We start from the raw sequence: 144179 nt of genomic DNA on the forward strand, positions 1-144179 counted from the left end.
ATCCTCTTGTGTCTGCAGGCTCCTGCACATGTGGCATTCACTCAAACACATAGATAATTTTTTTTTAAATTAAAAGTCTTCAAATGAGTTACATTCTGAGATACTTGGAGTAACAATTTCAGAATTTGAATTAGAGGGAACATAATGCAATAAATAGACTCTAAAATAGCAGTATAAAGGGAACGGTGTATATCATTGTATTATACTAACAGTGTAACAATATGGTCTGGGAGTAGTAATACAACCATGGGAACCTTTGCCTGGTGGGTATGGTGTGTAGTTCTGTAATCCCAGCACTTGGGAAATAGAAGCAGGAAGATTAGCAGTTGAGAGCATCCTTACCTACATGGTTGAGTGTCAAAACAGGAAGTGGAACAGAGATCACCTGAGATCTTGGCTCAAAACAGATGGACAGGGGAGCTGACCTGGAACCTCACCATTCAGGAGGCTAAGGTAGAAGAACAGCTCAAGACCACCCTGAGCTATAGAGTGAAATCCTGTCTCAACTAAAAGCATAACACTGAGAATGGATAACTCAATGAACAGTCTCACAATTCACTATTTCAATGTTACATGCCTGTATTCCTAGGAACTCACTTATCTGATTATAACCAGTTAAGTATCTCCTAAGCTTAGGATCTTGGCAGTTTGAGTAGTTTCTTGTAAAACAGCAGCAAGGTACCAATAAGCCAAGCTCACATTACCCAGGTTTGGACTACAGCCTAAAGCTCTGACTGTTACACCACTGCACACAGTGAGCCTCTGTCCTTGAAGTGTTCTGCAGAACTTCACTCTAAACTCCTTGTTAATTCTGTTACTGATGCTTGTTGGAAAACATCTAATTCAAGGAATTTGGCTTTCAGGAAGCAGACTTAAATAATTTTTTTAAATGTGTATTTTAACTGAGCAATCAGAGACTGAAGAGAACAAGTTAATGCCATTCAGTTTTGTTCTTTTTGATGAGTTTAGCATGAGACCAGATCCCACTGAGTTAATAGGCCTTAAATTGCTGCTGTAGTTGACCTAAACATTTAAGCTTAATGTTTTTGGAAAAAGCAGACCTAGGTAAAGAGAAAATTTTCAGAACTGGCAAGATGGTAAAGACACCTGCTAAGTCTGACAACTGAATTGATGCCTGGGAAGAAGACCAACAAAGTGTCCCCTAATCCACACACAAATGTAATTTTTAAAAAATTAGGTGGGGAACATTATTTTGGTTTCTTTTGGTTCTTCTATCTGACCTATTAACTTTAAAAGCTTGCTCCCTTGGTACATGTGCCACTGCACAGCTTGTATGTGTCCATTTTGGATTCTAAGTAGCAGAACAGAACTTCAATGTGTGTGTGTGTGTGTGTGTGTGTGTGTGTGTGTGTGTGTGTGTGTGTGTGTGTGTATCAGTGAAGTTTATTGGGGTTATTTACAAGGTGAGGAATTACAGAACAAGCATGACTCAAAGACAGTTGTTTCACCAAAAGCCTGTCCCAGTACAGTAACAACTCATGAAAATTGGAAACCTCGAGCTGTCAATGCTATTGATAGGAAACTTGGCTGTATCTGTTTTATTTAGCCCAGTTGATTTGAGCCTCTTTTAGGCAGCTTGGCTGGTCTGAGAGTGTCTCTCAGTAGTCCTTACTGTTTATATACATTTATAGAGTGAGGAGCTTGGTGCATCTGGTCAGTTTCAGGGACTTCCTGAAGCTTTTGAGTTGTTTTCTTTCTGAAGAACTCAGGAAGAGTGATTTTTCTACAGAATGGAATATATTACCTCCATTTAGAACCTTCTGAGTTTAATGAGATTTCCCCCAAGAATGAGTGTATAGGTCTAACTTTCTAACTCTGGCTAACCTGGAACTCACTGTGTAGAACAAGCTCTTCTTGTATTTGCCATGCTTCTCCTGCCTCCATGTCCTGAACCTGGGGTTATGGGTATACACTAATGTGCTTGGTCCTTTGTTTCCATTGTTTTCTGTGATTTTGTTTGAGATAGGGTCTAGGCATAGGCTGGTCTTTAACTTGCTGTGTCAACTGATGTGACTGGGTTTGACTCAAGATCCTTTGTCTCTACCTCCCATGTTTTGGGATTATAGACATGGGCCATCATAACTAGCAAAAGCATTTTGTAACAAAAAAAATATGGTGGATGTCACCAAAACTGAATTTCTTATGAAAGCACATCATCTTTCTTGATAAGTGCAAAACTAAATTATAAAGCTGCATTAAGAACTAGGATTTATGTCAAAGTGTGCATTATTTGTGACTCTAAAAATCCTAACCAATTGAAATTGAAGTTAAAAATAGAAACTGATGAATTTACAAGGAGCAATGGCAGCTGAAGGCTTACCTTTCCAATTGCCATAATAGATCAAATTTTTATAAACCTTCTGAACATTTGGCTTGGGATTCTAAGTAGGAAGGGAACCAGCAATCTAAGAGCACAGAACTGCGCCATGTGCACTTTGTAATGGAAATAGCACTACAACTCAATTTGCCTTTTCTGGGTATTTCCCCAGTTTCATTTAATTTTTTTTTGTTGTTACAAGATTATAATGAAATTCCTTTTAGTATTGATCAAATGCTGGATAGTGAAAAACCAAAATGCAAAATTAGAGAGACAAAGAACAGTGTCTTAGGTCTGGAGGGGCCTCAGACATCTTACCTAGACTCAGAGAACCCAGCATAAAGTTACATAGAGGCAGAGGCAGGTGGTTCTAACTGAGTTCAAGGCCAGCTTGGTTTACATAGTGAATTCTTTGTGTGTGTGTGTGTGTGTGTGTGTGTGTGTGTGTGTGTGTGTGTGTGTATGGCTATATAGAAAGACTCTGTCTCAAAACAAGAACAAAAAAATAAAACAAGATTGGTAGAGACCTATATTGGAAGGTTCCTGATGTTAGTCTCTAGCCTCCAAATACATGTATACCACATATGCACACATATACAACCTAGACCGATCAAACTGACTTCAAAGAAAATATGAATGACATATAGACACGGGAGAAACTGGGTAGGTCCTGTATAAGTGAGTGAAATTCAAGATTATGGAATTCCAGCTTTAGCTAAGAAGGGATCTAATATCTTTAGGCAAATGTATTTTAAATTAGAATAAACACAACTTATAAATATCTATAAAAATACCCCCCACCCCCCCAACCCCGACAAGGTTTCTCTTTGTAGCCCTGGCTGTCTTGCTAGTTCGGTAGAACAGACTGGCTTTGAACTCAGAGATCCACCTGCCTCTAGCTCTTGAGTGTGAGTGTTAAAAGCATGCACCATCAGTGGCCAGCAACAAACTCTTTATAGCCAGCTCCCAGACTCCGGTGACAGCGCTGCTCCTGCGTCCACTGACATGGCACCTGCTGCACACCCCTTTGCGCATGCATCACATGTGCCATGGCCTGGACAAAAGACAAATCCTCTACCAGCAGCCCTTTCTCTTCTTCCCCCTCAGAGGCCACCTCTGCCAAGAAAACCTCCCACGTGAGACCTGCAGCTGCTGTGATTTGTCCCGGATTGTGCCTCATAGTCTAACAACCACCGTCAGGAAAATCTCTAGCATCTTTAAAAAACTTTCTTCTTTGATAAAGTGAAAATACACCCTTTGATTCCACTGAACATTACTGACGCCTAAAAGAGAACATGTACAGGTTGAAGGTGCATATCTGGTTTCTACTCTTTGTCCTTAAATAGATCATGACCACAAACAATGGATAGGATGTTAAACAACTTTTTCAGACAGCTCAAGACAACACAAAACAAAAATCTTCAATTTAGGCAGAAAGCACAGATCTGAATTCTAGCACTTGGGAGACCAGGACAGCAGGTTTGTGAGTTCTAAGCCAGCCTGGAACCTAAGTATTGAGACCCTATCTCAAAGAATGGTAGGGCAGGAAGGGGAGAAAGGGAGGGAAATCTTCACATTTACTATAGAAACATTCATCACATTTCCCCATATAAATTGTGCTTACTGTGTCTTGCTTCCAAAAGTCTCTCCAACAGATTACAGATGTACAAAACTACTTTCCTACCAATTTTTCTTTTAAAACATTTACTTCATGTGTCTGGGTGTCTTACAGGTACATATACATTTATATGGCTTGTGTCTGTGGTGGTCAGTAGAGGACATTGTTAAGGCCTAGGTAACTGTTGACTGTCTAGCTAGCCATTTTATGCTCTTAATAATGTTATAAGGAAACTTTTTCATGTGCTGTTACTAGGAAACTTTCTCATGCTCTAGTTGATTGCAGATTCTGTTATGTTCTGTGCTTTGGTGTTCTTGGAGGTCAGATATATATAGTAAGCCACAATGAGCTTGGTCCCAAACCAACTGTCCAGCAGTACCCATGTTTGAGCTTTTATGGTTTCTTGCCTTTATAAGTTACCCCTGGGATGGACCCCAACATAAAAGAAACACCTGCACCAGTATAAGAAACTTCCATTTTGAGTGGGATAAAGTAGGGGCCCAATAAAGTTTAAATTCCCAAGACTTCCCTGGGAAATGACATCCTACTTGGCAGAAAGAGACATGTACATGGGTAACTGACATCCTGGTTAGCAAGTTAAGACGTGAATGTTAGGCAAGGCAAGTCCCTTGTTACAGTTGCATACCCCAACCAGTGAAAAAAGGAGAAATGTACAACAAAGACATATTCCTAAGAAAATCCTCTATCCCCAAATCCTGATTGGTGAAACAACTTGGCACAGATGTTTGTGGATTTCAAGGCTTAGAAGACCTCTAGGATTCTGGCTTGTGGTTGCAGACAGCTCCCTGGTCTGGTCTGTGGCTCTGATTGATCAGTCCTTGGGCGAATGCTCAATAAACTATCCCCGTTTGACTGCTATCAGTGTTGGTGTGGCTTGTGACTCCTGGACCCCAATAGGCATCATATCCCCTGAACTGTAGGTACTGACAGCTCCGAGATGCCATGTTGAGTGCTGAGAATCAAATCTGGGTCCTTTGGAAGAGCAGTTAGTGCTCTTAACTGCTGAGCCACTTCCCTAGCCCTCTACCTATTGGCGTAACACGTCTCCTATTTTATTTTATTTTTATGTTTAAGGTTTTTATTTATCTGAATTTCCTGGTGTGTATGTGTTTCAGGTTCAATTTTTGTTTGTTCATTGAAGTGAATCAACATCTTGTTTTTAATCAAAATTCCAATCATTCGATTTAACCAATGATGACATAGGAGCCAGATGCTGTGGTGAAAGCCTGCTAGCTCAGAGAGGCAGAGAAAACACCCAGCAGACCTTCCTCCTCAGTTCCTTCCTCCTTCCCAAAAGAAAGCTCTCCTTCTCCACACTGTCTGGAATGTCCCTCCCTTCTACTTCCTGTGCATCTATCTATCCATCCTCCTGATTTCCTCTTACACTGTTTTTTCCCCCTATGTTTATTTCCTGTTAACTCGTTGCTTACTCTGCCTCTTGACCTATGGTTGACTTTATTTAGTTAGTCCTGTTTCCAGTCATCAGAAAGCTCTTGTATTAAAGGTGTGCTCTAGGGCTGAGCCACACCACAACTAAAAGCAGGTTTTCCCAGTAAATACCATATTTTCTGAGTAAATATCTTGGGGTTCACAGTGGGATCAAATAGCCAGGAACAACTTCCTCAATAATATTAGTAATTCATTTTCCCATAGGGACTCATGATACTAATTTTTATCATGCATCAAGTGTTAGAACTTCGCAATGCATATTTCTATCAGGCAGAGTAAATGCTATTCCTAGCTTTTTGAGAGTTATCTTAGTGATTGTTATAATTTATCTTCCTCTATGTAAATTTAGGAATTCACCACAACTCTCAATTAGTTTATAAGAATTTCAGGAGGAATTGCAGTAAGGAATGACAAGATGACTCAGTGGCCTCTGACCTCCACATGGGCCTGACTGACCAATCATTCAGAAGGTAGAAAGGGCAGAACACAGGAAGAAACTGCCTGCACACCTCACTGTTCACTCCCACTCAGAGTCTCCAGTCTCCCTTTTCAGGCACTGCCACACTCCCATAGAACAGTCCTTAAAATAGAGGTCTTAGCTTCTGTACTACAACTGAAATACAACAACACTTCTACAGCAAAGTATGAAATTGCTCTTGGTCGTTTGCATGTAAGATTAATAGTTTTAGGGTTGTTTTTTAAGAAATAATTTTTGTCTTTTATTTTTTGAGATAGGCTGGCCTTGAGGCAATCCTCCTGCCTTCCCTTTCCAGATGCTGGGGTCAGCAAGCTATCATGCCTATGTCACCCTATCCCCCAGATGATGATCTCACTATATTGTCCAGAGTTAGAACTCATGGGCTTGAACAGTCTTTCAGCTTCAGACTCTCAGTAGCTGCTGTTATACATCTGCTTCTGATCCCCATCTGGAAAAGACTTTTGATACAAAGCTGGGCATGTAGCTCAGAGGTAGAACGTTTGAGATATAAGACTTTAAGTTCAATCTACAGCACTAATTAAAGATTAAAAAAAAAATAAAGCATTATGTGGAATCTCTTCCCACCCAGTACCTACAGCAACCAAAGTATCCTCATAAAATATAAATCAATTCAGAGTTTGGTGGCACACTTCTTTAATCCCATCATTTGGGAGCTTCAAGTTAGTGTGAGCTACAAAGGGAGATTTTGCCTCAATGCAAACAAACAAACAAATAAATATCACATTTTATTATTCTCAGCCAAAAGTTTTCCATTATACTTAAAATCCAATTTCTGTACGATGCGGTGTGCACACTAACATTTATAACACCAGCCCTTAGCAGATTTCAGCAGAATTTCAAGTTTAAGGCTCATCTGGGTTACGTAGTGAGAACCTGTCTTAAAATTCAAACTTATCTTAGCTTTTGTGATTCTACACCTGCCTTCCTTCCAACATTTATTTCTCTCACCCTCATCTCTCCAACACTCCACCATGCCTGTCTGTTATTTCATTCACCTTACCACTCACTGTCCTTCCTATGTGTCTTTGGACAGTTTTTCTCCAGATATTCCTAGTAACAGTCCTGGAAAGACCTGAGAAATGACATCCTTTCAGAAAACACACACCTATTTGGCTCCACCTTTCTCATTGTTCATCAGTCACTCTATCCTCTTGCCCTGATTTTTTTTTTCCATAATAGTAAGCACAGTCTACAACGACCTCATTCACTGTATTTGCTTGATAGTTACCTATCCAATAGAACCACTGTTTTTATTTATCCAGCTCTTGCAGGTGCCCATCAGTGTTTCAAGCACTTTAAACCCTAACCCATTTACTTCCCCACAATTCATAAAGTAGGCATTTTTAGTACTTTATAGATGAGGTACCTGCCATTCAGAGATGAAGGGGCTTCTTTTGCAAAAGCATCTCATTTGCTAACTCTGGAAAGACACTCCCAGGACTCTCAGTGGAGAAGTCAAACTGTTGACTTTTCCCCATTGGCTTGATAAACAAGCATCTATATGGTTTTGGGGCACCCCCGCCCCTCTCACCACTTCTCCCCCCACACCCTAAGATAACTATGCACATCTTTTCATACTTGGCGCCTCTCAGCTTTGAAAACTCTAAAGGGAAAAACTAAGGGGAGTTGTAAGAATGAACAGAAAACAGCCCTGTGGTCATGAGACCTTGCCCAAAACAAACCTCACCTTCTGCCCTGAAGGAAAATGGCGCCCTTAATATATGTAGTTCCGGTCGCAGAGCAACAGCCAATAGAAAATCCGAACCACCGGAAGTGGCCGCCCCTAGCCCCTCCTTTGGGCACCTCCCATCTCTTGGGAGGATGAGACAGCCAAGGAGCTGTGGCGGAGCTGTGGTTGCTGGGTGACAGTGGAGAGCTGGGACAGAGTGAGTGTCCGCTGCCGGGTGGCGACGCCCGAGGTGACCTTCGAGCTCCGGACAGGCGCAGCGCGAGCGCCCTGACGGGCCGGGGCGGCGGGCCGGGCAAGAGCGACGGGCGGCCAGCCTGTGGGAAGGCCTGTCCAGGTAGGAATCCACCCGGCTGGGCAGGCTCACGGCCCACGCGGCTTCCTCTCCCCACGCACCTCCTCCGCGCCGTCACTTCAGGATTCTGGAGGGAACCACCCTCGTGGTGGCCACGGCGCTTCTTTTCACGCACACCAGCATTAGTGTGTGATTGTCTTTGGTGGCTTTCCAAAGGAGCTTCCAGGTAGAACGTCTTTTACTTTAAATCTAACATTCCTTTAAGTTTGGGGACTTGTGGCTTGACGCCTTCCTGCCTCCTTTTAAGTCTTGACTCCGTAATTGTGACGAAAGCTGCTGCCTTCTGGCTGCCTGCGCTGCATTGTGACCCAGGCATTTTATTTTCTACCTCTACACCGCTAATTGGAAAAGTTAATAATTTAGTTATGGTTTGAGATCGTGGCTTCCTCTCACTAGCCTAGTTCTCTGGAGTGCTTAAGAATCACATGCAGACACAGCTTAGCTAAACTAGTTCCATCTTCACTCAAGGAAAATAAATTAGGAAATACAACCAAGATTTTTGTCACTAGCTTTTACCGATTTTACATTTATTTACATATTTACTCTTCCAGGACTGAAGATTGAGCCCCTCACAGGTCTCACATGCTAAGCAAGTGCCACAGTACCCCCAAACCCGTTTCTAAACGTTTCTTTTTTGAGGTAGATTGCCACTAAGAGACCCAGGCAAGCCTTGATCTCACTCTTGTCTCTGTAGACTTGAATTTTCAGATTTTCCTGTGTTAGGCAACACGAGGGGAGGCAAATTTCACCTGTGTTAGTGGGAGATCACCCAAGAGTAGTCTCTGGTTTCTGACTAAATGGTTTCTATAAATAAATAATACTAAAAAATATTTGTTCTATTTGGTCAGGTTAATTTTTGCTGTTAGGGAATTGAGGCATGAGCTAGCAGGTATCAGAATAAGCATGGTTTTAAAGTGTTCATTAGTTTTTTTGTGTGTGTATGTTTTCCCGGTGTTTGTGTATGTATGTTTAACCTCAGTTCCTGTCCAATGCCCTTGGAGGTCAGAATAGGGCATAAGATCTCCTGGAACTGGAGTTACAGGTGGTTGTGAGCTACCATGTGGGATCTGGGAACCCAGTTTAAGTCCTGAAGAGCAACAAGTGTTCTTAACCGCTGAGACATCTGCCTAGCCTCAGAAACATGCACATTTCTTATTTATTTATTTTTTTTTGTTTTGTTTTTTGTTTCTTATTTGTTTTTGAGACAGGCTTTCTCTGTGTATCCCTTACTGTCCTGGAACTTGCTCTGTAGACCAGGCTGGCCTTGAACTCACAGAGATCCGCCTGTCTCTGAGTGTTGGGACTATGTGCCACCACTGCCCACCACTGCCCTGTTTATCATATGGTTTTAAAAATTACATTTGTTTTATTTGTGGAGGTGTTAGGCTTTCACAGTTCGTGTTTGGTGGCAGAGAAAAACTTGCTAGAGTTGGCTCTCTCCTTTGACCATTTGGTTTCCCGGAGATTGAACTCAGGTCCTCAAGCCTAGCTATACAGCCTTTACTGGTTGAGCCATTTTGAGGGATTCAGAGTTTTTTTGTTTGTTTGGGTTTTTTGTTTTGAACAAGGTTTACCAAGGCTGGCCTCCTTCAGCCTCCTCACTGCTGGGATCACAGGTGGGTGGCAACACACCTTCTTTATCATTCAGCTTATTTTTTTTTTATTATTATTTCATGTGTATGGGTGTTTTGATTGTATGTATGTGCAACCAAATTTTGGTGCACCGTGTGTGTACCTGGTGTCTGTGGAGGCCAGAGGAGGACATCAAAACGCCTGGAACTAAGAGTCTCAGACACTTGTGAGCTGCCATGTGGGTGCTGGAAATAGAACTGGGTCCTCTAGAATAGCAGCCATTTCTCTTTAACTGCTGAACCACCTCTTCACGCCCCTTATTCAGTTTAAGTAGAGCTTTGGAGATGAGGAAAGCCCTGCTATGCTTTGTTGTCCATGTAAAACTGGATTTCCTGGCTTGAGTGCACCTCCTGCCTCAGCCTGCGGGTAGCTGAGACTCCAGGCCTTTATCACCCAGAGGCTAATTATTGCTTTTCTAACCATTTTCTCACCCTAGGTGCATAATGGCAGAGACTGTATCTCCACTGAAGCACTTCGTGCTGGCAAAGAAGGCCATCACTGCAATCTTCGGCCAGTTACTGGAGTTTGTTACTGAGGGCTCACATTTTGTTGAAGGTTGGTACCTCATAAACTAGTAATTTTACTGTTGAAAATGTGCACAAGTGTTTTACTAGGTCAACTTTAGTTCTCTATTTTACATTTTTGAGATCAGGCTTGCCTTGAAATGGCTGTGTAGCTTCCAATGGCTGTAAATTCCTGATCCTCCTGCCTCTGCCTCCTGAGTGCTGTGTGCACACACAGGTATGTGCCCGGCTCAGGTTTAGTTGTGGAATTCACATTGTTCTGTATTCTGGGAACGATGCCATAGTGACTGAAAACAACTTCACAGTTAAGAAAAGAGTAAGGTACTAGTGTGAGTGCTTTATGATAGCAAAGATTTCTTTCTCTCCTAAGATTAGTAGGTGAGGGAAACTCGTCCTCATTTTAAAGGCATGCTGACGATAAGCAACTTGCTCAAAGTCACAAAGCCGTCAGGCAGTCTGTATGCAGGGTGTCAGGTCTGTGAGTGTAATTGCTTTGTGGGAGGATAAATGTTTACCTTCGGTTTGTGTTACTGCTCAAAGATAGCCCCAGTTGTCTCGCCACAATATATTAATTTGGAGAGAGCCATTGGGATGTCCTCAGGTTTTTACAATATCTGTCTGTTATGTTTACAATGAAAAGTGAATTCTTAAGACTTATCTCCAGTGACCATGGGGAAGCATTTAATTTCTTCGTTGAAAAAAACACCTCCTTTTCTTATAAATCTCTGTCACCAGATTTTGAGCTTCTTCTTAAGTCTGGAACTTAAGTATCTTCAGTTCCAAATGTAACATAATTTAAGTTTCACTGAGTGAAAAAACATTTGTTTTCAGTTTGGGAAGAATTTGAGTTAACAGTGACTTGTGAAAAAATATTGTTTCTTATACTTGATAAACTGAAGTTAAATTTCGCAATCTCGTGTTTTGCATCCTGTCAGTTGTAGATCGAACACTATACTGGGAGCTAGTGAAAAGGCAGGATTTAGAATCTGAATTTACTTTGACTTAGAAAAAAGGCTAGGAAATGGGAGCATAAATCAGGAAGTGTTGAATGAGAAACAGCAAGGACTGGCACTTAATGTAAGACTTTACAAATTGCAACCTTGGCTTGGAGGTGCAAGGGTTCAAGGTCCTCAGAAACAGAGCAAGTTCAGTGCCAGTTCTCCGTTACTCACAAGTTGCAGGTGTTTTATGAATGTTCTTGAAATCCAGAATGAGGTATGAGAAGCTCAAGCTTAATCACTTGAGCCCTGAGTTAGTCTTAAATGTCTCCATGTCTTAGCTTCAGAATGAGGCAGAAAGAAACATTAGCTGTTTCTCTTATTGCTGGAATGAGAAAAGAGTGAATGAGGCTCTCTCCTTTTCGATGATCTTGGAATGCCTTCCATCATTGCCAGTGGTTATGTGGACAGTTACCTCGGTTCTGGTAAGCTGCACTTGAGTTCAGTCTGTAAATACCTTTCTACTTTTTCTTACTGATAGACTGTTGTGTTTTTTCCTGTGGGAATCCACATGTGAGGAGGTAGCAAGGGCTTGCCTAGCTCACAGACTTACCCACCTTATTAATTTTACAGCTCAGCATGTAGAAGTCCTTTCCAGCTTAAGATAGGATTGAACAAAAATACATGGCTATAAACTTCTTATTTCTTCTTTAAAACTATATTTGTGTTTCATATATGACTTGTATTTTCGAGCCCTACAGAAGTATTAAGTAATCTGTTTGACTGAGTCCTTGAATTTTATTTTGGTTTGTTGTTGTGTTTTTTGTTTTTGATTTTGTTTTTTGAGACAGGGTTTCTCTGTAGCTCTGGCTGTTCTGGAACTCTTTGTAGATCAGGCTGGCCTTGAACTTAGAGCTATCCACCTTTGCCTCACTTCTGGGACTCAAGGTGTGTGCCACCATGCCCAGCCCTTGGAATTGTTAACAGTCTTGAAATTCTTTCAGGCAGGGATAATCCTTGCAGAGGGCATTTACATTTCAACCAGATACCCTGACACACACATTTAAAAAAAGAAGAAGAAAAACTCCAAATACTCAGATACCATGAACATTTTTATTTTTCAAGTGACATGTTATATAAAACAACCCAAAATGTATACAGTTGTATCATTAGCAGGACTTATTTTATAACACTTTATCTAATACCGTTTCAACTTTGAAGCAACATACAGGAATCCAGAACTTTATCGAATAGCGACTGAGGATGATCTGGTGGAAATACAGGGCTACAGGAACAAGCTTGCTGTCATCGGGGAGGTGCTGTCTCGGAGACATATGAAAGTAGCATTTTTTGGCAGGTAAGCCATTATCATTTCATTTGAGGTTCTTTGCACAGTCACCTTTTTGTGCTCATACCCCAGCTTGTCTGATGACTCGGTGGGCTGCCTTCCTCCTCCCCACAGCAGTTTCTGCTGGGGTTAAGTATTGCAGCCGCTAGCTTTCCACTCTCATTGAAAGTGGACTTTGTGAGAGTTGGGATGCTTTTTACATACTCAGCTCATTAAGGATTGGCTGCACCCCCACTCCCCTCCTTTTCGTCTCTTTCCCTCCCTCCCTCTTCCCTTTCTTTCTTTTCTTTTCCTTCCTTCTTTTTTTCCTTCCTTTCTCTCTCTCTCTTTCTTTCTTTCTTTCTTTCTTTCTTTCTCTCTCTCTCTCTCTCTCTCTCTTTCTTTCTTTCTTTCTTTCTTTCTTTCTTTCTTTCTTTCTTGTTGTTTTTTGAAACAGTTTCTCTGTATAGCCCTAGCTGTCCTGGAACTCACTCTGTACACCAGGCTAACCTTGAACTCAGAGATCTGCCTGCCTCGGCCTCCTGAGTGCAGGGATTAAAAGCCTGTGCCACTACAGCCTGACCAAGGATTGGCTTTTAGTTGGTTAGAAAGATGGGGAATGGGTAATGAAGGACATGATTTTTGAATTTTTTTTCTGTTTTTTCTTCTTGAGATAGGCAGGGCTTCATGTAGCACAGGCTGGGCTCCAGTTTGCTATATAGCTGGGGCTAGTGTTTTGGCCTGAGCTGCCCTACATTTGGAGGCCAAAGCGTCAGGGACCGCTCTGTCAATGTTGGACCCGCACTGCCAAAGCCTTGGGGGCTAAACTGTTAGAGCCTGCACTGCCCCAGGCTGCTCCAGTCCTTGGGTTGGGGTTCAGCAAGAGAGAGTGTGAGGACAGATTCAAGGAATGGAGACCAGACAGAGTGTGATTCAATCCCGTTTATTCTTCAGTCTCTCTTCTTCTCTCCAAGTCCCTAGTCTTGAGTTCCTAGTCCCTAGTTCCTAGTCCCTAGTGCCTCCAGGTTCCAAGTTAGTTCTTCTAAGTGCCTGGTGCCTAATGTCTAATAACTAACTCCAAGTTGTACTGTAAGTTGTACTCTCTAACCTAATTCCTAGTTCCAAGTTGTACTCCAAGTTGTACTGAACTCTTCTGTCTGCCTCTTGCCTTTTATATGTCTCACTTCTAAGCCATGCCTCTAAGTCACGCCTTTAAGTCATGCCCTTAGGCCTTGTCTCTAAATCTGATCTCTAAGTCACGCCCTTAAGTCTCAGCTCTAAAGCACAGCTTTAAGTCTCACACACCCAAGGGAAGATCCTGGGTATCTAAAGCAAGATGTTATCAGAGTGTGCTCAGCTGTGGTAGGTTATTGTAATCAAATCTCTTTTCAGGGTATATGGCTCAAGATGGTTGCAAGGATGATAGGTGCTTTCTGTCGGCTGCCCACAGGCTAGCCTTGAATCCTGATCCTACAAGCTTGTGCCATCATATCGAGGTTATGAGTTATTGTTCTAGGTTTATATTGATTATTTTAATTTTCCTGAGACAGGGTCTTACTGTGTATCTTTTACTGTCCTGGGACTATTGACATAGACCAGACTAGCCTTGAACTCACAGAGATCTGCCTGCCTCTGCTTCCTGAGTGGAGTGTTTGAATTAAAGACACTTACAACTGTACATTGATTAATATATGTATCTTCTAGAAGACTCAACTCATGATTCCCAGAGGAAAGCAGGGAGCACTGTATGTCATTGTGTCCAGGTGATCAAGTGATCTTCGCCACATCTGATCTATTCATGTAACCCTCAGGTGTTGGGCTGGAGATGTGACCTATGATTTAAAAAAACTGCCTAATGTACCCGACCCTGGATTGATCCTCATCACTGCAGAAGGAAAATGGTTATTACTTTCCTGCTTACTGAGTGCTGTGTTCACCCCTTGGGACGGAGACAAGTGACTGTGTACTTCATGTCTCAACTGTCCTTTTTGTTTTTTAACCAGTAATGGTGTTTATTTACTAAACTCATGTCGTAGAACCAAGCTGTTTCTCGTCTTCTGGCCTTTGCAGTTGTAATTGTTGGTGCCTACATTGTTCTTCATATCTCCTGTCAGTTGTTACTTTTGGCTACTGCATCCTAAAGATTCCTTCTCATTTGCTCTTCATTACTCTGCTTTTTTGAGACAGAGTAGCTAGCCAAAGGGGATCATGAACTGGTTCTTCTGTGTTGGCTTCATTTTTGTTTCTAGTAAGTAGTAGTAATATTGTGTGTTCTGGGTAGGGATTGGACCAGGCTGTATTGTATTCTTGGCAGGCGCTGTATCGCATGGCTTCATCCCCATTCTGTTCCTAAAGTATCCTGTTTAAGACTCTCTAAGCCTCTCACAATGTTTTATTATTTTGCTTTACTATTTGAATTACTTAGCACAATATTCTTGGGGTCTTACACAAGAGTTCAGAAAGAGGTAGTCCCATGAAATAGGCTCCACCTAAGATCAGGGTGAGGGAGTAAGGAGAGACCTTTAGATGGTGGTAACTGATGTCTATTTTGAGACAAAGAGATAAGAGCGGATGGTCCCGGACTTGCAGTGGCTGACGTCACTCTCTGCCCATGCATGATGTTGCAGAAGTAGTGTGCACTCCTATGCAGTAGAAGATGTATTAGGGTGTGGCTGGGAGCCTCAGTTCCTAGTCAGCCATCTGATCACTAGCTGTACGGTTGGGGAAGTCAGGTGTATTTGTATTTCACCAGCATATTTTTAACTTGCTGTGGGTTTATTAGCCTGTAAACATCATAAGCTAAGGAATATTAGTGTTGGATATGAGCTGCCTCAAAGCCCATTTCTTGCAGAGAGTGGTAAATGGGAAGGGAGAAGGAATCCTTAATGTGCTTGCGTTTGAGATCCTCGGAACATTAGCAAGACAAGGGAAGAGAAGCAGTCCTATTTGCCAAAGCTCTCACAGAGCATGGAAAGTTCTGTATACTTTATGTTTTGAAAAGTAAACTGAGAGGATTTACAGTTAACAGTTAAAACATTGGCATGGAATACAGAGGACAGATGGTATGGAATAGGAGGGAGCAGGCAGAAATTTGAAGAGTCTGGCTTATGAGGTTAGAGAGTAACAGGGGCAGGAGAGATGGCTCAGTGATTAGGACCATTCACTCTTCTTGAAGAGGACTAAGGTTCAATTCCCTCTAACTCCACTTTCAGGGGATCTAATGCCCTGTGCCAACTTTCATGAGCAGTACATGCACAAGGCACACATACACATAAATAAAAATAATTGGGGTATCCTAGAGATTAATTAGAAAGGTAAGAATTACAAATTAGTTGGTTGAATGTCACTCATTATGGTAGGTTTATGAACAGATGTTTGTGTTCACATGATGTAGATGTGTATTATTGATGCTTATTAGGCATCCAGATAAAGTCCCAAAATGCCAAGTTGGATAATTTAGATTGCAACCTAGGTAAATACTAGGAAGTTTAGAAGCTATTGGTGATTGAGATCTGGGGAGTTGATGAGATAGTTCACAGGGAAAAGACAGAATGATAAGTTGGTGGGAACAGGTCAGGAAACCCAAGAGTGGTTGGGATAGTGTATTTGTTATTGTCCCTTTCTATCACAGGCTTGCTAAAATCCTTAGGATTTCCTGAGTTAGGAATAGCTTTTATTATTTATAATGCGCTCCTTTGATCACACCTGAATTTATGCTAATGAGCCTGAGTGAGGTAGGGCAGCCCTTAGATAATTTTAGGTAGGTTAGGGCTGGTCATTAAATGATTTGAGAGTGAGAAAATTTGAGTCCCTAGGAGGTGGGTGGCTGGTGGCTGGAGAGAAAGCTTTATGAAAACACTTGAACAGATTCACACGTGGTGGTACATACCCATGGTCTCAGTACTATCAGGTAAGGGGAGGACTGCTTGTGCTTGGGTGTAACTTTAAAGTCTGATTCTGTGGTTTATAATGTGCCAGGGGTCTTGACATCATTGGTACTTTCCCAGATTCTAATGGGGGTAGAAGACCCAAACTAATCTTTAGAATCACTGCTGTACAAAGTAATCAGAGGAGAGGGTTAATCTTTCAGGAAAAAAAGTATTTTTTTTAAATTCATTTTCTTTTTATGTGTATTATATTTTATCTGCATGTTTGTGTATCATATACATGCAGTGCCTATGGAGGTCAAACAACAGTGTGTGATCCCCTGGAACTGTGTGGGTATTGGGAACTGAACCCAGGTCCTCTGAAAGTGTAGCCAGTGCTCATTACTATTGAGCCATCTTTCCAGCTTCAAAAAGTTACTCTTAAAGGAGGGTCACAAGCATTCTAGGTTATGGTATACTATCATCAGAAGCCACTGCTGTAGTGAGTAAGGTAGGTATGATCATTCCTGGCTATTTCCTAGGCAGATTGGGAACAATTTCCATGAAGTGAAAATGTGCATCTTTGAGAGAAGATACTGTTTTCTAGCAAAGCGGAAGGCTCCAATTAGCTTCTGAGAATCGGGTGGACTGATTGGACATCAGTCTCTGACGAGATGTTCCTTGGGTTTCAGAAATGTATTGATTGCTGTGCATTCATAAGAAATTGTCTAGAACCCAGACAATTAAACACATTCATTACATTGTACATCCTGATTTTTAGTTCAGACAGGACACAGTGGAGACAACTTGTCTTTGTCCATGAAGATTGGGGTCACTCAACACTGAAATTGTTTGATGTCTTCACTCACATGTCTGGTACAGCCGGGTGGGCTGGAGTACTTGAAGACTCAATTGGCCACCTTGCCAGACCTCCCTTCTGCTGGACTTAAGTGTGGCACAGCAGTCAGTGAAGTTGACCTCTTCTGTGGCAAGATTCCCAGTACATGTGACCCAGGAAACAGGAAAGAGCTGCCTTGCCTTTTATGTTCAGCCTTGGAAGCCACCCAGTGTCACTTGTGAAGCAATTGCCATCCAGCCCAGATTGAAAATGAGACATTAGACTTGTAATAGGAAAAATACCACAAAATTTTGATGTTTGTTTTTTAAATTGCCACAAAAAGAAAGCAACAAAAGCTAAAGGAAAGTTTTCTTCTGGTACTTTATTTTCTCTAAATGCACATTGCTAGTATTTAACAGTGCTAATCTTTCTTCTTTACCTGTTTGTTTTACTTTACTCTGTCTGTGTAGCTGAACTCCTGGTGGTCCTGTCTCCTCTTCCCAAGTGCCAGATTACAGGTGTACTCCATGATGCACAGGTTGAGATTGTCTTGTTTTAAAAAGTGCTGTCTGTGAAACCAAACACTGTGAAAGTGTTGGTTTGAACCCAGTGACGAGTGTTTTTACTCCTGTTTTGCATGTTCCTTAGGACAAGTAGTGGCAAGAGCTCTGTCATCAATGCAATGCTGTGGGATAAAGTCCTCCCCAGCGGGATTGGTCATACAACCAACTGCTTCCTGAGTGTCGAGGGGACTGATGGAGATAAAGCCTACCTTATGACTGAAGGGTCGGATGAAAAGAAAAGCGTGAAGGTATACTGCCCAACCCATAATGCACCTGCAAATACCTATAATTGTAAGATTTTTGTAGAATGTCCTCTTGGATAGACATGGAAGAACTAGTGATACTTATTTTGACAGCTTGCAAAGGCATTGCTAATATTTTGAGTTCAGAAAGTGTTTTTCTGAGAGCTAAATTACTGGAAGCATAAAGTTGTTAACTTGTTTTTATTAGGGATGTAGGGGGATAGAACTCAGGGCCTTATATATGTTAGGTAAATTCTGCCATTAGTTCTGTCCTTAATTTTAAATAAAAATAAAATCAAGGTCCTTTCTATTTTATGTGTATGAGTGTTTTGTCTGCATGTGTGTCTACCACATGCATGCAGTGCTATTGAAGGCCAGAAGAGGGCATTGGATCCCCTGAACTGGAGTTAGAGACAGTTGTGAGCTTCTGTATGGGTGCTGGGAATCGAACTGCAGGGCGGTTCTAGAAGAACAGCCAGTGCTCTTAACCACCAAACCATCTCTCTAGTACCCAAATTAAGAGTTTTTTTCTAGAAATTGAGATTTAGTAAAAATAGATTATTATTAGAAAGTTGCTTTTTAATCTTAACTTTGTCTTTTTTTTTTTTTTTTTCCCCTTTTTCTTTTGAGACAGTGTCTCACTATGTTGCTATTTCTGGCTTAGAACCTCCATGTAGAGCATACTGGTCTTGAACTCACAGAGATTTGCCTCCTTTTGCCTCCTTAATGCTGTGATTTAAAGATATGTACCACCATGCCTGGCCTTTGTCCTTTTAAAAGCTTAAATTCTTTCACTTTAGGAAAGGTTACTAAGCACATTCATGATTAAATGCGGATTTCTGAGGCTGGGATCAGTAATGATTTGGGTCCTTGCACATGGTAGCAAGGGTGCCTGAGCCACATTCCTAACTCTTCCTGACAGGTCCACCAGCTGTGGGACAGCATTCATATATAGGAGCCAATAAGGGCTCTTCTCATTCAAACCACCACAGGCATCACTTACTTTGTAGTTAAGTTTGCCAGATTCGAATTTGATTGATTTGTGGTGAATTATGTGAGTATTGGGAAAAATTGCTATGTGATATCTTATGGACACAATCTCTTATTTTTCCTGATCTATGCTCTCTGCTTCAAGTTCTCTTCCTTTAACGTTGTCTCCCTCCCCTGCTCCCTAGCTGAAATGACCCCAAGGAGTGGTTCCCTTTAAGGTAATAAACTTGTATTCCTGTACAGTAGTTTACTATCACAACTGTAACAGCTCATACCTCATTGAGTACTTGCCTCCTTACAGTTAGTATTCTGTATTTTGAACATTTAAAATAACTCACACCTTAAACAAAGCCAAGCCATGGACTTTGGTAGTGGTGGACTAATTCAGGGCAGGCAGTCTCTGAGTTCCAGGCCAGCCTACATGGTGAGACCTTGTCATAAACAAGACAAACGGCTTAAACCTCCTATTACATTTTATTTTATATATGAGTGTTTTGCTTGCACATATGCCTGTGTACCATGTGTGTGCCTACTGCCGTGAATGCCTGAAGAGGACTTCAAATCCTGTGGAATTGAAGTTATAGATGGTTGTTAGTCACGATATAGGTGATGGGAATCAAACCCTGATCCTCTGTAAGAGCAACAAGCACTCTTTAACTGCTGAGCCATCAATTTCGTTTTATTTTTAGGTGTGCATGTGTGTGTGTGTCCACATGTCTGCATGTACACTCACTGAGAGGTGTCAGCGATGATGAAAACGGGGGATACATGCGCATGAGCCATTGCTGGCGGAGGCCAGAAGACAGCTGGAGTTAAAAGCAGTTGTGAGACATACCAGAGTGGGTGCTGGGAAGCAAACGTGGATCTTCTACTGGAGCAGTACCCACTCTTAACTGCGGAACCATCTTCCCAGCCCTGTGTCTTATTTCCTTAATTTTTTGTTTGTGATGCTGGGGAGCTAACCCAGGGGCCTTGTGTTCATTCAGCCAGTGCCCAGCCTTTATGATCATACAATCCTGTACTAAGATTGCTGTATAGGTTTATAAATCTATCAAAATGTTTATTAAAATAAGCCATATTAATAACAAATAGGGGCTTAGAGAGACAGTTTTGTGCTTAAGATCACTGACTGTCCTTTCAAGGGACCCAGGTTCCATTCTTAGCAGAGCAACAAGCATGCGTGTGGTACACCAGAAAAACATGCTGACAAATCACCCATGCACATAAAAAGTACATTTAAAAAACAAATTAACAACAATGCATAACACTGTCACTATAGATATTTGCTTCAGCCTCATTCAAGACTCTTGAGTACCTTTGGTGAGTAGACATTTCTCTAAGCCCCTGATTTTTTGGTGTCTGGATATTTCTGCCTATATGTATATGTATCAAATAGGTGTTGATGCCTGTTGAAGCCAGAAGAGGGTGATGCCCCCTGGGATTAGAGTGGGTGGTGGTTCCTTGGAAGTAAATCCAGGTCCTCTGGAGGAGCAGCCAGTGCTCTTAATCACCAAGCCATCTCTCCAGCTCTGCCTTGTAATTCTTTTTTTCTTTTTTTTTTTTTCTTTTTTTTTGGTAAAGAAAGGTTCACATGTAGTCGAGAGGTGACCTTGGACTAGCTATGTAGCCAAGTATGACCTTTCTACCACCCAAATGCCACAATTATAAAAGAGACGTGTCACCACATTCTGTGTATGCAGTGCTAGGGACAGAGTATGAGGCCAGGTGCCACTATACCAACTGAGCCACGTTCCCAGCTCTAATAGATGCTCTTAGTAAGAACTGTGGTGCTGTGTGAGCTATGGCCTTTCCTTAACTTATTTTCTAATTTTGCTTTAAGCCTCTTGTGCTGTTTATTTAACACATATATGAGTTACATTAAATATGTGCATTGGTTTTATAAATTAATATGCCTGAGACCTTAGCTTGAAAAATAGGAATGATTTGGGATTTAAATGATAGGGGTTTTAAGAAGGTTTTTGTGAATAACTGTCTGTCAAGAGACAGAAAAATTATTTCTTGAAAGACAGATTGGCTCTGCCTCACAGATTTGAGTGTGGTGCCTCACAACTGATCTTAGCACCTCAAGGAGCTGAAGCCTGAGGGTAGTCATGAGTTTCGGCCAGTCTGGGCTAGAGTGAAAACTTGTCTCAAAAAAGGGGTGGTGGTGTTTGAATTGACATCTCTTACTTCAACAGGATATTTACATTGATTTTAGAAACATTTCTTCTAAATGAGTTTTCTGTTATAACTAAGCAGTACACCCTCATTTCAGAAGAACCAGAAAATACAAGTTTTCAAAAGCTGCAGACTCCATCACTCATTCTTCACTATGAATAGCACCCATCGGGAGTGCCATTGGACTCTGTTACTGGTGTCCTATTTGTTTGATGTTTATGTTTCCAAGCCCTAATTGTTTTGTAGCTGGTATGAGGAAACTTCCTAAGAAAATTTTTTTCTATTTGGTTGTTTTAAAACCCAGGTGTCTTGGGCCTGAAGAGATGGCCCAGTGATAAAGAGTGCTGGCTGCTCTGGCAGAGGACCTGTTTGAGTCCCAGCTCCCATGTAGCAGCTCTCAGCTCACAGCCATCTGTAACTCCAGTTCAAGGATATCTGATGCCCTTTTCTGGCCCTCAGGCAAACATATGATGCACTGATACACATTCTAGCAAAATACCCCTACACATTAAACATATATATACATATATATACACACACACATATATATATATATATATACACACATATAATATACACACAGATATGTATATACATACACATATATATTTCAATGTGATATATATACACACACACACACACACACACATATATATATATATCAATGTATATATACCCTCATATATCTCAAGATGGTTCAAGTGGTTTTATTTCAAACCATTTGAAGTTCAATTTTCAATTTTGCAAAAGTGGTTGTTGTTCAGTTGGGCTTCGTGGTACACACCTGTAAATCCCAGCACTAAAGACACAGAAATAAGATGGTGAGAGCAAGGCCAGCCTGAGCTACAGTTAGCACTAGTTTGGGTTAAAATCAAGTAGATGTTGTGCCAAACCATAGTATTTTTAATTTTTAATTAAACCTTTCTTTCTTTCTCACTTTAGACTGTTAATCAGCTGGCCCATGCCCTCCATATGGATAAAGACTTGAAAGCTGGCTGTCTCGTGCATGTGTTTTGGCCCAAAGCAAAATGTGCCCTCTTGAGAGATGACCTGGTTTTAGTAGACAGGTAAATTTACATCCGAATTGTGTTTTCTTTGGGCTTACTAAATAGAATAGTGCTGTTTATCACACTTCTTTGATCAAATACCTGACAGAAAGCAGTCTGAGGGAGGAAGCATTTAGTTCATCGTGGCAGAGAAGGTGCTGCAGCCAGGGCAGCGGTCAGCAGGAGCAGGAGGCAGTCTAGACCTGTGCTGGGAAGTGGAGGGGACTCCTGGCCTCTGCTCCTGCTTCCCTCTCATGTAGCTGGGGAATCCAGGAGGATTTCATTTTCTGAAGTTAATGGAGTGCTTTTGGAATTTTTCCATTGCTTTCATTAATAACACATTTTTATGTGGCTTAAATTTTATTTATTTAGTTGTGGCATTGGGTGTTGAATGCTTTTGCTTGCTATGCAGCTATTCTACCCTGAGCTGCAGCCTCAGCTCCCATGATGTATTTAAAATTATCTTATCAGTGCTTGACAAAGTAGCACGTATCAGTTGAATATTTTCCTTACCTATAATATTCAAAGGATTCCAACACTTTTGGTTTGCTTTTTGTTTCCTCAGTTAAAAATGTAATGCTCTGTCGAAACTATTCTGTTTGATATTTTTGTTTGTTTTGTTTTTTTGAGACAAGGTTTCTGTATAGCTGTTCTTGTTGTCCTAAAACTCACTATATCGATCAGGCTGGTCTCGAACTCACAGAGATTTGTCTGCCTTTGCTTCCCGAGTGCTGGGATTAAAGGTATGCTTCACCATGCCTGACCCCAGATGTTTTGTTGTTGTTGATGTTGTTTTGATTCTTTTTTTTTTTTTTTTAAGGTGTGCTTCCAAGTGTCATCTCTAAACTGTACTGAATATAGCTAATTGGAACAATTTATTATTATTTACCTCATCTGTTTTTATCATTGGTACTTTTTTTCCTAGCTTTAGGAATCAAAATATGAAAGATTGAAGTATTAATTTATGTTTCTCATTTTGTCAAAAAGATTAAAATTTTCTAGGCATCAGATTGATGAATAAGAAAAATTCTGCCTTTTAGACTTGAAATGATAGAAAAGATTTTTGTATTGTTTTTATATCTGTAACCCAAATTTTGTTTTTTAACAAGCATTGTATGATGCAGTGTTTGCTTCCTTCCCATTAGCCCAGGTACAGATGTCACCACAGAGCTGGACACCTGGATTGATAAATTCTGCCTTGATGCCGATGTCTTTGTTTTGGTTGCAAACTCAGAATCAACACTGATGAACACGGTAGGATTTACTCTGGCTATGCTTGGGTAGCATCCACTTGAGTCCTGTGAGGTGAGGGACTGTCAAGTGATGAACTAGGAAGAAACTGAGACCAGAGGGCTGAGGGCTCTTTCTGGCTTGCTATAGTGTTTGCTGGTTTCAGTAGCAATCTGGGCTCAATGGATTTAGCGTCTAGTAAGTGTTTGTGGGTTTAAGGTGATACAAGTGTGACACTGACACTCAACGCTGAGTGTGTGTTTGCCTGGAAGAGCACGGGCACTAAGGTTGTTAAGGTGTTGACTTACTAGTCTTTAATAAAATCTAAACCCTCCCTCCTCCTGCCTCTCTGTCATGTATCAGGCAGAGCTTCTTCTCTTCAAGTTCCCATCCTTTCCCAGCTTGATGCACTGTAGGTTTAAGCTTATGTGTGTTTACCCTGAGTTGGAACGTTCTTTATCCAGATTGACCAGATTCATTCCAAATAAATATTCAGAGTTTAGATTTCTAATATGCAAAACAGTAACATGCTATTAAAAATTGTTATTCACCAAAAGTATCTGAGTGACTGAGCTTGTAGCCAAGGTGTCACCAATGAGGCCTGTTTTGTTTTTACTATTAGAAACACCAGGCTTCTGTTGTAATTCTGGTAGTGCTTGTAACCTTGTTCTGTGAGAAACTGCCCAAGTGTTTGAGATATTTTAGAGGACTGCCATCATTTGGGTGATGGCCAAGTCAAGGCCTTGCACAGTGTCTAGGGATGGATCTGACTAGGATCTTGTCTAGGATCTGACTGGGTCTATGCAATAAAGAATGGGCAAACAGATAAAAAGATAGAAAGGCTGGGATTGGAAGGGCTGGGTTTTCTGATGGAGAAACCACAGCCCTCTGGGTTGTCAGTGTGTTTATTATATATGTGTAATACAGAGGCAGGGTTACTGCAGACAGCTGAGAAAGGATCTGGGTTATTATAGATAGATAAAGGGGCACAGTTAAGTACAGCTCAACAAGGAGACAGGTTTAGTAGGAGCAATCTCAGTAGGGAAGCAGTCTTCAGATTGTACGTATTTAGAGGGAGAAAGCTATGGTGGACATTTCTGCACAGTGTCAGCATCCCCACATGGACCATAGAAAGGCCTTGTTGTTTTCCTGAGCCTGGCCTGGAGGAGACTGTTCCATTTTCCTCTGTGTCTGAGGCCTATGTCAAACAACACACACTGAGGAGGACTTCACTCCCTCAGGGCTCTCCTTGATGAGCAGACTTCTCAGCCTCATTCTGACTTTGCAATCTCTATTTATACTGTTCTCATTTGTTTTCTCTCTGACATTAGGAATCTAACTCAGCTGTACATGTGTAAGGCAGGCACTGTCTCTGAGCCACACCCCTGTCCTGTTGATGCTACTTGGTACATGCAGTGTGTCCACTTCTGAACTCTTCCTCTTTCAGAAATCCATAGTAAGCTGAGTGTAGTCACAAGTCTATAATCTCAACACTTGGATATAGAGATATTCAGGGTCATCTTTGCTACATAGTGAGCTCAGGGCAGGCTTGGGCTGTGTGAGACCTCATTATCACTAGTTGCTTCCTTCATGGAGCTTTACCTGTTTCAGCTAGCTATGCTATCTATGTTTTTGTCCTGAGCAGACATGGACATGACACGTACTTCACAGTATTTATATAATATACTTCACTTGGACTAAGCCAAAAAGCCTAGAGGTGGCCCATGGAATATTTTCGCTGTTACTAGAGTTTGAACAAGTATCTTACATTGCTAATTACTTCCCTAACTTTTGTTATTGTCGAGACAGGGTCTCACTGTGTAGCTCTGGCTTGTCTGAAGCTAACTGTGTAGAAGAGCCTCGGACTCACACAGAGAGAGCTGCTTGTCTCTACCTTGGACTAATGGTGTTCCACAACCACAACCAGTAACTTAGCTAACCCTTAAAAATGATATGAAGTAACTTGTAACACTTGGGGTTATTATCAAACAGTCGTTTTTATGTCTATACATACAGATTGATAAGTATTAGTTGAATTTCAAGAGAGCCTGGCAAGAGCAGGAACCTGCTCTTCTATGTCTTGGTTTCTGAGGGAAGGGTAAGTGTTCTCAGGGGTGGGAGGATCCTTTTTCTTGGGTCACTGTGCTCTAAATGGTTCAGTATACATGTAAATAGAAACTATTTTTAAAGTGTTGTATTGGTATTTTTCAGGAGAAACATTTTTTCCATAAGGTGAATGAGCGGCTCTCCAAGCCAAACATCTTTATTCTGAATAATCGTTGGGATGCTTCTGCTTCAGAGCCTGAATATATGGAGGATGTAAGTTTTTCTCCCTTTGTTTTGAACTGCAGTCATGTACATTGTTGTCTGAGAAAACAATAGACCTCAGAGGGTGTCTTGAGAAGTGAATCTCTGATTGTGAAAATAATACGAATATAACTATACCTCATGATACACACTCTAATCCCAGACTTGAGGTGTAGGCAAAAGGATCAGGAGTTCAAAACCAACATGAGTTGTGTAGTAAGCAGGAGTTTGAGGCTATCTGAGCTATACAGGACTAAAAAAACTAAAAGAAAAAAAATGGGTTTTAGAAAACCCATAGGGGTTTGTGGTCGGCATCTGAAATACTAAGCTCCTACTTGTTTCAGGACTTGACCCTTCTTTTTCTGTTTCACTTTTTCTTTTCCTATGTGATGTTTTGCCTCTGTGTATGCCCCGTTTACATGGTGGATGCCAGGGGAGACGAGAGTAGGGCATTGGTAGAGCTGGAGTTGTAAGGCAGGTTTGAGCTGTCACGTGGCTGCTAGCCACTGGACTCAGGTCCTCTGGAAGAACAGCTGTATTATTAGCCACTTAGTCATCTCTCTAGCCCCATGTTTAACTTTTTATCAAAGTATAAGATACGTCATAACAGAAACATGCCTACCTGCATCACTGACTGATGTGCCTGACTCTGGATTCACACTGGTTTCACACACCTGCCTTAGAATGCAGGTAGAACAGCTGAGCACCCTTGACGCCCAGAGCTCCTCGTGGCCTTTGGCCTCCTTCTGTTTTGGTTTCTTGCTTTGACTTTGATATGGAGTCTCTTGTGTCACTGAGGTTTGCCTTTAACCTTTCATCCTCCTGTGCATACCTCCCTGGCGCTGAGATCACAGGTATGTGCCTCCTGCTTTACATGGTGCTGGGGATTGAACCTAGGATCTCTTACATACTAAGCCTATGTTTTCCACTTACTTTAGAAAAAAATCTGGCATTTAAGAGCCAGGTGTGGTGGTGCATGCATTTTAATCCCAACACTGTAGATAGTGGTTCTCAACCTTCCTAATGCTGTGACCTTTTAATACAGTTCCTCAATCATAAAATCATTTTGTTGCTGCTTCATAAATATAATTTTGCTATTGTTGTTAATCATAATGTAAATGTCTGATATGCAGGATGTCTGATAAGTGACTCCAAAGGGGTCATGACCCACAGATTGAGAAATACTGCGCTAAGACATAGGGAGGTAGATCTCTTGAGTTTAAGGCCTGCTTGGTCAAAAAAGTGAGTTTCAGGCTAACCACGCCTATGTAGTGAGATTCTGTCTCAGAACAAGGCATTTGATAATGTGTTAGTCAATTTTTTTTGTTATTATTACAACATAGTTGAGACTCATGGTTTCAAAGGCTCCAGTTGGTGGTAAGAGTGTGAATCACAGAAAGAGCAGCTCACCACAGGGTGGCCTAGAACAGGGAGGGTGGGAAATGAACAGGCCTGTCCTTGATGACTTTGCACTTTTCCTAGAAACACCCTCACAGACACTAATCTCCTAGTTCTCTGTTTAGTCAATAGTAACCTTCACAGTATATAAGTAGTATGTATTTACTTTTTGTTGGTATTTTTCTGATTTTAGTTATGTGGTTTATGAACACGAAACATTGTTCTTCTTCTCCTCCCCCCACCCCCCAAATCTCTTTCTGTTTCCTGCCTGCGTGAATGTCTGTGTGAGCTTGTCAGAAGCTCTGGAACTGGAGTTAAAAACAGGTGTGGGCCATCATGTGGTTCCTTCGAATTGAATCCAGGTCGTCGGGAAGAGCAGCCAGTGCTCTTAACTGCTGAGACATTTCTCCAGCCCCTATTCCATTACTCTTTAAGGAATTGCAGAATTAGGACATCCTTGCAGAATAACTTACTAGCATTTCTCAGCATATCTCTTTAGCTTAAATTTTGTGTGTGTGTATTTATGTTGTAAGACACTTTGTCCCTGTAGTCTAAGCTAGCCTTGAACTCTCAGCTGTCCTTTCCTCCATCCTCCTGAGTGCTGTGATCCTTTGCATGTGCCACCAAACTTACTTTATTAACAGTGCTGGGAATTGAGTCCAGGGCTTCATGTGTGCCAAGCAGACATTCTACTAACTGAACTATGTTGTAACCCCAGTTTCCATGTTTGTTTGAAAGGTTTTTTGTTTGTTTTGTATTTGTTTTTTAAGACAGGGTTTCTCTGTGTAGCCCTGGCTGTCCTGGAACTCACTCTGTAGACCAGGCTGGCCTCAAACTCAGAGATCCACTTGCCTCTGCCTCCAGGGTGCTGGGATTAAAGGTGTGCTATACACTGCTTGCTTTTTTTGTTGTCAGAGATTCTTTTTGGTTGTTTTTTGTAATTTTTTTTTGTATTTTTTTTTTTTTTCTGATACTGGGGACTAAATTCAGGGCTTCATGTGTACAAGGTAAGCACTAAGTAGTTGCATCTTCAACCTGGTCTTTTCCCTCTAACAGGGTTTTTTTTAATATCCCAGGCTGGCCTTGAACTCACTTTATAGCCAAAGATAGACCTTGAACTCCTGCTTCTACCCCAAGATTACTTGAGATTACAAGCTTTTGACACCATAGTTGGCTTTCTTTCTATATGCTTATGAACATATCTGTGTGGGGTATGTGTACATTGATGTGGGTACCCAGAGAGGCCAACAGACGGCACTGAATCCCCTGCAGCTAGAGGCACTGGTTGTGAGCTACTTGAGTCGTTGTGAAAGCCCCGAGAGTCTTAAATACGGAGCCATGCTCTAGTCCCTGTCTCCATGTTCTTAAGAAAAATAGACTTACTTGAGTCGTTGTGAAAGCCCCGAGAGTCTTAAATACGGAGCCATGCTCTAGTCCCTGTCTCCATGTTCTTAAGAAAAATAGACTAAGTGTTGATCTAAAATGAAGACAGTGGCTTTATTTTACATTCCTATTGTAGCACTTCCTGATTTTAAAGGTATTAACAACCTCACTGAAGAAGTTTGGAAAATAACTAAAAACTAAAAGCAACACCCATTTTCTTAGGTGTTGCATGCCTGCCAGTATTATTAATATGCATATTATTTTATGCATATCATGGTTATGCATATTATACCCTTAATATAAAATTAACTTTTCCCATTCAATTAGGTAGGTATTAATACTTGTTTGTGATGTTTTGTAATGCTTGAGTGTAGTATTTGATGATCAAAAGGAAGATTATTATGCAGAGATTTTCTGACATCAAGGATCAGACTTCATTTATTGACATTTCCTGCATTTAATACATATATAGGGACAATTAATATGTATCACTTTATGAGTATTACTGCAGCAGGTTATGGAAGAAAGTTTATTTGGGTTTCTGGTTCCAGAGGGACAAAGGTCTGTCATGGCTGCAGGCGTGGCAGCTGGAGAAGAAGCTGAGGGCTCAGGCATGAAACAGAGAAAACAAACTGGGAGTAGGGGGAGGCCTTGAAGTTCCCAAAGTCCACCCCTATGACACTTGGTCTGGCAAGATCAAACCTCCTAAGCCTTCTGAACAGTGCCACCAACTGGGTACCAAGTATTTAAATTCCCAAGCCTGAGGCCAACGTTGCTCGGTTGAAGCAGCACAGTCACTGTTTAGCATACTGTAGTACAGACCCGTGGCTGATGGTTATTATCTTTTACCTTTTCTTCATGTTGTTAAAATTCCTGTGTTCCTTGCAGGTGCGCAGACAGCACATGGAAAGGTGCCTTCACTTCTTGGTAGAAGAGCTCAAGGTTGTGAGTCCTTCGGAAGCTCGGAATCGGATCTTTTTTGTTTCTGCTAAGGAAGTTCTCAACTCCAGAAAGCACAAAGCCCAGGGGATGCCAGAAGGCGGTATGTAGTGATAGCATTGCCTTCGTTAATGTAAACATAGCATGATAGAACAACAGCAAGCTAAAAATTTTATCTTGTCCCCTGCTTGCCTGTAGCTTCAGGAACTTATGCTCAACTGTGCAGTATTAATATATGACAAGTGTTAAATCATACAGTTATGAGTAGTGTGATGAGCTCTCTCTTCATCCCAGGCAACAGGAGGCTTTTTTTTGTTCAGTATTCAAACAGTACCTAGCTGTCTTACCAGCCAGCACATTATTGCACAGCTGTATTGAACAAGAACCCTTACTGTCCTGAAGAATGGTCCAAATGGAGAGTGCCTACTGGTGCAGGCAGGTTAGTCACACCCAGTGCAGGCCACAGAGTACTTCTTTAGGTGAATGATTGACTTAGTAAAGTTTGTTAGATTCTACAGTAAGAACACATCTGTAAAGCTACAAAGATGCAAAAAGAAAATTGTGCTAATATGTCAGTATACCTCTACCTTCAAAAGATATGGCCTCAGTGCATATTAAATGTTTATATAAGATGCAAAGGACATATATTTTGTGTATGTATGTAGAAGATAAACTTTATGATGGTGTGAGATGGGAACAAGTAAGCCAGATTTGCTCCCCGTGTGCTTGGGTTTGATTATGGTGTTTTATCACAGCAATTGAATGCAACCAAACTAATACACACACAGGGTTTTATATTCTGCCATTTCCAGTAGCCATGAGGAGTTTTGTAACATCTGTGTCATGCGTAAAGGAAGTTTATTATACTAGATGAAAAGGTCTTTCCCAAAGGCAGGGATGGTCACTCAAGGTAGCATAGGCTGCATCGTGAGATCATGTCTCACAAAAGCAAAACAAAAAGTAAAATCAGATTTATTTTTCCTGTGTTACAGGTGGGGCACTTGCAGAAGGATTTCAGGCAAGATTACAGGAATTTCAAAATTTTGAACAAACTTTTGAGGTAAGAATTTAATTACTACTGGCTTATAAATGGCACGGGTCAGAGAGTACTGTAATCTTCATTGTCTGCCTCTGTCAATAACCTCTGCTGTTATTAAGTGTAGTCTTGACAACAGCAAGTGAAACAAGAAAGATTTGAAGAAAAGAAGCCCCTGCAGAAAGGATGACCTGTAAGAATTGGGAAAGATGTGTTTGCTTTTAAGTTTATAAATGAGAAAGTGGTCTAGTATTGCATGTGTTGTGCAGTGAATGGCATTCTTTGTATTCATACACCTGGAGCAAGAGCAAACAGTAATTGCTGTTGGAACAGATGATGGTTGTCCAGCAGTGGTTCTGCACGCCTTCAGTCCCAGCACTCAGGAGGCAGAGGCAGGCATCTCTTGAATTCAAGGCCAGCCTGGTCTACAGAGTGAGTTTCAAGACAACTAGGGCTACACAGAGAAACCCTGTCTTGGAAATAGGGGGTGGGAGTGGGGCAGAGTGAGGCCTGTTCCTTGTCTCTATGAAGAGTGTTCTACCAAGGACAAAGAACATTGAGAATGTCCTTTGACAAATTTGTCTCGAATTTCTACACTGTATTGCCACTTGCTAATTCTCATTTTGTGCCACATGTTTTGAACAAGTGTATGAATATAAAAACAATTCCGATGTGGTTCTGGTGCTCTAGAAGTTTAGAAGAAAGCACCACAGTGTGGAAGGGGCTGATGTATGTGCAGCACTAAGTGGAAAGGAAGTCATGGGCTTTCTATGGCTGTGCTAAAACACCATGTGCAAAAGCAAACCGGAAAGACTTACCTCATTTTATAGCTCTGACGGAAGTCAGGGCAAGAACTCAAGCTAGGAACCTGGAAACAGGAGCTGAAGCAGAGGCCACGGAGAAGCACTGCTTACTGGCTTGCTCCCCATGGCTTGTTCAGTTTGTTTTGTTTGTTTGTATTTCATTTTTTTCAAGATAGGGTTTCTGTGCAGCCCTGGCTGTCCTGGATCTCACTCTGTAGACTAGGCTGCTCTTGAACTCAGAGATCTGCCAGCCTGTGTTTGCTGGGTGCTGGGATGAAAGGTGTGAGCCACCACGAGCAGCTTGATTTGCTTTTTATACAATCCAGGACAATAAAGTCCAGGGATGGCATTGCCCACTGTGGGCTGGGCTCTCCTATGTCAGTCATCCATAAAGGAAGTGCCCCACTCACTGCCCATGGGCCAATCTCATGTAGGCATTTCTGAATTAAGTTTCCCTCCTCATAGATGACCCTGGATCTGGCCACGATGACAAAAAGTACTAGGCCATGAATGCAGAGGGAATTGAACTTGGCTTGTAAGCATTTAATTTTTCCCCAAATTAAAGCTCATGCTGTGTTCATATGAAATGTTCTTAGGATATTGACATTCTAAGTCCTTACACCGCTCCATTTACTCTACTTCTCTTTTTCCCTATCGCCTTTGGTCAGTGAACAAAGACTTCAGCATTAGAAAACTGTCCACAGTTATTCCCTATAAGGACTAATTGCCTTAATAGAGGATATGAATGAAGACTGTACCAGGCTGAACTTTTTAAACTAAAAATTTGCATATTATTCCCTAATCTTTTAATTTGTGAGAGGAAGAAAATCTGTTAGGTGATGAAGGGATCAGTATCAGCTGCTTTTGTAAGTGACTCCTGGATATCAATGGGTCTCTCAGGCCAAGCCATTGGATACAAGAGTCCTAGCCTCTCAAAGACGATTATCTCTTCCCCTTTTGCTGAAAAATCTGTGAACCTGGTCTTATCAATTACTTCATCTGTTTGGAATATAGAGAGAGCTATTCCAGCCGTCCCCTCCAAGTATATGCTGCTTTCTTTTACCAAACAGTCAAACCCTGCCCTGCTACACCTGTGCTCATGGCACACATCTTGATTCCCTAAAATGTCTTCTAGAAGAGGAGATGAGACTGAAAAGCGCAGATCTTGTATTGTAGAGCACTGGTTCCCAAACCTAGCTGATCGACAGAATTTGAGGCAGGGTGCCTTGAAAACCACAGGCTCCTGATCTTCCCAGAGATGATGATCTGATTGACCTAAGGTTAGCCTAAGAGTGTGTGTACAGTCTGATTTAGGAATATCCTTAAATCTGTACATGTGCACACACATACACATAGCTTGTAGTGCTGTGCTAGACAGTGGTTCTAACAGTGAGCTCCATCCCCAGTGCCTTTTTAAAAACTAGTTTTATTAGTGTTGACTTCCCTTCCTCCCTCTCCCTCTCTTTCTCTCTCTCCCTCTCCCCCCCCCACCCGTGTGTGTGTGTGTGTGTGTGTGTGTGTGTGTGTGTGTGCGCGCGCACGCGTCTGTATGTAAGTATGTATGTTGGTTATCTGTGAGTGCAGGTGTATGTGTCAATCAGAGGACAACTTTCCAGAATTTGGTTTTTATTTCCACTGTGGGTTCACAGGATTGTTAGGCTTGTGTGTCAAGCACTTTTAGATGCTAAGCCATCTTAGTAGACTTGTTTTTTGTTGTTGCTGCTGTTGTTTTCTTGAGATTGAGTCTTGCTGTATAGCTCAGGCTGTTGTAGAACTCTTGCTGGTAAGTAGGGTAGGCTGCCCTGTAACTCACAGTTCTCATGGACTCCCGAGGGCTGAGATTATAGGTGTGTGCCACCATGCCTAGATCTAAAGTATTTTCAAAAGAAACCTGGCAGTTCATTTTTAAAAGTTCTAATTGGGCACTCTGGTTTCACTTTAAATCGCATAAATCTTTCACTGTTTAATTAAGATTTGTGATTTTGTTTGGGAATGTAAATGTTACATCTGGGGAATTTGTTGATGAGCAGTAGCTGTTAGTTAAGATTATGGAAATTGTCAGGGTTTATAGTTTGAAAGCTTTGTTTAAAGCTGTGGTTATAGCTAGGCATGGTGGTACATGCCTGTAATTCCAGCATACAGGAGGCAAGGCAAGGAGATTGGAAATTGGAGATGGACCTAGACTAAATACAAGAGCTTGTTTCACAAAACCACAAAGAAAATAATCTAAAACCTATAGTTAAAGGAGACTCAAAATTATTTGAAAACTTCAAAAGGAATGATTAGTAAGTTTTTTTTTTTAATCTGTATACATAGTGAAAAAGGACCAAATAATTTTTTTTTTTTTTTTTTTTTTTTTTTGTTTTTTTGTTTTTTTGTTTTTTGTTTTTGTTTTTTTGAGACAGGGTTTTTCTGTGTAGCCCTGGCTGTCCTGGAACTCACTCTGTAGACCAGGCTGGCCTCGAACTCAGAAATCCGCCTGCTTCTGCCTCCCAAGTGCTGGGATTAAAGGCGTGCGCCACCACTGCCCAGCCAAATAATTTCTTGATGGTCAGTTTTTTTCTCAGAAGTTGAAATTAATTTTGAGAGAGAGAGACAGAGAGAGAGAGAGAGAGAGAGAGAGAGAGAGAGAGAGAGAGAGAGTGTGTGTGTGTGTGTGTGTGTGTGTGTGTGTGTGTGTGTGTTGGAGGGTCAGGGCTTGAAGGCCAGCAGGTGGTGTCAAATACTTTGGAGCTGTAGTTACAGATGGCCAACTGACTTGGTTTCTGAGAACCAAACTTGGGTCAGCTGCTAGAGCAGTATGTGCCCTGAAGCACAGACCTCTTTCGCACAGGCATTTCTTTTTAAAATCAGTTTGTTAACTTAAGGTCCTGTTGGCCTTTCCTCCTGCTTTTAAGGAGGATTTAGCGTTGGGTATATTCTGTGGATAACAGTATCCAGTTTATTTTTTACTGTCTTTGTTCTCTTCACTTTTATAATTTTTTTCTTTTGAAATAGGAACTCATTATGTAGCCCTACTTGGCTTGGAACTCATTGTGTAGACCAGGCCAGGCAGCCTCACATCACAGACACTTGCCTGCGTTTGCCTCCTAAGTGCTGGGATTTTGTTTTAGTTTTTAAAAAGTAATTTAAAAATTGTTTGACAGTTTCATACTTTTACATAATATATTTTAATCACTTTTAATCTTTCTCTCCTGCTCCCTTCTCTCATCACCTTCTGCTGGGAGGTTTTTGTTTGTTTGTTTTTTCCATTTTGTTTTTTGAGATAGGGTTTCTCTGTGTATCCCTGGCTATCCCTGAACTAAGAGAAATTTGCTTGCCTTTGCCTTTCACCTTCTTGGATTAAATGCTTGTGTCACCACTGCCTGGCCTAGTTTTTTATTATTATTATTATTGTTATTATTTTTGTTTGTTTGTTTGTTTTTCGAGACAGGGTTTCTCTGTGTAGCCCTGGCTGTCCTGGAACTCACTCTGTAGACCAGGCTGGCCTCAAACTCAGAAGTCCTCCTGCCTCTGCCTCCTAAGTGCTGGGATTAAAGGCATGCGCCACCACCGCCTGGCTTAATTATTATTTTTAATAATTAAACTAGTTTTTATTATCAATATTTTCTTATTGGTAAAGGAATTATTAAAACTCTGTTTGGGTTTTTTCTTCATTTTTGTTCATTTCTTGATTGTGTGTATATGTTATAATCATTCAATATTGCCTTTATATGCATTTCTCTTTATATTTGAAACTTTGTTTTCTTTGTGGGCTTTTAATGTTCTTTTAAGATTTATTTTTAATTGGTGGTGAGTAGGTATATTATTACAGGTGCCCAAAGAGGACAGAGGTGTGAGCTCTCCCTGCAGCTGAAGTTCCAGGTGCTTGTGAGCATCCTGACATGCGTGCTGGGAATCCAGTCTGGATCCTGTGCAGGACCAGTGTGTGCTCTTAGCTACATCATCATAATTAGTTTGATCTTTGTCATGTATTAATTTGATTCAGGAGCTAATTATTTTTAACATATAGACTATTGAGTTAAACAAGGCCTGAAAGCCACCTGGAGTAAAGGTTTTACTTTTTAAATGTGCATGTGAGTGATCTCACTCCGAGGACATAGTCTTGGCACAGGCCTGTCTCCATCATCTAGTCTTCATGGGTTTGGTGTGTGAGGGAGGAAGTATGTCCTCCTCCCCTTTTTTCTCTTCTCTTCTCTTCTCTTCTCTTCTCTTCTCTTCTCTTCGCTTCGCTTCTCTTCTCTTCTTCTCTTCTCTTCTTATTCTTTTAAGACAGGGTTTCCTATGTAGCCCTGGCTGGCCTTAATGTTCCCTTTTTAAAAAGACAGGTCTTGGTGTTTTGTTTTTTTATTTTGGGTCAAGTCTCTATGTTAAGCTGGGCTTGAACTCCTGAATCTAAATAACCCTCCCATGATAGCTTTCAAAGTACTGGAGACACGGGTGTGACTCTGAGCCTGGTGTTTGGTAATGAGATCCTAGAGATTTGACCTTTAATATACAAGAAGAAAGCTAAGTTGATGGCTGGAGTCTGAGCTACTGGGGAGGCTAAGTCAGAAGAGTCACTGAACCCAGGGTCTCAGGGCTATCCTGGACAATTTAGTGGGAAACAATGAGACTGTTTCTTTAAACAAATAAACTGCATGTGCATGTGTGTATAAAAATAGTGCATATCTACATGTATGGTACATCAAGGTAAGAGTTAAGTTCATCCTCTCTTTTGCACTTTCAGTTTGAAACATACTAAGTAGCATTCTTGAGTGTTTGTAATTGTATATTATTAATAAACTGACTTCTTTAGATGTTATTAAGAAATCAGAAAACTAATTGATCTGTGCTTATCATTTGGTTCTCAGTTTTTAAATTTGAAAGTTTATAGGATGTTCTAACAAGATGGAATTGAGAAGTTGGTCAGTGGTTTTTAACCTCTTGGAAAGTTACAGAGTTCCTGATAAAGTAACTGCAAAATGTATACTTGTGCACTCCTAGCGAAAATGTATTCACTCAGGAGTGTGCTAGGAGTTTCTTTGGATGCTCCTTCAGATCCTGACGAAGGGGCATCTTTTCTTGTTACATTTGCTCAGCGTTGTGTGACTTGAGTCAGTACCTCTTGGGCCCGGCAGCTTGGAGGCCTCTTCACTCTGTCTAGCCCGGCTCTAACACTGTGCTGTCTTCTGTGCACTGGGTCTTCATTGCTGACATCTAGATCTACTTCATCGAGGAACATTTGTGTTAATTTTTTTCTCTTAAAATTATTTCATGCTTTTGTTATAATTTTTGGAAATTGGTTTGGCACATTTACAGGCAGTTACTTAAAGTAAAATCAAAGCTGAGTTTAATCATTTAAAAATCAGTAGCTTGTAAATGAGGTGCTCACAGCTGGGTAGTGGTTAGAGGTTCTAATGGGGGATGCATCCAGAGAGTCTCTGCTGTAGACTCATGGAACAGGAACAGGACCACTTGCTTTTCAGTAGAAGTTCAATGAGAATGAGTGATGCTTAGGTGAGATTCCTGAGGAAAAGCACTGTTAGCTGTGTCAGGGAAAGAGTGGGCCTTCATTACAAGCTGTAGACTAAAGGCATTGCTCTCATGTCCTTGGCCTAAAGAAAGCAATTGTTCTGTTTTCCATACCTCAAACAAATATTGGAGAAAGAGCTACACAGCAAAAGATTAGGCTTTTTCTGAGTGACACACAGGTAATTTTTAGAGACAGACGACTTAATACGTGTTGTGAATAGTACATTCAATGAACATGTAGCATACAGATGATTTCACTGTAAGAAACACATAAACTCTCTCTCTCTCTCTCTCTCTCTCTCTCTCTCTCTCTCTCTCTCTCACACACACACACACACACACACACACACACATACTAGAACAAAACACACTAAAAGAAAAAGGTGAAGAGGGTACTGTTGTCAGGAGACACTGACTGATTTAACTACAGCTGCATTGCAGGTGAGACAGTCAAGCTGAGTGCCTTCAGGCCTGTGCACTGTGCTGTAGTCTAATGGTCTCCGATAGCTGAATGTGGTTCTCTAGATATTTTAAAGTACGTAAGTGATTAATGATAATTTGAACTGCTCATATAGTAATGTTTAGATATTTGTTTAGTAACCTTGGGTATTTTGTCATGTTATCTAAGTCATTTTAAAATAGTTCTAAAATACCACAAAGAATTGTTAAACTCCGTCTTTATATGATTATATATTGCAAGCAAACATAGTTAAAACAAGACAAACAGACTAGAGATCAGATGGGTAATTCTCCCGAGGCCGGCTATGACCCTGAGAAGAGTGCCATTTGTTTGTTTATTTATTCATTTATTTATTATTTGTTGTATAGTCAACCCACTGCACATTACTGTGTGAAGATGCACAAACTATAAACTTGCTGCTTAGCTCTTCTTTTGAGTTTGCTTAATTTTTATAGTTTTAAGTTGTGTTTCATCATTTGATTTGTTTTGTCTCTCCTTTGGGTTTTGGTTTAAGTTAAAATCAGCAAGTTTTTGTGTTTGAATTCCTGAAAGTGTTGGGATGGAATTGCAGTAATGTGTTATGGCTTGGGCCCTCGCAGGAGTGTATCTCGCAGTCAGCAGTGAAAACAAAGTTTGAACAGCACACTATCAGAGCTAAACAGATACTAGACACTGTGAAAAACATACTGGACTCAGTAAACGTGGCAGCAGCAGAGAAGAGGTAGGCACTCCTTTATTATGACCCCAGGTTACTGTCATTGTGTCAGCCCTTCAGGGCTGAGGCTTGCAGTGGTATGGGGATACTTGGCACTAAGACCAGTTTTGTGATTTTACTTGTGCCTGCTTGTGTGTTTTTAATGAACATTGGAAGATGATTATTTACTATGTGACCTTCCCTGGATGGCTGTGATGAATTATGACTTTAAAATGTGAGTAGCTTTAGAGTGTCTTCATGGCAGAGGAAGATGGTCTTCAAGCAGAATCATGTGAAGAATTCCAAACCAGGTGATGCTCTGTTTACATTCAGAATTCACAGCCCTTCTGTAAACTTGGAAGGTACTGATCACACCTTCCAGACATGGGACATGCCTGTAATCCCAGCATTGCTGAGGCTGAGGTGGGAAGTGTTTGGGGTGAGGCCACTTTAGGTTACATGTCTTTTTTTTTTTTTTTTTTTTTTTTTTTATAAAACAGAGACCAAAATGTTGTTAGATATGACAGATGTAATGCTATCAGGCCTCATGGAAGTGCAGCTAGCTTAATCAATTCAGGGAAGTATAGAAAGCATCAAAGATTAAGTCAACATAAGGTAAACTGAAGAATGTTTGTGAGAGAGTCTAGCCTAAAACTCCTGGTACTCTTCATGCCTCAGCCTCCCAAACACAGGGATTACAAGCTTCACCCACTAAGCCGTGCTAAACATAGTTGTTTGTTTGTTTGCAAGCTCTCTGCCACTGGCCTTAAAAATGGAGGTTTTGAAAGTGTGTATTTTTGTTGAGCACACTTCCCACCCTGTATAGTGTACTCGACTTACTTCATCTTTTTATAACATGTGACATTGAGCCAAATAACCCACAAAGGTGATTTGAGGACAGTGTCCAGAAGCAAATGCTGCTGGTTTTCTTGAAAAGCTCTGAGGTTTCATTTTTCCCTGGTGCAGGGGTGCACAGACCTCCCACCCCGAGTCAGATAGTGGATATGGTAGGCTTTGTGGGCCATACCTTCTCCTTTGTGCCCACTCAAAGCCTTGGCTTCCCACTGTTTGCTCCACTTGCTTACTAACTGAGTTGTTGGCGTTTTAATTGTTCCTGTTTTAATTGTTCTGTGTGGAGACTTAAGAAGCCTTGTGGGGTTTGTTTTTTTGTTTTCTTGTTTCTTTTTGAAGGATTCAGGTAATTCTGGAGAGTCAAGGTCATTTTTGTTGAGCCATTTACTTAAAGGATTTAAATTCAATTGTAGTCCTTTCAGACTTTAATACAGGATTTGTGTGTGTGTGTGTGTGTGTGTGTGTGTGTGTGTGTGTGTCATGCTAATTAATGATTCCAAATATAAATGAATGACCTTGCTTAATTAATTAATTGCTTTAGGATTTTAACATACCCCAAATATTGATCACTCTTCATAATAAAATAGGGTTTATTCAATGGAAGAGAGGGAAGACCAAATCGATAGACTCGACTTTATCCGAAACCAGATGAACCTTTTAACACTGGATGTTAAGAAGAAGATCAAGGAGGTCACGGAGGAGGTGGCAAACAAGGTAAAGGCACTGTCATTGTCACCATATCTGGAAGTCGCAGTGTGTGTTAGCACTTCAATGCTGTCTGTCTCTCACTTCAACTGAATCTATGTCCCCTGGTTTTGTATTCTGAGTACTGGTAATCCTTTTAAATTTTTATCTTGTTTGTTTATTTGAGGGGGTGTCTTGTTTTACAGCCTGGCTGGCTATGAATTACTTTAATGTTTAACTCTGAGGTTTTTTTTTTAATGTTTTCAGGTTTCTTGTGCAATGACAGATGAAATTTGTCGACTGTCTGTTTTGGTTGATGAGTTTTGTTCTGAGTTCCATCCTACCCCCAGTGTACTGAAAGTGTATAAGAGTGTAAGTTAAAGTTGTTGAGCGTTCATTTTGAGGCTGCTTTCTTGCTCTGTTCTCTATTGGTGTGTTTAGTGAATTGGCCATTTCAGTGCCTTCTTGGCAGTCAGTATACAGATGGTGACAGCTCGCATGCTCTGGTGATAAGTGCACACTGTCTCACGTGTGACATTGCAGAGGGACTGGGGATGGCGCTCAGTGGTCAGGCATGAGCTTGGCAAGTGTAAAACACCCACCCAAAAGATCAAAAATCTACCTACTTTCTATGGGAAAATAACATGCACATTTACAATCACTACTGACAGGAATTAAATAAGCACATAGAAGACGGCATGGGAAGGAATTTAGCTGATCGGTGCACCAGTGAAGTCAATGCCTCCATTCTTCAATCTCAGCAAGAGATCATTGGTAATACTCACATCTATAGGATCACGTGTGGGCTGCCTGCCTCCCTCCTGGCCTCCCTCCCTCCCTCCCTCCTTCCCTCTTTCCCTCTCTCCCCACTTAATTCATAAAGGGTTGTTTTCATTTGGATGCATTGCTTGGAAGACAAGATATTACATAATACATTATGTACTACTCTTTGTTAAGAATAAATTATCTTTTTTTTCCAGAAAACTTGAAGCCACTACTTCCAGCTGGTATACAGAATAAGCTTCATACATTAATCCCTTGCAAGAAGTTTGATCTCAGCTATGATCTCAATTGCCACAAGCTGTGCTCAGATTTTCAAGAGGACATTGTGTTTCGGTTTTCCCTGGGCTGGTCTTCCCTTGTACATCGATTCCTGGGTTCCACAAATGCACAGAGGGTGCTGCTTGGGTTGTCAGAGCCTATCTTTCAGGTATGGACCTTGATTCTGCCAGTTAGAACTCTTGGATTATTTATCCAAATTTCTCTTATAAAGCTGGAGTTTTAATCTGCCTATTTGTGTGCATATGTCTGTCTTACAAAGCCTCTTCTGAGTTGATCCTGTATGCCCGTTAACATATACCTGCGTGTTCCTGTGCATGTAGGCGCCACATGAAGTTCAGAGGACCTGTATGTAGCAGTCAGTTTTCTGCTTCTACCATGTGGCCTCTGGGGCTTGAACTCAGGTCTTCAGGCTTTGCAGGGAGCGCCTTTACCCTTTGTGCCATCTTTATGGCCCAAGAAACTTGTATTTTCTTAAAAAATAAATTAGAATAAGCTTTAAATTTTGTTAATTTTTGAGGAAATTTATGGAGTATAAAACCACCCCAGATACCGTTGAGATGGTTCAGCAGTTAAAGGCACTTCTTACTCTTGCAGAGAACCTGAGTGACTTCTCAGTACCTACCTTGGGTGTCTTACAACCACATGTAACTCCAGTTCCAGGGGATCTGACAGGTCTTCTGGCCTTCATAAGCTCCTGCACTCAGATGTCCTACACTCACATGGTTACATATACATGTATATTAATAATATTTGTAAAAATAATCATCACCATAATAGAGTCTTAAAGCATTTCTGTTGGGGCTAAAGAAATGGCTCAGTGATTGATCTAGAGTTCATACTGTTTCTGCAGAACCTGAGTTTGGTTTCCAGCGTCCACACTGGGTAGTTCACGTCTGTCTGTAACTCTAGCTTCCTGGCATCTGAAACATCTGGCCTTTGTAGGCACCTGCACTATGTGCACATGCTCTCTCATATACATACATAGAATTAAACATAAAGCTATTGTTTTTTTTTGTTTTTTTTTTTTTTTTAAAAAAAAAACCAGAACATTTTGTTTTTCTCCAAAGATTCCTCATGCCCATTTATAGCAGGTCACCGTTCATATCTCTGGGTTTACCACTAGCCAATTTTGTTGATTTGGATTTGCTTTCTGAACATTTCCTGTGAAGTCTCAGGTGTCTGGGCCTAGGCCACTTAGGATGTCGAGGTTCCTCCTCATGGAACTATTATAGCACTCCACTCTAGGTGGCTGAGCACTGGAGCAGATGGGATACAGTCTATTTCCCTTCACCATCAAGCGGCCTGTCTTTGCAAAAAAGGCATTGCCAAAGAAACCTGCAGACATGATCATGTAGCACTTCAGGAGGCATCAGACTGTTGGTGTCGATGGGGACAGTGAGAGTGAAACCGGTGTCTCAGATCCGAGTGGGATCCACTAAGCAAATTTTAAAATCATTTTTATATACAGCTGCCCATTTCTACTCACTTAAAGGTTCCTGGCCTCTTGCTTGCCTTCCCCAGTACTCAGTGCCCACCCTGTGCTCACAGTCTGCCCTCCCATTGGTCCCTTTGTCCTAGGCAGTTCTGCTTCTACTTGCATGTTCCCAGTGTACACGAGAAGCTCACACCGTAGTGTCCAGGACCCACCAAGGAGAAAAGGCACCTAGTATTTGTCTTTCCAAAACAGATTTGTGCATGTAATATGGGTCTCTGGATTTATCCATTTTTCTTCCAAAGACATAACTTCATTCTTTATGGTTAAAAAAATCCATTGCATATATAAACTATATTTTTCTTTATTTTTGAGGGGTGCACACTGTTTTACAAACTAAATGTTCTTGAGACACTACACCATATCTTCAATAAAGGCTGTTGTGTGGTCCTCACAGAAAATGTTTTTCTTTCTGGTTATTTTGTTTGGTTGTTCGGTTGGCTGTCCTGCAACTCAATTTGTAGACCAGGCTGGCCTCAAACTCACAGATCTGCCTGCTTCTGCCACCTGAGTGCTGCAATTAAAGGTGTGTGCTCCCACCACCCAGTTCAAACTACATTTTTCTTAATACAGTGGTCTGCTGTTGGAGAGCTGCCTTGGTGTGCTAGCAGCTACTGTGAATAGTGCTGCATAGAAGCTACTTTAGGAGATGTTGGGAGGGCACGCGTGCTGTCGTGTAGGTGTCTGTGTGCAGCGTAGCTTCTCAGCGTAGCTACTCCAGGCCATGTTAGGCTTGCAGTAAACAAGGTATATTTTCTTTTATTAGAATTTCTCTGTTCTTCTATCCCACCTGTATCCCTCCCTCCATCACTTCTGCCCATCCTTCAGTGTGTAATCTTCCTGCCTTTGTCTTCCAAGTGCTGGGACTACAGGCTTCTGCCACCATGCCTTGCTGTTTTAGGTATGTAGACAGGATCTTACTTTGTAGCTCAGGCTGGCCTCAGACTTAGTAACCGTCCTGTTTCAGCCTCCTGAGCATTGGGATCGCAGGTGAGTATTACACCTAGCTTTTATCTTTATCTCTCTGAGGGTTTCCAAAGTAGTCACACCTGCCACTGTCCATCCTGCCAGCCAGCACCGTGAAGACGGCACTAGTTTTCTAGGTGTCCTTGTCAACCCTTTTTATTGTCTATCTTATCCTGCTTAGTGTGAACTGGAATCTCATGGTGGGTTTGCTTTACATTTTCCTAATGACTGACTTTGGACACGTTTTCTTATGCTTATTTAAATAAGCCCTTTGTGTTGTTTTGAGAAATATTTTAGTTGTATTAGTTGGCCACTACTACATTTTAGGGATTCTTTCTGCATGTAAAATTACTTCATAAGTAGGTGATATCCAAATATATTTTTCTAGTGTGTGGCTTATCTTTTAATCTTCTTTGGTGTGCTTTGAAATTTAAAAAGTTGGTTTGTTATGGGAGTAGATTTTTTTTCAGACAGGGTCTCAGAATAACCCAGATTGGCCTGTGTGGACCAGAGTGGCCTTGTTACGACAGTCCTCCTACCTTAGCCTCTCCAGTGCTAGACTTGCAGGCAGGAGTCATCACACCCAGCTAAAGGGTTTTATTTATTTATTTTTTTTAATGTTTTATTATATTGATTTCTTGTTTGACCTGGAGAAGACCAGACATGAACAATAAGAGTATGGAGGGCAGAGGAGAACTTGGAATAGTTGGTTCTCTTTCTGCCATATGGGTTCTGGGGATCAAACTTTGACGGTCAGGTGTAGCTGAAAGTACTTTTACCTACTGTGCTGTCTCATTGCCTCAGGTTTTCATCTTCGAGTTTAATATCTGGGATTTTGCCTTTTTTTGGGGGGGGCATTTGGGGGGGTTGATTTTTTTCAAGACAGGGTTTCTCTGTATAGCCCTGGCTGTCCTGGAACTCACTCTGTAGACCAGGCTGGCCTGGAACTCAGAAATCCGCCTGCCTCTGCCTCTCAAGTGCTGGGATTAAAGGCGTGCGCCACCACTGCCCGGCTGCTTTTGCTTGTTTTAATGGGTATGCTTTTGATGTAATGTTTGCTTGTTGTAATGCTAAAATTCAAGCCAAGGCATTGCATGTGCTGAGCACACAGTCTGCTACCATGCTGTTTCTTCAACTCATAAACATGGTTTTAATTCCTGGGAGATAGAGTTAGCTAGAGAGATGGCCCAGTCAGTGTTAAGAGTGCTTACTACTTTTCCAGAGTTCTGAGCACCTGCATTAGGCAGCTCACAGTTGCCTGTAACTTCTAGGCTTGGGGTGTACTGCATATATGCATACACATACACACATACACATAATTAAACATAGGAAAAGTTAACCTGAAAAAAGTTCCAGTTTATATTGATTTACTGTTAAATTTGTTCTTTATATCATTAGTCATAGTATAAAAAATAATTCTTGTGAAGGTGCACATTTGTAATCTCAGCAGTCTGACAGCTGAGGCTGGAGTGTGAGTTCCAGGCTAGCCTAGGTGATCTAGTTAGCCCTCTCTCACCCTGCCAGCCCCACTCCCCCAAAAAGAACTTCCAGCGTGTTTGTGTTTTCTTCATTTATCTGTGTTATGTTCATTATTTGGAATCTTATAGTTTGCTTTAGTTTTAAAAAAACAAACAACTTTATAAATTTTAACTATTTTGGTTTTTGTCAATAGGTCCCCAGATCTTTAGCTTCAACTCCTACTGCTCCTTCTAATCCAGCAGCACCGGATAATGCAGCCCAGGAAGAGCTCATGGTCACCCTGATCACAGGGCTGGCATCCCTCACCTCGAGAACCTCCATGGGCATCATAGTTGTTGGTGGCGTGGTAAGAAACAGTACTTTTAATAAAGTCATGATCATATCTCAGGATCTGAAAATCTGTGGGTTAAAGTGGTGACTAAAATTTTACAGCTGTAACTTATCTTCACACACACACACACACACACACACACACACTCACTCACTCCTACCTTCCTACCCATACCTCAACCTGTAATTTGAGGATGAAAGTCCTATCAGCTGTCCAGTTGGTTTCTGTTTGCTGCTTGTTTTTTCTTTAGAGCAGTATCCAGAGTCTTACACATGTCAAGTAGGCACTGTAACACTGAGTTACATTCCTAGCCTTATCTGGCTTTTAAGAAAAAGACCTATCTTCTCACCATAGCACACAATAAGTGGTATTTATATATTGGCAAAACAAGAAAGATCCAGTGAAGGATTGTGTTATAATCCAAGCTGGTAGGGTGCTTGCCTTTCTTTTGTGAGGCTGAGTTTGATCCTTGATACCAAACAGGATGTCCTGTGTGGGTGTCTCAGAATACAGGTGGAAGGTGTCTTAAATACTAAAGATTATTAGTAAGTTATGTTCAGTATTTTGTTTGTTGACAGCACATTTGTGCTTTTTTAATGTTTGAAACACTCAAACTACGTTAACCTTTTTTTTTTGTTTGTTTGTTTTGAGGTACTATCAAGTTGGGACTGGAGAGATGGTTAAGAATACTGGATGGTCTTCCAGAGGACCCTGTTTGGTTCCCAGAACCCACTTGGCAGCTCAGCCATTTGTAATTGTAGTTCCAGAGGTTCTGATGCCCTCTCCTAGCCACCACAGCCACCTGGCACACACAGCCTCCTGGCACACACAGCCACCTGGCACACATGCACGGATGCAAGCAGAACACTTGGACACATGAAAAATAAAACTAAAATCTTTATAAAGAGCAAGAGGGAACTTGGTTTAGCCTATCAAATGTGGCAAGCTATGAAAGCCCATCCTGATATAATTTTTTTCCACAAGATTTCATTGTGAGGAAGGTACATACCTTTTTAGAAGATGAGCCAGGAGTCACAATGCCTTTCACAGTTGTGCCCTCACAGTGTGTTTCCTCCTCGTGGTGAGCCGTGACTTTATCTTTCAGATCTGGAAAACAGTGGGGTGGAAACTCATCTCCGTCTCCTTAAGTATGTATGGAGCTTTGTACCTTTACGAAAGGCTGACGTGGACGACCCGTGCGAAAGAGAGGGCGTTTAAGCAGCAGTTTGTAAACTACGCGACCGAAAAACTGCAGATGATCGTGAGCTTCACAAGTGCAAACTGCAGCCACCAAGTACAGCAGTAAGTGGAGCTTCATCTGACAGCAGGCTCTTTCCAGCTCATGGACACGGACATAAGACCGCCACGGCGGAAAGAGCGCACCTGTTTCCACTCCTCTCGTTCCCTGGTAGATTAAGTTTGAACATTTGGAATTTGGTAAATTGGAGCCCCTTAGAAGGCATAAAGTCTTTTAGCAAATAGTTCTTCAGCAGACCTAAGTTCTGTCCCTTTTAGGATGCTTGTGGTTCCTTCATCATGAAGATTGAATTTTTAGAATTTATTAAGGGGCTCAATTATGGACGGATACCTGATGGTTTTGTTTCATTAAGGCAGGGTCTCATGTAGCCCAGGGTGGCCTCTAACTCATGGTAGTCATTGTGCCTCAGCCTCCTTAGTCCACTTTGTCTTGATGGTTTTATGATGAATAGAATGTGCTTTTTACTGTTATAGCCTAAACTTTAAGTGTGTAACAGTACTTGCTTTTAGATTTCAAGAGAACTTTCTTACAGTTCTAGGTTCACCCAGTTTCTCCTCTTCTCCTTTTTTAAGTTGTTGAGTAATATCTCACTGTGTAGCTCTGGCTGACCTTGAGTTCACTATATAGACCAGGCTGGCCATGAATTCAGAGATCTTCCTGCCTCTGCTTCCTGAGTGCTGAGATTAAAGGTAAAGGCTCCCATACCTGCCATAAAATTGTTTTTCAGATTTGTCTTATTGGTTTGAAGGCATATGTGTCTGTTTACTGCTCCAGAAGTAAGAAGTGGGGCCTGGCAGAGTGGAGCCAGTGAGGTGAATTAACACCTCATGAAACAGCCAGCTTTATTCAGAGCATCGGGCACTTTGTCCTCTGAGGGTTAAGAAGTATCTCATGAGTAACGTGTACAATCATGAGGGCAAGCTACACGTGGTCAACAAGCTGTCCATGGCAAAAATGAGCTTTCCATTGAGGCATATACACAAATAGCAATAGCCAGTTGTAAGAACAAGAAACTGAGGCCGCAGACTCTTGTCTTGTTTCCTTGGAGTTTTCTCATAAGAACTCAAGAATTCTCCTCATCTGACTTTGTTCTTGGACTGTGTTCTGACATTTCTATGCACATGTGTGCCTAGTTTCCTTAGAGGTCAAAAGAGCACATCAGATGCCGTGAAACTGGAGGTACAGATGGCTGTGAGCTACTGTGTGGGTGCCAGGACCCAAACCCATGTCCTCTGCAAGAGCAACAAGTACTCTTAACTACAGAGCCATCTCTCCAAGCCTCCAGTTTCTGCTTTTGTAACATGTATTTACAAAAATGTATTGAATTCCCTTTAAACTAAGGTGCAGTATTGTTTGTGTATTTACATGCACTTGAAGCAGAGTTAAAGAGCCCCAGAGGCTCTCAGCCTGAAGAGGACAAAGCAAATGACACATAAGGGATGGGAAAGTGGGGCCAGGCAGGACCCACAGGTAAAGCCCAGAGAGCAGCCCTTAGTAAAGGCTTCATGGGAGCAGCTGGCATCTGAGGTTTGAACATGCACACTAAGCAGACTGTGGAGAAAAGCAGTGTGTTCACGACTATGCAGAAAGAAATTCCAGTGTGGGCAGTGTGGATCTGAGGGATTGGACTTCCTAGGCCAGGGCCGGCAGCACGCAGAGATTAGAGTCTGGATGACTGGGAGTTTCAGGAGTGATGTCATTGGTAAGTTTGCTCTGAGACCAATCACTCCTAATGTTGTAGTATATGGAATTATTTAGGCAGGAGACAGGAAATTAGCTGGTAGAACTGTTTGAGACACGAGGTCAAAACACGAAGTGCCTCTGCTGCAGCACTGAGGCTATCTTGATGGGCGGGTCACTGTTGTGGCCCTCAGGCTTTAAAGCCCAACGGCAAAGTCAACTGCCCTTCTCCCTAGGCAGTGTGCTTGGCTCCTTTGGATGTCAATAGAGCTTGTGCTTCCTGCATGTCACTTCTAAACAGTGTCACCAAGTCTTACGTCTGATGTGTGCTGTCTTCAGCAATAGGGTTTTACCTTCAAGTTCTGGGAAGCAACCAAGGGCAATGGCAGTAACCTATGTAGTTCTGAGAAATCTCGTGGACTTCCCCTACCTAGCAACTCAAGGGGAGATGTTGCTGTAGTACATTAATCCGTTCTACTAGCCTGGTAGCAGTGTGAATTCCTCGATACTTTGCTACTGCTGCAAGTGAAAGACACACACACACAGCCTTATTTTTAATATGCCCTAAGCAGCTCAATGGCAGAGCCACTCCCAAACCTCCATGTGACTAGCACACTCTCCCCTCTGAGATATTCCTGAATTATTATATTATGTTGGCTGTCTCTCTGTCCTGCACTTCTCAGGCCTGATCTTTCTACTTCCCTGGCATGGCAGTTCTAAATCTGTCTTCTTCCCTGGGTTCCCTTGCCCAGGAAATCTAAAGTCCCACCTCTGTCTCCCTGCCCAGCCATTGGCCATCGGCAAGTTTGACAATCAGAACCAGCTGAGGGCAGGGACCCTCAGCACCTCACATGCCAAATTCTTGTGCAGTTTTGGGAACCCATAATGCAAGCATTAAACCAAATCCTTAACAGGAAGGTTTTCCATGCATGGCACTGGGATTTTTGCTAGACACTCTTGACTCTTGTGGGGAGTACGGCCACCCAAAGTGGTGACCATTTAAACCGTGTGTGTGTGTGTGTGTGTGTGTGTGTGTGTGTGTGTGTATGCGTGTGTGCATGTGCTACACTTTTATATCTGTTCATCAGCTGAAGGACATTTGTGTGTTCCATTTCTCACTATGTGGATAGAGTGCTAAAGACTGTGATGGCTGAGCAAGGGTCTATGGAGGGGAAGGGGAAGCCATTGGGCATTTGCTGAGCAGTGGCACAGATGGGTCATACGGTAGGCAGATGTACTTTTAGCTTTTGGGGATTCTTCACACTGAGTTCCATGGTGGCTGCACCAGTTTGCAGTCCTGCCAACAGTAGATGAGGTTTTCTTTTACGACATCCTCACCAGCGTTTGTGTTCGGTTGTTTTCTTGATCACAACTATTCTGGCTGAGGCAAGATTGCTGGGATCTGGGAATTATCACACAAACCACTTAAACAACGATCTCTATCACATAGGCATGGCTTATTGAACGCCACACCCAAGACTGATCAGTCAGGACCCAAGACAAAACTGGGAGCTGAATGTGACATTGAGTTAAGATCCTATTGTACTTTTAAGCCTAAAATCCACAAATATCTGTGCCAATCGGGATTTAGGGATAGGAGATTTCCTTAGGAGCATGTCTTTATTTTATACTTATCCTGTTCCCATTTGTTGGGATATTCAACTGTGGTGGGGGCTTGTCTAACATTCATGTCTTATCTTGCCAACCAGGATGTCACTTACCCATGCACACATCTCTTTCTACTGAGCAGGATGTCATTTCCCAAGGAGGTCTTGGGAACTTCACTCCACTCCTACTCAAAATGGAAGTCTTCTCCAGATAGCTTCTTATATTGGTACAGATCTTTCTTATGTTGGGGTGCATCCCAGGGGCAGCTTATAAAGGCAAGAAATCATAGAAGCTCAAATATAGCAGGCGATGCTGGTGGGTAGTTGGTTCAGGTCCAAGTTTACCGTGGCTAACCAAACAAAGCAGTTCTGACTGACTTCTGTTGTGATTTGGTTGTTTCCAAGAACACAAAAGTACAGAACATCATAGCAACAGGTTTATGAGACAGTTTCCTTATGATATTAGTAACAGCACAAAATGGTAGGCTATGTAGGTAAAGTCACCTAAGCCTTAACAAGATGAAACCTCAGAGTTGTTCTAATTGGATTGCTAAGAATACAGAGTATTTTTGAGATATTTCTTAACCATTTTTCTTCTTTTGAGGACTATGTTCAGATCCAAAGTATTTTTTAATTGGGCAGTTTGTTTTCTTGAATCTTTGTTATCTTTGGTTCTTTCTAAGTTCTGGATATTAGTCCTGTCAGATTCACAGCTCTCAAAAACTCTGCCCCGCCCTAGGGGTGTCTTCATTCCTTTGCTGTGTAGAGACTTTTTGGTTTTACAAGGTTCTGTTTGTCAGTTGTGGGCCTGAGCTAATGTAGCTCTGTTCAGAAAGTCCTCGTCTGCACATCCGTCTTGTAGGGTGCTGCCTATTTTGTTCTAGTTTGTTTTTGTTTTTGTTTTTTGTTTTTCGAGACAGGGTTTCTCTGTGTAGCCCTGGCTGTCCTGAAACTCATTCTGTAGACCAGGCTGGCCTCGAACTCAGAAATCCTCCTGCCTCTGCCTCCCAAGTGCTGGGATTAAAGGCGTGCGCCGCCGCCGCCGCCACCACCACCACCCTGGCTTGTTCTAGTATTTTAACGATTTGTCTCCTGCGAGGTCACACTCCATTTGTATTCAAGGCCTTCTGGCAGCAGTAGCACAGTTTTGTGAGCGTGTTGTCTTGAGGCCACGTATAGGTGCCATGCTGCACTTATGCTTAGCTATTAAAGTTTTTCTCTTTAGCTGGGCATAGTGGCCCGTGCCTTTAATCTCAGCACTCTAGAGGCTGGGCAGATCTCTGAGCTTGAGGACAGCCTGGTCTGAGTTCCAGGACAGCCAGGGCTACACCAAGAAATCCCGTCTCATAAAACAAACAAAACAAAGTTTTTCTCCTTAATATGTGTTTGTTTAGGAAACATTCATGTTTTTTTTTTCTTTTAGAGAAATGGCCACCACTTTTGCTCGACTGTGCCAACAAGTTGATGTTACTCAGAAACATCTGGAAGAAGACATTGCTAGTTTATCCAAAGAGATAGACCAACTGGAGAAAATACAAAACAACTCAAAGCTCTTAAGGTAAACCTTTTGTTGGTTTTTTTTGTTGTTGTTGTTTTTTGAGACAGGGTTTCTCTGTGTAGCCCTGGCTGTCCTGGACCTCACTCTGTAGACCAGGCTGGCCTCGAACTCAGAGATCTGCCTGCCTCTGCCTCCCAAGTGCTGGGACAAAAGATTTGTGCCACCACTGCCTGGCTTAAGGTAAACCCCTATACAGCAAAGGGCACTCAGCAGCCACCTGTAACTCATTTCAAGAGACTCGGTGCCCTCTTCTGGCTTTAGTCAACACAAGGCATGCAAGTGGTACGTGTACACGCATGCAGGCAACACACTTAGAAAGGAAAGATAAGTCTAAAAGAAAATGACTGTCCATGTTTAATTCCTTATGCTTGGTGTAGCAGGAGAGTTCATTTGAATTAAAAGGGATTTATAGGACTTTTACTCTCTGTTAGGCTAGGATAGTTCTCTTGTAGAACAGAAGTTCACTAATTAAAAATGACAGTTGGGCATTGTAGCTACACCTGGGTGCCTAGCACCTAGGAGACAAGAGTAGGTTCAAAGTCTCCTCAGGGACATAGCAAGTTCAGGGTTATGGGGCAGGACACTTGGTAAGGTCAAGTGGGTTCAGAAGCCCCAGCACCCCACCTGAGGATGGTGTTTCACCTACTCCCAACCAGATTTCTGGCCTGGAACACATGACCACAGCTCCCCACATAAAGAACATGACCCCTGGTCATTTAGCAGTGAATACAGAGTTCTCTGTACTAATGAGGTATCTAGAAGGAGTAGGTTCAAAGTCATCTTCAGGGACATAGCAAGGGTCAGCCTAGACCACAAGACCTGACTCAAACAAATGGAGGCCTGAGGACACTTGCATGTGAAGCCGTGAAGGTGTCCTGATGAAAGAGCTCTGCTCTGCTGCGATGTGTTATGGATCCTCTGGGATACAGGGCTGGCAGTGTCGCTGTCAGGCCTAAGTTGGCAGTGCTTTTCTTCATGTTCCTAACTCTGAGAGCTTGCCTCGCGTCCATGTCGTGGCATATTGTTAAACACCATCTTAGCAGCACTGCTGACTCAGGGCACGCGCTGCATGTAGCTCTACACTGGAGAGCAGCTTTGGCAGTGTGCAGGTTGTAGGGCTGGCCTCGTGTCCTGAATTTTGGGGCATACGTTATTGGAATGAAGGTGTTTGTGTCCACATGCTACTCCTGTTAATGTTAGCCTCCCTGAGTGTATGCTGCAGCACAGCTCTCACCTGTTCGCGACTTCGTCCACTGTAAAACTACGGAGAGCAGTCCACGGCAAGCAGGCTTCCAGCTTAGAACAGCAGGAGGCTGTGAGCCACGTGTGCAAGTGCGCTCTGTGTGTGCACAGTGCAGTCACAGTGGTGTCTGTTTATCCAGGGCACCGAGGCCTGACTGCTGGGAATCATAATGACCAGCTTGGCCCAGCCCTTCTGCCCATGTTTCAGGAAGGTTGCCGCGTAGTCGAGGGCTTTCCTGGCTTCTGTACTTCTATACTTTCCTGGCTTTCATGGCTTCCACTCCTGTGACCTCAGTCACATGTTCAGAGACAGCAAAATACCAAACAAAATGAAAAACCCCTTCTTCTCTCCAAATAGATTCCATTCTCTGCAAGTATATGCCCTGGAATGGTATGAAAATATGGTACATAGATAAGTGGCTGGCAGTTTAGTCAGGGCTTCCTCTCATAGACAGTTCAGTTTCATCAAGTATGATTCTGAGGTGATCCTTACCAGCTTTGCGTGCCACAAAGAACTTTATACTTTACGCGTTACTTAAGGCAGTTCCTAAGGTAGTTGTGACTGTGACCTAAGGTGTGACTCCCACTTAAGCCATACGCTAGGCTGTTTTGATATTGAAGTCCATGGCTCTTGACCTTGAGGTCAAGTTCACTGTGAACATGGCAGGGCACACATGACTACAGTCCTGAGTGAGTTTCATTAAGGGGCTGCAGCTGCTTAGGGGCCGTTTCTAAGTTTGGGTAGAATGTACTTTTCTCATAGACTATTAGGATAATTGAGTTGATGTTTGTTCATTGTCTTTTAATTAGAAATAAAGCTGTTCAACTTGAAAGTGAGCTGGAGAATTTTTCAAAGCAGTTTCTACACCCGAGCAGTGAAGAATCCTAACGACAGAGGCACTGTAGGAGAAAGCGGACGTGGAAGATGGGAAATGTTACTTTTATGAAATGACCTCAGAACAAATTACTAACTCTTAGTATTGATCGATGCCTTGCGGAGATTGTGGTAATGACCTGTCTCAGGGGTTGCACCTTTGGAAGTGTTGTGATTCGTCTTAGCATTAGTTTGGAGTAAAGACTGAATTGTTTGGGTTAAATGATGAATTCCTTTAGAAACAGTGGACTCCACTGTGTGGCCCCTGAGGGTGGGTCCTGCAGCTCCTCACCGGGCTGGCTGGCTGTGGCTCCAGCTCCTTCCTGGCATCCAGGAGTTAGAGACCTATTCATCCTCTTTCTCAGTGCTAGTTCTTGATGCTTCTTTAATGGGAATAGTGACTTTGTTTATAAGCTGATCATTCAAACCAGGGGTGTGGGCTGCTCCTGGGGGTCCTGCAATCACTCTGTCCTCACAGCAAGGATGTAACCACTACTAAACACAGTTTTTACTTTCTTTTATTCCCATTAAAGCTGATGTGAAATAGTAACGAGGCCTATCATTATAGCCATGCATGAAGTATCTGGGTCTGCTCTCCTGCTTTCTTTTTTGAACCATTTTCAGCCTTGAGTCCAGCAAGGAGAGCTTTTCTGCCTCAGTGTGAAGTGGAAGGTCGGAAGGGGTGGAAATGGCCACAGTGGGACAGGGATGTGCGCGCAGTGTGGTGGCCTGACCATGACAATGGATCCTTAGAACTCTCTCTGAGGCTCTGGGCGTGTCCCCACTGGAAGCTTTGATTTGAATTACAGGAATTTTCTTGGGCTCCATTAAAAATTACCACTCTGGGATAGTGACATGTTTATGGTTCAGGTATTGATGTCTGATTGACAGTGGCATGGAAATACTTGTAAATAGCAGGCAGGATTATTCTCCGACCTGACCATGAAAATTAAAGTGCTAACATCTGATTAGTTCCAGAAGTCAGCATTCCACTGCAGTGTCAAAGGTCAGCACTTGAGGCTGGAAGCAGAAGAGTATTTAGTTAATATGAGCACATTGAGGAGGGCGGGGGAGGAGATCCAGCAAACTCTCAGCATTTCTTTCCTACAGGTCTGTCTTCACAATAGGTACACACCTCTGGTTTGTTTGATCGGTTGGTTGGTTAGTTTTGAGACAGGGTTTCTCTGTAGCCTTGGCTGCCCTGGAATTTGTTCTGTAGACCAGGCTGGCCTCTGCCTCAGAGATCTGCCTGCCTCCCCCTCCCGAGTGCTGGGATTAAAGATGTGCCTAGCTCTAGATGCACTTCTTATTTTTAAAATACTTGAAAACTATTATAATATTATATATCATTACTTAGAACATAGAGAAGTTTCAGAAATACTTAATCTTTATGCAGATAGGGTGTTGGGTTGCAGTATTCAAATTTTAATCCCCCAAATGGTACAGTCAACCAAGTGGGACTGGGTGAAAATTACATGAAAAACTAATATCTAAAATTGAGGTCTGCTAACCTAGGTTACAGAGTTACACAGAGCACATAATTAGCAAGCTACAGCTTGGTTCTCTGGGTTTGATCCTGGGTCATCAACATCACTTTTAAACTTGTAAGAAATGCAGATTCTCAAGCCTCAGCACAGGTAGAGAATCAAGTTTGGGGTCTGCAGCAAGCGTCAAGAAGCCCTGCAGTCTGTCCCAGTGCGCTCTGAAGTCTGCGAGCCAGTGTCTGCAGTCAAAACTGCTTTTCCTCACTGGTTAAGAATGTAGTGCCAGCTGATCAAGTTAACAAGTTGTGGGTGTTGAGAATGGAGTGTTGAAATACACCAGCTCCTTTACCGGACAGGAGTGCACCTGTGGCAGTCGTAGGCTTATGTATTACAGACTGTAGTCATGACTGTCATGACATGCATTACTGACTAGTGCCACACACATACTTGATGATTTACTGTGTATGTTTACAGTATTTATAAACTTTGTATGATTTTAAACTTTTTACAAAACATTTTTATAAGTATGCAAGATTGCAAGATGAAAATAAACCTATCTGCCTATTAGTTGATAAATGTAGCATTTATCTCAGTTAGTGACTGTTTTCCACTCTTAGTCATTTTCATGGTAGTCGTGTAAGCTTTCATACGTGAGGTCCTATATACTATTGTATAGACAGTATATAGTTCTCTTGCCCAGTCACAGAAAGCATGAGATGCCTGGCTCGCCACTGTCAGGAGCAGTTTGAGAAGCTTTCCATGGCAGGTGTGCAGCTTAAAAGCGTTGAGTCGGGGGATTTCCTGAACAGATAGAACTAATACAAGCATCCTCCACCCTTGGTTTGTTTTCAAGACAGGGTTGTCTGTATCCCTGGCTGTCCTGGAACTTGCTCTGTAGACTAGGGTGGGCTCAACCTTAGAGTTCCACCTGTCTCTGCCTCCCAGATCCTGGAATACAAACTCCTTGTGAATCTTAAAATTGTAATGTGATAATACAAGTATTTAAAAATCTATGTGATGAGGCTGGAGAGATGGCTCAGTGGTTAAGAGCACTGGCTGCTCTTCCAGAGGTCCTGAGTTCAATTCCCAGCAACCACATGGTGGCTCACAACCATCCGTAATAGGATCTGATGCCCTCTTCTGTTGTCTGAAGAGAGCGACAATGTACTCACATACATAAAATTAATAAATCTAAGAAAAAAATTGGGCATTTTTTCAAAAAATAAAAATCTATGGTATAAGCACAATTGGCTTAAGAATGGAACTGAACTGTCCTAAGGGAGCTGCAGGAGAAGCTGTTTCTTTTGAGGCAGGGTCTTATCATGTAGTCAAAGCTAGCCTCGAACCTGGCATCTTCCTGCCTCTGTCTCCCGAATACTAGAATTACAAACCTGGTTCCTGTGTCCCACTAAGGGAGGGGATGACTTATAAATGAGAAATCTGTGCCCTTTAACAATAAACCAAAAGCTAGCTTTGGGTCAGTAACACTCCAATCTCTCCCTTACTGCCCTTTCTCATGACGGAGGAGGACGATGATGACGACGGCCATGACCAGTACTTAAAGAAAAGGAAGCAGAGTTGACCATTAAAGTATTGGACTTGAGTTTAGTTCCAGGGCATAATTTTTAAAATCTTACTAAAATTTGACTTAAAACAAGGTACAATGCGCCATGGTGAACAGCACTTTATTGATTACAGTATGAGCTTGCTGCAACGGTATTTCACAAGCAACTGTACAGATGAAGGAGAGTATCTTGTCATGTGGCACAAGGCCCTGCCTGTAAGCTTTAGATGTGGCTGACATTCATCGTCACTTGGCTTCATATATTGGAAATTACTTTAGGAAAAGAAAAATGTTTCCAAGATACCTTATAGAGAAATACTCAAACCAGCTTGAAGATACACTTGAGGTGTGGGCTATCTCATGCCTCCAGGGAGACAATAATATGCCAGAGCACAGTTGCATAAAGACAGAAAAGGCCTGGACACCCTGCTGCTGAACCACTGGAGGTGTTCTGAAAGAGTGTGTTGGATACATGCCATACTAGTTGAAACAAGTTTTTTCCTCATAATGCTACACTGTCACACCTGCTTTACAAAACCAGGTATTGGGTTTAAGCGGAAAGAAAAAGCTTAGGAAAAACAACATGGAAAAAGTTTCCTAAATATAAGATGTTCCATCACTCTGTGGCTAGCAATGCTGGCTTAGACATCCTGGGGGTACCTGTGTGACATAAAAAGCAGAAGTGAATTTGCTGTGTGCTTCACTTTCCACACAGTCCAATTTAAGACAATCTCCCTATAAAGGACAGTCCTCTGTGGGTGGCTTTTACATTTCTAATGTGCTAAGACATTATTTTAAGTTATGCTTTCCACAGTGGCCAGATAATCAGTACCTGAACACAATACGTAAGTATTGGTACAAGCCTGGTGTGATGTGCAGATTCTAAAAGTGTGTCCCTATGAAGTGATGACAGGCCTGTCTGGGAGATTGCTTCTTCAGTTTTTCTAAGGTAGTAACAAAGCACACTGCAGTTCAAAATCCAAAACGTTGTTCATATCCAAATAATTTCCCTGTATGGTTTCACTTCTGAAATTACGTCTTAGCTTTACTATTAAATCTAAAATATCAACAGGTTTGGACAGTACTTTCAGCAATAAAATGATTATTAAAATAAAGGGCGTTTTTTTCCTTTTAAAAGAAAAGGATTAATTTTAAACTATGTGGATGTAAAGTGTCTGAGGAAGGCTTTGGATCCTTGAAGTTCGAGGCAGTTATTAGCTACCTGCTTGGGAACTCAACTCAGGTTCTCTGCACTGACACTAAGCAGGCTCAACACTGAGCCATCCCCCAGCCTCTGGGGTAAGGTTTTCATCTGAGAGCCACAACGGGCTGGCCTAGGCTCTGTGCTCCTGTCTCAGCCTCCCAAGTGAGGGAAAACAAGCATGCATTGCCACACTTAGCGTCATTTCTCTTTTACTAGGCTAACATTCCTTAGCTTTCCAGAAACATTGTGCCATTAAATGACAGCCACTTACAAGACTCAACACTTTGCTTTCATGAATTTGTAATTCAGTACAGTACATGTGAGTCACGACTTAACTATGAACTAGAAAGGGATCTGGGATATTTTAACATCACAGCAGCCAAAAATGAAGCGTGTCCATCTCAAGGTGTCGCCCCAACCACATGGTGGTCATGTTGTTTAGGGAAGAACATGTGCCTTTACACTACTACAGTATGCTTGGGGAAAGTGACATACTAGTAGACCCAGCTAGAGGCCAGGGCAGGAGCTGCACCAGACGTTAAAAATCTTGCCGATCTGAAGGACGACTTTTGTCTGATGTTACGTATCGACCTGCTGAGGCACATTATGTAGGCTAATTTCAGCAGCTCTCAGCAAGCCAACGTATTCAACCACAACAGAAACTGCAGAGGAACCCTAGACACCAACATTAAGAAAGCAGCTTGAGTAAGGTCATTGCTGTGTCAGCACTTGGCACTGTGCAGTTAGCCACATGTGGTCATAATGGTTCCTCTCCAGCTACATATTAAAGGGAAACCTTTATGTTGTTTCATACAAACTTTTATTAACAAAGCACATTCCCTTTTTAAACATGTATTTTAAGTGTATGAATGTTTTGCCTGCATGAATGTATGTGGGTAAGGAAGTCAGATATCCTGGGACTGAAGGGACAGTTTGAGATGCCATGTGGTGCTGGGAACCAAACCCAGGTCCTCTGCAAGAGTAACAAGTGTTCTTAACTGCCGAGCCATCTCTCCAGCCCCAAGTAACATTTTAAAATATTTAGGACCAGAGTTCATTTAGTATGACTACACATGTACACACACACACACACACACACACACACACACACACACACACTGCTAGGGACTGAACCCAGGGCCTTGCGTTGCAAGCACTCTCCCCAATTAAACCTCCTTTATACATGATAGAGGTGCTGTTTTGAATGACGTTTTGAGATGGATTCTGAGCTACACAGCGAATACACACGCCTACACCCTCCTGGGGTGATCGTGATCCTCTAATGTGCCTCAACACTGGCTTGGGTGGGCAGGCTGCAGGTGTAGCCTAGCAATAGAACACTTTCTGGGTGGACGTATGAGGAAGGCTAGACTTCATCCAGCACTGTCAATTTTTCTTTTTTCTTTTTTTAAAATTGTGCCATATTTGAGAACTCTCCCTATTTCACAAACAGACAGGAGCAAAAGGGCCCCGCAAACTTAAGGTACACATTCACACCTGCCATTGATGGTCTGTTTCTCAATACTGTGTCTCAGTTCACCTCTATCATCTAGGGAGCAGAGGAAGTCCCGAGTGACTGCCAGGTAAAGGACCCTTGCTTTAGACCCACGAGAGAACCGCAAAGCCCTCCTGGGTAAATTGATGGTATGTGTAGAACATGTACACCTTAGCTCTGTGAACCCCATCCCCTGATTATTTACAGCCTTAAGATTGTTTCCTTACGGGGACTGCTCTCGCAGAGATTAGCTAAACCTGTCTCCTTGATCCAGCAGTATACCACAAATGCTCCCTTCTTGTTTATCTGTATACAACAGCACTGCCTCTTTGTGCTTCTCCATGGAATAAGCTGAGTTTCTGGTCACTCGTTTCTCCATCAGAGAGCCCAGTCTACCCAACCCCAGCTTTCCTGTGTCTGTGTGTCTGATTTTCATTCTCTCTCTGCCCCAATCAGGTTGGACCCTGGAGCTGTGTGGGCTAAGGCTCTTTCCACTATATTAAGATCAACTGACCTTAATAAACAAAACAGATGCTGGTATGATCACAGCTGTTACATACATGGGCACATTCACAGTACAGAGAGAAAACTCACAGATGCAGTTTAAAAGTATTGCGGTTACAGTTCCAGGTGATCAACTTTAACAAAGAAACTGCTAAACAGCAGCTTTACAGTGTGCTTGTATACATCCACATAACCCGAGGAGACAGCACCAGCAAGACATAACGGTCTGCTATTGTCAACCATTTAAATCTACAGAAGAAAACTGAAGAGGAGAGGCGTCTGTTCACGTTGGAGGTGGGACATCCCAGTGACAGACACTTTACTGAACAGTTGGTGCAGATTTGCTGCCAGCTGAACCCCTTTGAAACAATGCTTTAGGCTCCAGGGTTGGTCAACTCTAGACGTCATGCTACGGAGAACAGTACTACATGGCAGCAGGAAGCTTTGATCTGAGGCGCTAGGGATGTACTGAGTAGAGCACTTGGCTAGCTGGCACAAGGCCTGGATTTCTGCAGCACCACAAAAATGGAAAACTAAAAGTTCAAGGGTACAAATAGTTTATACCTGTTTTTACATTACATAGATTTTATATTACACAGGCCATCATATATGTGTATATATATGTGTGTGTATACACATACACATGTGTGACTATATATATATATATATATATATATATATATATATATTTTTTTTTTTTTTTGTGCCAGCTGAGTAGATGAGTTTAAAGGTGAGACACTGTTTCCTCCTATTACAGAGAACACCAGGCAAGAGTCTTCAGATGCAGGAGCAAGTCAGGTTTTTGCCAGACTTCTCAAATACTAATACTTTCTACAAACTTCGTTTCAGAAAGCAAAAATGAACAGCAAAGTCCAATGGTTCAAATGGCTGAGCCTCTTAAAATACCAAAAACTACATGCCAGTGTCTACTAGTTTCTCATGTAATAAATTGTAATGACATTTCTTCAGCATGTACCCTATGTCAAAGTGAAACTTTTACCTTCATCTCACCTGTCCCCTCAAAGGACAGAAAATGAGCACTCGCTGAAATTCCTAGAGTGGCAAGGAATGCATGAACAGCCACGGCGTCCCCCAGAACCGCCTCACCTATCAGCCCTCCCAATCAAGAAGCAGTCGGGGACTCTCAGGTTAAAATGTGATGTCAGAGTCCAAGGGGACTTCCTTCAGACAGCACATGTATCTGCAGCATCACTTCTATCACAGGTCCTGCTTCTTCCGTGACAGCACTTTAAAAATGTGACACTTCTTATATATATATACAAAGTTCAATGGTAGTCCTTAACAAAATGCAAACACAAACAGTTGTCTGCTATAAAGTGTGCACTCTAATCACAGAGAAACAATTAGCACAAGCAAGAATCTGTCGGGTTAAAGTCAACACACAACTGTTCAATGAATACCCTGGCCTTTGATGGCAGCAAGGGATCTTAGTCTTGATTGTTTCTTTGACCGCCATTTTTTGTTAAAACAGTTTCAATAAACTATAGTTTACTGAATGCTGCTTTTTATATATAGTCACCTCAATAGAAAAACTTCATCTGCAAATAGAAGGTACAGGTTTTTTTTTTTTTTTCCTCACAGCTATAGGCTGTAGCATGGATTTCTCCAGATATCATTGGAGAACAGAAAATATGGCACTCAATTCCAGATTCTAAGAAAACTGTCCCAGGAGCCTGTGGCCACAGCCATGCCGTCGTCAGTCACACCTAAGCAGCTAACACGGTTGTCATGACCAGCAAGGACACCTACAAAGAAAGATCAATATAGAGTTAAAACTGGTGTTTTAGAACTGTGAGAGTTGTGCATTACGACACAGACGGTGATTTAAAGACATACATTCCAGGGAGACTGCCACTAGGGCAAGTCAGGCATACGAACACAACATGCCACAAGCTACTGGAATTCTTCACATATCAGTTTGTGTTTTCAAATTTTGAAAAGTCATACTCTAACAACAGTGTACCATTGTACCGGGTATTCTGTAACTTCTCTAGGAAATCATGTAAAGGCAAATTCACATCTCCAGTAAGTTCACGATATTCTAGTTCTGTATCAGTATTTTTATTTGCCTGAGAAAATTGTTGTCTCTGATGCTTACTGCCTGTCTGCTAACCTAGGCCTAGTCCTGGAAGCTTCTAGCCTCCATACAATCTTAACGAGATCCCCTGAGACTTGCTGCTGAATAAGCTCACCCTTTCTTGTTCTTTCTGATCTCTGGCTGGCTGGTTCAACTCAGCTGTTGTGGCTCAACTGATTCAATCTGGCTTCACTGCTCATGAATTGCTCTGCTTGAGCTCTAACTCTGGAAATATGTTCTAATCTTCTGGCTCCCTCTGTCTTCACAGGCGTGTCTAGCTTGTTCTTTCTTCAACTGTGTCTATAAATGCTCTCCGTATAACTGCTTTTCCCTCCCGTACTGCTCTCTCTTAAGGAGCCTGTCTCTCCCCTCTTCTCCTGAGAGTTGGGTGTATCCTACTTTGTCAAATTTTTCTTTGATTTGTCACTTTGTCTGCCACTAGTAGGTGAGGCTATTTTTATGTATGTATGTATGTATGTATGTATGTATGTATGTACTTGCTATGTAGAAACAGTCTATGTAGCCCTGGCAGTCCTGGAACTCACTATGTAGAATAGGCTGGCTTTGAACTCATAGAAATCTGCTTATCTCTGCCTCTGAAGGGCTGAGTTTAAAGGTGTATACCACCATATAGGGCTAGGTGAAGCTATCTGTTTGTTTTATAAGATCAGGTTTCTCACCGGGCAGTGGTGGTGCACGTCTTTAATCCCAGCACTTGGGAGGCAGAGGCAGGTGGATTTCTGAGTTTGAGGCTAGCCTGGTATGCAGAGTGAGTTCCAGGACAGCCAGGACTACACAGAGAAACCCTGTCTCGAGAAACAAAAAAAAAAAAACCCAAAAAAAACAAACAAAAAAACAAAAAAAAAAACAAAACAAAAAAAAACAACAACAACAAAAACAACAACAACAAAAAAACCCTAAAACAACAACAAAAAGATAAGGTTTCTCTGTGTAGCCCTGGTTGGCTGGAAATCACTCTGTAGACAGGGTGGTCTTGAACTGAGAGTTCCACTCGCCTTTGCCTCCTGAGTGCTGGGATTTTTAATCTCAGAGTCCTCCAAACATGGGTGCTTCCTTCTACAAACTAACTTTACTTCCATTGTTTGGAATTAAAGGTGTGTACTAAGGGCATGTCTGCATTCAGCCAGAGGGATTAAATACCTGTGCTAAGGGCTGAGCCACACCAAAACTAGAAACGGGTTTATAGCACTGATTTGTATTTATGGTTCTTGACCCCTAAATTCATCATCATAGGCCCTAATGTCATTCTTCAGTAGAGAATGTGATCCAACTACCACCAAAGGTAATGAGTTCAAAGGAGGGCCACCCAGCTGCCATTTTAAAAGCAGCTAGGTGCCAAGATAGAGCCTGCCTTGGCCGCATCACTCACCTGCCCGGCCTCCTTTCAGAGCGTCCCATACACTGCAGTTGAAGTCGTCATAGCCAGCTAGCAGGAGGCGCCCACTCTTTGAGAAGGCCACAGAAGTGATGCCACAGATGATATTGTCATGAGAGTAGAGCAGGAGCTCCTGGTCTGCACGGAGGTCAAAGAGTCGGCAGGTGGCATCATCAGAACCAGTGGCAAAGGCATATCCACTCGGGAAGAACTAGAAAGAAAGAAAGAAGGACACAAAAACCATGGAGGCAGGGCACCTGGCACTGGGGGTGTGGCGAGCCAGAGCTACACCAGAATAGACTCATACAGAGACCAGGGAGGCAGAGAACCTGGGGTGGGAGGTGAGGTACAGCATGCTTAAAGTTGAACCTTGCTTCTTTCCATGTCAGCAACTGCTGAGTTTGTTTCTTTTTATGTGAGACAGGCTCTCACCACGTAACCCAAGCTGGCCCAGAACTCAAACTGCTCCTGCTGGGATTACAGGTATGAACCATCACACCTTGCCTAAAACACATATATGTGTATGTCTATACACATGATTTATTTATATATATATGTGTGTGTGTGTGTGTGTGTGTGTGTACATATGTATATTAAAACACATATATGTGTATGTCTATACACATGATTTATTTATATATATATGTGTGTGTGTGTGTATGTGTGTACATATGTATATATGTGTGTATGTATATATGTATATATGTAATCTGTATATATGTGTGTATGTATATATATGTATATGTGTGATATGTTCGTGCGCATGTATTCTGGGCTTCACCTTTAAGAGTTAGGACTGAATAGCATATGCAGAGTACATGGTCCATTGCTCTGCACAATGTTAATAACCCTGCCGTGGTCTGCCACCTGTCTTATCAAAACATTTCAGGCCAGTGTTTCTATGTGCCAGTCACTTAGGAGTCGGGCGCAGTGGGCTGCACTGCACTATGACAGCAGTATGGGTTGCATGTCCAAGCTAAGATTAGCATCAGTGCAGTGGCCTCCCAGGACGAGGGGTCACCTGGATGCCTAAGAGGTTCCTACATACAAGTCAGAAACAGAGAAGGCCAAAAATCCCCATGGTGCTCATAGGTCAAGTATTAATATTTATGAGATGTTTGTGTAAATATCCCAGAATCCTATTATGAAAAATAAATTTGAAAGATTTTTTAGAAAATACAGATCACTGGGGCTGAGGAGATGACTCGGCGGATAAAGCTCTCACTGTGTGCTTATGAAGACTAGAGGCCGGAGCTTAACACCCACTTAAATGCTGACCGGTGTGGAGGCCTGCCTGTGCTTTAGCATTTGGGTGGCAGAGATGGGATTCCTGGAGGAAGCTAGCTAGTTAGAACAGTACAGCTGAACTCTGGACTCAACTGAAAGACACTGCCTCACTGAATAGGATGAAGAGTGACCAAGGACACCCAACATCAGCCTTTGGCTTACACACACACAGATATGTACACACACACCACACACATGTACACAGGCAAAAAAAAAAATGAGAGAGAAAATATACAACTCCCACGTTTACTGGATCTGAAGTGAGCGGTAGAGACCCAGGTGTGACTGGCGCATCTATTTTTGGTGCAGCCCTCCCTAGTCAACATGCCTTTCCACAGAGAGAAAGGACATCTATACCTTCTGGGAACAGCTTTAAAGGACAGTTATGTTTCCTGCAGTTGAACCACTGGTGTTAGTAACAGAATGGCTGTAAATTGGTCTTATTTGCTCCAGATGCAACTTCACTACTTATCATTAATCCTGTTTACTTCAGAAGACCGTGCAGCAGTTTTAAGGTTTTATACAGTCAGGTGTGCTTAGCTCTCGCTTCTAGACGCCCCTCATTAATTTGTTTGTGTGATTTTGAGGCAGGAGCTCATACATCCCACGATGACCTTTTAACTCACTGAGTAGCAGAGGATAGTCTCAACTATCTTCTTGGATAGAATTGGGATCCTCCTGCCTTTACCTCCCAAGCATCGAGATTCCAGCCTGTGGTACCACACCCAGTTTTCTTTCCTTACCCACTTTACCTGTGTGTGTGTGAGTGCACATGGTGAGGTGTTTTCTTCTCTCTATTTTGTGTTTACTGTTGCTGTTTAGACAGGGTCTCTCACTGAACCTGGGTCTGCAGAGCGAGCCCCAGTCCTCCTGCCTCTGCTCCCCCAGTGCTGGGATTTACAAAAGTCAGTGCCACTGTGCCAGCCTTTTTTTTTTTTTTTTTTTACTTTGAGTTCTGTGGAATAAAGTCAGGTCTTCATACCTGCACCACGAATACCAACTGCACCATCTCCTCAGCTCATCACTTTTAATGAACAACCTGGAATTATTTTAGTTCATTTAATTTCCTATATTAACTATGATGGTTTGCATATGTTTGGCCCAGGGAGTGGCACTATTAGAAGGCATGGCCCTGTTGAAGTAGGTGTGACTTGGTTGGAGTTGGTGTGTCACTAAGGGTGTGGGTTCATCCTAGCTGTTTGGAAGCCAGTATTCTGCCAGCAGCCTTCAGATGAAGATGTAGAACTCTCAGCTTCTCCTGCATCATGCCTGTCTGGATGTTGCCATATTCCTGCCTTGATGATAATGGACTGAATCTCTGAACGTGTAAGCCAGCCCCAGTTAAATGTTGTCCTTATAAGAGTTGCCTTGGTCATGGTATCTGCTCACAGCAGTAAAACCCTGACTCAGACATTAACCTTATCTATCTGGAGTCTAGTTGATAAACAGCCTTCAAAGCGGGGCTTTAGCTTAATTTTCTTAGTACTTAAGCAGCTGTCCAGCTGTTAATTTTTGTATTGATCTCATAAGTTCCTGGCAACAGCCCTGTGTTCTTCTTCTGTGGAAGGGATTAGCCGTGTTCTTCATACATGCTAAGCAAGTGCTGTACCACTGACCTGCACTGCTAGGTTTTAAAATATTACTAACATTTTAAGAATGAATAGTTTAGTATTGTCATCACCTACCCTTAGGTTCTAAAATCAGTAAGTTTCACTGATGGATATAGCTGGTCCAACCACACGGGTTTCCAATGACTGAACACAAATATGTAGTAGCAATATTTTCCAGCTATGTAACGCGTCTGTTTTCAGTTTCAGATCTGACTACACAGTTGGAAGATTGAGAAGGCATTACATAGTGCGGGCAGTGTTATTTCCATCCTGATAGTAAGCACAGGGAGATGGCGTTCCACTGTTTACCAAGTCCCTCAGGCAGGGGCCTGCAGGGCAGCAGTTCCACTAGGTTAACAGGTTCTTGGAAACGGCTGAAGTGACTCTCAGTGAACATGGCTTCTCCACTCCAAACAGGAAATACCCCAGTACCCAGGACCGCTAACCATAAATTCTTCCTTCTATCTACTGTGTGTCTTGTGTGCTTGTCACTCCTACTCCCTACTTCCCTCTGTGGGTGGTGCTGGCCATTTCCTAATATATCAGACCTCTCCAGGCCCTTGTTTTGGTTTTGAGATAGGGTTTTTCTATGTAGCCTAGGCTGTCCTGAAACTTGCTTTGTAGCCCAGGCTGTCCTCAAACTCAGAGATCCACCTGCCTCTGCCTTCAGAGTACTGGGATTAAAAGTGTGCATCATCACTCCCTGGCTCCACTCTTCGATTTTTGAAGGCTGAGTTTCACTATGTATTTTCTTTGCAGAAATTCTCCTGCCTCTGTCTCTAAAGTGCTGGGACTAAGGCCTGGGCACCATGACCTAGTCTTCTTTTACAGTATTTTTCTTTAACTATTTCATTTCAAAAAGGGGCCTCAGTGTGTCCTAATAGCTTAACAAAGATGGTGGTTACTGTCTCATCCCCACAAACAAAACTAAATACGAGAACAGTTTGTTTTGTAGAGGGATTTAAATCCAGCAACATGGCTACTCCAGATGAAATACAGACACACCCTTAGCACACACCTTTAATCGTAAACAATGAATGTAAATTAGTTTGTAGAAGGAAACACCCATGTTTGAAAGTAAGAGTCAGACAAAATGACAAATCAGAGAAAGATGTGACAGAATAGGATACACCCAACTCTCACAAGAAGAGACAGAAAAGAGAGACTACTTAAGAGACAGCAATGTAGAATTGGGGGTGGTGATGCAGTTTTACTGGGACAGTTGTGCAGAGAGAAAACAAGCTAGACACAGGTTAGGACAAAACCAGCCAGAGAATGAGGAGCCAGAAGATTAGGACATATTGCCAAAGTTAGTATAAGACCAAGCAGAGCAATTCAGTCAGAAGATGAGAGAAGGCAGTTTGAATCAGTCAGTATGGAGGGGAGTTTGAGACAGAATTGCTAAGTTGAACCACAGATCAGAAAGAACTAAAAAGGATGAGTTTATTCAGTAGTAAGTCACAGAGGCTGAAAACATTCTAGGCCTAGGTAAGATTGTATGGAGGCTAGAAGCTTCCAGGATTAGGCCTAAGTTAGCAGACTGAGGTAGCAAGCGTCCCAGACAATTACATCAGGTGAATAAAAGTTACTTTAACAATGTCTCTATAAATTCACTATTGTAGGGATGGGACAAAGTGCTTGCTTTGCACACATATGGACATGAGGATTTGAGGACATTGAGTTTGAACCCCCAGTCTCCTGTATGACAAGCTGGGCATGGCTGAGTGTGCTTATAGCTCCAGCATGATGGGCAGAGACAAGCAGATGATCCTGAGAAGTTGCTGGTGAACAAGCTCATGAATGAAGGCAAGCTTCCAGTTTAGTGAGACCTGCCTAAAGTAGTTAGGTAGACGGGAATAGAGCAGGGCACCTGATCTCATTCTGGTCTTGCATGCATGCACATATATATGCAAGTACATAGCATGTGCATATGTACCAGCTATCACTCATGTGCAAAATCTAAAACAATATTGGTAATAAACAAATTCACCTTTAGTAAAGAAAAATAAAAATGATCAAACATAAGCATCTGCCTAGCACTCATAAGGGCCTGGGTTCAATTCTCAGTAGCACACAGACAGACACAGACCCGGGTGGCAGGTGGGGTGGGAAGCTGAGTGAGAGAAAAGAAACTACACATTTCAATAGATAAAGAGAAAGCAGCTGATAAAATTTAACATTTTTTTCCTGGTTTTTAAACCACTTTAAACCTGGTTTTTAGAGCACTTGCTGCTGTTCCAGAGGACTAGGGTTCAGTATCCAGCATCCACATCAGGCAGTTTACAGTCTAACTCTAGCTCCAGGGGATCTGATGCCCTCTTGTGGCCTTCACGGGCACCTGTACACATCTGTTCGGATTTCAGATGCACTCAAATGTTAGGTCCCAGGCCAGCCAGGGCTAATGAGACACTTCAAAACACACACACACACACACACACACACACACACACACACACACACACACACGTAACTCTGATAATCTCCAACATTTTCTGTGCTTTGATTATACAATTCACTTAGTCTCCACAGCATTCTCTGATGAAGCAGCTTTAGCCCTGTTAGGAAGGCTGGGAGTGTGAGGCTCGCCCAAGTTATACAGCTTGATCAGTTTCAAAGCTGGTACACAGGAGAGCTGACACCTCCCTGCTTTGGCTGTCTCCAAGTACCAGACTCCACAGAGAGCAGCACCCTTTCTTACTGCACCCTGTGTGGTTACCCTCAATACAGGATAACTTCTCCTCTAAACACAGTGAACACCTCTGAGGCTGCCTGCTCACTAATGACCACCCCTGTTCCTACTCATGGTGCAAATAAAGTTTATATCTTATCCAAAAATAAGCACTCAGATTTAAAAATCAAGTCCTATTATTTGGGGATTTGGTGTTCTAAGGGCACACACCGGTTATAAGAATCCAGGCAAGCAATTTGTTCTAATGGTGTCAGATTCAGCACTTTAGACAGTAAAATTTTGAGAGGTGGAAGCAGCCAGACCAGGAGGATCAGGAGTTCAAGGTTATTCTGAGCTACATAGGAAGTCAGAGGCCATCCTGGGCTACATAAAACCCTGTCCCACAAACAAACAAACATTCGCTTACACTGACAGCATTGATGTCTGAGATGTGTCCTGTGAAAGACTGTCTACACATTCCGTCTCGGATATCCCACAGCTTTGAAGATGCATCACAAGCACCAGACACAAAGGTCTTCAAGTCAGGACTCAGTGAGAGGCTCATCACGTCACCCGAGTGTCCCGTGAAGGTTGTAGTCTGCTGTCCGGTCTCGATGTCCCACAAAGCACTGTGATGAACACAAGTACAGACATAAATGTCCACCTCTCCCCATGTCTGTACCCATGAACTCAGGCTTCCTTTGAATAAACTCACCAAGTCGTGTCTCCTGAACTTGTAATGATCTGTCCATCATCTAAGAATCGGCAGCAGGACAAGTAGCCTGCGGCAGAGAGCAGCAAATGTCAGGTCATCTCTGATCCAGTGACAGAGAAGTGGGACAAAATCCATGAACTTAGGCCACAGAGCCTCACCAGTGGGATATACAGCTCTGCTTTAATGAGCCCAATGCCTTGCTGCCCGCCACTAAATTTTCTTCCACTCTTCCAAGGTAGTCACTGTATCAGACACTGGGCACTCAAAGTGACCATACCTAAGTTTGTCAGCCTAATAGTGGCCTGGTGTGTTTAACTGTGACACAACCCTATCCTCAAAATTCATGCTTAAAAACATACAGTTAAATTTTTAAAAATTATAACAAAATGAAGTTTTATTTTCAGTATGCTTATGTAGCGTGTAGGCTGCAGGTTGGATGCACCTGAGGGAGGGCGCCTCTTAGCCAGTACCTCTAACCTGCGGCAGCACTGGAGAAGACCCTAAAAATATTGTGAAGGCTTTCTGGAAAATGCTGCATTGGCATGATTCAAATCCATCAGCATCCCAGAGCCTGACATCGGTGGGGAAACACCACTCTCGGCCTCTGCAACCACAGACAGGATGAATATGAGTGACAGAAACTTCCTGAATATAACACGACCTGGGACAGCGCTTCTGGTGACATGAGTGAACCCCAGCACAGGCTGTGTGATCCTGAACCTCACTCCAGAGCAGCAGAAAGCGCTGGAGGCCACACTTGCTTTCTTTGCATTTTTTTTTGTGAACGTCTGGGTCTTTTGGGTAGCAAATTTATCATGTTTACACAACAGTATAGCTGTAACTGAAAGAAGGCAATCGCAGGGGTGGGAGGACCCCCCCCACAGGAGAAAGCATGATCAGTGAGCTCAAGGCCCCAAGCGACAGCAAGGAACGACCATCACCACGTGACTCTGAGAGTCATCACTGTGGTTTCTGCTTCCCTCTTCCTCTAGCCGCCCTGACACATGCAGCCTTGGTCAGTAAGGGCGAGGGCTGAGGAGGACACAAGTGGCTCACCTGTGTGCCCTGGCAGTTCTCGGCTCACCCGCACATTCCCCTCGCGGGTCTTCAGGTTGTATATGGAGCAGATGTTGTCCAAGCCTCCACAGGCCACGTAGTTCCCAGACGGGGCATAGGCACAGGTCATCACCCAGGAGGACCGCAGCGGGATGGCGTGCATCTACCACACAAAGAGCGCACAGAGACACGGAGACTGTTACGGCAAAGGCTTCAAGGGCGGTCAATACATAATGCATTCCTAAGCTTGCTTCTCATGAGGCAAGCAAGTTCTGCTAGAAATCACACATATCTAGGAATAAACACAGTGGGGAAAGGAAGCCATGAGGCCTGGAAACACCACAGGCACAGGGGATGTCCCTTTCTATGCTGGCAGGTCACATGGAATTGAAGTGCTCATTTTAGGAACAATTTTAAATTTTGTGTGTGTGTGTGTGTGTGTGTATGCGCACACGAGTGTGGTAATGTGCACTTGAGTGCAGGTGCCCTCCGAGCCACAGGAATTGGATCTCTTGGGGCTGGAGTTGTGACCCCTTGCTGCAGTTCTGGGAACGAAACGGATCCTCTGTAAGAGCACCAAGAGCTTTCTTCCATTTGAAACTGTCTCTCAAGCAGCACCTCACTCTCAGTTGTTTCAAATAAAAGTAAAGCTATATGGATTTTGTTTTGTTTTTTGAGACTTGATCTTAATATGTACCCCCATTGGCCTGGAATTCATTTATGTAGACCATGCTGAACTCAAAGAGATGAGACTGACTCTGCCTCCTGAATTAGATGTAAAAAACGAATTCATATTTTAGCACATTGATGTTAAAAAAAAAAAAAAAAAAAAAACACGGAGTTTCCTACTCCCAAACACTGAACCATAAAAAGGAATGGACGGGGAAGTATGAGAGACAATCGGAAGGGGGCCTGCACACGTGACCTTGCAGTAACAGCACATATTCCAGGATCTCACAGAGGGAACACAACGGTGCAGGCAAACTAGAAGCAGGTGGAGTAGAACGACAGGTGTTTATCAAGGATGCCCCATCCAGGGTCCAAGCACGTACCCTGTGATATGACCATGCTTCCTCTTCATCTAAGGTGATATCGTAAAAGTATATTTGATGTTTTGTTTGTTTGTTTTAGGAAAATGGATTTGAACGAGGCTAACTTAATACCAATTAGGACACAAAAACTGTTAGATCCCAAACTGAGTTATTTTAAAGTCTCCCTCGGCTGAGTGTGGAGCTCATGCAGGCAGGGTCCTCGGTCTTGTTCATTTCACCAGATGCTGGTTTCGACGGCTCAGCATCCACTGCTCATGTATGCATCTGACTTGTAAAATATGTCCCCCAAATCTTCTTTTCAATGTTACTCAACAACTTGAATCAAGGATTCAAGGATTCTTTACTCTGGGTACAGTAAGAAAATCAAGATTTTCACTACGAGATCTCAACAAATTCAATGTGTCTATTTTTTTAAAGTCATCCAGAAAAACAAAATCGACTCTGGAGTAAGTAAGACCTTATAGTAGCCATCTACCATAATAAGTAAGACACAGAAACATCACTGGTGTTTCAGTCCAGGAATTGGGAATTTTAAAAGTTCCTGTCTTTATGAAAGTGGCAGGTCTTCAAAAGCCAGGTGTGGTGTTGTGTGTCTGTAAACTCAGCAGTGTGGCGGAAGAGACAGGAGAATCAAGAGCTGAGGGCTAGCCTCAGCTACATCATGAGTTCAAGACTAGCATGAGCTAAATAAGAGCCTGAGGAAGGGGGGGGGGGTGTTAGGTGTGTGTGTGTGGAGGGAGGGAGGGGGAAAAGAGAGACAAACACATACTGAAATTGTTCTTGCAGCAGAAGAATTCAACATTAAAAGCAAACATGTTATAAGATCTGGTCTGGATGGAAAATAAATCTCAGAAAAGGGGCCCCTCGAGTAAGAAAGAACTGCCAGGCAGTAAAGCAAGCACAAGATTATTTAAGAGAAAGATGAGAAGACTCTACCTTATTTGTCGTATAGCTATCCCAGATGATTAACTTTCCGTCCTGCGAAGCACTGACTAGTAACCTAGAGGAGAAACACAAGAACAATTTGATACTGAGGGGAAAAAGGAGTTAATTAGTTATGCATTTTATCTCTGAAGGACACTTCGGGAGAAAAAAAAAAAACACGTTTTCTAGGAAGATTTGTTTAGTAAACTGTTCTCCCAACTTGTGAAAACATTATGGTCTACGCCTTTACACTTTAAACAGAGGATGCAGAGGCTGGGTTCACTACTTTATCAGTTCTGGACTGCGTGCTCACTGGATTTTTGTTCTGTTCTGAAATTTGCTTTTTCATTGCATATAAAATGTAAAAGATACAAAAAAAGTACAATTATGAAAACCTGCAGGTGAAGGGTTTGAGCTAACCATGTTTACAGAGGGGGAGGTCCATAGGTGGGCAGCGGGGGATAAAGGAGGAAACTTGGAAACCACCTGCAGCCATGTGTGCAGGCTGAAGCCGAGACCCACCAATTACTCAGCAGAATGCATGGGAATAAGAGGCAGATTCCTGGGTGACATTCTGTTCTTGGGAAAAATTTTAAGAAAATAATCATTAACATTACTTCAGTAATTACATTTGGGGTTAAAAGTCTGTGGTATCAATAAGGCCTTTTTTAAAAAAAAATTAAGTCGTATATATTTATGTATGTGGAGATAAGAAGCCAACTTGGAGGACACAAGTCTCTCCTTCTACCATGTGGGTTCTGGGGAGAAAATTCAGGCCATCAGGTGGCAAGAACCTTTCCCAAAGTCACCTTGATGGCCCAGGACAAAATATTTTTATCTTAAATTAAAAAAAAAATCCTTCTTTAGCTTTCCGTTAGTTATCAATAATATAATTGTATCTATCCCCTTCTAAGAGGCACATATACTATGCTAATATATGCAACACCCCCCCCCATTCTTAGACCAAGATTATATTAATCTCAGAAACAGCAATAAAATGACTAACACACACACAAGCATAGATAATAGCGTGCATGTGTCAGGCTGTGGAACTAAATGATGCATTGAACTGCCTGCTGTGCCTGGTGATGTGCATCTTTAATCCCAGCACTTGGAAGGCAGAGGCGGGCAGATCTCTAAGAGGTCCAGAGCAGCCTGGTCTACAAAGCAAGTCCCAGGACAGCCAGGGCTACACAGAGAAACCCTGTCTCAAAAAAAAAAATGTATCCAATCAAAACACTCCTTTTGTGTAACTCAATCCTTTGTGGAGTTAGTTGATAAATTAGAATAGCATCCACAATCTGGACACAGACATACGTAAGTATTTGCTTATTAACGGGTATTTTAATATTAATAAACAGTAACACTGTATTTTGGCCAGGAATGGTGAGGATATCTTGTCGGGTCTAAAGGAAACTCCATTTTCCCAAACTCTAAAAGGCAGAAGGGACAGATGCTCATCTGTGGTGCCTATCAGGGAACCAAAGCATGGGCTGGCCTCCAGGCTCCCTCAGGACCACAAGTACCTGTTACCTGGTACACATTTCAGAATCCGTGCTAGCCCCTCCTACCTCCTTCCCTACCGCAAACTCCCTGCTCCCAGATACTCATTCTGCTTATAACCCTACGCTCCCTGCTCTCTGTCTCTCTCCTCCCCCTCCCCCTCCCCTCTCCCCTGCCCCTCCCCCCATCTCTCTGCTCTGCTCCCGTTCTCATGGCGGACCCAGTCTGCTAGCCACATCCAGTCTGCTTTCCTCTCTCCCTCCTTTGGATTCTTCCAGGCGCATTTCCTGTTAACCATACCATGGAGCAGGGATCCCATAGCTGTAATTCTCTCACTCAGGAGTTGGAGGCAGGAGGATTTTGATATTGAGGCTAGCTGGAGCTACTTAACAATAATCTGTCTCAAAAGAAACAACTCAATGTAGAACAAAATAGTTTTGATGTATTAAAAAGCACATTATAACACTCCTCTGTAAAGATGGTGGAGAAGACAAAAGAATTACTGTTATAAAGATTTACTAGGGTTGGAGAGATGGCTCAGTGGTTAAGTGGATTGACTGCTCTTCTGGAGGTCATGAGTTCAAATCCCAGCAACGACATGGTGGCTCAAAACCATCAGCAATGAGATCTGATGCCCTCATATGGGTGTCTGAAGACAGCTATAGTGTACTTACATATAATACATAAATTAAAAAACCTTTGGGCCGGAGTAAGTGGGCCCAGAGCAAGCGAAGAGGGAGAAAGGGAAAAAAAAAAAAAAGATTTACTAATCTGCTTAGAGTACATCAATTCACACAAAGCAGAATTTAGTCAAAGTAATGCTCCTCTAAAAATATCCCAGGGGTAGCTGACCGGTCTGGTTAGACATAAGTGAAATTTAAGATGCTGCAATGTAAAGGTTATTCTCCAGGATTGACCAGCCACAAGGCTCTATTCCCTCAAGAAAGGAGACAACCTTGATTTATAATCATCCATTAAGCCAGCCCCACATCAAAGAACATTCCTCTGACAGGCAGCAAGGAGCAGCACAGGGTCACAGCCAACGTAAAGTCCTGGCATGCCACAAAGCCCCCCTGTTCTCTTGAGAAAACCATAGTTTCTGCCAGGTGGGCACTATAACCTGGGGCCAGACCTGAAGAGATTTAAGGACGAAGCATACGTGGAACGAACAAGCCTAAGGTGTGTCTAAGTTAGTGAAATCTTCTATCCAAGGCCAGCCCCTCTCTGAGCATTCAACAGAAAGACATGTGCTATCTTATCCTTTTATTAATTTCTGAATGTGCTGAGTGATTTCTCACTGGCAAGGCATTAATTCTAGAACAAAGACAGAAAACTTCAAAATAGTTTCCACAGGTCACTAGACAAAGATCTTTCGGAGACACAAGCTGATTTACATATTAGAAACTTTAAAAGTATTTATTAGCAGTATTATTATTGTAATGTCTATTTGTAATGTCTCCACACATGTGGAGATCGGAGGACTTACAACTTGCCAGGCAAACACCTTTATCCAAGAAGCCATCTTGCATGCCCTAAGTTTGTGTAAACGTCAAGGCTGAGGGAACCCAGAAATAAATGACTAGGATCTGCTTAGCAAGTAGGGGCCTCTGGGTTTGATCAGACACCTGAACAAACAGCTCTAAACTTTTGAAGTGTCAATGGGTACTCTTAGTGCAATGAACAGCTCATGGCTGATGCATTTTCTACAAAACTGCACAAATAAGACTTTTATGAACAAAGGAAATGCAAATAATAGCTCTTTTTTGTTTGTTTGTTTGTTTGTTTTTCGAGACAGGGTTTCTCTGTGTAGCCCTGGCTGTCCTGGAACTCACTCTGCAGACCAGGCTGGCCTTGAACTCAGAAATCTACCTGCCTCTGCCTCCCAAGCACTGGGATTAAAGGTGTGCGCCACCACTGCCCGGCTCCCAAATAATAGTTCTTAACGGAAAAAAACAAAACAAAACCTTTGTATGAGTTCAGCAATGGCAGCCACTGACCTGGAATCGTACCCCCAGTGCATGGCGTAGATCTTAGCGAGGTGGCCGCGCAGCGTGCGCCGGGTTCGCATCTGTATTCGGCCCACCGAGTCCATATTAGATGTGATCTTTGGAAAGTGACAATGACATTATTCTTTGCCTTAGACATGTTAATAAGACGCAGAAATGAAGTCATAGCACCTGAAGGTGACCTAGTACAGAGAGTGTAACACAACTGCGGTAGTTTGTTCCGTTCCTGAAAACTGTGATTAACTCAGGTCATCCTTGAGCTGCTGTGGATGACAACACTTTGTCAGATGAGGAGCTAAAGGCAAGACACAGACTTCCAACTAACAAAGCTCCGGCTGCAGGAAGAGAGGACAGGCAGAAAGGAAGGTGACCCGGCAGGTGCTGAACTGCACCAAGAGAGCTGTCTGTCATGTCTGCCAACTTGCAAGCCTGCAAGTGCTTTAAATGCTTTACAAGCGTGTGTGTGATAGATAGATAGATAGATAGATAGATAGATAGATAGATAGATAGATAGACAGACAGACACAGACAGACAGACAGACAGACAGACACACACACACACACACGTTGAGGTCAGTGTGGAGTGGAGCTGATTCTCTCCTTCCACCTTACTCGAATTCTGGGGATTAGACTGAGGTTGTCAGGCTTGAGTGCCAATACCTGGCCTGAAGCCATCTTGCCAGCTCCCTATCAAATAGTTTATACAGAACTAGAAGAGAGGTGGCTTGGATCTCTCAACACGAAGCGATGACAAACACTGGAAACTCTCATGACCCCGATTTGACACCCTGTTCACAGAGCCAGCTGTCAGTGAGCCCACAAACACGGGCACATAAGATGTTGCGATAGAAAAAAAAAATATGACAGCCACAAAGGGAACCCAGAAATAAATGACTACAGAAGAAAACATTTGTGATTTCCTATAAGAAAGCCATGGAACTGGAGAGATGGCTCACTGGTTAAAAGTGCTGGCTGCTCTCCCAGAGGACACAGGTTCAATTTCCAGCACCCACATGGCAGGTAGCTCATAGCCATCCAGTTCCAGGGGATCTGACTCTTTCCTCTGGCCTCAGAGGGCACCCGACATGGACATGGTGCATAGATGTGTCTGTAGGCAAAATACCCACACATACAAAATTTAACAAAAATCTTAAAATTGTTTAAAAATGGGAACAAGAAAGGCAGTTTCAGCTTGTGGGGAAGGAAGTCTGGCCTTGAGGCAGCCAGGGATGGTCTGCCATGACTCAGTGGTCTGGCCAGGATGGGGGAGCACTGAATCTGCCTGGAGCCTGCCTATGTCCCTGCTACCAGTTAGAATGGAAAGGTGAGCTCAGGGCAATGAGTCATGAAAACCAAGGCACAGGAATCTCATCAAGGGACACCAGACCCGTGGCTTCTGACACTGCTCAGTGTGGGGGTGGTGCAGGTTACCCTGATTAAAGGTCAGAAAGTTTGACCCTGAGTTCAATGGGGCCAGTGAGCGGGTGTCTTTTGGAGTCATAAATAAAATTCTGATTTTCTAAAACATAAAAAAGAAAGCCAGTTTTATACATGTCTAGTGCAAAACACATATCGTCAATAAAGTAAACAGTATTTACCCAACAAAACCTTCTTAAAATTTCCCATTAAAAAAAAAAAAAAGCTTAATCAGTGTATACCAAAAAGATTCAGAAAGTGCTTAAAGAAAAGCATCTACAAGATGCTTCTGCATGTCTCCACAGTGCTTACTGCCCAGCAGGCTTCTATTTCAGCAGTGTGTTTGTGGACAGCACCTCAGGAACAACACTCTGCATGTCACTGATACTGTCATTCTTCAGGTGAACTGCTGACATGAACTGGGGGACACGTTACCTGAACCAGCGTGGCATCGTTGCAGGCCTTCCGAGCATCCTAGAGCAAAGAAGGGTGGTAACATGTTAGGATGAGGACCCTCAGGGCAGGACAGGCTTCCACGTACTGAAAATTAACCCTGACTGTACCACGTCATCTTTAAGTAAACTTTACCTAACACAAAGGGAGTCATTTTAAGGTACACAATTTATTGATTTTCCTGTACATTCAGAATGATATGTCTAGGACATGTCTTCCATGTCTGTCTGTCCCTGAAGAAACTCCATCTATCTGATTCCCTTTCTCTGCATGCCTCAGCTTCTCCTTCCCTCCTCTCCATCCCTTTCACGTGGTCTTGCCAATCAGACTCCTTGTGTAAATGAATTCGTATAATACACAGCTTCCTCCACTTAGCATGTTCTCAGTGTTCAGCCACGTTACTGTAGGAAGCATTGTCTCCATTTTAGGGTTGATGGTTCTACTGGATGACTTTTCAGATTTTTATGTTAGCTGAGATGTTTGGACACAGGTGGCTTCCACTTTTCAGTTATCACAAAGCAGGATGCTGTGTTTCCATACTTTCTAATTCCTTGGGAATTCTATCTGCTGCTGTTCAGAGCAGATGCACTCTGCATATTTTTATATTCCAACTAGGAATGGCCAGGGCTCCAGTGTCTTAGCATCTTGGTGCCACTGCCAACTCTTAGGATGTTCTGTGTGTTTCGTTATAGCCATCTTACCTGTGGAGTATCTCACTGTGGTTTGGATTTATACTGAGAATCTTTCTGCGCACTTCCAGTGTGTGTGTGTGTGTGTGTGTGTGTGTGTAAATCTATGCATGTACATAGTTAGTGTACATCTGTGTTTGTGTCTGAGTGTGCTGAGTGTGTATCTGTGTGTGTGTGTAAATCTATGCATGTACATAGTGTACATCTGTGTTTGTGTCTGAGTGTGCTGAGTGTGTATCTGTGTGTGTGTGTATGTGTAGTGTGTGTTTCTATGTCTTTGAAATGATCTCTAGTCAAAGCTTTTGCCAACTTTTAGATCAGGTTGTCTTTTTGTTGTCCAGATACAGTAGTTCTTTACATAGTCTGGATACCTGACCATTACAAGATGTACAGATTTCAAATATTTTCTCTGATTACATCATAGCTGTCTTTTTTTCTTGATAGAGTTTTTAACATATATTTTATTTTTATTTGTGTGTGTGTGTGTGTGTGTGTGTGTGCGCGTGAATTGCCTGCAGAGGCCAGGAAAGCGTGTTAAATCTCAGGAGCTGAAGTTAGAGGTGAGTTGTGAGCCTCCTGATGTGAGTGCTGGGAACTGAACTTGGATCCTCTGCAAAAGCTTTACATATTTTTATTTGATGAGATACAACTCTGTTTTTTTTTTTCTTTTGTTGTTGTACTTCTGATGTCATATTTAACTGTGGGGAGTGGGTAAAGTCCTGAATGAATGTTTATTATTGACATGAACATGACCATGTCAAAGATACCATGCCTCAGAGCCATGAGAAATGGCAAGGCCTTCCCTGGCTCAGGTTTACAGGACTAGTACAACCTTTCTCCTGGTCTGAATGTGGGTGTTGACAAATGGTTGACCTTTGCCTAAAACCAGTGTGTGGGGAAACTATCAACCACACTTTCCTCCTCCTGGATGTCTGCAGCTGGAGATGACTCCCCTACAGAGGCCTCCTACTGAGCTAAGCCACCCACCTTGGTGCTGGATACTTAAGTAGCTCAGTTTCCAGGCTGCTGCTGGCGTGCCTGCACACAGCCCACCCGATTCCAGCCTTTTCTCTGAGTATGCCTGTCATTTTTACATTTTTGCCACCCAGTTACGTCAATCCCCAGGCAGTGTGGGTCATGACAACTGTTTACTAATCTGAGGTCGTGGAGATGTACCAGGTTTACTTCCAAGAACTTTACATCTTAAATTTGTTTCAAATTTTACTTGTTTTATGTATTTAAGTATTCTGTCTAAATGTGACTGTATACTATGTGCATGCCTGGTGCCCTCAGAGGAAAAGAAGTCACTGATACCCTGGAGTTGAAGATGGTTGATGGTTGTGAGCTATCATCTGTATGAGTGCCAGGAACTGAGCCCCGGTCTTCTGGAAGAGCAACCAGTGCTCCTAACTTCTGAACCATGTCTCCAGCCTCAGAGAGCTAAAACTGCAACTGTGTTTAAGCATCTGTGACTGTTACCATTAAAAACACTTTAGGTGTACAGGTCCAGACATCATCATCATTATTATCATTATTATTATTAGTGCTGGGATGGAGCTCGGAGCCTTGTACATGGTGAATACTGGCTCCGCTACTAAGCCACACCCCAGGGTACAGGAACATAACCTTCTCTGTTAAAGGCAGCACGATTTCAGTCCCTGGGGAAACGCTTCTGTTGGCTGTTCTTCATCCCTCCCTGTTTTTTTCCATCTCCTTCCTTCCCACAGCATCTCTCTACAGACTATTCTCTGCTTTCACAATGTCCCGAGCAGTGGTCCTCAACCTCCCTACTGATGTGGCCCTTTAATACAGTCCCTCATGTTGAAGGGACCACCAGCCATAAAATTATTCTCATTGCTACTTCACAACTGCAACTTTGCTACTGTTATGAATCGTAAATATCTGTGTTTTCTGGTGGTCTCAGGCAACCCCTCTGAAAGGGTCGTTCAACCCCCAAAGGGACTGCGACCCACAGCTTGAGAACTGCTGGTCTTGAAATAGCCAATTATCAATACTGGCAAAGTCCCCCAACCATATTCCAGGTTATCAGTGAGTTTCCTTGTGTGATGGTTTGAATAGGTTTGGCCCTCCTCATGTGTTTGAAGGCTTGGCCGACAGGGAGTGACCTTGTTGGAGGAAATGCATCCCTGTGGGTGCAGGCTTGAGCTCCAGCTGTGTGGAAGAGAGCAGCATGCTGGCTGTCTGTGGAGGTCAGTCTCCTGGCCTCTTTTGGATCAAGATGTAGAAATCCTGGCTGCTTCTCCAGCACCACGTCTGCCTGGAAGCTGCCATGTTTCCTGCCATGACAATGGACTGAACCTCTAAAACCGTAAGCCAGCCCCAATTAAATGTTTGCTTTTATTATAAACATTTTCTTGGTCATGGTGGGTGTCTCCTCAGAGCAGTGAAACTCTGAACTGATACTTGTAAATAGTTTTCACTTTTACTTTTCTCTGTGAAGAGGCAGGTAGCTGCTGGGTTATTCACAGCCCCGAGTTCTTCCTCCACCTGCTGCTGAGGTTTTTATTCTTGTACTTTCATTTCTGGTTTTATTCCCCAGTTCCTGAAAGCCAGTTCCACCCCACTGCTGCCTCTTAAGACTCTTACCTTCTTGTGACTCATTTACAGGCCCCTCCCATAGCCACTTGCCCACAAGCACTCAGCAGCCCTTCCCTATCTAGAATGATCCAGAAATCTAAGTATCGTATTTTTCTTTGTTTTTGAGGTAGACCAGGCAAGTCTACAAGCCAGTAACTGGATCAGGCTGGCCTTGAACTCAAGATTCTCCTGCCTGAGCCTCAGCAGAACATTGCAACCACAGGCCTGTGTCACCACGGCCAGCATCCTGCGCATTCTAAGTGGTTCTCCGTTCATCTGTTCCTTCTTGGCTGTGCGTTTCAACTGACGGAAACATATCACATCTGTCTTTTATTGTCATTGTTGTACAAGCTAATACTGTTGTAACACCTGCCTCATGTATCCTAGCAAACATCTACAATTCTCTGTATATGAAGAGAATTTTTAAATGTTTTCCATTGGCGTACAACAGCAATGGGTTTCATCATAATTTCATCTGGGCAGATGTTTTGGTACTATACCCCCAGTGGCCTTTCTTGTTCTCACACACTGATCCTTCCTAGAGGAGGGGTCATTATTACACTTGTCTCTCAGCTACGTTAGACAGTCTACTTTCTATCAGTTTTTTTAGGTTTTACTTTGTGTGTGGGGGGGGCATGCTCGCCACCACATATATGTGTCCTGAAAACTGTCATTTTCAGGAGTCTGCTCTCTCCTTCTACTGTGTGGGTCCCAGGGATGGAACCCAGGTCACCAGGCTTGGCAGCAAGCACCTTTATCCTCTGAGTCATCTCGACGGCTGGCTACTTAGGTACACCACCCATTTGTGCCAGCAAATGTGGCTGCAAGCACCTGGCCAGCAAGAGGGTGGCTGATGGGAATGATTTGGGGAGCAATCGACAGAAGCGTGATAAAACCAACTTAACCATTCCCATACTGTTTCCTCGAGGCAGTGTCTTACCTCCCTCAGACTGGCTTTTCAGTGTGCTAGCTACCAGAGAATAACCTTGGACTCCAGATCCTCCTGTCTCACAGCTAGCTCAGGCTGACCACTTCTAGCCTCACGAATAGTTTATTATTCAGTGACTGATAAACTAATGAACGGTGTCCATACATTGCTGAAACCAAACTAAGCAGAGAAGTTGGCACATTTCCTACCTGGATCTGATTCCGAAGCTGCTCGGCCTCCTGCCTCAGCTGCTCCAGCTCACTCATCCTGCGTGGCAGTTTCGCTCAGGAGTCTCAAGCAAAGAGCTGAGGGAGGAGGGAAGGGTCAATCTTCATTTGTATTGTTTTGTTTTGTTTTGTTTTTCGAGACAGGGTTTTTCTGTGTAGCCCTGGCTGTCCTGACTCACTCTGTAGACCAGGCTGGCCTCGAACTCAGAAATCTGCCTGCCTCTGCCTCCCAAGTGCTGGGATTAAAGGCGTGCGCCACCACCGCCCGGCCTTCATTTGTATTTTAATCTACAGTAAAGCGCTGACACCTAACTTTTTAGTCTTCCCAAGTGTAAAGGAAACAACCAACGTTGCCAGAACCTAAAACTGCATAACGGATAAACATCTAGGTCATTTTATAGGGCGACTTTATGCAGGAGTCTAACATCAAAGTTGTCAATACCAACATGGAGTCAAATCTTCCACGGCAGAGGTGCCTGCACACACACATGCCCATGAAGGATTACTCAAGAATTTTTGTGGTATCCCACACACACCAGTGGCATGGAGCCAGCGCCCCTAAGAGCCCCAGCATCAGTTCCCAGAACAGCCAGGTAGGCAGTGGCCTTTGTCTCCAAACGGCTTAGGTAGACATCCCTCTTTTGTTTCCTTCATCATTTTCCATCTTGTATTTTCTTTTTCCCCTTTCCCTTTGAGACGAGGTTTCTCTGTGTAACCCTGGTAGACCTGTAACTCATGTAGACCAGGCTGGCCTTGAACTCAGAGATCCACCTGACCCTACCTCCCCGAGTGCTGGGGATAAAATTGTTCGCCAGCACCACACCCCCTTCCCACGTTCTCTTCCCAACATCCTCAGATGCACACACAGTGCCCTAGACTTACTACCACTTCCTATTCTAGGAAAACCCTGTGTTACAGAGTGTCAGGTTCTAGGGACAAATGGCTAACTGTACTGCCTATTAGCACAGCAAAGCACAAGCTGGCCAGCCTCGGGCTCATAGGTACCTACTGCTCCTCTCAGCTCTTCTCACACCCCGCCCCCTTCCCCCAAACTCCTCCAGCTCACCGGTTCCCTTCTCACAGCTTCTCATTCCTATACAACCCTACCATTTTGGCCATGAGCTGTCCTGATCCCTTTGGGCCCTCTCTCTCTTGGCCTTCTCCTCTTTGCTTTCTCTTCTCTTTTCCTCTTGCCCCCACCCCCACCTCCCCACCCCCACCCCCAGTGCAGTCTGCTGCCCATGTTTAATCTGCTACGTTCTTTCCCTGCCCTGGACTCTTCTAGATGCCTCTGGCTAGAGTCTCCCTCAAATCTATGATTAAAAAAAAAACAAACTTCCTCCTCAACCATACCTTGAAGCAGTCATGTTCTCAATTTATCCATCTGGTGCTGAAACCCACTATATACAGAGACCTAGTCTGTCGCTCATTTCAGGTCAGCAAGGGCCACAAGATGAGGGAGAGATCTTGAGATGGAGATTGAGATTTAAGACCAAACCATAGAGAACTGGTAACAGACAGGTCCAGGGAGAGGCCGGCTTGTGAGTTTTTTGTTTGTTTTGAAATATGGTCTCACTATGTAGATCTTGTCTTACTTACTCAGAGACCAACCTGACTTTGCCCCCCAAGTACTGAGATGAAGGCAGATACCGTACCCAGTCTGAGCTTGTTTGACTGGCTCCTCTGCTTCCACCTCCCAAGTGAGAGGATATCAAGGATGATGCTAGGGATGAGAACAGCCTGTGAGTTGAGATGGGCTCTTTTTTGAATGCTCGATCCCCAGCTGGTGGAACTGTTTGGGAAGGATTAGGAGGCGTGGCCTTGTTGGAGGAGGCGTGGCCTTGTTGGAGGAGGCGTGGCCTTGTTGAGGAGGTGTGTCACTGGGAGTGGGCTTTGAGGTCTCAAAAGCCCATGACAGGATCAGTCTGTGTTCTCTGCCTCAAAGATGAGGCTCAGCATATAAGCTCTGAGCAACTGCTCCAGCACTGCCTGCCTTCCACTGTGCTTCCCACCACGATGGTCACAGAATCACCTTCTGAACTGTAAGTCCCCAATGAAATGTTTTCTTTTATAAACTGCCTTGGTCATGGTGTCTTTTCACAAGACAAAAGTAAGTAAGACAAGAGATATGGACCACCCACACCTAGCTTGGATGGCTTTACAGGCAACTCAAACATGATATTCCAAAGCTGATCTCCACCACACCCTAACTCTCCTGTTATTTCAGTAAATGGTCATTCTATTGCTGTAACTGAGCAAAAAAAAAAAAAAAAAAAAAAAAAAAAAAAAGAAAAGAAAGAAAGAAAGAAAGAAAAGAAAAGAAAAACACCGCTACCACCCTGGAAATTATTCATTTCCATTTCTCTCAGACTTTCCCATCTGTTCCGTTAGCCATCCTATCCACTCTCCCAGGACCTACAGAGGTCAAGCAGCAGTGTCTCCATCTTGTTCTCTCTTACTCACACCTACCACACACACACACCCACACCCCTCCTTCCCCCAGCTCTTGAAGAGCTCTTGCTGCTCCTTGAAGACACCCAGGGAGCTCCAGTCTTGGTGTCTTCCCATTGCTTTCCTCTGTCTCTGGAATGCTCCTGGCCCTAATGTTTTCACTGCAGGCTCTCCCCACCCCTGCCTGCTCAAATGTTACCGACCCTCTGGCACCCACATGCACCCACTGCTCTCACTACTGGGGCCCTTTGCCTTGCCTTGTTTCCAACACTACTTAGTATGTATTTACTTATTTGTGGTCTGTTTCACCCAATAAAATGCACTGACCTGAGGCAGGACCCTTGCTTTATTTTTCACTACAGCGTCAATGCCTAAGACACTGGTCTCCAGTAAATAAGCTAACTTGAAATACTTTAAGAAATGAAGAAAATTTACTCTAAAGAGCAAAAGAAGAAAAGAAGTCACAGTGGCAGGAGACAAAAATATTACTGAGTCGGGGAGAGGAGCTGTTTTCTTACATGCCATGCCCTAGCTAATTTCTTACAGTGTTTGTTTAACTTATTTTTTAACCCTCTACACTTCCTGTATTTTAGAAATACAATCTGTAGGCTATAGTATAATCAACTTTAATAGCCTTATTGGCAAGAATACTTGTTGATGATGCTAAATCAGAATGATTTACCACAGTTCATGGAGTAGAGCCAGATGTTACCCTCTCAAATAGTTCTCCACTTCCTATCAATAACTCATCTTTTCAATTTACTAACTGGATCCTTACCATCAAGTGGCTCATCATGCCCAACTCTCTCCCCCTCAGAGATGGAAACAGAGAAAGAGAGGGAGAGGGAGAGGGAGAGAGGGAGAGAGGGAAAGAGGGAGGGAGGGAAGGAGGGAGGAAGGAAAGGAGGGAAGGAAGAAAGGAGGGAGGGAGGGAGGGAGGGAGGGAGGAAGGAAGGGAAGGAGGGAGGGAGGGAGAGAGAGAGAGAGACAGTCAGACAGACAGACAGACAGATAGAAGCACACAAGTGCACAAACGCACATACGCATGCTACTGCTTGGACTCAAGTGATCCCAGGTACATCTCACACTCTTGACCTTGGCATTGTCTGGATGAAGTTGATTTTGCAGATATGCAGAACTTAGGAATTATGGGTCATGGTGGCTGCCGTGACAACTGCAAAGGAAAGCCTGGTGGCCATACAGCATGCCGTGAGGTCAGTCCCATCATGTAGCCCCTAGCAGAGTGATGTGTGTTGGGGATGAAGGAGCAAGGCTGATGCTGCAATAGAGACACTGGAAGGTAAAGATTTGGGCAATGTCCAGTACTTAGGGAAAGCTACAGACAGCAGGTTAAGCCAGCCAAAATGTGTGGGGTCCACATGGGCTGCCACCAGCAAGGCTGCACAAAGCCCTCTGTAGCTGTCCTCTAAACACACACACACACACACACATTTTGTACTTACACACATATGAAAACAAACCTACACTCACAATGCATTAAAGGTACTGATACTTTCTCCATTTTTCTTCTTTTCATGTGGAACATATGTATATGCATGTTTTCAAGTGTGTGGGAATTATACTTATCTGCTCTTCAACCTGATTCATTGAGGCAGGGTCTCTCAATCAAACCTAGAGTTCACTGATCTCACTGGTCTTGGCAGCCAGGCTTTTCTGAGGATCCACTGACCATCCCTCCTGAGGCTGCCTTGCCCATCCAATTTATGTGGGTTCAGGAGATTTGACTTCATGCTTAGGTAGCAAGCATTTTAAACTCTGGGCTCTCTCTCCAGCTCTCATACATACCTTTTAAAAAGCACCAGAAACACACAGTGTAATCTCCAAAAACTTTCCCAAATGGCGATATTGCTCCAGATCAAATTGGAGCTGTGTATCACAATTAAGTGTAGACATGGTACTGAAGTCAGTAACACAACTAAAATTAATATTTTTTGGAAAAGTAATTGATAAGCATGGTGTTCTTCCCATTGGTACAAGCTAAGTGCTTTAGCACTGAAGCATCTGATTCAGCCAATATGTTTTAAACAAGTCTCACACACTGAGAGCACCGCAAAACCTCCTATCGGGTACCTTAAAAGCTGGGCTGTGCCAGTAACAAATACCAGAGGGTGCCAATGAGCCGCTGCATCCACACAGATTAACTGATAAAACAGAAGCAGTGCAGCTGTGTAATTCAAAAATCTTCCTCACAACACGACTTGAAACATCCACAGAATGTTCTTCAAAGAGACGCACTATGCAGCCTGTATAATGCCATGGCTGTGTGAGCGAAGAGTCCACCCATCCGTCCATCTGTAAGTTCTTGGCTACTGAGAATCCACACAGATGCAAAGCTCGCATGAAGCATGAAAGATGCTGGCTGGTTACTGTGTGTGTGGTATGAATGTGTCGATGTCCTCATGTATGTATATGTGTGCAGTAGGCTCATGTACACCCGTGTGTGCAGGCTCCAGGTTGCCATCCGATGTTTGCCTCAGTCACTCTCCACCTTGTATTTTGAGGCACAGTCTCTCCCTGGATGTGGGGCTTGCCTATTCAGTAGAGAAACTAGCTGCCTACTGAATAGGCAATCCCTGTTGCCTCCCCGGCATCAAGATTACAGATGCCAACATGGCCTCAAAATACCCCAGGTGGACGTGGGACAGCGGCCCACACAGGTAGAAAATGAAAATTCCTGCAGTAGAATGTAATCGAATACACAGTGGGCAGCGCCCAGAGCAGCACCAGGCTGGGCAGTGCACACTGGCGCCCTCTGCTGACAATGCTCAGCTTCCTGAAATAACTGTCTAGCATGTTCCATTTACTTAAAGATAGGACTTGCTATGTAGCCCAGGTTAGCCTTAAGCCTCATGAGTGCTGAGTTTACAAACATGTACTACCATGCCTGGCTTTAACATGTTTTATTTACCTCATAGAATTGTAGAATAAAAACAGGCTGCTCTAAACCTTAACTACTCTGATTAATTCTGTTATACATTCCAGTTGAGAGAACAAAGCTTCATCCAGCTTCAGATGCAGGATTGGGTCCTGAGTTCATACCCAAACAGTGGGAATCCAATATTCCCACCAAGTCCTAGACAGAGTGTTTTTGTGAGAAAGTCATAAAACTTAGGGGAAGGGCCTGGGGCAATGGCTCGGGAATTAATACAAATAAATCATCTTTATAAAAACAGGAAGAGGCAAGCCCCAAGTCTGGCCATTCGTTACTAAATTGCCACTTAAAAGTATAACCTGGCTGGGCAGTGGTGGCCCACACCTTTAATCCCGGCACTTGGGAGGCAGAGGCAGGTGGATTTCTGAGTTCCAGGACAGCCTGGTCTACAGAGTGAGTTCCAGGACAGCCTGGTCTACAGAGTGAGTTCCAGGACAGCCAGGGCTACACAGAGAAACCCTGTCTCTGGGGAAAAAAAAGTGTGATATGACATGGTGGTGTAGGCCTCTTAATTCCAGCACTCAAGAGACATAGGCAGATCTCTGTGAGTTCAAGGCCAGCCTGGTGTGTGTGTGTGTGTGTGTGTGTGTGTGTGTGTGTGTGTATACACGTGTACATGCGTATATAATTCAGGGCCTGAAAAGATGGCTCAGAGAGTATGGGCAGTTGCTGCCAAGTCTGAGTTTGATCCCTGGGACCCACAGAGCTGAAGGAGCCTAAAAGTTGTCCCCTGATCTCCACAATGGCATGCACACACCTTCATGCAAAGATACATACACAGAAAAATAAATGTAATCAATATATACATACATACATACATACATACATACATACACACACACACACACACACACACACACACACACACACATCCTAAGACTCAGTCACTTGCTTTCTGGTCATAGGGACCAATCTCCTTGTGTAAGGAATGAATACAGAATAGAATTGTGTTGATTTCTATAGCTGAAACTGTGATCTTTGTTCTAGCCCCTGGGTTCAATTCCCAGTAATTCGGGGAATTTTCATTTTATGTGAGGACTACTTCAAACCAGAACAAAGGGAATGTTCTGTGAGCATCTGGCAGGAAAGCTCTCCAGAATGCACACTGGGAAATGGTGTGCACTGGGCAATGGTGTGCTCTGGGCAACTGGTGTGCACTGGGCAATGGTGTGCACTGGGCAATTGGTGTGCACTGAGCAATTGGTGTGCACTGGGCAATGATGTGCACTGGGAAGTGGTGCTGGGGACACTTGCTGGGAACCTACCAAGCATCTTTTGCTCATAAGTAGTGTACCAAAGGGAACCAGTACCCCTGACCCAGAACGTGAGCATGAGAATGTAGGTGTGTCCTGATTAGAGGATGTCCTCAGTGGAATCTGAATCCTGCCACCCCCGCTGCTGCCTCCCTCATATTAGGCTATCTATCTACAACCTAACTGATCACTTTCTGTCCATCTTTCTGATCAGATTAGGACTAACAAGGAGGCTTGCCAAAAATTAAGATTTTCTTCCTTTATATTTTAATTTTTTCTTTCCTTCTTGAGACAGGGTCTCACTGTGCAACTCAGAATGGCCTCACATTCACAGAGATCCACCCACCTCTGTTGGGATAATCTCTTGTGCACTCTGTATGAAGCATCACATGTCTCGGGGGCTTGAAAACATCACCATCACCTTCTGACTGGCTTAATAAAGAGCTGAGCAACAGACAGCAACGCAGGACAGGAGAGGTGGAACATCCGGGCAGAGATGGAAACTCTGGGAAAGAGTCAGAGGCAGGAGATTCGACAGCCAGACATGGAGGCGACACAGGTGCGGGGCTGAGGAGAGCTGACTAGCAAGGCACACAACAGGGCAGAACTAGGGGTTCAGGTTTGCTGAGGTGAAATAGCTGAGACTCTCCCAAGATTTCTTAATTATTAGAAAGTCTCTGCCATTCCTATTGGGGCTGATATAATCCATCTGCCTCCTGAGTACTGGGATTAAAAGTGTGTGATACCACATCTGGCCCATAAAATTAAAAATTTCAAAATAACTTATTTGAAGCAAGATCTTATGTAGCCCCACTTGGCCTCAAGCTTCCTGAATAACCAAAGATGGTTTTGAACTTCTGGTCCTCCGGCTCCTCTAATAACCTTCTGCTAGATCATAGGCATGCGCCACCACACCTTCTTTTTATGAGGATCAAACCCAGGATTCTGTACACACTAGACTAGCGCTCTACCAGATGAGTTCCTGGTTTGGTGATTTTTTTTTTTTTTTTAATGGGAATCACCCAGTTGGTGCTGAGTTTTCCCATTTTAGTCTCTCTGGTGACCTATCCACTCACCCACGTCTTGTCAGTATTATTCTACCAGAGGGCAGCCAGGAGAAAGGCAGCCATGCAAAGCCACACTGGAAACCCACTGGCTTCCACAGAAGCTGTGCAGCTTCACTCAACCGTGCTGGAGGAGTCTCTATACAGCGTCCGTCCATCTCAGAGAGCATTCCTCAAATGCAAGAGCTGGAAAACATGAGTGCTTACACTCATTCCACAAGCCATATCCATCCATCCAGTATCTGTGCCAACCACGAACCAGGATGTCCCAGGTTCTGGGGGTGCAATAATCAACACCAAGATTCTCACTGTCTCGGAGCTACGACGGTTAGTGTGGTTAACCTGACATTTCGGAACCACCTGAGGATGAGTGTGCCTCTGGGGATTATCCTGATTTCACCAGTTGAGTTAGGAAGATCCACTCGCTGTGGCGGCACCATTTCCTCACTGGGATCCTGGACTATAAAGCGGAGGAAGCAAGGTTGCATGCTTGCTCACACCCAGTGCTTTCTGCTTCTTTGCTGCCTGCACAGGGTAAGCAGCTGCCTCAAGCTCCTGCTGCTGTGGCTTCTCCTCTTAACAATGGACTGTACCTTGCACTGTGAGCTCAAATACAACCTTTACCTCTTAAGCTGCTTTTGTTAGAGTATCTTATCACAGCAACAGGAGAAGCAACTAAGCCAGGGTCTCTGCTCTTATCTGCTTAGGAAATGAACTCAAAGCAAGAGCATGACAGCTCTCTACCCAACTTTAACTACAGACAAGAACTATGCAGGAAAACAGGCCAAGTTAGATCCCAGGTGATTAGGGAGGCTACTGTAAAATAAATCAATCTAAGTGAAGTTGAATGGAATCAGGAAATGAGGCGGGTCTTCAAAAGGGAAAGAAGCCAGGCGTGGCTATGCCATGCACTTCTGGCACCGAGTCAGAACAACTGCTACCAGCGGGAAGCCAGCCTGCACCTCACGTGAGCACCTCACATTGAGACTCGATCTCAAAAGAAACAATGACAGGACTGGGGATGTAGCTGGGGATGGTAGGATGCTGGTCACAGGCATCACGCTCTGAGTTGGATTCAGGCAGAAGAAACAGGAAAAAACCGGAAGCTCTAAAGTGACTAACCTTGTTTGCTGGATCAACAGGAAGAGAATGTGATGATAAGGAAGGGGGGGTGGGGCGGAGAGGCAGACAGCAAGAGGCAGGTGCAGTGGTAGGCCTGCTCTGGGTCATGTAGGCCTCTTAGGCCCTTCCCCCTCCCCTACCCCCCTTCTCTTTTTCTTTTCTGGGTCTTCATTACTCATTTTGGTGCCTGGGTTCTTTCAGACTGGGCCATTCAGAGACTTGCAGGGTATGTCCTTCTGAAATTCCCCAGCACTGTTTTCAACATGACCTTGCTCTGCAGCACAAAGTTCGAGGCTCCCCTAGGGCTTTCCCTATGCTGGCTCTAGACTCAGTTGTGTAGATAAGGCACTGGCCACGTTCATGTCATTTCAGCATCATCCTCACTAGCCAGAGCTGGGAAATGTATGTATATACGCGGCATGTACACGTGCAAGTATGTACATGTTTATGTACGCCAGTGTGTTCACATCTTTTAATCACAGGCTCATATCGATGCCATTTGTCCCGACCTGTTCATTACCTCTCATCGCTCCTCTCCCACTTCTTACCTCCCATCCTTCCTGACAGGGCCTCACAGAGCCCACCCTATCCTAAAACTTGCTATGCAGCCACGGATGATATTGAACTTCTGACCCTCTGCTCCACCATCAAGTGCTGGGATTACAGGCATATGCGGCCACACCTGGTTATAAGGCAAAGCGGGTAGAAGCCAGGGCGTTGGGGTGCTAGGCAATCCTATCAATGAACTCCACATCCAGCTCTTCTTTCTTTCTTTCTTTCTTTCTTTTTTTTTTTTTTTTGTCTCTTAAGAGTAAAAACTCTAGCTCCTGAAATACCAATACATTGACTCATTGTCTTTGTTACTGTTCTACTGCTGTGAAGAGACACCATGACCAAAGCAACTCTTATAAAAGAAACCATTCAACTGGAAGCTTGCTTACAGTTTCAGAGGGCTAGTCCATGACCATCATGGTGGGAAGCAGACAGGCGTGGGGCTGGAGCATCGACTGAGAACTGTACATCCTGAGGAGGCAGGAAGCAAAAAGAGTCCCTGGGCCTCAAAGCCCACCCTCAGTGACACAACTCCTCCAACCAGGTGACACCTCCTAACCCTTCCTAAACAGTCCACCAGCTGGGACGTGAGCATTCAAACTCATGAGCCTCTGGGAGCCACTCTCATTCAACCCCACACTCATCTTCTCAATGTGACAATACCCACGAGATGGCTTCAGACTGCTGGACTGCTATCATGCAAGGTAAGAGCTGCCTGCAAAGATCCAACCTTTCTTCCTCAGCTCATTTTACAATGAGATAAAAAAAAAAAAATGGCTAGTCTTGTGTTCAAACCCTATCTGGTTCTTTTCCTTCTGGTGTTAGGTTATTCCATGTTTGTACTCAATTGTGGAGTTAAGACAAAAATAAGCATATCCTAAAGCCCCTCCCCCCCCCAGCTTGTTTATATGCATGTGTTCATGTCTGTGTGTGGGTGTACAAACATAGGAGCCTGGTACCCAAGGAAGTCAGACGGTGTTGGGCCCCTGGTACTGGTACAACCTGTCTTGCATTTATGTTGTTAGCTTTCCCAGGGCTAGCAGATGACTCAGCAGAGAAAGGCTCTTGTCAACAAGCCCGAAGACCCAAGTTCGAAGCCCAGGACCAAAAGAGAGAAATGGCTCCTACAAGCTGTCCTGTGACAGCCACAGGCTTGCTCCACTCACACATAAATGCACACCTGCACACACACACACACACACACACACACGCACACACACACAATAAAAAAAATGTAATGAAAGGGCTATTGCTTTTTTGTTTTTTAATGGGCTATCCCAGTTTGCTGTCTGTTCCTATGCTAAAACATTGACCCTCACCAACTTGAGGAGGACAGGGTTGATTTGGCTTACACTTCCAGGTCACAGTCCTCACGGAGGGAGGCAGGGCAGGAGCTCAAGCTGGAACTAAAGGGGAAACAGAGGAACACTGGCTTGCTCCCAGGTCCACTTTCAGCCACCTTTCTCACATGGCCCAGGCCCATTGGCCTAGGGATGGTGCCCACAATGGGCTTGGCCCTCCTGCATCAATTGCCGATGGAGAAAATGTCCCACAGACATGCCCAAAGGCCAATCTGATGAAAACAATTCTTCAGGTTCCTCTACCAAGATGTGTCCAGTTGACAAGTAAGAATCAATGAAGATCAAAATAAGGTCATAAAGCTTAGCGAGCTTAGATTTTCAGCTGTTACGAGAGCACACTGCAGGAGCGCATACTGTTCTTGCAGAGGAAGCAAATGCAGTTCCCAGCATCCAAGTGCCTCACAAAGACTCACAATAACTCTACCTTCGGGGATCTGAAGCCTCTGCCTCTTCGGGCACTTGGAACCCAGAAACATAAGTAATTTAAAATGACTTTAATAAAAGTCAGGCCGTGGTGACACATGCCCTTAAGCCCCTACTCTGAAAGCATGCAGAGGCAGACAGATTTCTGTGATTTCCAGACCAGCTTGGTCTACAGAGGGAGTTCTAGGATAGCCAAAGCTACACAGAGAAACCCTGTCTCAAAACAAAACAAAAAGAGAAAGGGAGGAGAAAAGAAAGAGAAAGACAGACAGACATAGGGCAGTAACTGAGGTAGAACACCACACTGAGAAAAACGTTTTCCGGGTGGATACAGCACTCTACTTATATACCAACATGAGGGAGCCACAGAAACAGACACGTAGAAGCTTCAGGGAAAGAGATGGTGGTGCAGGAAGCAGCTGTGAGAACATCTGGCTTCACACATAAGGGATAGAAAAGAATTCCCACATTATAAAGCACGTTGTTGTTGGGAGACAGAGGCTTCCTTGTAGCCCATGTTAGAGCCCCTCTCAACAACACCATCCTGGAGCTAGGATTCCAGGGGAGCGCCACACCACCTGGATAGCTTTCCAGCTGCCACCCTTCTAAAGTAGTGAGAATTGTTTCTGGAGCCCGTGTTAAAATAGAGGTATTAGTTTGGAGGAATAGTTAAGCCACCACTACTTATTTAATGACAATAGAATAACTGTGCCCCAGGAAAAGGGGCACTGACCCCAGGGGTGCCAGGGACAGAATGCCTGATGGGTGACTGTTCAACTTGACACCAGTAAACTGTACCAATCACACCAGAGAAACCAGCACAGGTTTCTGACATGCCTAGGAAACTTTATGTGTACATCAGTGATGGCTGAGGGTCACTCCCAGAGCCTAGGAATAACCGCGAGTGTTCTAGAAGGAAAAGCATGCACTCTGTGGACAGAGGGGTCTTGTCCTGAATCCAAATTGAGTTAACAGTTACAAGGCCACAGTGAGCCATTCAACATCTCCTTGTCTGTGGAAGATATATTGTCTCTTTTAAGAAGTAACCGAGACATGACAGAACAGTACAGCTCACTGGCCCTGATGCAGGACAGTGAGTTGGTAAACAATGCCTTTAACAAGTCAGATGAAATTAGTCAACAAGGCAAAGAAAGAAATAACCAAGCCACAAAACTTAAATAACACACCTGAAAGAGATCAGAGAATTCACTCAATCTCCAACAGTATTATTTGGTGATGACAGAAAAATGCCCAATACTTAGCTACCACTCTTAGTTTTGAAAGTGTTCCAAGATCTATTTTTAAAGATTAAAAATACACGCTGATATGTTTATTCATAAAAGACCAGCAACTCAAAACTGCTTCCTGTGTATTGCTCATGGGCTTAAGGCTTGTAGTTAATCAAACCACAGCACGCAGAATCAGCGTCATGGTCTAATAACGTGTAGACACAAGAGGTCTGGCAATATTTATCAAATAATGTTTTTAAAGTTTCTATTTCGGTTTTAAATTCACAAGCAAACCCAAATGTAAAAATGAAGACTGAAATAAATGCTCTGAATCAAAATATGAAAATATACAGTAAACTTTCAGAACTAGCAATGAACGCTGGCAGATACCAAATATTATAGAGTTTGGTCCGACCCCTGTAAAAAACAACCTCCTTCCCTCTCATATGAGCATGTGTCAGCCATCACATCCTGATGAGCTGAAAAATATAAAAGGTCACCGTCTCAATTCGCGATATTGAAAGGGGCTAATAATTACATTTCTGTCTTAAGGCAACTCCCTAGTAGGACACGGGTCCACAGCAGGATATATTCTCATCTTTTTACGGGGTGGGGAGTGGAGGGGATGATGGGAGAGGAGTAGAGAAAACAAAATTACCCACAACTGGAAGCCGTCTCTCAACTTTGAAAAAGCAGACAGAGATGCGGAGAGAAGACGAGGGGGAAAAAAAGCTTTCTCCTGTTCTAAACTTGCAAAATTCAATATCCAAAATCCGTTATCACACCCCCCCCCCGAAAAAAAAAAAACCCATAACCAAGCCTTGGGGACATAGTATCCGTCCAGAAACAACAACCCGTGGCTCCAGCAGTCGGTGGAGAACTTGGAGGGGTGGGGGCTCCGTGCTCTGTAGCTACCGTTTTCTGGGCTCCCCGGTGGCCGCACCCTCGGGCCGTCCCGGGCCTCCCGGAGCGCGGGAGAGCCCGCGTCCCCACAGAACCCCGCGCCCCGCCGCCAGAATTCACACGGAGCCCAGCGCCCGCCACCCGCGTCCAGACGGAGACCCGCCGCCTGCCTCTCGCCTCCCGCCTCCCGCCACCCGCCACCCGCATCCATACGGAGACTCACCGCCCGCCGCCTGTGCTCGCCACCCACCTCGAGCCCGGCCGCCACCACCGCGCTACTGCTGGGCGCTCGGCTGCGGGGCGCGAACCGCTACTACGCTCCGCCACACAAGACGGCGACCACACCCAGAGCCCTGCACGCCGGACGGGGCGGGGACCGGGGCGCGGCGCGCGGGGCGGGGGCGGAGGCGGGGGCGCGCGAGGCCGGGGAGAGGGTCTGGGAACGCGCCGAGACAGCAGCGCGCGTGGCTCGGGTCGGGGCTGGCGGGAGCGAGCGCGGTCGGGGCGGGGGGCGCTCCAGGGGCTCGGAGAACCCAGAGCGCGCTTGGCCTGAGTGGAGGCTGATTGGCGCACGCAGGGCCAGGGGCGCGTGTGGCTTGGGAAGGGGTGGGCTGGAGGGGGCGCGCGTGTCCTGGGCTGGGGCGCAGGGGTTGGGCGCTAGCAAAGCGTGCAGCTTCTGGGGCTTTGGGAAGCGGAAAGAGCATCCCCAGTAGTTTCGATTTATCCGTGTGCCCCTGGACGCGCCGTCTAAGCAATGTGCCTGACTTCTTGGCGGCTGGGCCTGACCTGGGCCTTGGCCTGGGCTGCAGGGTTGAGCCAGGAGAGCCACGGTTGCAGTCTGCAATCCTTGAGCTCTGAAATCTGAAGTCAGTCCAGCCAAGCAGCCGTCGGTGAATGCCCGAGGTTCGACGTTCGCTGGGAACGTAAAGTTAGTGATGCTGTCCCTCAGCCCCGCCCACGACACACCCGAAGGTGCTGAAAACATTCCTGAACAAACCCATGCTCGCACAGAGCCTGCCTCTTGACTGTCAGCTCTTGGAAGTTACACTCTCTGTTGTCACTCATGACTGGAAGGCTGTCCCCAGCACCCTGCCAGGTCTCTGCTCTTTAAACACCAGGGCACCTCAAGCGACTTTGTTCACATTTCTCTGGCGTTTTATACTGAACATGTCATAAAATAAATGTCTCCAATTTGCTTCTTCTGCAGGGGCATTGCTCCTCTCCCCACCCCCATCTTTCTTTGGAGTTAATTCCACTTTGACAGACGGTTGCTATAGCATTCTCTTTCTGACGTCAAACAATTTAAAGAAGCAGAGCTGGGAAACAAGATTGCAGAGCTGGGGAAGGGTTTAAAGACTATCAGGAGAGCTTGACACCCCCGTGGCCTTCCACGGTTTCCTTTTCAACTGCTCCGCAACGTCACCTGGAATAAAATCCACTCGTACCTACAGGCAAGGAGGCCACACACGGCACTCTGAATGTGACAGGGAAGAAAATGCAGCTGCTCTGTGTAAAAGCCACATCAGCACGGATGTGAAAACACCAAGAGACCAGGATGATGAAGTGGTTTCTCCCCAAAGTTTTGCTTTCCCTAATTAATGCTGGTTGCTCTTTCTCAGTTAAGAAGAAAATGAAGAAGTGCCCGACCTACACGTCAAAGAGTTGGGATGGTTGGTTGCTGCCCGAGTAGTCTAATTTTTGATGGCGTGTTTCAGTAATAAGTCCTAAACTAGAAGGTTGGAAACAAAGAGAAGCAGGTACTTAGGGAGCGCTTATATTTCTAACGCTCCCTGCCTCAGCCTGCCTCTGTCTTTTATCCCCATTTCACAGATTAGCAAATTGAGGCCCACCAGGATTCAGTTTGTTTCGTGGAATCACGTAACATGGCACCTGACTAAACCAACTCGAAAGCCTTTTCCTTTGTTTTGATTGCCTCCCTCTTAATCCTGTGCACCATCACGTACCATATGGCAGGATTTGAGAAATGCTCTACTTTCAACTGTATATTGAAAGACATGCATCTGGGGAAATTTAGTGGAAAGCCCTGGGGTACTGAATCTATTCTGGAGACAGTCGGGGGAACAGACATTAATAGCTCCAAAACATGAACTGCAGAGCCTGAAAAGATTGATGATCTTTGATGATCTATGGGAATTTGACATGGACAGAAATTCAAGCCGAATAGTCTGAATACTAAAAAGAAGTAAAGACGTATTCGTCACCCAAACAAACCCACTTCTTATTATATTTGTTTTGTTACCTGTCGGTTTTCTGAAAAGAACCCTTACTTTTAAGAGCAAACCTGTATAGTGTGCGCTGGAAAGCAGAGTCAGTGAGATTTCATTACCTACAGCAATGTCCCAAGAATAACAAAGTATGTGGATGGATTCTCACAGCTCCTCGTGTCTCCAAGAATAAGGAGGCCTGTGGAGGGTGGGGTAAAGAAGAGAGAGGGAGAGGGAGAGAGAGAGAGAGAGAGAGAGAGAGAGAGAGAGAGAGAGAGAGAGAGAGAGACTGGGAATCTGGTGGAGAGAAACTCAGAGATACAGAGACAGAGTCAGAAACTGAGAGCAAGAGAGAAATTGAAAGAGACAGCTAAGAGGATACACAGGATCATACACATACACATACGTACACACAGCTCATTGTTGGTGCTACTGGCTGTGTGGAAGATGGTCCCTCAGGACCGAGCCTGGTGATCCACAGCAGCATCTAGATCACTAACTCACTGGATCCATATTCTGAAACTATGGTATTAACAGAACATAAGGGGAGCCTCAGATACAGAATCCTGGTGCCCTTTGCCCTCATCTCCAGGATGGCATTCACCAGGAGGACCCATCTACTAGGTACTCCAAGGACAAAGAACTGCAGACAGTTGCTTGTTTGGTTTTTCAGTCCTGACCTGCTCAGAGCCTCTCAGATTGGTGTTCAGAAGAAAGGAACTAGTTTCCTAGGGGGTTCAGTGACAGTTCCTTATAGAGAGATGTGTCCCCTTTGGTCCAGTTCAGAGACTTTCTGTCTTTGATCCTGATTGCGTCGTTTGAATTCTCTTTCCAGTGAGTGCTCCTCACATTTATGGCGCCACAGGCTTGTAACCTCTGCTTCCAAATCATACTCTAGAGACACTCATTTTTTTTTTTTTTTGTTACTTTACCAAGTGCGCTACAAACGATAGAGCCAGCAAAGTGGACGGTTTTCAGCAAGCACTGCCCCCTCAGAGATGAATGGTTTTCAATTGTGAGCCCAAATTATGTACATCAGTTTGCAGCACAGATATCTGATGGCTCACAACCCCCTGTAACTGCAGGTCCAGGCTATCCAGTGCCCTCTCCCACCCCCTGAGGGCTCTACATCTGCATGTGTGTATACACACAGAGACACACAATTAAAAAGAATAAATAGTCTCAGAAAGAAATTGTCTTCCAGGACCTTAAGAGTTCCTCATGCGAGTGAGAAGCAAGACTCCTTAGAGTCTGGCAGAAGTGAGTTATGGGCTTTTTCTACCAGGCATTCTGAACACAGCTCAGTCTTACTGGAATCATTCCTCTTGCTCATACAGACCACATTTTTGTCCCAGCCCTTTCACAGTGTATGCTTTGAGCTTACCCTTTCAGTACCCTGACACACACACACACACACACACACACACACACACACACACTCCCGCTGTAAAATGCTTATAGCTCCTAGGTAACTTCCCTCAGGTCCTCAGCAAGAACAGTTTCAAACCCATCTTCTTCAGGCATCTCAGAGAATTTAGGAGAGTGCTACACTGGGCTAATGATGTCTGCACAGGCATGGGACAGGGACTAGAAGTGTGCAGGCACATGCTACCTGTTCTTCATCTTGTACTTCCTGTTCTGGGAATCCTGTTGGAAAAGGACTTTGGCACAGCAGAAAGAACACAAACTTAATATTATGTCAAAGACTCAGTGTAAGGCTCATGATATATATATATATATATATATATATATATATATATATATATATATATAATTTCCCTAGGATCCATATCTATATATAGTTCCTAGGATCCTATAGTCTGCATTGGGTCTACCTTATCATATACTGAATTCTGTCATAGTTGACAAATACTTCTGGCACTATTGGGCAGTTAAACATTCACTAATTAGCTCACCCTATCCTAAGAAGACTTTTGAATAGCATGTTTTAGGGAGCCACTCTGACCTGTTCGTACTGGTGAATAAAAACATTTGATTAGTTCTTTCTTGCTCCATGTAAGCAACCCTGAAACAATGGAGTCACACAAGCAATGTGTTCCAGTATATGTGTGTGTGTGTGTGTGTGCACGTGCGCGCGCGCACGCCTGTGGTGAGGTGTCTCACAGCATGCTAGGCACAGCAGTAGTCATCTTTTTTGCTCCTGAACATCTTTGTGCAGGGCTTGGTGGCCTAGCAGAAACATCTTTTACTTTTTGCCCTGTCAGCCACGCAGTTAGCCATGGCTTTTTCATGGGGCTTGGAAATCAGGGCTACCTGTTGGCTGGAAGACCAGCCAAGTGTGTGGGAAGAGAGCTTAGTTTCTTTTCTCACGGGCCTTTCCATGAATTGTGAATTCCACACAGGCCAGTGGCTGAGTTCTAAGAGCAGGTGTTCTGGAGAACAAGGAGGAAGTGCACAGTCTCAATGACAGCCACACAGCACAGCTGTGATTTCTGTATGCTCTTGGTCTAGCCTGGCAATACTGATAGACACGCAGACCTCTTAATGAAATAGTGATCCATCCTAGGAGAGCAGGGGGCTAGCATCTACCCTTAGAGACATCTTCAGACATGTATCCTTCTGGCTTGGGCTTGCACATGTACACCTGCCATCCCAGCACACTAGAGGCTGAGGTGGAATGACTGTAGCTGGAGGTCAGTGTAGGTAGGCTGCACAGTGAAAACTTGCTTTAAAGAACAACAGCACAGGGGGCTGGAGAGATGGCTCAGTGGTTAAGAGCACTGACTGCTCTTCCAGAGGTCCTGAGTTCAATTCCCAGTAACCACATGGTGGCTCACAGCCATCTGTAATGGGATTCAATGCCATCTTCTGGTGTGTTCAAAGACAGCTACAGTGTACTCACATACATAAAAATAAATAAACCTTAAAAAAAAAAAAAGAACAACAGCATTGGTCACAACAAAAGCCCACACCAAAGCACCACCATCAATCAACTCTCAGTTTCATAACTAAGAGCTTATCTCTCTTTTCCTTTCTTCCTTATAGGATAAGTTTTACTTATGATAATGTGTCCTGTCAAATATTTCAAACAATAGAAAATGTCTCATTTTTTTCTTATATGATGCTTTTTCTCTTCTTCCTTTCTCTTCCTTCCTTCCTTTCTTTATCTCTCTCTCTCCTCTCTCTCTTTCTTTCTTTCTTTCTTTCTTTCTTTCTTTCTTTTTCTTTCTTTCTTTCTTTTTGAGACTTTGCTGGTTCAGTTTTGTTAACATGACCCATACTAGAGATACCTAAGAAGAGGAAACATCAGTTAAGGACTCCATCAGCTTGATCGTGGGGATGTTTGGGAGGCATTTTCTTGATTAATGATTGATGTGGGAGGACCACTGTGGCATGCCTGGGCAACGTGGTCCTGGGACATATAAGCAAAAAAGCAGGGCAAGCCATTGGAGGAAAAGCAGGAAGTAGCTTTCTCCATGGCCTCTACTTTGGTTCCTGTCTCTAGTTCCTGCCCTGATTTCCCTCAGTTACTACCTAGAAGTTGTAAGATGAAATAAACTGTCTCCTTTCTAAGTTGGTTTGGGGTCAGGGTCCTGGTGTGTGTGTGTGTGTGTGTGTGTGTGTGTGTGTGTGTGTGTTCATCTCAACACAAGCTAGAGTTACCAGGAAAGAGGAACCTCAGTTGATATAATACTTCCACCAGATTGCCTGTAGACATTTTCTTGATTAATGTTTGGGAAGTCCTACTTTGGTACTGGGTTATACAATGAAAGCAGGCCAAGCAGATCATTGAGATAAAGTCAGTAAGCAGCATTCCTCTATGGCCCCTGCTTCAGCTTCTGCCCTGATTTTACTTTACGATGAAGTAACTACAAATATAAGCTAAAATAAACCTTTTGCTCTCCAAGTTGCTTTGGTCACTGTGATGGTTTGAATGAGAGGCCTCCTCATATTCATCTGAATACTACTTGGTCCCCAGTTTGTGGTGATGTTTGGGGAGGCTTAGGAGGTATGGCCTTTCTGAAGGATGTATGTCACGTGGGAGCACTTGGAAATTTCAAAAGCCAAATGCCATTTCTGGTTCACACTCTCTGCTTCCTGTTTGTGGGTGTGAGACGTGAATGCTCACATGCAGCTGCCCCGGCCACCAAGCTTCTCCACCATGGTAGTAATAGACTCTTATCTCTCTGGATCCATAAGTCCCAAATAAACGCTTCTATAAGTTGCCTTGATCATGATGTATTACCATAGCAACAGAAAAGTAACCAATTATGGTCATTATCACAGTAACAGAAAACTAACTAATGCACTCAGTTTTTTTTTGTCACAGAGACAAAAAGCAAAATGGGATAGATAATATGACATCCTGTAGCCCAGGCTGGCCTCAAACTCATGATAGTCTTCCTTCTTCAGATTACAGGCACCAGCCACCATGCATGTCTAGTTACTAATGTGTTTTTTTTTTTTTTTTAAAGGAAGGGTAGACTAGGCTGGCCTCGAACTCACAGATATCTATCTCTACCACTAGAATATGGGCATTGTGCACCCACACCTAGCTAACTTCTTAATTTTTATTTTAGAAATTATATTGTGAACGTGACCTTTTGGTATAGAGTACGGTTTTCATACTCTGTGGTATAATTTTCAGCTCAAGCACAGATTCCATGGACTGGCATTATAAACATGGTGAGTGCAGTCCAGTTGACTGAATAAATTCTCTTATATTTCTTTCCTTTCCCCCTCATCCCTAATAAGCATTGATTGTCCTCCATCATTACAGTTCTGTCATGTTTTATTTATTTTTTTATTTTTTTCATTTATCTTATTTATTTATTTATCTTATTTATTTATTTATTTATGGTTTTTTTGAGACAGGGTTTCTCTGTGTAGCCCTGGCTGTCCTGGAACTCACTCTGTAGTCCAGGCTGGCCTCGAACTCAGAAATCTGCCTGCCTCTGCCTCCCAAGTGCTGGGATTAAAGGCGTGCGCCACCACCGCCCGGCTATTTTTTTTTTCTCTTAAAATATAAGCATCTCTCTATGTAACCAAACCTATCCCAGCCTATTGAGTGCTGGGATTACAGGCATTTACGACCACTACACCTGATGAAGTCATATACTCTCATGGAATGTAGACTTTGAGACTAGCAACATTCATTAAACATAGCATGTTGGTTCATTCATTTAAAAATAATGTTTTTATTCCTTGAAAGCACCATATATTTAGACAATGTGTTTTGATCATATCCATCCATCACTTCCTCCTTCCAATTTCCCTTAGTGCCCCTACCCTCACACACACACACACACACACACACACACACACACACACGAGTGTGAGTACCCCTGAAGACCCAGCCATTAGATCCTCAGAGCTGGAGTTACAGGTAGATGTGAGCCACCTGATAAGGATGCAGAGAACTGAACATGTTCTTCCGTCTCTACAGCTCCTTCCCCCATGTCTTTTTTGTTGTTGTTGTTGTTGTTGCTGATAACTCCCTGAATCATGAGGATGTGGCCATCAGTGGCCAGGAGCAACCTACCATGTCCCAAGAGGTGAGTGACTCCCCCTCCCTCAGCAGGTATCAGCTGCCAACGGTTCCTCCTATAGGGGTAGGGTCTGATCTCCCTACTTCCCATAAATGCTGAAATACTGACTGGATTGATCTTGTGCAGGTCTGGTACCGGTAACCATGGCTGCTGTGATATGCACAATAGCCATGTTGTGTCCGGAAGTCACCAAGTCCCTCTTTACCATCCATCAGTCCTTAAATTATTTCACCAGCCTCTAGTGGGAGCTTGGTATTGATGACACATCTACAGCTGAACACAGACACCACTTTGAGCAGTTAGGAGTCTCTCCGTTTAACCACTACCCACTGCAAAAAGACCAATCTCTGACCAAAGTTGAGAGCAACACCAGTCTATAGATATGTTTAGGTGTAAGGGGGTGATTCTGATGCTAAGGTCCTGTTCCCTAATTGGTTTTTGATCTGTCAGTAAAGAAAGCCTTGAGCCAATTGTTGGGCAGAAGATACAAGCAGGACTTCCAGGTCTCAAGAGGAAGAGGCAGACGTAAGGAAGTATAGGTGGTTTGGTTTGGTTTGGTTTTGCCACACCTTGGAAGGAGAAGAAGCCAGCAGCCATGTGAGGTGTCAGGAGGAGCTGGGGCCTGTGGCCACTACTACAGGAGGGTGGTCAGGGATGTTTGGCAAAGGCTAGGTGGGACTAGCCACTGAAGTTTAGGGCAGGTAGGAGGAAGATATAAAAATATCATTATTGGCACGCTTTTCCAGGCTGGAGATAGTAGCACTCAGCAATTGTGTCTTAAGGGAAGTTGAAAAGGAACACACTGTGTGTATGCCTTTTGTCTGAGGATTCAAGGGAAACGGGGTGGGGGCTGGTAGCATGGTCACCTCACGGAGTAAAAGCAGGTAGAGCACACATACAACATTTAGGATGCATTTTTACAGCATGGTCATTTAGCAAAACAGCAACAGAAGATTACTCACTTATAACTTACAAGCTCCCCAGTCATGAGCTTTTAACCACTTTTAAAGTATCAGGCATCAACTCCCTCCTGTAGAACTAGCCTCATATCCAATCAGAAACTACCTCGCTACTATTGCACCAGAAGATACATCTTGTTTAAGTCCATTAGTGGTTTTTTTCTCCCAGAAGCCTCCATGGTATCTTCTGTCACAATGTAACCTAGACAGGGAAAGAGGTTCCCGGTCAGTCTGATGCAGATTTTTCTATGTCCTGTGTTCAAAGTGAGTGGCGTCTTTAAGGCTTTATCTAATGGATCATTTTCACGGCTGAGCAATAATGTATGCTTTTCTATATTGTCTTGGTTAGAGTTACTATTGCTGTGACAGAACACCATGACCAAAACCAGCATGGGGACAAATGGAGTTTATATCACACAGATTTCCATGTAACAGTTCATTATCAAAAGCAGCAAGGGTAGGAACTTACACAAGGCAGGAACCTAGAGGGAGGAGCTGATGCAGAGGCCATGTTCATATAGCTTGCTCAGCCTGCTTTCTTATAGAACCCAGGACCACCAGCCCAGGGATGGCCCCACCCATCATGTGCTGGGCCCTCCCCCATCAATCACTAATTAATAAAATGCATATACAGGCTTGCATATGGTCAGATTTTATAGAGACATTCTCTCTTGCACGCAAGAGACAGGGTTTCTTTGTGTAGCCCTGGCTGTTCTGGAATTCACTGTGTAGACCAGGCTGGCCTCAAACTCAGAAATCCACCTGCCTCTGCCTCCCAAGTGCTGCGATTAAAGGCGTGCGCCACCACTGCCCAGCAGAGGCATTTTCTCAATTGAAGCTCCCTCCTCTTTGATGAGTCTGTCTTGGGTCAAGTTGCCATAAGTAGCCAGTACATATATGTATTAATTTGGCAAGTGAATTGTCTTTGTATTTTCTTCAGCATTATGGGTACATGTTATAATGTACCTTCTGCCTTTCCTGCTCTGACCCCTATCCATAGATTTATTTCTAATTAATTTCCTAAATCACAACACTGATTGGCTCAAAGAACCTGCAATGTTATACCACTTACATTTTTTTTTATCGTTGTAACAAAATGCTTACCAAGCAGCAGTTGGGGGGAGGGGGTGGATTTGTTACGTTCACTGCTAGAGAAGGTATGCTCCAAGGAGGGCGAGGCAATCAGTCACAGTCAGTCTACAGGCAGGAAGCAGCTATCAGACCTCAAGGCTTGGCTTCAGTGAGACCCCCACCTCTTAAATTTTCCACAACTTTCTAAAACACCACAGCTAGAGACCAAGTGTTCAGACACACAAATCTATAGGGACTAATTTCACACTCAACCCACAATAAATGTTTCCCAAGCGTCTACTAAACCCAGTGTGTTCTCTGCAAGGCCTTGTAGAGTCACCCTCCAGCCCTGTTTCCAGATGCTTGCTGCACTTCCTGAGGCTGCTTCCTGTCCCATCTGGTCCTTCTGCTCTTCAGAGGGTTGCCATTCTATCCCTGATGATACCCTTCCCCAAATTGGCCTCTAGGTCCTTCCGTCTAGCACTCTCAAGAACTATCAACTAAACACGATTCTTGCACTCATGTACCCAATAGGCCACTGAGAAACATCATCAGTTTAACTTAGATGCTTGTCCCCAGGTTGTGAACTCTCTTTTATAGGCAGGCAGCAACTCCTGCACCAGGTAGTAGCCGGCTGGGAAACAAGTCTACTTTGCTAGCAGAAGCCAATATATTTCCAAGTGATTGTTGGGCCTCTCCCGTGGGATGGGTATGATTCAAGAGAAGGGTTCCACTCTCCCTTCAGCCCTGCATTCTGCTGGAGCAGCTTTCCCAGGCTCACTTGCTTTACTCAGTTACTGAACACAGAGTGAAGCCGCAAGAGAAGTTCTTTTACATCTGTCTGAACAGTTCCGTGAGAGGGTTTTGAAACTTTTAAAGAACTTAATGATATGGTAATTTTTCAGGTAATTTTCCAATAAAGCAGAAAGAGCTCTGATAGCTGTCATCAACGTGTCACTTCTCTCCGGCAATGAAAGCAACGAAAGGAGCAATGATCGAATAACAGAAATAGTTTCCTAATGGAAGCCTTGTTCCGGACTGCGTGTGAGAGGCACGAGAGGGTGGGAAGGAGCCCCGTGGGACAGCTGGTTTCATTTGTTGGTAGAAATACCGTTCTCCATATCAGACAACAATGACCAAAACATGCACTATAGAACAAGCCTAAAATTAAAAAATAGATTTGGGGACTGGAAAGATGCCTGAGCAGTTAACAGCACTGGCTGCTCTTGCAGAGGACCTGGGTTTGATTTCTAGCTCCTATGTGGAACTTCACAACCACCTGCAATTCTAATTTGATGGAGGCTTTCTTCTGGCTTCCAAAGGCTGCATACATGTTGTATACATAAAACCACACAGGCACACATGCATTCACATGAAAACAAAAAATAAGACAGCCAGACTTTAAAAACAAGAGGATTGTGAATGTTCCATTTTGCCCCAAAATGTATTTAACAGAAAAAGGCATTACATTCAGACTTCCTCATCCATCTTCTCTAGATGGACCTGGAGATCTATTGTGCTTTGAATATGAAATGTTCCTAGACATCCATTATTTGAATGCTTGGCCCCAGCTAGTGATGCTATTTGGGAGATTGTGGAATCTTTAGGAGACGGAGCCTTGGCAGAGGAAGTCCACCAGGTTTTATAGCCCGGCCCCACTTCTCTCTGTTCCCCACTCATCCCCAACTGCCCTGTCCCACATTTAAAAATCCCTTCCCCATTACCCCTCCCCCATCACCCCTCCTCACAAATCTTTCCCCCATTACCCCCTCTTCCAAATCCCTTTCCCACTACCCCCTTTCCCCACATTCCTCCCCCCATTACTCCCTTCGAGGAGAAGAGACATTTATCAATCTTACCACAGCACCTAAAGCCATCAAGGGTTTCTTGAATGAGTGAAGACTCAGGGCCTCCAGGAATCTGTCCATACATTCATTCATTTATAAGTATTTAATATGTTCTCAGACAGTAACGTAGCCTAACTCTGTGTAGATACAGTGAAATTCAGATGAAAACAAACATACACACACATTTGGGTTTGTTTGACTGCTCTAGGTGAGGTAGCCAAGCAGAAGTAAAGTAGGGCACAAGTTCAAAGACTTTGCAATGGTTTTTATGCATTACATCACTCTGAGCTAACACAGAGAACTGGTCTACCTTCTAAGATTTCAGTCCATCATGTGGTGTGAGGAGTGGCAGAGAGTCCATCCAAATGACTGTAGCTAAAGAAGCCTTGGGAGAATTCACTCCCCCAGGGACCATTGGTCCGTGCTCTCATGCATCCAGAATGCTTTAATGGGTGGTGGTGTGCATTGTTTCTTAGTGCTCAGTGGGAAGCCTAGCCATGACTCTGATCCACAATATTAGCGGCAATAATGGATTAAATAGAATCTGCTTTCTCTCTCTCTCTTTTTTTTTAAATGGGGAGGAATCAATTATTAAAGCCAAATATCAGAAAACAAGTCTCTAAAATACTCTAGAGCAGGAAAGAATTAGGAAAGAAGCAGAATTCTTTTAAAAATTATTTTTAAATGTACTATTTTATTAATTCTTTGAGCACTTAATAACACATACAATGTATTTTTGATCAAACTCACTTCCACTCTTCCCCTTACGTCTTCCTAGATCTATCTTCCCATCCACCACAACGTCATGTTTTTCTTATACATGTGGGTATGGGGTATGGAGCCATCTCCTGGAGCACGATGGACTTACTAGCTGCCATATTCTTAAAGAAAAATGGACTCCCTCCCACCAGGAATAATGAACTATTAAGAGCTCTTTAGTTAGGGGTGGTCCTTCATTGAGCCTGCTCCCCTACTAGCTAAGACTTTGAGTGGCTTGATCTTCTACAGATCTTCTGCAGGCAGCTAGCTTCTGAGAGTTCTTGGGGCAGCAGACCTATTATGTCCAGAAGACACTTTCAATCCAGTGTTCCTCAGCTTCTGGCTCTTATTCTGGTCCCTCTTTCATGACAATCCTTAAGACTTGCGGGAGAGGGTATGATATAGACTTCTAGTTTGAGGTTGAGTACTTGAGTTGTGGTTTACTCCTAGACTGAAACATTCCATCTCCCAGGGAAGCACCTTAAGACAGAAGCTAAAGAACCCATCATAGCTTCAGGAAGTCCCTGAAACTGATCAGATTCACTCTCCCTCTCCCCCTCTCTCCCAGAAAAAGCAATAAAAGCTATTGTCACTCTCAGACTCACCAAGCTGCAAAGAAAACTCTAGGATTAGACCATCTGCCTGGAGAAGAACAGGCTAGCCTGAAAGAAGGTTATACTAACTGAGGTACCTGGAAAGGACATTGTCCAATATGTCTGCCTGCAGGCTGTACACTGTGCTCCAGGTTCCCAGCTTTTGTGAGTTGTCACTCATGCTAGAGTGAACATTGGTGATGCAGCTGTCTTTGAGTCATTTCTGTTTCTGCAAGCTACCTCTCACCCATATTTCTGTAAGTAACCCCAATAAAGCTCATTTTTTCACCAAGTTGGATTTTGGTGGTATCCATATTTGGAGTGTGCCGGGTTCTCTGTCTGGGGTGAGTAGACCTGTGTGTAATGCTTCCTAGGAAACATTTTGTCACACAGTAGTGCTCTACAGTCACTTTTCCTCTCCATCTTGGTTACCATCTTTTGTGTCAATCACTGTCCACTGCACAAAGAGAATCTGATGAGGACTAAGATTAAACAGAGTTCTTGTTTTCAAATACTTCTTTCAATCTGTTCAAATGTAAAGTATGTTTATAGAGCATATAAAAGCAAGGACATGCTCAATTATTAGCTCAGTTATGGTCTTAAAGAGATTCATCAGGGATTTAATTTTCCCAGGTATACAGAGATAGAGAGTCAGGGTCACAGAACTGAGTATCCTGCTTAAGGTCCTGAGACAGGCGCAGGGTGTGTGTGTGTGAGGGGTCCTTATCCCCTCATCCCTTCCTAACCCTTCCAAGTTGACTACACAATCTAAGAGGGGTGTACTCGATACACTAAAGCTTTTTGGCAACTGAGAGCACAGCAGACTATCGTACACATATCAGCGTACAACCTACGGACGGTGAGGCTAATAGGTGGACCCAGACCTTTCCAGACTGCGTGTCTTGGCTCTTAGGAGCCTATACTTCATATACTCCAATAGTAACACAATTGTTCTCTCTCTCTCTTCCTCTCTTCCTCTCTCTCTCTCTCTCTCTCTCTCTCTCTCTCTTTCTCTCTCTCTTTCATTCTCTTTCTCTCTCTTTCTCTCTCTCTTTCATTCTCTCTCTCTCTTTCTCTCTCTCTTTCATTCTCTCTCTCCCTTTCTCCCTCTCTCTCGTTCCCTCCATCTCATTCTCTCGATCTCTCCTCTCAGCTGTCCAGTTCTCTCTAGCTCACATTCAAGTCTCTTGTTTAGCTTTCACTGACAAAGTCTTGAGCCCTTGTCCCTCTGTGGATAGATTTCCTAGCTTGGGAGCTTTACACCATGAATGGTTCATCCCGCACTCCACGCTGTGGTGCAAATCCACAGTCCTGCCTTCCTCCGCTGTGGTGCTCATCCACAGTCCTGCCTTCCTCCGCTGTGGTGCTCATCACAGTCCTGCCTTCCTCCGCTGTGGTGCAAATCCACAGTCCTGCCTTCCTCCGCTGTGGTGCTCATCCACAGTCCTGCCTTCCTCCGCTGTGGTGCTCATCCACAGTCCTGCCTTCCTCTGTTTTCTTTGAGAACTGCATGCATTCCATTGCAAACCAATAAATGTTTCTGAAATTTGTAATTTTTCAAATAATGAACAGATCACCACACTTCTTTAAATTGCGTCTTCTCCTCCCCCAAGACAACTCCAGTCCTCTTAACAGTCTTAATAAATTCTGACTTATTTGTAATTAAACCCAGAATCCAATGAACTAGTATTTACATTTTTACCCTTGCAGCACGTAGGGATAAGTATCCTTTCTACAGAGACTGAGCCTGGGGCAGCTGCACAAGCCCTGCAAGCAGGTTCCTGTGTAAGTGACAGTGAGTCAGAGATGTATTAACTCAGAGGAGAATTGGAGGAGGAAACAAAGAACCCTTGTCATCTAATGAGTAACTGCCTCATCTCTGTTTGGATAAAAAGGCAGGAACTCTAAAAATAAAACCTACTGTAGATTGTTCATCTTTCTTTCATTTTAAAAACCAAGCCCTTAACTTGCCTTTTTGCATTTCTGCATTATTATTACCATTCTAACTTAAGACAGGTTCTCAGTATGCAGCCCTGGCTAGGCTGGAGCTCACAGAGAGCTGCCTGCCTCTGCCTGCCCTGTGCTGGGATCAATGACAGTACACCTGGTTATATGATGTATTATTTTGTAAATAGCTTTAGGTATTATGATTTGAAAAGAACAGCTTTGGTAAATTACAGGGAACTCATTCTTTGAGCTCACACGTGTTGAAATACAAATTTCAAGGAAAATTTATTTTCAATGAAATAAAACCTAGCTTTAATTTTTTTCCACATTGATGATTGCCTAATAAATCTATTAGATGTCAGTTAAAACTCAGATTCTTTAATCCAAATCTTCAATTCCTTTGCCATTTTACACATTTGGATGCCATTAAATTATTCCTCCTATTGAAGTTATTTGCAAAAGTGTATACTTTTTAATTTAATCATTGTGATAAGAGAAAGACATAGGCTTTGATGACCCATCTTTGCATCTCTTGGAAATCTGGAAAACTCTCAGACTTTCTCTGCCCTGGTCCATACGACACATTACTGTGAAAATTACTTTTCTACAATTCACTTTCGATGAAGTCACTCCTGAGCTAAGAACCTATACTTTTCTGTAGTTGATTCCTGACGCCTGCTCTCCTGCGTCCTGGCACACAGAGTCTCTGCGATCTGGTCTGTTTGCCCTCTCTGGCTTTAGTACAACAGTATATTCCACTGAAAGTAGTGTCTGCTCCTTCTGGGAAGCTGCCCTGGGGTTCCCATTCATTTTGTTCTCACAACCCGCAGTGCCTCACATCTAGTCTAGAAAGACCTGCTGAGCATGTCTTGTTTCTGACTAAAGCTCATCCATGTCTTCTCTTTACTGATGTCACTGTTGCATGATGCCAAAGGGAAGGAGGGCCCTAGTAGTTCTCACAAGCAAAGCTTGCTCACCCACCCCCAGCATGCCAATTAAAGAGACAAGAAATAGTGAAAAGCAAGGCCACACAGGGAAGAGGAGCACTGGCTTTGAGGGAGTTCGTGGGTCCCAGTGGGTCTCAAATTACTCCCTGTTTGGTGTGTGTGTGTGTGTGTGTGTGTGTGTGTGTGTGTGTGTGTAATTTACCTACACTCCTGGGCGTATTAGAACTCCTGGAAGTCCAGCCTCCTCTGGGTTTTGAGGGGTTGGGTGCAGAGCTGAAGCCTTAGGGCTGCTCCAGGCGCAGGCACAGGCAGGAAGAGTCCTGTGCCACTGGCCTTAAGTTGGAAGAAAAGCAAATGCAGAGGCCCAGTGACATGCCATTATCGTCCCTGCCGCCCCCATGTTTGGGGCACTGACGTGAGGTTTAAGCTTGAAATGAGGTGAAGAGATACCTACAGATCCCAATGGGTCTCAGGCAAAATGTGTTCTCACCCATTGGGGACCCATCATCCTCTCAGCTCCTGCAAAGTGTTCCACCAAGGTATGAAGTCTCTTCTTGGAGGCAAGCTCTTTCCCTTCCAACCCCCCCTTCTCCCCCCCTTCTCTCCCCCCCAGTCCCACCCCCCACTCGTGACTGGCACCTGGCTTCAGCCCTTTTCTTCCTCCAGCACAGGGTCCTGAGGGAATGTCTATGCTTTAGAGTTCATAGTTTCAAAATTCTGAGAAATGAAATGGAGAACACAAGTGTCTCTTTAGAATTTATCTTCTCTTGACAGTGGAGACGTGACTACTGTCTGTTTCAGCTGGAATTATAAAAATCCATGTGCTCATTCTATGTCCTAGATCTGAGGATAAGAATAATACGAAGAATAAGTTTGAAAATAAATGTGGACAACAGGGTTAGAAGAGCAGAAATTCAACCTTAGGAACCTTAGGAACCTTAGGAACGGTGTAGGTTTGCAGAAGAAACCTGCTGTTCTGGACTTCATTTCTTCTGTGGGAATTTATGGATTCCTGGGACTGGGAAGGTGGCTCATTGGGTAAATGCTTGCTGTGCAAGCATGTGGACCAGAGTTCGGATCCTCAGCACCCACGTAAATGCCAACCCATGGGATTGGCAGCTCATTTGTAACCCCAGCACTCAAGATGAGGAGATAGAGACCCACAGAGCAAGCTGGCTGTCTAGACAAGCTGAATCCAGGAACTCTGAGTTCAGGAGAGACCCTGTCTCATGTGTGTGTGTGTGTGTGTGTGTGTGTGTGTGTGTGTGAGAGAGAGAGAGAGAGAGAGAGAGAGAGAGAACATTCTAGATGTATTCTCTGCAAACTTTATTAACGAATAAACTTGGAAGATGTATTAAGTAGATCAGTCCATTATTCACAATATATACATATATCAAACCATAACTGTGTAGCTTAAGTACATGCAATTTTATTCATTAGTTATGCATCAATAAATGTGGAACAATTAAATTAAAACAGACTAGTATGAAGAAATACAAATAGGAAAAAGGGCAAGCAAAATATTTATTACTATATTCATTTTTATTTGTGTGTGTGTGTGTGTGTGTGGTTATGCATATACCACACTGTACATATGGAGGTCAGAGGACAACTTCTGGGAGTCTATTTTCCCTTTCTACCACACGTGAGCTCCAGAGATCAAACCTAGGCCATCAGACTTGGCAGCCGGTGTCTTCATCCACAGACCCAAAAGAAATATTTCACTGAACGAAAATAAGAAAGGCCTGGACTACCAGTTATGGACACAATGTCTAAGATTACTTCATACTGGCACAGAAAGAGATATTTTGAGATACACGAGGCATAGTATCAAGTGAGAAGACACAGTAGGGTTCTTCCCATGAAGATGCCAAGGTCTTGAAACCACTGTCCTCTCCTGTCCCCTGCTCTGTCACCTAATCTTAGATATTTGGTTTTGTTTTTAGTGTCTATCTAGTAATAGCATGGTGTAATAAGGTTTTGGATAATGTAAACATATACAAGTAGTTCTGAAGGGACGGCGTGTTCTGAGCCTCACTAAGAGTGAGGAGCTGTAAGCAGGAGCAGTTCCTGCCAAGCCCCCTTCTAGCAAACACTTGCTATAAGTCTTAGTCTTCTAAATGAAACTGCTGTGGCATTGCGTTAATTGGCTTTCCGTTACTGTGACAAAGACTTGAAACGATCAACTTATGAAGAGGAAAAAGGTTGGTTTTTGCTCAGGTTCTGAGGCTCTGGGTTATGATTAGCTGCACCAGTGACTCTCTGGCCAGGAGTGAGCAGCATATGGACGTCGCATCATCGACTTGCATGGGGCCGGGTAAACCTTGTTTTTTGATTTTGGAAGAGCACACAATACACTAAATATAAAGGTACAGTCACCAAATAAAACTGAAGTACGATCCTGGTTATACCCAGAACCATATACTCATGGGAAGCAACTGAACAGATTTAGTAAAATGTCAGAAGTAGCTATTACTCAGTTGTAAGATATGGGAAAGTTTCTTCATGACTTTCAAGATTCACCAAGTTTTTTTTATAATGGATATTTGCTAATTCTATTATTGAGAAAATATTTTAAAATCAACTATATAGTTAATTCTGACCACTGTGTCTGATTGGTCAAGTATTGAGCTGGGAAATGAGCAGACCCTTTATAAAACTGATGAGTGACAACTCACCCTGAAGCACAGGCTAGCCTTGATATCAGGATGTTTCCAACTCACCTCCCACACAGCAGGAATGACAGACATGTACTACTCTGCACTTGCTAGAACAAACTTCCTCCCTCCCTCCCTCCCTTCTTCCTTCTCCTTGCCCCCAACCCACATCTTTTTTTCATAGTGCTGGAGAGCAAACTCTGGTTCTCACTAATAACTAAACCACATCCCATCACTAGAACATACTTAAAATCATTTTTTAACATTTGCTTATTTTATTTTATGTGCATGAATATTTTGCCCACATGTGCTATATGGGTTCCTGGTGTTTGTGGAAGTCATAAGAGAACACTGGGTACCCTGGAGTTATGGGTAAGTGTGAGCTACCACATGGGTGCTGGGAACCAAAGCCAGGTCTTCTTAAGGCCCAGGCAACTTTTCAGCTGCCTCTGCCTCTCTGTCTCTCTGCCTCTCTGCCTCTCTGCCTCTCTGCCTCTCTGCCTCTCTGCCTCTCTGCCTCTCTGCCTCTCTGCCTCTCTGCCTCTCTGCCTCTCTGCCTCTCTGCCTCTCTGCCTCTGCCTCTTCTCTTCCTTCTCATCCTCCTTCTTTTTAGCTTTTTGTGATAGGGTTTCTCTATGTAGTCCTGGCTGTCCTGGAACTCACTATGTAGATCAGGCTGTCCCAGAATTCTCAGAAGTTCACCTCTCTCTGTCTCCCACAAAAAGGTGAGCTACTATGTCCAGCAGGGAAGATACTTTTAATGGAACATTTTACCACTTTTTATGCTCACTGCTGCTGATTTGAAAGAAAGAAAGAAACCTCTGCACACACAATCTATTCTGAAAACAACAGTAGTCTGACTACAGGCCTCACTTGCCTATGCTCTGCAGATTTTAAACGACAGTAGTAACTCTTTCCAAAGTCAAAAGTCCACTTCCCCCACGGAAGGAACTAAAATCAAATGAAGCAAACCGAAACAAGCCCACTTTTACTCTGGAATAATAATAGAGACACGGGAAATTCCTACGATGATATAGAAATGTCCCTTGTACCCGGTACCAGTTCCTTAGGAAAGGACTTTTAAATGTGGATCTATTGCTGATTTCAATCCTCTACTCCATAGTAGTGGGAAGCAGACAGTCTGAGCAAAAGCCCACCACCCCTTCTGTTTCTCAACTTTGAAAACACGGAAATCCCCCTTTTTTTCTAACTTCCTGAGGTTTACCCCAAGTCACAGATGTTTGAAGAGAAATCCAATCTTGTTCTGCACTCTGCTTATACTGTTTGGGAGAAGATCAAATGCGACCACTGAACCGGAAGGCCTCACTTACTGGGCCAAGAATCACAAGCAGACACTCAGCTCCGTCTCTCTGGTGGAAGAATTGGAAGAAGCTTGACTGGGAAGAAACAAACAACTAAACACAAAAGCACGCATCATTGTTTCCAAGCTAAGGGAGCCGCGTTTTTCTAATTTTTGTAATGGTGTTTTCTCAGACAGCTGAAACTGACCAGTTTAAGTAAACTTGAAGACAAAGTAAGTGCAGGACACATGAGTCTGCAGGAAGTCTGCCCTGATAACTAAGAAACTTCTTACAGAGCATGCATCAGGGGTGTGTTTTCAAACCCTCGTAAGCACACCCCAGCCTTCAGATATATCATCCCAAATTACAGACCCACAGCATTTGCCAATCACATGGCATCTATGAATTAGGTGGATCAACCCTTCATTTTGTGAAGGAACACATCTCTAGTGGAAAGGCTAGCATTAAGGTGTTGGATACATCTGGAAGCTGAGTCCAGATGTTCTGTTCCCTTGTGACAAGAGCAGCAGTGATGTAGAGGTGGGCAGAGCCAAACATGTTTTATACACCATTCTTCTTTCTTACCCCTGGTGCGGTACTTCTTCTATCCTTCCCAAACCAGTTTGTGTCATTTTTAGAATCCTGTCTTCTGCCAGGACGTCTATGGGAAGCAATTTGTCTTTTGTATGACCATGCATCCCAGCCTGCAGGTTCCCACCTGCTCTTGGATATTGTGATCAGCTACAGAGAGGCATCTGCTTCACCAGTAAGTCCACAGCAACAAGATAAACATAAAGAAGCAAAATTGCTGGGCAAGGTGGCATATAACTGTAATCCCCACACTGAGAAGGTTTAAAAAAAAAAATCAGGAGATCAAGGTCAACCTTGGTCATCAAGTTCAAGATCAACCCCAGTTAGTCTTAAAGGAGCCTGCCTCAAAGGACCAAACAATATAAAATTTTAAGAAAATAAAATTTATTTTACCAGAAAATAGCCATTGCTGGACCATGGTGGCATATGCCTTTAATCTCAGTACTTGGGAGGCGCGAACACCAGACAAGCCAAAATGTCTAATGATGCACTTAGCAGCCTAAAACCTTGTGAAGATTGAAAGGGAATGGCTCCAGTAGGCTCATAAGTTTGACTGCTTGGTCCCCAGCTGGTGGGACTGTTTGAGAAGAATTAAGAGGTGTGGCCTTGGTGGTGGAGGTAGGTCACTAGAAGTGCCTGGGCTTTGAGGTCCCAAAACTCCACACAATTCCCAGGTAGCTCTCTCACTCTCTTTCTCTGCCTCATGGTTCGACTCTCAACCACTGCGTAAGTGCCATGCCTGCCCACCTCTTACCACACTTTCACCATGAGGGTCACAGGCTCACCCGCTAAAACTTTGAGCAAGTCATCAAGTAAATGCTTTCTTTTATAAGTTGCATCGGTATTGGCAACTTATTCAGAGTAATAGAAGAGTAACTAAGACAAATCTATACCTGCTTGATTTATGTTCACGTGTTGCGTGTAATTATTAAAAAAAAAAAAACAAAAAAAAACCAATCCACGCTATTGCAAGCTACTCTCCAGCCGCAGTGGTCTCCCCGCGCCCCGATGGCTATCTCCATGTGGTGGTCTGAGGTTTGCTTGTCACTAAACTGCTGTTTTTCCAATCACCTATTCCCTGCAGCTAGCTGTTGCCAAATTTCAGCAGCTCGCCAACCCACGCTCCGCTGCGGTTACCTTTCCCCTGGAGCTCAGTTGAGTCGTACAAAATAAAAAACCCAGACAATCTTAGTTTAGAATCAACAGATAACACAACCGCTGGCCGTGTAATCTATTGTCCCAAGCTCATTAACTATTCTATGTTAGAAATCTTCCGGTGGCAGATTCTGGTAGATTCTGCCACCAGACCTAACAGTCCCTTGCCTTCCAAAGAAGGGATGTTCCCTTCCCTCAGTTCCCTCTTCCTCTCTCAGAACCGGAAAGCCCGCCTCCTTCTCGCCCAGTGATTGGCTTCTTGCCATCTTTATTATCTAATCAGTTAATTCAGGAAAAATTCTGCTACATACATGCCCCTTTCTAAACAATACATCTCGCAACCTGTGAGCAACCTAGGACCCCCACGTGCATCAAGTTGTATGTCCACCTCTCTCTGAAAATGGAATCAATTCTCTCCTTAATGACCATCAAAAATTGTGAAATTGATTTTTCATTTTAAGATTATAACATTAGGGCTGGAGAGATGGCTCAGCGGTTAAAAGCACTGACTACTCCTCCAGAGGTCCTGAGTTCAATTCCCAGCAATCACATGGTGGCTCACAACCACCTATAATGGGATTCAATGCCCTATTCTGGTGTGTCTGAAGACAGTGACAATGTACTCATATATAAAAATAAATAAATCTTAAAAAAAAAAAAAAAAAAAAGATTACAACATTAGGGGTTCTTGATCTAGCCTTTCCAATTCCCAGTTGCTATTATTAATCTTAAAATAACTTTCTTTTTAATTTATATGTTATAATTTATTATTTTATTTATATTTTTTGGACACAGGGCTTCCTGTCACCCAGGCTCATCTCAAACTCACTATATAGCTTAGGATAACCTCGAACTTCTGACCCAAGTGCTGAAAGTACAGGCATGTGCTACCACATCTAATTTATGATAAGCTGGGGATTGAAACCAGGGTTTCATACATGTTGACTGCCTATAATATACATGCCCTGCATATAACATTGAAGACTCATGGAATATCTTTCTGACAAACACATAAAGAGAAAACAGTCCATGCCTCATGTCTTCTGCAGTCAGCTGGAGACAGCCAGAGATTTCAGTGGAATTCCCAGAAGAGTTTTGATTGACACAGGACAGATTTTTATCCTATTTCATTTTGTATGACTAAGTAAAATCACACAGAAGCCCCAGAATGGAAGCTCTGAGCAGGCTGATTCCAACAGTCCCATTTGGAAGCATCAGTGTCATTTCTAACTCAAGGAGCAAGGCTGGAAGAAACACTGCAGTAGTCCAGGCTGGATCAGTGGGAAAAGCAAAGGTTTACATGTCTTTCAATCCATAAACAGTAAGTGCCTTACCCCATAAGGTAAGCTTGTGCCTTTAATGACGAAGGAGGAGTCAGAGTAAATAACGTCTGGCCTCACAAAATAATCATGAAGCTCATTTTAAAACATTTTGGCACAAATCAAGCTGGAGAAAATTGGGCCTGTGGTTAGAAAACACATCTATTTAAAAAAACGCTCTTTCTAAGGAAAATTTGAAAGACAGAAAAAGCTTTCATCCAAGCATGAGACACCTCATTATTTCAAAAATCTAACCAAAACTATTTTAAATGAGAGTCATTTCATGCACCATGCACCCACTATGAATGTCTTTAGACTTGGAGAGCAAATACAGAATGTTTAATAGGCCAGTTTCTGCAGTGTTTAACAAAGCAAGGCAACTGTTGACTGCATCGATGACGCCAACAGCCCGAAGGAAGATGACACAACCACAGTCTGAATGTTTCAGCCTGCTTTGTTAGAGAAATCTTTAAGTAATGTAAATACACAGTATCGGTTTTCAGTGGCCCATATAAGAACAACGCAGACATGACAGTACGAATCTGAAGAATATGTTTTCACTTTAATATGAAAAGGTTTATCAAAAAGTAACGGACAGATTTTAATGAAAACAAGTGTGCTGTTTTGTTGTGGTGATTTCTTTCTTTCTCTCTTTTTTCTTTCTTTCTTCCTCTTCCTCCTCCTGCTTCTTCTCTTCTTCCTTCTTCTTGATAATTTGACAAGAGCTAGGGTCTCTTTCTCTCTGACTGTCTCTGTTTCTCTCTCTGACTCTGTTTTTCTCTCTCTCTCTCTCTCTCTCTCTCTCTCTCTCTCTCTCGTGTGTGTGTGTGTGTGTGTGTGTGTGTGTGTGTGTGTGCGTGCATATGTGTGTGTGTATCTCTCTCTGCATGTAAGCTCTTAGCTATTTCTCCAGCACCATACTTGCCTGTTTTCATGCTCTTCACCGTGATTGTCATGGACTCACTCTCTGGAACTATAAATTCCAATAAATTTCTTCTCTAACTTGACTTGGTCATGGTGCCTCTTCACAGCAATAGAAAAGTAACTAATACACACACACACACACACACACACACTCATCCACAATATAATATATGGATATATTATATACTAGATTATATATTATGTTATATATATTCACATATATACTCATTTTATCAATTCTGTTTCTTCAGAGAACCTTCACTAGCACAGTACTCAAAGAAAAGTACTCAACACACTTCATGGGAATTCAAAATAGCCCAGAGCCTTATAACAAAATGTCAAAGCATAATCCAAAATAACAGCCCTGGAATAACAAGCAAATTCTCAACGCTCGTAGAAGAAGACATTCAGCAAATGCCAACACCAAAATGGCACGTACATTAGCATTAACTGGTAAAATCTTTATAACAGCTGTTACAAAATGCTCTGAGAAGCAAGGGTAAACATTTTTGGAAAAAAAAAAAAGCAGAGGGAAATATTCAGTAAGGAAGTAGCTGTGGGCTGGAACACGTCTCGGTTAGTACAGTGCTTGTCCGGCATGCATGAAGATCTGGGTTTAATCACCAGGATGGCATAAACCAAGTGTGGTGATCCATACCTGCAATCCCAGCCCTTGGGAGCTAGATGTGGAAGGATCACAAGTGTAAGGTCATCTTTGACTATATTTCTAACTAACCTAGGCCACTTGAGAAACCCCCCAAAACAAACCAAAGCAAAAACCTGTAATAAGATTTTTAAAAATGAAGTAGATGAGGCAAAAAAAAGAGAGAGAGAGAGAGAGAGCAAGAGAGAGAATCAAATCAAAATTCTATAAATACACATAAAAGGTCCCTGTGCTCAAAGAGCTATCTTTAACCTAATCCAATCAAAAGGAGAAGAATGAAAAACTGTCGCAATTCATAAGAGAACAAAGGTCCACACCAACAGACTGGATCCAGTCACAGATGTCATCAGACTTGCAGCACCTACTAAAGCCCCGAAGTCCTAGTGATAAGCCAGGGAAGCACTGTGACAGAGATACTGGGAGCACAAGGTGGGAGTGGCCAACCAGAGAGCAGATGATCATCATAGCTATATGACAGCACCAGGCTGGCCTCCAAATGACAGACACACAAAATCAACACTGCTCTGTTTCTTTCATGCAAAAGTCTATGTGGAAGCCCCAAAGGGCTGGGCTCCAGGCAGACAGAAGTTTTCTGGCCAGACATATATTAAGCACTCAGGAGGTACAGGAATGGGGACACTACACTTGGCTGAGTTTTAGAAAGAGTTGTTTCATTTCATTCTCATGAATGTGGACGAGTGGGTGTGTGCATGTGTTTGCAGATGCCTTAGCATCCTGTGGAACCTGAGTGACAGGTGCTTTTGAGCCACTGGACTTGAATGTTGAGAACTGAACTGAACTATGACCCTCAGCAAGGGCAGCAGCCACCTCAGCTGGTAGGACATCTCTCCAGCTTGTTGACTGTTTGGTTTTTAAAATGGAGACTTCCCCTGAAGAAACTACTGTTGTAATCTTGACCAGAACATACTTACTGCCACATACTGGGTCTCAAGCCAAACTGCAAACTGCTTCTCCACTGTGGACAGCAAGGTGTCTATCAAAAACCCGGGAGTTCCAGAGAAACAACCAGAAGATTGAGGATAAGGGAGTCTCTGTCTTTATTCTCCTATAGAAATAACAAAAACAATGATTGAATGAACAAGGAAGAGATGCAAACCTGCAAAAAGGGAGGCTTGTCAAAAGGAAAAGTCCAGGAAACAGGTATGAGGCCCATACCAAACCAGAGCTGAGCACTGAGATGCCTAGAGTGTCAGCAGCTGCTCTGCCCCATTCCACCCCCCTGGGCTCTGAGCTTCTTCTGTACCCCACACTTTAGAACCCAAGAAGCAATGGCATTCCTCAGACCTGGAACCCAGCCGCCTGTGCAATAGGCACAGTTGTCTAAAACAATGCCATTGGCACTCACTGCCCCACACCTGCTGAACTCACCTGCTTCCGAGTTCTGAGTCCCACCTCTTCAACCACTGTCCTAATGGCTTCCTGTGTTCAGATCCACACCCAAAGCAGATCACCTCAGCCGAAACAGCCCTCCAGGAGAGAAAAAGAACACAGTGGCAGGAAACAGAGTCCTATCATGAGCCGCTTTGTCCTTATCACTTTCTTTCTGATAGTCTATTGCTGGTAAATTGCTCACCTGCCTCCTTCCCTCTCTCTTCTCTTCCTTCCTTCCTTCCTTCCTTCCTTCCTTCCTTCCTTCCTTCCTTCCTTCCTTCTGTGCTACTGAGCTGAGCTTCTAGCATAGCTGAGTGAGTACATGATGGTAGTCTTAAGTGTATCCTTCAGGTGGCCTTTGAAATTCTGCTTCTGAAAAAACTCCAGGCTTTCAGTGATGTCTTCTGATGAGGTGGCATAATACCATGTCACCAGTACATTTACTCATACTTAAAAATAAGTTTTTAAAAAAGAGAACATAGAGTTGGGGAGGAAGGGGAGGTGAGGGTAGATTGTTCGTGTTTGTTCCATTGCTGTGTACTTTAATGCTAAATTCTATACCTGAAGGTCTAGGCCTCACAGTGACTTCTGTTTACAAGCTTTTGCTGTGCAAACCTTGTTTCTTAATTTAAAACTACTGACTAAATAAAATTGGCTACAGCCAATTACCAGAGGGATTAGAGGTAGGTGGGTTTTGAGTGACCTTTTTGGAAGAGGAGAGGCCAGGGGTAGAAGGAAGAAAAAGAGAGAGGACAGGGGGAAGTCACCATGGGGGGAGCAGAACCGTGAGCACCTGGCCAGGAGAAACAGCAAGTGTCTGGGGTATACCACTGGAAGTAGAGTCGGGGTTACCCTCCAGTAATTGTCAAGGCCAAATAGAATAACCATAGTTTTGTTCATTTGTAAGCTATTCATTGATAAAGCTATTCATTGATAAAGCTATTCATTGATAAGCCTAAATTGGTTCTACAACCATCTAGGAGAATGGAGGTGAACACAATCAAAACACATGTCTAAAATTCCCAAGAAATAAACAAATCATATCTTTAAAAATTAAATATAAAGTAAGCAGAATAAAAAAATGAAAAGTTTTGTAGATTTTAGAAATAAAACATTAGGTTCAATTAGCTTCTTATCTCAAAATCAAAGTTTTTTATAATGTTTGATAATTTTTGTTGAATTTGACATAACAAAGCAAGAATTTCCAACCCCCCCCACATGTTTTATTTATTTATATCTCTGCGTGTATATTTGTGTGTTTCTGTACCCCAGCATGTTTATAACAGCCAGAGGACAACTTGGAATAACAACTTTTGAGAGTTCTCTTTCTACCATGTGGGTCTCAGGATTGAATTTTGGTCATCAGGTTGGGAGCAAGTGTCTTTTTACCTGCTAAGCTACCTGACTGGCAGTGCAGCTATCTTTCTGACCCAGCAACTAACTTTTTTAAGTGTATAAAAGATAAAATGAGAGACTGGAGAGATTGCTCAGCATTTAAGAACACTAATTGCTCTTCTAGAAGACCTTGGTTCAATTCCCAGCACCCACATAGTGTCTCACAACCACCAGAAACTCCAGTCAGGGGATCCAGTGCTTTCTTCTGGCTGCCACAGGCACACAGATATACATGGAGGCAAAACACCTATATGCAGAATAAAAATTAAGGTTATTAGCTGGGCGATGGTGGTGTCTACCTTTAATCCCAGCACTTGGGATCTCTATGGGGCCAGACTGGGCTACAGAGAGAGAGTACAAGGACAGTCAGGGCTACACAGAGAAACTATGTCTCAAAAAAAAAGAGTTAAATAAAGTTGTGCTAGGGATATAACTTAGTTAGGTGAGTACCTGCCTAGTTCATGTGAAGCCGTAAGTTGCCAGATGTGATGGTGCACACCTGTCACCCCAGCACTCAGAAAATGGAGGTAGGAGAATCAAAAATACAAGCCATCCTCTCCTACACTGGGACTTTAGGGCTATTCTGGGACACATGGCACCTTGCCTAAAATAAAACAAAAGTGGATCATTATACGGATAGAAAGATAAGAATATGGAGATGTATGTACATACAAAATGTACAACAGAGTAGATGTGATGAATATGTAAGTGAGCATGAAAGTTTTTAAATCAATTATTATACATTTGTAATATTCACAACAAAACGCTGAGAATCATTTTCTGTTGTCAGGTCCCTAGTCTATTTACTCACCCGGTTCTTCATCAGGGTTGATAGGTCAGTGGCTTTCGTCTTCAGGAAGTGCCTTGCTATGCTCAGGCTTGGTGGGCCTTTATTCACTACTGGTAAATGAAGAGTTTTTGATTTGTAGTTTTCAGTCTGCTTATTTCTATTCTTAGAACCTTATAATTAACTATTGGGAATGTGCTATCATGGTACCCAGGGTTATCCAGGGCCAGGCCTCAGACACAGGCGCAGACTTCATGATGCATTGAATCATTATTCAAACACAAGGATGCAAACCAACATGGTGGCATTGAATGGTGACTACAAATGTGGGGTGAAGCAGAAACCAACCTGGGACTTTCTAATACTGTCCCTTCCACAGGTCTATAATAGGAAGAATTATTTTTTGACTCAGGTAGCTCAGGCTGGCCTAGCTGAGGATGATCTTGAACTCCTGCTCCTCTTGCCTCCAGCTTCTAAGTGTCACATGTGCCAAGGCCTGAACCCAAGTCTTTCTGAGAGCTGCAGTAGAGAGGTTTAACTGACTGAGAGGTTAAATTGATTGCTTTGATCAAATAGAACATTTTAAGTCATAAAAGTGAGAATGAGTGATAATTCCTCAAAGTATTAAGAAAAGCTTTCCGATCTTCTTGGGATAGCGTCTGGAGTCAAAAGCAACATTAAGGAAAATTTGAAATACCATGGGGGGAAAAAAAACTTTATGATTATGCTCTATAAAGCCTAGCTCCTTCATAAAGATGATGTACAAGGGACAAGGAGAGTCATACATCTGAAGGAATGGCAGGCCAAGGTGGTTCCATTATGCTTGAAATGGCTCAATGTAAACAAATTGCACTCAATCCCTGGGCATCAGAGAGAAGCAGGTTGCTTGCTTTGATAAAAAACTCAAAAGGAAAAGTGTGGTGGTTTGAATAGGAATGGCCCCTGTAGACTCATGTGTTTGAACCACTAGCCCATGAGGAGTGGTATTATTAAGAGGTGTGGCCTTGTTGGAGGAAGTGTGTTACTGTTGGGGCAGGCTTTGAGATCTCTGTGCTCAAGTTCTGCCCAGTGTGGAATTCCAGCCTCCTTCTGGCTGCCTTTGGATCAAGATATAGAACTCCTAGCTCCCTCAGCACCGTCTCTGCCTGCATGCTGCCATGCTTCCTGCCATGATGACTGAACCTCTGAACCTGTAAGTCAGCCCCAATTAAATGTTTGTCTTTGTAAGAGTTGCCTTTGTCATGGCATCTCTTCTCAGCAATAAAACCCTAAGACAGCCAGAAAGAAAAGTCAGTCAAGCAGGGATTTATGGACAACACTTCTAAGCAAAAGCTTCGTGAGAATCATCAAAAGATGCCATTACTGGACCCCTCTACTAAAGAAAAGGGAGTCTAAGACCAAGGTTCATCCCAGATCCCAACGTGAAGAGCTCATGAGGGTGAGTCATGCTAGCCCACAGTCGGAACAGAGAAACAACTCTTTTATTGTTGCTGTTCTAAGAAATAAAAACCATGGTCCCTTTCCAGAAGCGCCTTGAGTCATTGTAGGCTTGGCTACAGGTGAACAGAAAATGCAGGAGCCCTGCTGGAGTCTGCTCATGTTGTTACAGCCCCAACCCCCAAGCCCCAGGCCAGCTTTCCCAACATCCTGCAGAGGTGACAAGGGCATGGTAAACTCTAAAATAAACAAGATGTAAAAGTTGGGGACAGACCCATGCACTCAACTTTATTAAGAGATAAACAAACATCCCTGTGCTCAAACAGCATGCTTGCTGTTCTGGGCTAGCACCCAACTTTGCAAAGCCATAAAATAAACTGCCTAGTGTTTGGGGCTCGGAGTCTCCAGTGAGGACTGTGAATCTTTGTTCCTCACACTGTATGCTTCTGACATTGGGGGATTCTTTGTTATCATAGAATAACTGACCTCTGCTGACTGATGCAAACAACACAACGGTCAGCAAAGTTAGGGTTCAAGTGGTTAGAAAGTTAAATAACAATATAAAAACATCAAGTGTTTCTGATGAGTGATGAAGTATCCAGCACTGGTGATGTGCTCTAAGTTTAAGAAGGAAAAGTAGCCTAATCTGAAGTCTGTGTGTGTGTGTGTGTGTGTAAGATGTATTTATTTTATGTATCTGACTGCTCTATCTGCCCAGAAGAGGGCATCAGATCTTATTACAGGTGGTTGTGAGCCACCATGTGGTTACTGGGGATTGAACTCATGACCTCTCAAAGAGCAGACAGTGGTCTTAATTACTGAACCATCTCTCCAGCCCCTGATCTGCATAGTTTTTAACACTAAAAACTGCAAGCAAATTAATAGAATGCAGTAGACTACTGTGAAGTCATTAGAACGATAGTATAGACAATTTCAAGGCATACGAAGTGATCACATCATATTGTTTAAAAATTAAAAATAGGGGCCCAGCTCGGAAATTAAAAGCACTTGCTGCTGCTTTTGCAGGGGAACCCAGCAGCCATGTGGTGTCTTACAATCATTGGTAACACAAGTTCTAGAGGCTCTGATTCCCTCTTCTGGCCTCCAGTACACACCAGGCAAAAGAGAGGGGACTGGAGACATGACACAGTCATTGACTATGGGCATTTGGATCCCAGGTCCCTCCTAACAAGCTGGGAGTCCCTTCAAATGCCTGTCACACTAGCTGGAGGGGTAAAAACAGAAGCATTGCAATAGCTTCCTGGTTTTTACTTTAGCTGAGATGGAATCTCAGGCTCAGGAAGAAACCCTGCCTCAGGGGAATAGGGAGGGGACAGTGGAAGAGGACACCTGACACCCTCCTCTGATCTGTGTACACTCGCAGGCAAACATACAGGCATGCACATGTATTCACACAGACACAAACATACACATGTAAAATAATTTAGTTTAAAGGGAGAGAATTATATTAGGCTGAACTGAAGGGCGCCAGGGAAACACTTAGTGATGCTGACATAAAAGAAAAGACAGTGAAGAAATCTTCACAGAGAGCCCTTCATCCACACCAAAGCAATTCAGGGTCTGTGCATTGGTTTTTGAAGTGAATTACTTTATCCATGCCCCTCAAACACAAGCTCTCATTACTATTAACACTCATGTCCCTGCTCTGCTTTCTGGCTCTCTCTACACAGCCCCCTCTGCCTGTCTGCACATCCTCACCCTTACCCTGTGATTTGTTGCAGGCTGCCTAGAAAACACAGCCCTTCCTACGTCATGGGCGTAGTGCCTCGTAGTGACATGGGCTGGACACTGTCGTCCCAGCATCTCATCCTCCAGCCTGCTGCTGTCTCTTCATTCCTATTGAGTGGTGCCACAAGCCACCTTAATTATCTAAACTAGAATTCTGAGTGTGTCCTACAGTCCTTGTGTGCTTGCCAAGTCTCTGTCTCTCTTTTTACTTCATGCCGCCCAGGGAACCACCCCGCCCCAACCCCATCTCTCTCAGGGATGCTCTAGTCCAGTCATCCTCCTTCCCCCTTGAATTGTGACACCAGTCCCTTTCTAGTTGTGCTCTTCTCCATGGTCAATCATCACTCTATTCTTTCCTGAGACAGGGTCTCACTAGGCAGCCCTAGCTGGCCTGGAAATCATTACGTAGACGAGGCTGGCCTGAGACTCAGAGATCTGCCTGCTTCTGGCCACCAAGTGCTGGGATTAATGATGTATACCATCATTCCCTGTTAAACTTCGCTTTTTGTTCAACTTCCAAAGCTTTATACTCTGTCCTCAAGGTGCAGCCCAGCTCCAGCATATGCTTCTAAAAATACACTTATATGTCTTTGCTGTTTTCAATCCTTTGATGGCTTCCTGAGAATTCAAGAAAGAAAGAAGGGAAGGAAGGGAGGGAAGGAGGGAGGGAGGGAGGGAGGGAGGGAGGGAGGGAGGGATTCTTCCTGCCAAAATATCTTAGACATATGTGGACAGCCATAGCTTGGCAGAAGAAGAAAGCTGATTTAGAGACCTGAATATGAAGATCTGATCTACTCACCATGAAATGGATTGACTTCATTTCTTTATTTTGTTTTGTTTATTGTATGAGTGCATGCATACATGCCACAGCACATGTATGGGGGGCAGAGGACAACCTGGAGCAGATACTCCTTCCATCATGTGGGACCCAGTCATCAAACTCAGGTCATCAGGCTTGGTAGCAGGTACATTTATCCACAGAGAAATCTCACTGGCTCCTTTCTTTTTTCTTTTCTTTTTTCTCCCTCCTTCTTTCCCTACCTTGATTCCCTTCCTTCTTTTTTCCTTTGCTCCCTCCTTTCCTCCTGACTTCTGTGCCGCTGTCCCTTCTTCCCTCCCCTCCCCTCTCCTCCCTCCCTCCCTCCCTCCTTCCCTCCCTCCCTTCCTTCCCCCTTTTTCTTCTTACTTTAACTCTCAGGGAAGCATCAAAGGATTGAAAACAGTGAAGACATATAAGGAGAACTGTAATTTAAGAAGCTCATGCTGTGGCCGGGATGCAGTCTGGGGACAGAGACAGCCAGCCTCTTCATTAACATCGGGTTGCCAGCCTGGCTTCCTCTTTCCCATTCCCATCCTGCTCTCACCGAGCTTTTCTCTGATTCCCGCTTTCCCCCACCCGAGCACAGCCCAGAAACCGTCTCTGAGTCCTGCTTCATGAAGGTCTCTAGGATGTTTTCTTCTCGCCAACCTCCTTTCTGTCTGACACAGCCCTCAACAACACACAAGCATCATTGATGTGTTCTTGGGTCTTTCCCACAGCTGGGTATACTGCAGGGATCTCACAGCGTGTCCTATTCACCATGGCTCTGGCACACAGTCGATCCCCAGAAATTGTTAACTGAATGGCTGCCTAAGCGCTCTAGTTAGTGACAGGATATGAAGACTAAACAGGATGGAGGAATTTGGACGCTGGCTGGGTGATTAGGAGAACCAGAGAACTGCAAACAGGAGGCAAAACTGCAGGCAGGAAGTTTGAGAAGTCCTATGCACAATCCCTAGTGACTCTTAACTGACAAATCCCAGTGGAAGAGACAAATACAGACACTTTCTCACGTGACCACAGTGGTCTGTCCTCCAAGATCTGTGGCACCATGGGAGATGTGTGGGCTCAGCTGAGCCAACACCAGTGGAGCAGCCAGTCGTGCGGGGCTGCGGGGGTGGGGGTGGGGGGCGGGGGGCGGGGCAGCCGGGGTGCCGGGCTACAGGGGGTGCGGGGTGAGTTGTGTGAGATAGAGAAGCAGGGCTGAAAGAGAGAAATAAACCAAAGTTAACGAAGATGGAAACTGAAGTGGTTTGCTGCAGCAGCTCGCCTTCCTACGGCGGTGGTCTCCGGATCGTGGTAATGTTTTTTTATATTTAATCAAAGAAAAGGTAATCCTAAAAAAGTAAAACAGAAAGAGGAAGGAACATGTTATTAGCCACTTTCCCATCACTATAGTGGTGTGCCCGAGACAAAACACACGTAAGGAGAAGGCAGCGCCTTTATTTAGCTAGAATTTATTGAGATTTTTAGCCCATGGCAGTGGCCTTGTGACTTTGGATCTGCAGGGAGAAGCACATCAGAGCTGGAGCACATGGCAGAGTTAAGTGGCTCACTTCAAGACCAGAAGGAAAGACACAAGCAGAGGAAGAAAAGGCCATAGTCCCAGGGTCCCCTCTAGGTCAGGCCCCTCAGAAACTGAAGCACCTTCCAGTGGGCCCTACCTCTTAAAAGTTCTGTTCTCTGAGCCAAGGACAGGACTCAGTCAGTAAAGGGCTTGCTTTGCAAGCATTGAAGACCTGAAATCAATACCCCAAACTATACTAATTTAGAAAAAAAAAAAAAAAGCCAGACACGATTGTACACTTACAATCCCAGCTCTGGAGAGGAAGAGACAGGTGGATCCCTGGGGCTTCCCAGGGAGTCAGTGTAGACTACTTAGTACATTTCAAGTCAGACAGAGATCCTGCCTCAAAATAAAGGACCAACACTGGAGATTGTCCTTCGGCCCCACAGGTATGTGCACTCACACACATTCTCTCTCTCTCTCTCTCTCTCTCTCTCTCTCATTTCCCAGAGGGGTCACCTTGAAAAGCAAGCATTTAACATACTCAACATTCAAACTACAGCAAGTATTTCATTGCTGCTAAGGACAGATCGAGTTGTGATGTAACTATACAGAGAAAATTATGATTTAAAGTTATCATTGCACCATCTTAGTATTCTTCCTGGGCAGAATATATTCTAAGGCACAGAATAGTAAAGGAATCCTAAGACTTATGTGTTAAATATTATTTATTTGTGTGTGTGTGTGTGTGTGTGTATGTGTGTGTGTGTGTGTGGCACTCACAGGAACACATACATCATGTGTGTATATGTGCCTAAATCTGAAAAATAACATTGGATTTCTCTGGAGCAGGAGTTACAGGCAGTTGTGAGCCATCTGATGTAAGTTCCAGGAACCAAACTTAGATCTTGTGGGAGAACAGCAAGTGTTTTTAACTGCTAGGTTTCTATTAACAGTGATAGTACTGTTATTATTATTATTCTGAAATCATTTTATAATTTCAGGAGAATGCAACTGACTGTTCATAAAGACCTCTCTCTTCATATATATGCATATATATGCATGTGCATACACACGTGTCTCTAATGTTAAATTTGAGTCGGCAGTATCAGTACAAGCTTGTGAGTTTTAAGAAGTTCCAGTATTTCCTAGATTTGTCCTCTGCAAAGGCCTGGACATAAAGGCAGCACATGTGTGGCCTTTAAATACCACTTCCCATGAAAGCAACCAAGACTCCTTGGAGACATGAGAGATTTTATGTCTATAAATATAAGCATACAGTGCTGTGCTTCCCCACTGAGGTCAGAAAGACTACTATCCTAAAACCAAACTACCCTCACGGTTTAGCAGACAAGGCCGGAGTGTGGCGAGGGCCATTAATGTGGAAAATTGTATTGCATGTTGTTGCTTGGTGTTTTATTTATTTGCAAAATTTTTTTTACATCTTTATTTTTTTATTAGTAACTTTTTTTTAAAAAGTTAATCAAAGGCTTTATAAGTTTGGTAATGCTCAAAAACAAGATGCCCATACAATCAGAAGTGTAACCCAATACCCAACCCAGATATACCAACTATCTTTGACTGTCGGAGACACACGAACATCTGCCTCCATGTTTTCTCTCTCTCTCTCTCTCTCTCTCTCTCTCTCTCTCTCTCTCTCTCTCTCACACACACACACACACACACACACACACACACACACACACATCTCCTAGGTCCTCCTCCTCTCCTTGCTACTCCTCTTTCTCTCCTTACTCCTTTGCAAAATATTTTTAACACTAAACTTTATTTTGAAAAGCAATTAGTTTGTAAAATCAGACCACTACCCATATGTTAGTTTAGAAAGAGAAGTAAAAACTACCAAAGTGGATATTTACATTTGTTTAATGACTGTGGACAGAGCAGGAGGAGCTGAATTAAAGGTGGAAATAGCTTGGGGAGTACTGAGCCCAAGCACTGCTGTTAGGAGATCCCTGTCACTCACTGACACAGAGGGCAGTGGCTGCTGGTGGAGGACGCTCACACTGCCCACGTGGTCCTTCACGAAGTCACTTGCAGTTCCTCCTTCTGGTGTGCATTTCACTGGCCACCCACCTTCACATCCTAGCCCCGTTCTTTATCTCTGAGACTAGCACATCTCAGCCAGCAAAAGATCAAATCTGTCTCCGCAGCCGTGTTAGCTCACAACGCTGTTTGTTCCCAAATTTCATGTGAAAATATGCCGGTTTTTAAAGATGGAAAACACCAAAGTGGAAAGGCAGATAGGAGAACCACCAGTTAGTGAAGAGAGAGCACAAACCCCCTTTTACCATGGATATTCCGCACCCGCTGCTCACAGCCCGCTGCCTGCACACACACACACACACACACACACACACACACACACACACACCGCTGCCTGTACCCCGCTGCCCTGGTTTCTCTTACCGGCCCAACTGCTTCATAGCTGCTGAGTTTGCAGCCCTGGCTCGAAGGTGCATGTAGCAGTGACACATTCAGTATTTAACTTCCAAAAGTAAATCTGTCCAGTGGCATCTAGATTCGAGGCCAGAGGAGACCTGCTCCCTCCTGGCCTCATGGACTACTTTCTGATGAGCTGGTAGAAGTCACAACCTGAAATGAAAGAGACCTGAGACCTGAGCCAGAGGAAGAGCTCCAGCCCAGAGTCGAAAGGACAAGCTCTGTCCAAGTGTGCTTCCTGTTTCTCCTATTAAACATTTTTTTTTCTATTTTTGTTGAGACAAGATCTCTGTCTTGGTTGGGGTTTCTATTGCTGTGAAGAGAAACTGTGACTGTGGAAACTCTTACAAAGGAAAATACTTAATTAAGGCTGGCTTACAGTTCAGAGGTTTAGTCCATTATCATCATGTTGCAGGCAGACATGGTTCTGGAGCAGGATCTTAGAGTTCTACATATAGATTGGCAGGTAGCAGGAAGGAGAAGCACACTGGGCCTGGTTTGATTATATGAGACCCAAAGTCCACCTCCAGTGACACATGTCCTGCAACAAGCCACACCTCCTAATAATACCGTAACTCTCTCTCTATGGGCTTCTGGGGGCCATTTTCATTCAAACTACCACAATCTCTCTATGTAGTCCTGGCTGTCCTGGAACCTGACGCATAGAGCAGAGTGGCCTTTAACTCACAGAGATCTATCTGTCTCTGCCTCCCCAGTGCACCAATTAAAGGTATGTGCCTCTATGCCTGGCCTCCTGCCCCACCCCCCCATTTCCCTTCCTTCTGTCTGTCCTTCCTTCCATCCATCCATCCTTCTTTCCTTCTTTTTTGAGACAGGATCTGCTGTATCCCAGTTCCCCCTTGAACTTGCTATTGAGTCAAGGATGACCCTGAACTTCTGCCTCCAGCAGATAGGTACTACCACGTCCTTTCATGTGGTGCAGGAAGTCAAACCTAGGACTTGTGAAGGTTAGGCAAGCACTCCAGCTATCGAGCTACATTCCCCAGCCTAGTTTTGTAAAAACACATTTCGCCTTTATAGAATTGAGATTCAACCTTTCTGGAGAGAGGTCCTTAAACCAGACACCACGAAGTGATCTGCAATGCGATCTTTTCCACCTGGTGTCCTAGTTGAATCTACACTCATTTTCCTTGCTGTACACAGAAGCTACTGACAGGGGCATGGCCCATATGCCCCTTGTGTGAGCTGTGCACAGGCTGAAACGGAATTATTTTTTATCTCTGTTACAGATGTGAGTTTGTGTTCCATTTTTAACTCTGACGTCAGCACAGCACTGGTTGCCCGGGAGATAAGAATCTGGGTAACTAGAGAAGGGTGGCCTGAGGGGTGGTGAGTTTTGTTTCTTTCTTGTCTTGCTCACACACAGCTTCCAACTTACTCAGACCCATGATAGATCTACTGCCAAAGAGGGCAAGTGGGTATAGCTGACCCCTAGCCCGGTGGCAGCATCTGGACCAGCAGCGCTCTCCCTGATGACCTGGCCTCTTCTTAGGATCCACATACTCAAAGGAGCCCACTCTGGCCTCTCTGGCTGGGTCAGGTCTCACTGTGTACCCTTGGCACCCAGAGCTTAACCAATGTTGCATGCAAGTCTGTTGCAATTTTCCATGTAGTCTAGTATTTGGTTAATTCCTTTATCTGTGGACATAAGAGTAAGTAAAGACTGTGTCTGCTTTTGAGTAAGAAATGTTCCCCTCTAGGTGCGCGTGTTTGAACACTTGGTGTCCAGCTGGAGGCGCTGTTTTGAAAGCATGGAGCCTTGAGGAGGTAGTCAAGCCTAGCTGGAGGAAGTGGGTCTCTGGGGGTGTGGCCTTTCTGCTATCCGGCTCTTGTAACCCTGCCTTTTCCACTAGGATGGACCGTACCCTTACACTGTAGCCTAAACAGCCGGTTCCTTTCTTCCTTCAGTTGACTCTTGTCAGGTATTTGGCCACAGCAATGAGAAAATAATTAATACAGTTCCCTCCCCAGAGTAAGTTCTTACTGTGGTTCCCCACAGGCTCCTGTTTTGAACGCTTAGTTCCCAATTGCCAGTGTAATTTGGGAGGTGGGGCTGGTTGGAGGAAGTGAGACACTGGGGACACGACTTTGAAGGTTACACTGGGTCCCAGTGTGATCCCCTCTCTGAAGTAAGTTGCTCTGCCCTGGCACCTTCCTGCCAAGATGGACAAACACCTCAGAAAGCAGGTCTTTCTTTCTGAAGCTGTTCTCAAGGGGATTGGTAAAATACTTCAGTGGGTAAAGGCACCTGCTGCCAAGCGAGATGACCTGATTTGATCCTTGCGACCCAGAGGATAGAAGAGAAAAGACTCCCTCAAATGGTCCTCCGACCTTCATACATGCCATGGTACATGTGTTCTCCACTCCCAAATAAATATAAAGAATTGTTTAAAAAAAAAAGTTTAAGTTTTTCTGTCAAGATTTTTGTCTCAGAAGTCATGACTACATTACTACAGGTACCTTGAAAAGAATGTATTCCTGACTAATGTCAGGGGAAAGGGCCCTAGACCAGGGCTGCTTAAACATTTTCTGCTATGGCCTCTTCTCACCTGAGAAATGTTTACACAATCTCAGATATATAGGTGCATATAATAGTTGTACAAATTGTCCTAGCTAGGGCTACTAATGAAATAGTACACAAGTGCATCATGGGACTCCATGCAAATTCACTTTTATCTTTAAACAATGATATATACTAGAAAATATTGTAAATAATTTTATTTTTCGCTGGATATCAGTAGTTGTTTGGTTTGTGTGCTGGCTAGTTTTTATGTTAACTTGACACAAACTGAAGTCATCTGAGAGGAAGGAAAACTAAATAGAGAGAATGCCTCCCTAAGATTGACTGCAGGCAAGCATATAGGATATTTTATTATTAATGTTTCTCTACTGATGTGGGAGGGCCCAGACAATTGTGGGTGGTGCCACAATGGTGGCCCTGGGTTCTATAAGAAAGCAGGCTGAGCAAGCCATGAGAAGCAAGCCAGTAAGCAGCACCTCTCCATGGCCTCTGCATCAGCTCCTGCCTTTAGGGTCTCTGTTCTGCTTAAGTTTTTACCTTAGTCTTCTTCAGAGATGGACTGCGAATGTGGAAGAGTAAGTCAGTAGACACTTTTGTTCACAACTTGCTCTCTGCCATGGTGTTTTATGCCTGGTACTAGAAACCTGTCCAACTACCAGGGCTAGCAAAGTCAAGAATCTTAGCATCTTGAGGAAGAACCTACAACTGACACTTTAGTGAGCTAGCACAACCCCTATGTGCATTCTAAATATTGGTCTTTATAGTCCTGGTAAATGTAGTTAGTCTTCACTGCTCACCAAGGAAAACTTTCTTTGCAACAGACAGACACCATTACAGAAAAATTACAGTCAAGAGTCAGAGTTGTCTCCAAGCATACGTCTGTAACACAACTCCTGCACCTAAGGCTCAGGCATCATTGAGGAAGACATGACAGGAAGATTTTAAGAACCAAAGGAACAGGAAGTTTGATGAGACATTGTGTGTCTTATAGAGATCACTGCCTAAAATGAGCTGAACAAGGAGGATACCAATACACATGGTATTATGGACGTGGGAAGTGTATGTGCTCTCCACTCTTGACACAGAACTAGAGGCAACGAGTGCTGAGAACAAGAGATAGTCTTCCCCAGGCAAGATCACACCAACTGGTTATCCAATTCTAGATGGTCATCCCTGAAAGCATATACATACAAGTAACATTACACAGACTGAGTAGAATGTATTTAATCTATCTATCTATATCACAATAATTACAGAGGCCATTGAAAGAAAGCAATGGGCAGGTGCATGGGAATGGTTAAAAGGAGAAACAGGAAGGGAGAAAGTGACATAACTATATTACAATCTCAGAAAAATTACTTACAAAGATTGCTGTGAATTCTGCAAACCTAAATTCATTTTACAACATGTTAGGAAACTCGGTTCAGGAACATCACTTTAAAAAAATCACTTTTTAAAAAAGTTTTATTTTAAAAAATTATCATACAATGTATTAAATGATTGTCATTATGTTTTTTTTTTTATTATTTTGTTTTAAGTTACACATGTTAACACTTTCTCACTGCCCTAACTTTTCTGATGATGGTAAAAAGCAATAATTCAGAGTGTGGGAGTTCCATGTGTACTTGAAGGAGCTGTCCTTCAGGCTAAAACCTGCCCCACTGAGGCTCTCAGGATTAAAGGTTGTCAATTGCCTTCACTGTCCCTAATGTCTCTTTCACAGACAAGACAAGACAGGTTTTCTAGGTGTTGCAATTCCAGGAGGTTTTGCTCCCATGTTGTCCCCATCTCATTACAGAATTTCAAACATAGTTTTAGTAGAACCTCCTTCCCTTCCCCACTTCCCTCATTCCCTCCCTCCTCTTCCTACTTCCCTCTTCCCCTCCCCACTTCCCTCATCTCCTCCCTTCTCTTCTCCCTCTCCTTCCCACTTCCATCCTCCCCTCCTCACCCAACCTCCCTCCTTCCTCCCATCCTCCCCCCTCATCTCTCACCTCCTCCTTCCCTCTCCGACTTCTGTCCCCTAAGCTCCCCTTGTACTGCCCTCCTTTTCTACTTTCATGTCACGATTTCTTTTTGCTCTCCTCAGTACCTCTTTTTATTTAACTGACATGTGCAACCATTTATAATTGTATGCATTACATGATAGAATCTACATTTGATGGAGAACATGGTTTTTCTTTTTTCAGGGTTAATTCATGCATTAATATTATACTTCCCAGATCCACTCATTTTCCTGGAGAAGTTTATAATTTATTTTTTCTTATGGCAGAATAAAATGCCCTCATATATATGTATCCCATTCTTGTTACACATTCATCTGTTGATGAGTTACCTGGGCTGGTTTCATTCTCTTGCTCTTGTGCACAGAGCATCATTAAACATAGATATGTCTCCGTGTTAAGAGTTCTAGCCAGACAATGCTTGTACACACTCTTAATCCCAGCACTCAGAAGGCAGAGGTGGGCAGGTCTCTGTGAATCTGAGGCCATCATGGTCTACAGAGCTGGTTCTAGGCAACCAAGGGCTATAAGGGTCCATGATTCACTGAAGAATGATACCCCAGACTCAAATAGTATGTAAACACAAAGAGTGTTTCATTCTGCAGAAGTCCAGCATGCTGGGGTCTCCCATTACCAGAATAGAGAGAACCAAGTGAGCTCGCAGGCCTAATTTAAAGAACATTAGAAAATTCTGGGGTAGGTGACCTCTATGTAAATGTGTTGGGTCCATCTCTATGGACATTCCATTACCCAGGGTGTGGGGGCTGGAAACTTGCTGGGGAGGTCTGGAAACTGTTGCTGAGGAAGTCTGGAAACTGCTGCTGACCGATTGACCTTGTCTCAGGCCAGATGATGGGGCAGCTTCTGAGGCCTGGACTTGCCTGGAATTGCCCAGTTTTGGAAACAGATTTAGGCTTAGTCTCCTTAACTGCCAATTTGATGCTTGTCATGGAATCGGTCTAGCCTTCTCAATACAAAGAAACCCTGTCTGTAGGGGCGGGAGAGGGGGAGATATGGAATCCTTTGAGTAAATGCCCAGGAGTGTGTAGCAGGTTCGAGTTGCAATTATATATTACATTTTTGAAAAATATCCAGGTCAATTTGTATAATGGCTATAGCAGCTTGTATTCTCACCAGCAGTAAATTAGAGTTTCTCTTTGCCCCACAACCCTGAGAGCATTTGCTATTAGATTTCTTGATGAAGACCATTCTGAGTCAGGTGGCATCTGTCTATGTAGAAGCCAGGGGGATTGTAGGGGCTCATAGAGCAATTAGCCGTCATATTTGGGTGGTATGGTATCGAACACTACATTGTACTATGTAAGTGTTTGTTTAAAAAGGAGAGGGATGGGGATGGTTAAGTGGACTGGGAATGTGGCTCACTCAGAGTGCTGGCAGGAAAACCTGGCTTTGCCCAGCACTGCACAAAATGGGCGTGCTCACATACACCTTTAATCTCAGCATTCAGGAGGTAGAGGCAGGAGGATTAGGAGTTCAAAGTCATTCTCTTCTATTTAGTGAGTTTGAAGTCAACCTGAGCTATATAAAGCCCTGTCTAAAATAAAATAAAATAAAATAAAATAAAATAAAATAAAATAAAAAATACTAGCTAGAAAATTCCAAATTCTGTCTCTGGATACCTCCTTCAGAGTTCTTCATAAAGTGATCTTGTAGTATGTTCTCATGGAATTCTGCCCAGCAGAACTGTCATGGTAGGAAGACCATCATCTCCTGTCCAATCTGGAAGCCTCGTGCCTCAATCAGCCAATCTCTTGAAGTATAGATGGTGTTACTAGAAAATGAATGATTTTAATTAACTTTGAATTTAGGTTATCCCGAAGTCTGGGATTGAAATCCCAGGGAGAGTCACAAAATCTTGGGGACACTTCTAAATGGAGCATTGCCGAGTTTGGAAAGCCAAGGGAGTCCTTGGTCTTTATTCTGGTCAGGCCTCCAGACAGCCTGGTGGCAGCTTGCTGTCCTGTCAGGTAGCTGCCCAGGCTGGCATCGCCCCCAACCTCTGCTTGAGTCAGCCCGTAAGAGTGCGTCCTCTTTATTAGTTTTTAGGGTCATGCACCAGGAATTTAAAAACACCAGTCTGAAGATAAACAAAACTTCCAAAGTCTTAGCTTGGGCTTTGCTTTGACCAGCTTTTGAATTATATATTCTTTGAAATGTTTCAAATGCTCCTTTTAAAGATTGACTTTTCCACGTGCAGAGCTATCTATGACCACCTAAAAAGTCAATCCAAAAAACAGACGAAGACCTTAACTGCTCAGTTTCCAAATTAAACTCCAGTTTTAGCTAAAAATAGCTTGCTAGTGTTGAGAATCTGTTCCCTGAATTTAAATGGCTTCCTTCTCTCCCAGAGGACAACACTCACTGTGTTCTGTGGCAGGGGTGGACTCTTGGTAAGGCAGTTTCATGCCTTCCCAGGACTGCAGTGCTTTCTGTATTAAAAGGACAGTGAGGAAAACTGGAAAGTTTAGGTTCTGCATATAAATATTAAGTGAAATAAACATAAATATCAGTAGTGTTTCTCAGTTCGAGTATGTATATGCGTACTTCTATGGGTGCAAATTCAGCTTTGCCTGGATAATTCTGGTGCTTGCATAAAGGACTGAGGTTAATTCTTTCTTCTTTTTCTTGACTGAGGTATGGTCTGAAATAGATTTTACTTTCTTCTTTTTTTCAACCATGTTACTAAGTAATGTTAATACTAATATTTATATTAGTAATATAATTATTATATGATTTATAGTAATATATAGCAATATAAGTTACCACATAATAATATTTAATAATATTTATCTTCACTAAGTTTCAACTGAAAGATTTTGTTAAATTTAATTTTTTAAAAATTATTATTTCAAAAGTAATCTCTACTCTTTCTTCACATCTGGAATTCTGGGATGACTTTTTGTCTGGTGGTAAAGACCTAAAGATGAGAATAAGAGATGGTCTGTCACAAGCTTAATGTGTAGTAAAATTCACATTTTAAAACCTACTACATATATGCCCTTTTCAATAGTAAAGGAAATATAAGACATTTGTCATGTAAAGTTTTTACATTCTGGATTAAACATGGTAGCACAGAATTAATCTCAGCATTTAGAAGGCAGAGGCAGGTGGATCTCTGTGAGTTCAAGGCTAGCCTGATCTACAGAGTGAGTTCCAGGATAGCCAGAGCTACATGGAGGAAACCCTGTTTCAAAAAAAAAAAAAAGTCTTTATTTTCATCTGTTGTATGGGCATGTTCTAAATGATCCAAGAGGGGCTAGGGAGATGGCCCAGTCAGGAAAGTTCTTGATACTTAAGTAAGAGGACCTGAGTTTGATCCCTCCCACCCACTCACCCCTACTCCCACCCCTACCCCCATATAAAAGCCCAGCACAGCTAGGCATACTGGTAATCCCAGGGCAAAGAGGCACAGACAGACAGACAGACAGACACACACACACACACACACACACACACACACACACACACACACACATACACACTGATGAAACACGTTTACAAACTTGCAGTTAATTTTTCTAGTGAGCACTTTGTTTGCGCCTTTGCAGAGACCTCCACAGCTCTCCCTGTCCACCCTCTCATCCACAGGAACAAAGCATTTTAACCTCAGTTAGCCATGCTGTCCAACATCTTTGTCTTCTCCCCACCCACCTCTTTTCAAAACTGAGGTGGTTTATTCTTATTACTTTTTTGGACAGGATCCAGTATAGCCCAGGCTTGCCTCAAACTGGCTTTGCAGTTGGGGATAACCTTTAGCTTCTTATACTTCTGTCTCCACCTCCCAAATTCTAGGATTACAGGCTCACTACCACATCTTATTTATACAGTGCTGGGGAGAGCAGGGTTTCATGGATGTTTGCCAAGACTCTACCAACGGAGCCACATCTCCAAAGCCTAATGTTCTTCCTCACACATCTGTCTGAGTGGCCTCCCTCTGTAATCCCATCTACTCAGAAGGCTGAGGCAGAAGAATCATTTGAATTCAGAAGTTTTCAGTCAGCTTGGGTGCCACAGAGAGACTCTGTCTCTTCAAAAGAAATTCTATTTTTGCTATAAAAAGTAATATAACTCAAATGAGACATAGAATATTTACATTGAAATCCCTCCGAAGTCTTATCCCTCTGTGGGTAAGCATTTGGGGAACCTTGCCGGTCTCTCAGACTTCAGTTGGTGTGCCACTACTTAACATTTTTATTTTATTCATGTATATGTGCGCATGTGTGCACATACACGTGTGTGTGTGTGTGTGTGTGTGTGTGTTTCTGTGTGTAGGTGCCCACAGAGACTAGATGAGAGCATCAGATGCCCAGGAGTTAGATGAGTGCTTGCTATAGGTGGGTGTAAGAATTGAACTCTGTTCTTCAGCTAGAGGCATGCTCTCAGCCACTGAACCATCTCCCCATCCACCCTGGCCTTTTCGTTACTCATCCCTCACATTTTTGAGTGACTGTCCTATGGAAAGATGGTGACGATGACAAGGGTGAGCCAAGAGAGGAGCTAAGGCATGGGCTGGCATGAAACAGAGACAATGGAGAGGACCCAAAGGCAGGGCAGGCTGTGCTGTGGAGCTCAGTTGAGGAGAGGAGGTCCTATGAAGGAAGGGCTAGAAGAGAACAAGCCTCCTGAAAGAAGCCCCCGAGGTCAGCCTCAGGTGCAGCCAACATGTGCAGGCAGGAAAATCTTACAGCACAGTAAGGGCAAAAGGGCGTAACTGCAGGCCAAAGTGCAGGATGGGGTTGAAGAACCAGAAGGAGCCTCTGAGAAAGCCAGCAAGGACGCAGCCTCCATGATGGCTCCTGAGGGTGCACCTTCTCTGAGGGCAGTTATGAAGTTGCACTCAGAGGAGCAAATATGTTTTCTCTTACTTCTTGGTCTTGGACTTTATACAGATATGTAGAACCATACAGGTGCAAATGATACGACATGACAATGGAGTGTAAGGGTCTAGGTGACAAAGGGGCAGGTGGGTATAAGGAGAGGGAAAGGAGAGTGTACCAGGACATTGGCAGATATGCTTAAAGTGCATTATATACTTGCAAGAAGACAGCCTTGTGTAAGCTAGTATAACATCAAACATTTAACTGTGCTTCCAGGCAAGAGCCTCAGGCACACAACGGCACTCATTACATTGTGCTTCTCCAAAACTCACAAGCCAAAGCCCCAACCCCCAATGCTACTGTTATTTTTTTTTTACTGTATTATTATTTTATTTTGTGCATGAAAATTTTTCCTGTATGTACATCTGTATACCACACATGTGCCCATAGACACTAGAAGAGGACATGGGTTCCCCTGGGGCTGGAATGAATAGATGCTTGTGATGCCCCATGCATGTGCTGGGAACTCAACCAGGGTGCTCTCGAAGAGCGGACAGCACTCTTAGCCACCGATCCATTCATCACTCCAGCTTCTGCCGCTCTTATTTGGTAGTAGAGGCTTTGAGGAAATAATAAAAATTAAATAATGTTGTGGCCTCTCAGAGTTCATCGAGGTCACGGTGAGAGGCACCATGCACTAGAGAGAGGCCCTGGGAGGAGGAGGCTTCTGTGGTCAGCAGGCTGACATTATCATCCGGGGCATTCAGCTTCCACAGCCATGAAAATAAAAGTTGTGTGGCTTAAACTATCTGGCATTCTGTTACTGCCAGCCTAACAAACCACACAGGGCTTACCATTTGGCTTGGATCGTGTCTTTATTCTTACTAAAATAAGCTTTATAAGAGTCACATCTTCCCAGACAGTGGTGGCATGTGTCTGAGATCCCAGCACTCTAGAGGCAGAGACAGGTGTATCTCTGTGAGTTCAAGGCCAGCCTGGTCTACAGAACGAGTTCTGGGACAACCTGTCTCAGACAACAACAAGAACAAGAACAAAAACAACAACAACAATAACCACCCCAAAAGTCACATCTTAAAATTATTGGGGTTTTCTTACACTCCTGGGCTCTCAGCTTCTGCATCTGAACTAGGAAGGCTGGCCCAACTTCTGTTTTCTGTTGTTATTTAATTAGACAGCCTTAAATCAGTACTTACTTATAGTTTCAGAATGTTTGCTTCCATAAACTGTTCAGAAGTCATCCTTAGCACTCTGAGTAGCTTCCTTGGAAGGCTCTAGAGCAAAAAATCACAAGGAAATGGGCATGCTTAGACCATGTGTATGCTCAATGTAGCACTTGGGATTGCAGTTACACAGCCCTAGGTCAGTGACTGCCATTGCCACCCACTGTGTAGAGGAGACTGGGCAGGGAGGAGAAACTGGCCCCAGGTCATTCACATGCAAAGAGGCTGTCCTAAACACAAAACTAAGTTGGGAATTACTTAATTTCCTTAGATGTTTGACCTTATTATTCAGCTGCTAAGAGGAGGTAGAACTATCTGGCCACTTGTAAAAGACTTTATTTTTAGATGTGACTCACAATTTCAGTGGAAATTGAATTCTGGGATGAGCCTTTGGCCTTCATCTCTCCAGAGTCCAGGGCTTTCTCTGCCTCTTTCCTTCCGACTCCAGTGCATACTCGGCCAAGTGAGCCTCGCACACTTATAGCACCAACGGTTTCTGGGTGAGAGAAAGCCAAGTCCACCCTTCGTCCTGATGTCACACACCTCTCTTTCGGATGTCTTCTTTCATTGACCAAGCAGGGTTTTGGTATCTTTATTGCAGAAGTCAGAACCATGTGGCTGGAACAAGACTACTTTCATGCTCTAGACTGAGTTATGTAAATTCCAACAAAGCAGAGGACAACTTTGTCTACCTTTTTCTCAGGTTAGTTGTTTTGGTGATACCTCCAATGCTACCTGGAACAGAAGATCTTCAAGAAGCAGTTCTGAGCTGCAGGGGAATAAATGGGGGTGCTTTTAGGATCAAACCCAAGAAAGAGTAGTTTTCTCTTTGACCAGTACAATGGAGTTTACAGCGTGCACAGGTGTAAATGAATCAGGGGAGAGTAGTGAGCAGCTTTGCAAGACAGCAGAAAAAAGAAAGAAAGAAAGAAAGAAAGAAAGAAAGAAAGAAAGAAAGAAAGAAAGAATATGCACCATACATGCGCTGCTTTGGAAGAGAGGTCTTTAGGGGTGAAATGGTTAAAGCCCAGGGGGGACTGGCTGTGTCTGGAGGGAGTATTTATGCTGGGAGACAGGAAGTGTGAAGTCAATGACTTGTGCTGGCAGAAAGAAGACCCAAGGGGGGAAGGGAGGAAGCAGGGTGCCAGGGAGAAGATTCTTAGTTTTTCTCTGCCTGGAAGGCTTTCTTTCATGATCGGAAGCAAGATATTGGCCAGAAAACTTCTCCCATCGCTTCAGAGAAGCTTAAAATGAGCCAAGCGCTGAGTGAAGCTAAAGTTGAGAGACACCGGCACTGTGCCCAGAACACAGTCCGAACCTTAACATTTGAATGGAGCAGCACAAAGTGGGAACTGAGATGCCCAGACATCTAGCGACACAGTTGGTAAAGCCTTCTTACGTAATAATGATAAAAATACTTAACATTTATTTAACATTTTTACACAGGAGTGCAGGAAAAGGTTGATCGTCGTTATCTGGTGAGATTCTCAAAGATGATGTGAGAACAGTCTCCAATTTACAAACCTCTATTCACAAACACATACACGGGCTTTGCAGGCTAAGAAGTCTGCCCAGTGTAACCATTTAAATAGTTTTCTCATGCCAAAGAGCAAATTTCAAAAAGTTAAAAAGAATATTTTTTTTAAAAAATGTATAGAAAATGACTTAAGGTTTAGTTTACTTCTGTTATGAGAGACCCAACTGGTTTGGAAGGACGTGTGTGTTTGTGTGTGAAACCAGTGAGAAAGAAATGCTGGATAAGATTGTACAGTAAAATAGAGGAATTGAAAACTGAATAGTATTCCATAGAACAACAAACTCCAATCTTTTAGCATTCATTTCTATTGCTATACATATTATGTTTTCCCATAAGACAAAAAATAATTTTCAACTTACAAGTCTTAGAGTTCACATTTAATTTTTAAAGACTCATACCTAGCTGAGAAAACATATGTTTCCTAACACCCAGAGGGGCTCAGGTGGACTTACTAGACAATGTGTGGAAGTCTGTGTCCCTTTTAAATTCATCAGTTGGCACCATTGCCAATGGAAGTTAAGAGGTGGCGTGCACAGACTCAGAACCTCATGAATCGGATTGGTGCCCTGGCCACCTCAATGTCTGTTTTTCGGTTTTGAGAGAAGGTCTCATACTCCCTAGATGGCCTTGAACTGACTTTGTGGCTGAGGCTGGCTTTATACTGATGATCCTCCTGCCTCCACCCCATCATGTGCTGGGATTACATTAGTGTGTCACCTGCCCAGTGGATTAGCTCCCTTTTAAAAGAAGCACCGGGGAGTTAGTTTTTCCTTTATACTATATGAGGGTTCGGAGAAGCTGTCTTCTATAAATCATAAAGTAGGTCACATGCTGAAATTGCTGCTGCTTCCATC

The 144179-nt window shown here is 43.4% G+C and overlaps 2 protein-coding genes across 6 annotated transcripts; one reads left to right on the plus strand and one right to left on the minus strand.

The window, feature by feature from the left end:
- Window positions 1-7716: 7716 nt before the first annotated feature.
- On the plus strand, window positions 7717-59448 carry Mfn1 (mitofusin 1). 3 transcript variants are annotated; one of them, XM_034499428.2, is made up of 18 exons: window positions 7717-7949; window positions 10036-10154; window positions 12283-12418; window positions 17741-17903; window positions 22008-22132; window positions 23257-23365; window positions 25553-25660; window positions 29318-29471; window positions 30361-30428; window positions 37781-37902; window positions 39315-39441; window positions 39679-39783; window positions 40083-40185; window positions 40392-40621; window positions 44604-44756; window positions 45847-46043; window positions 50710-50844; window positions 52897-53542. In XM_034499428.2, exons 2-18 carry the CDS (start codon window positions 10043-10045, stop codon window positions 52973-52975), a joined length of 2226 nt encoding a protein of 741 aa, XP_034355319.1. In that variant the 5' UTR covers window positions 7717-7949; window positions 10036-10042; the 3' UTR covers window positions 52976-53542. The 3 variants fall into 3 exon arrangements, with proteins under 3 accessions (XP_034355319.1, XP_076788366.1, XP_076788367.1); XM_076932251.1 differs by lacking the exon at window positions 52897-53542 and adding an exon at window positions 59164-59448 and having other exon boundaries at window positions 7806-7949; XM_076932252.1 differs by lacking the exons at window positions 7717-7949; window positions 52897-53542 and adding exons at window positions 7981-8133; window positions 59164-59448.
- A 1091-nt stretch (window positions 59449-60539) lies between these two features.
- Window positions 60540-95953, minus strand: Gnb4 (G protein subunit beta 4). Of its 3 annotated transcripts, none has more exons than XM_034499429.2 (10): window positions 95399-95530; window positions 81820-81915; window positions 77378-77416; window positions 75518-75624; window positions 72030-72093; window positions 70042-70204; window positions 68986-69052; window positions 68698-68899; window positions 62700-62916; window positions 60540-60977 (listed from the first exon to the last, which is right to left on the minus strand). In XM_034499429.2, exons 2-10 carry the CDS (start codon window positions 81874-81876, stop codon window positions 60871-60873), a joined length of 1023 nt encoding a protein of 340 aa, XP_034355320.1. In that variant the 5' UTR covers window positions 81877-81915; window positions 95399-95530; the 3' UTR covers window positions 60540-60870. The 3 variants fall into 3 exon arrangements, with proteins under 3 accessions (XP_034355320.1, XP_076788370.1, XP_076788368.1); XM_076932255.1 differs by lacking the exon at window positions 95399-95530 and adding an exon at window positions 95935-95953 and having other exon boundaries at window positions 60737-60977; XM_076932253.1 differs by having other exon boundaries at window positions 60737-60977; window positions 95372-95495.
- Window positions 95954-144179: the final 48226 nt, after the last annotated feature.

This window comes from Arvicanthis niloticus, chromosome 4 (genome assembly GCF_011762505.2).
Source record: "Arvicanthis niloticus isolate mArvNil1 chromosome 4, mArvNil1.pat.X, whole genome shotgun sequence".
In the NCBI taxonomy this organism is placed as follows: Eukaryota; Metazoa; Chordata; class Mammalia; order Rodentia; family Muridae; genus Arvicanthis; species Arvicanthis niloticus.

What these genes read in the sequence shown, in the direction of transcription:
- Mfn1 (XM_076932251.1), top strand. Translation starts at nt 10,043, where the DNA reads ATGGCAGAGACTGTATCTCCACTGAAGCACTTCGTGCTGGCAAAGAAG. An exon ending in GACCTGGTTTTAGTAGACAG is followed by an intron (nt 22,133 to 23,256) that starts GTAAATTTACAT and finishes CCTTCCCATTAG; the next exon opens with CCCAGGTACAGATGTCACCA. An exon ending in CCAGGGGATGCCAGAAGGCG is followed by an intron (nt 29,472 to 30,360) that starts GTATGTAGTGAT and finishes CCTGTGTTACAG; the next exon opens with GTGGGGCACTTGCAGAAGGA.
- Gnb4 (XM_034499429.2), bottom strand. Translation starts at nt 81,876, where the DNA reads ATGAGTGAGCTGGAGCAGCTGAGGCAGGAGGCCGAGCAGCTTCGGAAT. An exon ending in ACGATGCCACGCTGGTTCAG is followed by an intron (nt 75,625 to 77,377) that starts GTAACGTGTCCC and finishes CACTTTCCAAAG; the next exon opens with ATCACATCTAATATGGACTC. An exon ending in CACTGGGGGTACGATTCCAG is followed by an intron (nt 72,094 to 75,517) that starts GTCAGTGGCTGC and finishes TTTCTCCTCTAG; the next exon opens with GTTACTAGTCAGTGCTTCGC.